The sequence below is a fragment of the Chionomys nivalis genome, chromosome 16 (assembly GCF_950005125.1).
Source record: "Chionomys nivalis chromosome 16, mChiNiv1.1, whole genome shotgun sequence".
Classification (NCBI taxonomy): Eukaryota; Metazoa; Chordata; class Mammalia; order Rodentia; family Cricetidae; genus Chionomys; species Chionomys nivalis.
Window position 1 is genome coordinate 12,647,732 of NC_080101.1, and position 144,179 is coordinate 12,791,910.

The 144,179-nt window shown below is 40.1% G+C and overlaps 3 protein-coding genes and 1 non-coding gene across 5 annotated transcripts; 2 read left to right on the plus strand and 2 right to left on the minus strand.

Annotated features, from left to right (window-relative positions):
• Window positions 1-18,493: 18,493 nt before the first annotated feature.
• Rb1cc1 (RB1 inducible coiled-coil 1) lies at window positions 18,494-74,301 on the plus strand. Of its 2 annotated transcripts, XM_057790244.1 has the most exons (25): window positions 18,494-18,822; window positions 23,479-23,704; window positions 31,462-31,569; window positions 32,355-32,475; window positions 35,112-35,238; window positions 35,341-35,511; window positions 39,677-39,879; window positions 41,661-42,087; window positions 45,986-46,156; window positions 47,728-47,912; window positions 48,129-48,315; window positions 48,395-48,476; window positions 48,567-48,628; window positions 50,693-50,796; window positions 51,035-51,161; window positions 51,243-53,131; window positions 62,572-62,737; window positions 64,933-65,041; window positions 65,131-65,371; window positions 66,811-66,859; window positions 67,821-67,868; window positions 70,165-70,223; window positions 72,207-72,343; window positions 73,179-73,249; window positions 74,038-74,301. In XM_057790244.1, the coding sequence occupies exons 4-25, from the start codon at window positions 32,405-32,407 to the stop codon at window positions 74,113-74,115; spliced, it is 4,764 nt and encodes a 1,587-aa protein (XP_057646227.1). In that variant the 5' UTR covers window positions 18,494-18,822; window positions 23,479-23,704; window positions 31,462-31,569; window positions 32,355-32,404; the 3' UTR covers window positions 74,116-74,301. The 2 variants fall into 2 exon arrangements, with proteins under 2 accessions (XP_057646227.1, XP_057646225.1); XM_057790242.1 differs by lacking the exon at window positions 23,479-23,704.
• Window positions 42,651-43,799, minus strand: LOC130887733 (heterogeneous nuclear ribonucleoprotein A3-like). The gene has a single exon (XM_057790245.1). It carries the CDS (start codon window positions 43,767-43,769, stop codon window positions 42,696-42,698), a length of 1,074 nt encoding a protein of 357 aa, XP_057646228.1. The 5' UTR covers window positions 43,770-43,799; the 3' UTR covers window positions 42,651-42,695.
• Window positions 74,302-110,544: 36,243 nt separating the features above from the next.
• Window positions 110,545-110,733, minus strand: LOC130888294 (U2 spliceosomal RNA). The gene has a single exon (XR_009058432.1). It is a non-coding gene; the product is annotated as a U2 spliceosomal RNA (small nuclear RNA).
• Window positions 110,734-119,970: 9,237 nt separating this feature from the next.
• Window positions 119,971-134,261, plus strand: Alkal1 (ALK and LTK ligand 1). The gene is made up of 4 exons (XM_057790230.1): window positions 119,971-120,154; window positions 131,113-131,166; window positions 132,653-132,733; window positions 134,197-134,261. Exons 1-4 carry the CDS (start codon window positions 119,971-119,973, stop codon window positions 134,259-134,261), a joined length of 384 nt encoding a protein of 127 aa, XP_057646213.1.
• Window positions 134,262-144,179: the final 9,918 nt, after the last annotated feature.

Here is a 144,179-nt window from a genome sequence, read left to right on the forward strand (position 1 = left end):
ATATTTAAGAAACCACTGGTAGCTTACACTGTTTGAGGCTTAGCTCTCGATATGATTATTCAAGGACAGTTCTTCCTTAAATCCGTCATAGGATGATGAGATGAAAGAGAAAGGCAAAGGAGAAAATTAGCAGAGGGGAAGAAAGAAAAAAATCATTCCGTCACAAATTGTATTATAATTCTGTAATGACAAGGGTAGAAGGATATAGGGTGTCTAATCCAGTTCTTTTCTATGTTTCTAGTGCCCAGAAACTAAATTCCATTGGTGATATTTGATCTCTACCCCACAAGACAGTTCCAAGACAGAGTCAGGTGAATGATGTTCTGGAATAGTCGGGGGCCAGCCTCAACAAGAATACCTTCCTTCCAGAGTGGAGGTGTGGGAATAGAGATATAGTGAAGAATAACGTAGAAACATATAGGATAGTATCGGGAGGGAATTTTTCAGTGAGTACTGAAAATTCACCTGTGTTTAATTTCCAACTGGTTAATATACCCCTGACCCTAAAACATAGGGGTAAAACAGAAGACTGCATTAGCATACAAATTCAAAGTCATGGGCAACTTTTATTGCTCATGTTCTAGACCAAACACACTACAGTGAACCACTCCCTGGGTGGAATCCCAAGTTACTTCCATAAAGGGAACTTAGTTGGCTCCTTAGACTTTTGTTTTAGATAGGAACCAACTACTTCCTTATATCAGGAGCTGGAGGGCGGGCAACTAGCCACACCTGTTGATGATAGTCTTCTGATTTACACATAGGTGGGACCTTTGTTTGAGTTAGAAGCACAATAGCCTTAAATAAACTAAAAACAAATCTCAAAAATCTCTGACCTTTGGTCTTCTTTCTTTCTTTCTTCCTTTCTTTCTTCCTTTCTTTCTTTCTTTCTTTCTTTCTTTCTTTCTTTCTTTCTTTCTTTCTTTCTTTCTTTCTTTCTTTCTTTCTTTCTTTTTTTGGAGACAGGGTTGCTCTTTGTTGCTTTGTTGCCTGTTGCCTGTCCTGAACTAGCTCTTGTAGACCAGGCTGGCCTCGAACTAACAGAGATCCTCCTGCCTCTGCCTCTGAAATGCTGGGATTAAAGGCGTGCGCCACCACTGCCCAGAGTGACCTTTGGACTCTTTGGCCTCTACATGGAATATATAAAAGTATTGTCTCTGCCTTTGTCTCTCAAATACTGAGTTACTGGTAATTGTTATCTACTGGGCTATCTCCCCACCCCCAAATCATTGTTTTTAGAAACTGTTTCATTTCTTTGTGCCATTAGCTGATAGAGGCATCTCTGAAAAGATGGATGCCTCAGGCACTTCTAGTTGACGGCGGAGAACAGAACAACAAATGGCGGATAAAGGCAGACCAGGAGACAGACTTATTGATTAATGCCTTAATAATCCCCTCACTCATAAGGTCGAGGCAGGGAAATCATGAATTGGCAGCCAGAGTGGAGCTATGTAGATAAATAATCAAACAAACAAAAAATTAAGCTAGAGAGATGACTCAGTTTTGTTGTTGTTGTTTATTTTTGTTTTTTTGAGACAGGTAGCTTTGGAGCCTGTCCTGGAATGTTAGCTCTTGTAGACCAGGCTGGTCTCGAACTCACAGAGATGCCTCCCGAGTGATGGAATTAAAGGCGTGTGCCACCACCGTCCAGCAGAGAGATGACTCAGTTATAACAGCACTTGTTGATTTTGCGGAAGACCCAGGTTTACTTACCAGTTCCAGAGGATCCAATGGGCACATTCTTCTGTACCATACATACATTCATACACATACAATGAAAATAAATCATTTTAAAAAGAGAAAAACACCCATAAAACAAAAATGGAAACAGAAAATGAAAACAAGTATAGGGAGAACATACAAGTGGTTTGTAATTCTGTGGAGGTCCAGACAACAAGGAAATGATATGCAGACAGTAGACTAGCCAGCCCCTCACCCCTCCACTCCCCACCAAAAGCTCCTGGAAGGCCAGTTGGGGGCAGAAGCAGCATAGGCTGACGAAAGACGTGGGCTTGGAAGAGGAAAGAGTACTTTCCTAACTAGACACAAGCCATGATAATTGACCTGCCTCTACCTGTCAGGTGCTGTGTTCAACCCTAAGTATTATTATACATAGTATTGCTACAGAAGTGGAAAAACCGAGGCATACGGAAAAGTTAGTTTCTTTCTCTCTTTCTCTCTCTTTTTTCTTTTTTTAAGAGATCATCTGCTAAGAGGCATGGGTAGGGTCCAGAGCCAGCTTCAAGTTCTCCTGCATCTCGGTTGGGACTGAAACAAGCTCAGGACTCTTCCAGAAGGCAGGAGGACTGCAGCAAGGTCCAGATGAGAAGTCTCTCATCTGCTGCTACTTATCTTGAGAATTTAGCTTTGTGGGAAGCCATGGTGCTCCATGCTCCCAACCTTGTGGCCTACCTTCTGCCTTCCCTCCAGGCAAGGGAGAACCTTTGTGATAATCACTGAAAGTTTCTAGTGGACAGAATATGCTTCAAGAATCAAACGTTTCCAGGGGAAAGCAAAGTTTCTTTTTCACAAGTGTGCCATAGGTGTCTAGTGTAACTTCCCAGAAATACCCAATATTTACAGCACTTCTGTCTTCCAGAGGTGTCTGAGAGTTAATTATATACATTATATATATTCCTTACTCTTTTATCCTGGGTGCAGAGGATTTATGCACTACAAATTAATGAATCTCTTTACTATTTTTATAAAATATTTATTTATTATGTATATAATATTCTGTCTGTGTGTTTGTCTGAAGGCCAGAAGAGGGCGCCAGACCTCTTTACAGATGATTGTGAGCCACCATGTGGTTGCTGGGAATTGAACTCAGGACCTTTGGAAGAGCAGGCAATGCTCTTAACCACTGAGCCATCTCTCCAGCCCCCAATCTCTTTACTATTAATGGACAGTCTTCTACTCCCAAATAATATTGCATTGTTATTCATGTTATTCTCTGTGCACGCTGACATTAGTGAATAAATTAATTTACTACTCATAATATTGTAATCAATTGCCTAAATCTTCTCCCTTAAGGTTGAAAAAAAATACTGCCTGGCTTTTTCATTCCAATATTTCATCTTATTAAATGCTTTAAACTTTCACTTAAATATGGTTTTTTTTTTTTTTTTTTTTTTTTTTTTTGTGGTTTTTCGAGACAGGGTTTCTCTGTAGCTTTGGAGCCTGTCTTGGAACTAGCTCTTGTAGACCAGGCTGGCTTCAAACTCACAGAGCTCTGCTTGTCTCTGCCTCCTGAGTGCTGGGATTAAAGGTGTGCACCACCACCACCCAGCTGGTCACTCTTTCAATTTATAATTGAAGAAAAAATGTCACTAGTTAGCTAAAGAAACTACATCAAGACTGGTTTTTCTACTCTAATGTAAATATGCCCTGTGAGTCATCTTTTGAATAGAAGAAATAGTCCCAGCTCCCTAATGGCCACCGCACCCAGCTATATTTACAGAGTTAATTCATAAGTTTGCTCTGTGAAAGTGACACATCAGTTCTCTAAAGTCCAAGTTCAACTCTATCCAGGCAGTGGTGGGTGGTGGCGCACGCCTTTAATCCCAGCACTTGGGAGGCAGAGGCAGGTGAATCTCTAAGTTCGAGACCAGCCTGGTCTACAGAGCTAGTTCCAAGACAGGCTCCAAAGCCACAGAGAAACCCTGTCTCAAAAAACCAAAAAAAAAAAAACACCAAAAAACAAAAAACAAAAAACCAAGTTCAACTCTGCATATCACGACAAAGAGGCAGCTTTGTCTAAGAACTTCATAACTATACGCTGGCATTCTTTAATATTTGTGTTATGATGTGTTTTGTGGGTAGGACAACAGAACATATCATGTATTAGAAATCCTGAAGGAAAGTGGTCCCTACACCCCCGCCCCCGCCATCACCACAGTCACTACATTCCAGGACGTCCCCAGCTGTATATTTAAAGAACATACGGCTTTACAAAGCAAAGATTTTGTTTATTTGTTTCTAGTTAGGCTTGCTGTATGACTCAGAATCAAGCACTATGGGTTCTTGAAGCATCAACTCATGAGGGCTGACCGTGTAGCTCAGAATACACTCCGTTTTTTGAGTGGGAAACACTAGGTTTTAGTACCTCCACCCCTTGCCATCATTAATTGGAAACTTACATTTCAAATGTATGGTTTAAAATGGATTGCTTACAAATCTCAGGCCACTGCCAGAATACACACCAAGGAAGCAAAAGCAGGTCATGACAAACACAACCCATTAATTCCATGTTTTGGAAGATAGCAGCCTTCCCTTGTGGTCTCAGCCTCTCATTTTCATCGTTCTTATCTTAAATTCACAAGTTTCTACCCACCTCTCAACTATTCTTTTTCATTTTAAAATGCTCTTTTTGTCTTCTCTTTCCCTGACCTATGGGGTGTGCCCAAAATGGACCATTATTTAGCACTTCCCTCCTCTATAGAAGAACATTATTGTTAATTGTTAATATTCATTATTATTATTAATTTTAACCGCAGGGTCTTACTGTGTAACCTAGGTTGAACTGAAACTTTTTTCTGTAATGGTAGGTAGGTGTCTTAGGGTTTCTATTGCTGCCACAAAACACTATGACCCAAACTTTAAGTTGGGGTGGAAAGGTTTTATTTGGTTTATACTTCCAGATCAAAGTTGGAGGAAGTCTGAACAAGAACTCAAACAGGGCTGGAACCTGGAGGCAGAAGCTGCTTACCACCTTGCTCCTCCTGGCTTGCTCAGCCTGCTTTCTTACAGAACCCAGGACCACCAGTCCCAAGACAGCAACACACACAATGGGATAAGCCCTACCCCACTGTCACTATGAGAAAAATTCCTTAAAGATGGATCTCATGGAGGCACTTTTTTTTTTTTTCTTTTTTTGTTTTGTTTTTCGAGACAGGGTTTCTCTGTGGTTTTGGAGCCTGTCCTGGAACTAGCTCTTGTAGACCAGGCTGGTCTCGAACTCACAGAGATCCGCCTGCCTCTGCCTCCCGAGTGCTGGGATTAAAGGCATGCGCCACCACCGCCCGGCCTACATGGAGGCACTTTTTCAACTGAAGCTCCTTCCTCTCTAATGACTCATTTTTTTGTCAAGCTGACACAAAACCAGCCAGAACACCAAACAGGTATTGCTGGTCTTTTACTGTGGGGAAACGTGAGACCTCAAGCAATGTTAGCACGCCCTCAATCATTGGGCTATATCCCTAGTCTAAGACAATTAGAAAGGGTTTTTACCCTCAACTCGTATTCAACTCCTTATGTAGATAAAGTTGACCTTGAACTTCTGAGCACCCTACTTTCACCAATGGAGTGCTAGAACACACAACAGCAAGTGTAAGACAGTTATTTTTTATATTCATGAAACAAAATGCAAAATAATGTGAATCAGTAATATTTTATTGGTTTTGACTTTTATTACTATACAATTCAAACTTTTTCCCAATAAATTTAAACACAGTGCAAATAAAAGGAAAACATAACAGGTCAGTAGGTTCCTACAATGTGAACAGACATTTTGAAGCTAGGCTGAGGTGGTCATAAGATGTATGGAAAATGCTGTAGTTCTGACCAGCATATACACACAGAATGATAGGACCGAAATTGCTTAGTTTGTGTCTTGGCCATTTTACAGTCATGGTGCTATTATTATTCTGAATATGCTGTCAAACTCTAGGATTTAAAGTACTCGGGAGTTGAAGGCATGAACTGTGCTCAACTCAATTTACAACCTTGTGAGTGTACTCTATATACCACCACACACGGAAAGCTGGGTCCTTGTGTGTGTGGAACAACTCTGCAAGACCAGATAAACTTATCAAAAGAGTGAAATGAGGAAGGGCATGGTGGCATAGGCCTTTAATGACACAGTCAGCTGGATCTCTGAATTCAAGGCAAGCCTGTTCTACAAAGTAAGTTCCAGGACAGCCAGGGCTGCACAGAAACCTTTTCTCAAAAAATAAGCAACAATAACAAAATAGTAGAAAATAAAAAAGTGAGTCAGGTAGAGGTGGAACACACCTTTAATCCCAGCACTCAGGAGGCACACACAGGCAGATCTCTGTGATTTTGAGGTCAGCCTGGTCTACAGAGTGAGTTCCAGGACAGCCAAGGCTACAGAGCAAAACTCTATCTCGAAAGAAATAAAAAAATATGTATGTGTTTGTGTGTGTAGAGAATTAATTAAAATGATTTCTAATTTTTTTAATAATGTACTCTTAGATAATTAAATCTGAAAACTACGAGACATTGCTGAAATAAGTTGAAACCAATAAAATTATCCAGGTACAAGGAATGGAAGAATTAATTTCATCAAATTAACAATCATACTACCCAACAGAATGCAATGCAGTGCCTTTAAAAAGCCCAACAACAATTTCTATAGACATGGGAAAAAATCTGAAACTTCACTAAGCTAATAGACATCATATTTTCTGATTTCAAACTGTATCATATCACAAGGCTATAACAATCAAATGTACAAGATGCTGGGCATAAAAGTAGACAATGGATCAATAAAATAGAAGACAGAGATGCACACCTTTAGTACCAGCACTTAGGAAGCGGAGGCAAGCGAACCTCTGTGAGTTCAAGGCCAGCCTGGCCTACAAACTAAGTTCCAGGAAAGTCAGGGCTACACAGAGAAACCCTGTCTCAAAAAGCCAAAAGCAAACAAACAATAATAATAACAATAAATAAATAAAAATGTGTAAAATATTTAATAGGAGATGATGAAGCAGGCAATACAGCTCACTACCAAAAACAAAGATAAGAATTGCTAGATCTATCTGTGTCTATCTAATAAACCTCTTGCAGTTTGCATTCGAAAAAAAAAAAAAAAAGAATTGCTAGATCAAAGCTTGGCCACTTACTAATATTTAATTGAAAACTAGACTATTGATTTATCAACTAGCCCAGTGGGTCTCAATCTTGCCACTTTTGAATCTGTTAAGACATCTGACTATATCTGGAGACTCTAATGGCTGTTAGCAGAAGAAAGGGTATGGTACTGAGGTTAAGGGGGCCCAAAGCACAGTTGAGAGCACTGTCCAGAAAAGGACCTACTTGGCCTATACACAGAAAAGGAATGAGATCTTGTCTTCAGCTCCCAGAGTATTTTTCAGGGATTCCTGCTTTGCTACCATGCACACACTCATCATAAAAGCAGGCAGATTCGTCTGTACAGTATTCGAGAAAAGGCCTATTCACTACCTATTTCAGTCTGGCCTGTAACTGGTTTAGCTCCTAAATGCTGGGATTTATAAGCATGGACCACTACACAAGCCTCTCCTGACAGTTCAACAACTTTAGACAATGTGTACCTTGCTGGCCACATTAGGGGTAACCATCCCCTTACAAGTTCAGAGCTCCATTCACCATTGTATTTTGTTTTCCTTAATGTAGTAGATGCGAGGAGGGTTGAATCAGTTCTGTCTTAAACACGACTCGATGGTGGTTAAATAACAGAGCTGATTTAGCAGCGTGGTAACTGAGAGCTAATAAATTTCTTGCTTCTCTTTTCTCAAAGCAATTGATCACATTTACCATCATCAGTTGATGTTTTGATTGTTTCTATTCTAAAATGCTCTCAACATTTTGTTTTGACCCATTTGTGTTGATATGTTTGGTTTTGTTATAACTATTTATTTTAGTTTGTGTTTATAATCTGATTGTGCCACACTATGTATGCAGAAATCAAAGGACAGAGTTCAGGGGTCAGTTCTCACTTTCTGCTATGTGGATTCTTTTTTTTTTTTTTTTTTTTTTTTTTTTTTTTTTTTTTTTTTTTTTTTTTTTTGGTTTTTCAAGACAGGGTTTCTCTGTGGCTTTGGAGCCTGTCCTGGAACTAGCTCTGTAGACCAGGCTGGTCTCGAACTCAGAGATTCACCTGCCTCTGCCTCCCAAGTGCTGGGATTAAAGGCGTGCGCCACCACCGCCCGGCTGCTATGTGGATTCTTGAGGTCACACTCAGGTCATCAGGCTGAGTGGCCGAATCATCCCAATAGTTCTTTATTTTTTTCTTAAAAAAATTACATGTATAGCCAGGCAGTGGTGGCACACACCTTTAACCCCAGCACTCAGGAAGCAGAGGCAGGTGGATCTCCTTGAGTTTGAGGTCAGCCTTGTTCTACAGAGTGAGTTCCAGGACAGTCATGGCTACATAGAGAAACCCTGTCTCAAAAGACAAAAGCTAACACTTATTTATTTCAGGCGCATGTGTGGAGGTCAGAGTTAGTTTTTTCCATTAAGCCTCAGGATTAAACTTGGGTTCTGCACTTCATCTGCACCACTGTTGGTGTTTTACCAAAGTAACTGCTTTGCCACAATGCAAGCAAACTCCATATGGAGATTCTTCAATGCCCATCATCCTGTTATGAAGCAGATTGGTACTGCCGGGAGCAGATGTGTCTCACTGTCATGAAAAGTCTTAGGTTATTAAAGATCTCAAAAGTCATATAATATAGGCCTCTGAAACATTTGAAGATCATCTATCAAAAATATATCTGTTTAACTTTGAAACATACTTAACGGGACTACAAGTTTGAATGTTAAAGATGACTACTAATCTGCATTTTAAAAATTATCCTAACTAGTTTTAATAATAGCTTTCAAGGACTAGTATATTACATTTTTAAATGAGCTGCACAGGTATAATACTTTCTACAGGAATACACACACACACACACACACACACACACACACAAAATACCAAAAATAACCTTAAGTTTGTGCCAATATACAAAATACATATGAATGTAAAATACTTGAGATGAATACTTGTCCTTTTATCTCATATTCTTATATTCCCATTAAACAACGACAAACATTCATAAGCCACCAAATAACCAAAAACCACCCTCCCCAAAGGCAGACATTGTGTTTTCTAGACTGCTTCCTCATGTCTGGGAGTGACTGCATCCCCAGGGGATGCTGAGAAAATTGAGATAATGATCAAGTCCTAAGAAAACTAGTTCTAAATCTTTGTGTAATGGAAAAGTGTAAGACTTATCTGAAGTCCTGGATAGAATAGTCTGTGAGGCTGGACCATCTTAGCTAGCAGCCTTGAAGTTGTTCTGAATACAGAACTCTGAGGAAACTGCAATAGAGGCACTCTAAAAGGTTGAAACACCAGGGCCACCCATTTTTATTGGTGTCTGTTCCCCTTGCTCTGAAAACACACAAACTTTCAAAGATAACATACACATCTGCATTAACATAAATATGGACTGTGCGTTCTACACAAGCCAGTCAAATATAAGTTTTTTGCTTTATATTTGAGCAGGTAAAAGACATCTGTCAACTTATAAGTTTGCTTGGATTGTATAACCAAACTTCTATCCATGCCGTATGAAATGAAGGCATGTAATAATAGTAAGTCATGAGGATTCTATAACCAACAAGAATTATCTTGTCTCACCCAGTCTCAGAGCTGTTCCCATGTCAAGGGATCAGCATGTATGTCTCCTGTTTTGCAGTTTTTCTTTATTTCTTTATGTCTGTAGTCAAGATTTTCAGATTTTGACTCTTCCCCAATCAAATCTGATTTCAAAATATTAATTTTGAAGAACCTACAACCTTCATTTTCTGTTGAAACAAAAGCATAAGCTGTCCCCCAACAGAAAAATCTCTGAATTCCATTTTAAAGTTAAGACATCCCTAAAGTATCTAGGCTAGTTTAATTCATCAACTCCTTTTACAGTTCCATGTCTCTCAGCAGCTGTCATTTGTACATCAGCTTTCAAAACAATTCAAAGTCAGTAAAGCACTATACAGAATCCAAACTCCCTGTGTATTTCCCATCTTTACGTGGCTTTTTTTTTTTTGGTTTTTCGAGACAGGGTTTCTCTGTGGCTTTGGAGCCTGTCCTGGAACTAGCTCTTGTAGACCAGGCTGGTCTCGAACTCACAGAGATCCGCCTACCTCTGCGTCCCGAGTGCTGGGATTAAAGGCGTGCGCCACCACTGCCCGGCCTTTACGTGGCTTTTAAAGAAACATTATTTTATTCTTCTTTAAAGACTTTACTTGCCGGGCAGTGGTGTTACATGCCTTTAATCACAGCATTCAGGAGGCAGGGACAGGTGGATCTCTGTGAGTTTGAGGCCAGTCTGGTCTACAAAGAGAGTTCTAAAAAAGGCTCCAAAGCTACATAGAAACCCTGTCTTGAAAAACAAAACAAATTAAGAAAAAAACTTTACTTAATTGCTTTTAAACTATTTTTTCCTATGACTGTCTAACCCATTTTCTTTTCTGTTCTTAAGCACCTACACATACTGTACCTATTTAAGTTTTTCAGACCTGTTTTATTGTGCACCTGCAGTGTTTTCTGACCATATGAGCCAAACCTTGAACTGCTAAGCCACAGTTAGGCACTCCACCATGTGGCTTTGGTGGTTGGACCTCCTCAGGTCCACGAGAGCCAAGCCTTAAGCCTGTAGACGTGGCTGAGAGCTGAATTTGACCAAGAGCTGTGTTTAACTGCATTTAAGCACCCCAGCTCTAGTAAGCCAGCTGCTGGCTGCTTCTATTTATCATGCCAGTTGCTCAAGAGCTCTGTTGCACAGCAGTATCTCGTAAAGGAGCTGGACCCATGCTTTTCTTTTTCCAGCTTTCTCAGACCCTATGTGGGATTTTGGGCCCCACGTTGGGCACCCTTTGTAGTTGGTATTGCTTTGGATGTCCAACCCGCCTCCCAAATAAAGATATAGAGATTCATTATTAATTATGAATGTTCACCATTAGCTTAGGCTTGTCCACTAGCTCTTTTAACTTAATTTAACCTGTTTTTATTCATCTACATCTTGCCTTGGGGCTTTTTACCTTTCTCTCATTCTGTATCTCCTACTTTACTGCTTCCTCCATGTCTGTCTGTCTGGCCTCTGGCACCTCCCTTTCTTTCTTCCCTGCCTGGAAGTTCCACCTACACCTCCTCCCTTGCTATTGGTCATTCAGCTTTTTATTAGGCCAATCAGGTGCCTTAGACAGGTGAGGTAAAACAGCAACACATCTTTACATAGATATTACCCAACACCTACTTCTTCAGAATTCCAGGATATACTGAAGACCAAAAGAAACAGCAAGTCTCATGGACCAAACAATTATTGGATTCCTGGACTTTTGTTAGGAGATAACCATTGTTTCACCAAAGCCTATAAACCATATGAATCACACACACACACACACACACACACAATTTCTGTCAGTTTTGTTTCTCTAGAGAATCCTAACTAATATAGTAAGTCTGTGTTGGGGTAAACAAACATGTATATAGGCACCTGAGATGTCCAGAAGAGGGCATCAGATCCCTTGAAACTAGAGTTACAGCTGCTTGTGACCAGTCTGATGTATGCGCTAGGAACTGAAAACTTGGGTCTTCTGCTTGAAGCAATGTGTTCTTAACTACTAAGTGAGTCATCTCTGCAGTCCCTTGCTTAAATTCTTCTATCACATAGTCTATTGTTTGAACATATAATTACATTTGGTCACCCATTCATTAGCTGAAGCCTACTTGGACTGTCCACCTTTTGAGCTGTGGTGAATCGTGTTTTATGAGCATTTATACACTTTATTTATTATTGTTGTTAGTTACTATTACTGGTGTTTCTGAGACAGGATTTCTCTATATAGTCCCGGAATTCATAATGTTGCAGGACAGCCTCAAACGTAGAGATCTCCCTACCCTTGCCTCCCAAGTGCTGAAATTAAAGGTACATGCTACCACACCTGGAATTTGTACACTTTTGTTGGTGACATGTTTTGTTTCTCTGGGGGTGGAACTGCAGGACCATGCAGCAACAACTATATTGAGTCTTAGGATAAATCCCTGAACCCTTTTCTCCAAGCGGTCACACCATTACAGTTCCTTAGCAATAGAAAGGTTTCAGTTTCTCTCCTTGCCAACATTTGCTTTTGTCATTTTAAATTTTGGCTAGCCTAGTACACATTATAATTTTGATTTGAATTCCTCTTGACTAGTGGAATTGAGGATGTTCTAATGTGCTTTTTAGCTACTTCCGCATACTTTTGCAGAAATGCTTTCCACATTTTTATTCCTTTGAAAATGGTGGCACAAGCCTTTAATCCCAATATTATCTGAGTTCAAGACCAGCCTAATCTATAGAGCAAGCAAGTTCTAGGACAGTCAGGGCTACAGAGAAACCGTGTCTTGGAAAAAACAAAACAAAATTTATTTATACATTCTGGACACTTTATCTTTATATGACTTACAAATACTTTCTCAAATTCTGTGTTTTCTTCTCAGTGTCTCATGAGAATAACGAAGGTTGACAGCAAGTGCTTTTACCCACTGAGTCATCTCACTAGCCTGGAATTTCTCTGAATTTTCAATAGTTCATGGATAGCAATGCAGAAATATGTTCACAGAGATCACTTGCCTCTGCATCCCAAATTAAAGGTGTTCGCCACCACACCTGGTATCTGAAAAATTTTAATAAAAGAGAACAACTAAAACAAAAAAAGGAATTTAATCACCATTCAAATGTAAATTAATTGATTTTCTTGCTCCCACATGACACCTAACCTATTAGCTATGTATGTGTAAACTACATACCTAATTTTTTTTTCAAGACAGGGTTTCTTTGTGTATCTCCAGTTGCCCTGGAACTCACTCTGTACACCAGGCTGGCCTCGAACTCAAAGATCCTCCTACCTCTGCCTCCCTAAGTGCTTGGATTAATGGTGTGTGCCATACACACCCATTTTTTAAAATGACCAAGGCAGATTTGAGAATGATAAATTCAAATTAATCTTAAATCCAATATAAAAACTCAGAAAGCTTTGCAAGTAGATTCAGGTTTACTTGAAGTATGCCTTTCCAGAGGGTGTGACCCACCCATGCCTAGAGATTGGGAGATTCCCAGAACTATTTGCATTAATACTTTCCCTGAGGGGAGCTGAGGGTGTAGCCCAGTGAACAGGTTCATTAAGCAGGTGAATGACCCTGGATTTCATTCCTAGGACTTACAAAAAGACAGGTCTCCCTAGACTTTGTGTCTGGTTAGTGGTGTAATTAGTGTATGACACTCAGAACGGATACATTTTAATACTTTTGTTCTAGTATGTTCAAACAATAACCATAGAAAAATTGAATTTTCAAAAAATTGAAACTTCGTAAGTCAATCAATATTTAAAGAGAGTTTAAAACAAATTATAAAACAAAATATTAAACTATTCAATATTTTTTGTTGTTGTTGAGATAGTTTTTCACTATAGGCTAGGGTGACCACACCCTTACTATTTATTTAGGATGTTTGATACAGGGTCGATGTAGAGCTGGCTGTCCTGGGATTCCCTGTGTACACCAGCCTGGGCTTGAATTCACAAATTCATCTGCTTCTGCCACCTAAGTGCTGGGAGTAAAGTTGTATACCAACACTGCCGGTTACAGAAGGTTATGAGCCACTATATAGGTGCTCTGAACTAAACCCACAAGTGCCTTTAACTGCTAAGTCATTTTTCCAGCCTCTATTCAAGTCTTTATGTAAGCCTAAAAGTTATAACTAATCATATCATTTGTTAGTCTTCAGCATCTACTAATTTTGTTTTATAAAACTGGAGATTGAATCCAGTGCTTTATGCTCTATTACTGAGCAACATCCTCAGCATCAACTACTAATTTTAACAAAACATCTGCAAAGGATACAATAATGTATTAATTCATACTTATAAAAACAAACAAAATTGTTGCCAGGCAGTGGTGGCGCACGTCTTTAATCCCAGCACTCAGGTGACAGAGCCTGGTTTACAGAGTGAGTTCCAGGACAGGCTCCAAAGCTACACAAAGAAACCATATAAGAGACAGGCGGATCTCTGTGAGTTCGAGACCAGCCTGGTCTACAGAGCTAGTTCCAGGACAGGCCCCAAAGCCACACAGAAACCCTGTCTCGAAAAACAAACAACAACAACAAAAAAGAAACCATATAAAAAAACAAATGAATGAAAGAAAATTGTAGGTAGTCAAATATGTACCCACTAGTCGTTCTTTTTACCCTAAGTAACATGTTCTAACACAGTTTTACAAAGCTTTTGTATTTAAGAATGTCATGAACCAGGTGTGGTAGCACACGCCTTTAATCCCAGCACTCTGTAGCTAGAGGCAGGAGGATCTTTCCATTTAAGGCCAGTCTGGTCTACTTATGAAGTCCCAGTTCAGCGGGGACTACATAGAGACACTGTCTGTACGAAAAGAAGAGCCACAAATCAAGGTATCCTTCAGATGGGTGGAAACACAGGTATTACAGCACAGGGGGAGCAGTCTCAGCTATGGGTCTGAGTTGTGTGTTATCTGATGACATTCTGTTTCTGGGTTGGAGGAAGTGAGCCATCAATACATTTCTAAACAAGTCATAGGACTGGTAAGTCATACCAAGGTAGGCAGTGAATAGCTCCTAAGGGGGCTGTTAGTCCAAGATAATTTAGCTCTGAAGCCGCACTATTCCAGCTTTCCACAATCAGTAAGTTCTAATCAATACCTCACACCTTTAACAAAGATATGGCTTTTCTCTGGTAAATTCAATGCATAGCACTTAAGTGGTTTTACAGAAAAACAGAAAGAGCTGTAAGATGAGCTACATTTAAGGCCAACAACCAGAAACACAAGGAACAGAATTATGACTGGCATGATAATTCATTCAATTAGGATTGAAGATTTCATGGCTGAGAAGTGAGGAAGTTCTCTTATGAATTAAGAGAGATTATTCACCAATGAGAGAATTGTGAAGGTATTGGGAGTAGGGATTTCAGGATAGTACAGTTTGGAGAGTAGGGAGAAAGTTGAAAGCCGGGAATCCAGATTTGCAAATATTCACTTCAATATTTCTTTTACAGTAAATTGTAATTGGACATTTCTCTCTCATCAGGACCCAAATACCCAGGGCTGCTTTCCAAATAATTGATTCAGAGGCTTAATATAAATTATAAAAGCTTGACCAAAAGCTCAGGCTCATTAACTAGCTGTTTGTTTGTTTTGAGACAGGGTTTCTCTGTGTAGCCCTGGCTGTCCTGGAACTAGCTCTTGTAGACCAGGCTGGCCTTGAACTCACGGAACTCACAGAGATCTGCCTGCCTCTGCCTCCCGAGTGCTGGGATTAAAGGCGTGCACCACCACCGCCCGGCTTAACTCTTACATTTTAAGGTAACCCATATTCCATATTTACGCTCTGCCATGTGGCAATACCTTTCCTCAGGACAGCGTGCCCATCTTGCTCTCTCCTGAGTCTGGTCAGCGTCTCCTGACTCTGCCCTTCTTCCCATCATCCTTAGTTTGGTCACTTATACTTCCTGCCTGGCTACTGACCCATCAGCATTTTATTTAACCAATCGAGGGAGAAATCTTTACAGAGTACAAAGGATTGTTCCACAGCAGTAAGTCACACTAAAAATGAATGAGAAGCTTGTGAGATGGCTCAGCCTGCTGCTGAGCTTGATGACCTGATTGCAATTTCAGGAAACCGTATGATTGAAGGAGAACTGACTCCTGCAAGGTGTCTTCTCTCTTCCACGTGTGTGCTACTGCACAAACATGTGTGTGTGCGTGCGCGCGTGTCTTAAAAATGAATGACTCCTGAAAAAGTATTTTGTATGTACAGAGAGCAAATTGATTAAAACTGAAGGATCACTGGAGGACATAAGCTTGAAAACAAATGTTAATAAAATTAATAGACTTTTGGAAACTAGAAAGAAACATTTATTTTAGGTTACAAAAGGCATGCAGTGAAAAACCAAAAAAAAAAAAAAAAAAAAAAAGCCTGGCGATGGTGGCGCACGCCTTTAATCCCAGCACTCGGGAGGCAGAGGCAGGCGGATCTCTGTGAGTTCGAGACCAGCCTGGTCTACAGAGCTAGTTCCAGGACAGGCTCCAAAGCCACAGAGAAACCCTGTCTCGAAAAACCAAAAAAAAAAAAAAAAAAAAAAAAAAAGGCATGCAGTTTACAAAATGTATAAAAGTTACAAATAAGACAAAATATCACTCTGTATTTTAAAGAGTTTTGATTGCTGGGTGGTGGTGCACACCTTTAATCCCAGCATTCAGAAGGCAGAGGCAAGCAGATACCTGAGTTTGGGGCCAGCCTGGACTACAGAACAAGTTCCAAGCCAGCCAGGGCTATATAGAGAATATAAACAAACCAATGGTATAGGGCAGCTTTATGGTCTGTAAACAGAACTGAAAACAGAAAATCCTCTTCATCATCAGTGCCCATGGCACTTTCAATAGTGACTGACAACAGCTGAGTTATAATTTTAAAAATTTAAAATTAAAAACATTGACTTTATGTTTATGAGTGTTTTGCCTACACTATATATGCCTGGTACCTAAAAATGTCAGAAGGGGGTGTCAGATACCCTAGAACTGGAGTTGTGGGTTTTTGAGAGCCACCAAGTGGGTATTGTGATCCAAATGCAAGTGCTCTTAATCATTAAGCAAGCTCTTAAAAGCAAAATTTCAATCAGTATTTTAACTTGTTCAAAACAGACATGAGTTTTAAGATGAGTGGAGGACAAGAGTAAGTGTCCTTCATCTCACACACACCTACTCCATAGTGTTTTCTAATTACCTGAAACTTGAGGAAATAATCAAGTAATGGACAGGGGTCTCGAAGCAGCAGGAAGGAGACAACACAAGCATGGCCAATGCACTAGTAAGTTCAAATAAAAAAGCTTCAGCATTGTCCGTGTAACATGATTTAAAGGTCCCTGCAAACCTGTTTGCAGTTTCATTGAGAAAAGCCCAGAAGGCAAAACTGCAACTGGATTAAGATGCTTCAAGTGGTGCTGCAGGAGGATTTCATTCTTGTTTATTGTGGAGTAGAGTGTTGAAGAGAAAGGGGGGAAATGGTTTATGAAGAGAAGACTTATAGGTACACATGATTAGCAACACGTATCTCCTAGGTACTCAAAAGTATATTTAACAGAACTCAGGTAACATGCTTTCACTTTCGTCTTAGTAAAGAATTTGAGATGCATATAAACTCTAATCATGTCCATTGCAGTATAAAGTGGCAATGAGACATTTGTAATAATAGTTCCCCAAAGAAGTCAGGGTCAAGAACATCACATTAGTTTTTAGTAGATGGCCATGAGGATATGTGGTGCTCTAACATTTGAAACTGGACTGCATCTGTATGGATGAGCGGCACTGATTAACTGTGAGAAACACTGGGTAAAAGCCCTGGTGTGCTAGTGTGTGGGAACTCCAAAGAGCTGGTTCTCTCCTCCCACAATGTCGGTCCTAGGACGGAGACCTGACTGTTGTAAATTCAGTGTGAGAGAGATCTTGGCTTACCCTCTGGTCATCTCACTATCCCTGTTTTTCAGTCAATCTCTAACTAGACTTTTCTTATATATGTAAATTTGATGTGCTAGTAAAATTTTTTTTTTCTTTAGTAGTCTTGACAATTCACTCCTTACCCTGGTTCATAATAATTTTGTGCTTATTTTCTTCACTCTTGCTTTACTTTGCTTGGGCAATATATTAAAATTCTAGGTTAAAAAACACCCAATATGTATAATAGCATGTCAAAAATCATAAAGACAAGAATCTCTGGGATATGGTGCAAAGTTCAAAACAAAGTGATATAAACAAGCTCCCCTCTAGAACAACTCTGAGACACAGCTAATGCTCACCAGTCCATGCTTTCCAGTCTTTACTACAATAAATGAAGGACTGCAGATCTGGCTCAGTTTTATACCCCTTGTGTTTCATTTGGTCGTTAACCACTCTTTTTTTTTTTTTTTTTTTAACTTTGAGACAGCAGTCCTGAACTTTTACTTCAACCAGAAATCCCTGGAGACAACCATTTAAGAAGTGTGTCACAAAATTAGTCTGCGTGTAACATTGGCTCATCAGATTTTAAATTTGTAGCTTCAAGTCCTTGCCTGAGCCCGATTACTTTTCCAAATTTAATATTCTCCCAAACGGACGTCCTCGTCCCTAGTCTTGACGTTGTTGATTCATTAGAGACCTAGTGTGCCGCTTACAGTCCAGTGCACTCGGCTTCGGTTCTCCTCTGCTGGACCTGCTCTCGGTTTACCTGGTGCGCCTGATTCTGTGCCGTCCTATCCTTACAAAGATGCCAGGCATACTTTCCGAGTTGCCTGCCGCCCAGGCGCTCAGGGTATGAGTGCCCCAGGTGACAGTCGGCTGACCCAGTCACCGACCTCAGTGCTGCCCTGGCACTCAGGGCGGCCAAGAGGGCCCCGGAGCTGGACAGCTCTCACTCTTCCGCCTCCGGTTCCTTGCCTGGAGCTGCTCCAGCTTCGCCGGGGTCGCTCCGCCGCGGCCAGAAGGTCAAGCTCACCTTGGGGGATCGCAATACCTTCCAGTGACAGGGCAGGACAGACGAGCCGCCAGTCGGGCAGCGACGCCGGCGGACCGATCCGCGCCCGTCCTGGCTGCTCGGCGACTTCCGGATCTGCGCAGACGCCCCGGCTACGCCGTCCGGAGCGCCCCTCCCCCGGCTGGCTGTTTCCCGGCGTGCTCTGCGGCGGAAGGGCCGAGTTGACAATAACAAACCCCGCGGCGGCCGCGACCCGGTGTCACCGAGCTCGGGCTGCCTTGGGTCCCAGTGCCTCGGCGGGTTGACTCCGGTCCCCGCGCGGTGCCAAGAGGTCTGAGCAGCGGCTGCGGCTGACCCCGCAACCGCCGAACCTCCGGGCCGCGCCGGGCTCTCGGCGGCCGGGCGCCGACGGTTGTGTCGGTTGGCGGCGCCGCTGGGGCGGTTGGTGGCCGCCGCCGAGGCCAGGGCGGCGGCAGAAGATGGTGCCGGGGGCCTCCGGCTGTGCTGCTGCCGCGGGCGGAGGAGCCGCTGCCGCCGGGTGAGTGCCGCCCCTGCCCCCATCTGGCGGAGGGCTCGGGGCCCCTGTCGGGATTGTGGGAGCGGCCGTCGGCACGGGTTGTCAGGGTCGCCGCGCCGGTCCTAACCGGGGACGGTGGGATCCGCCGGCCGCTGACAGCACCGAGGGAGCGGTGGGGCGCCCCGTGCCCGCCGGAAGTCTGGAGCGCGCGGCCTCTGCCACCTGGGCTCGGCGCAGCGGTGTGTCGGGCTCTGGAAACCCGAGAAGGGTTGGACCGCGGCCGAACGGGAGTGCAACTGAGGGGTGGAACCCCAGAGGTGATGCCTTTGTCCCGACCCCGGAGTGCGAGCTTCGGTGTAAAGTTACTCGTCGGAATGACTCAGCCTCCACTCGCCCCACTGATGAATTTGGGGTGAGGGTGTATGCGGGTTCCAAAACTTGGTAAAAAAAAAAATGACAGCTTCCGAACGTAGTGTCTGTAGTTTCTCTACAGGCTGGTGGATGTGCGGTGGTGACTGTTTATGGTTTCGTAATTTTGCCCTTTCCGTCATGAGTCTTAAAATGTGATCATTCTGTGAACCGATATAGGCCTGGTGCCACGACATTTATGCACTCACTTATTGATAAAGTCCCTGTAAGACATTCAGTTGGATGGGGATGTTGTCATGTCTTTTATAACCGTTAAAACATTTGCCCATTTTGGTAAGCATTTTCTGTAAAAGGACTTTAGCCTGATGAGACTTATTATTTATCTGGGGGCTTGCAAGGCTGTTTAGAGGCAGCCTAAACAGCCAAGCATTTGTGCTTAATCAAATATTGTTACTGTATTTCAATAGGTGATTTTTTTTTAAATTATTGGATCTATAAATAGGCCGCTATTATTGTGTGTGAGAATAGCTTTTATTTAGTGTTAATACAAAATATGGCATGGATTGACATTTTCTAGCTAATTTTTGTCACGTGTTTAACGTTTACAGCTGTGCTTAAAACTTTATCTACAATCTAGGGTTAGAATCTTTTTTTTTTTTTTTTTTTTCGAGACAGGGTGTCTCTGTGGTTTTGGAGCCTGTCCTGGAACTAGCTCTTGTAGACCATGCTGGTCTCGAACTCACAGAGATCCGCCTGCCTCTGCCTCCCGAGTGCTGGGTAGAGTTAGAATCTTGCCGCTAAATTTATCTCAGCGTTCCGGGAGGCTGAGACAGGAGGATGGCATTAGGCTATTTGGGTTACATAGTGAACTATAGTGCTTTTTTTTTTTTTTTTTTTTTTTTTGGTTTTTCGAGACAGGGTTTCTCTGTGGTTTTGGAGCCTGTCCTGGAACTCCCTTTGTAGACCAGGCTGGCCTCGAACTCACAGAGATCCGCCTGCCTCTGCCTCCCGAGTGCTGGGATTAAAGGCGTGCGCCACCACCACCCGGCTGAACTATAGTGCTTTTGGGAAAGGTAGTGAGACCGAGTTTTGAAAAAAGAAAAACAACAACAAAAATGGTGGTTATGTCATGAGGCACATAACGTGTTGTTTGCATTGATTAATCTATTGCTGTAACTAGTTAGTGGACTTGGGCCACATTTTAAAAATAACTTAGTTTGTTTTGAATTAAATTGTGAGGTATTTTGGATCTGATTCTCCCAGTGTTACTGGCAGGCAGGGAAAACAATAAAGCAGTCAGCCCAGAGACAGAGCTGTTTGGTTCTCTTTGACAAACATCAGGGTGTGGTGGGGGCACACCTTTAATCTTGTCATTTGGGAGGAAGAGGCTGGCAGATCTCTGAGTTCAAGGCCAGCTTGGTTTACACAGTGAATTCCAGGCTGGGCGGTGTTCCACATTTAGACCATCACTCAATTAAAAATCAAAAGCTAGCAAAAATTTTTCAGTTTATCCCTAACCCTATCTACACTTTTTTTGAGACACAAGAGTTTCACAATGTAGCCTCAGCTGGCTTACAGCTTACTCTGTAGCACACCTAGCTTTGACCTTTCAGCAGCAGTCCTGTGTCAGTCTTCTAGTCCCGGGGTGGTAGACTCAAGCCACTGCAGCCTGCTGCACTTTCAGGAGACGCAAGGGAGTACCTGACAGTATCTTTCCATATCCATCATAGTTCTTTCACTTTACTTACTTACTTACTTATTTATTTATTTTTGAGTCAGGGTTTCTCTGTGACTTTGGTTCCTGTCCTGGAACTAGCTCTTGTAGACCAGGCTGGTCTCGAACTCACAGAGATCCACTGCCTCTGCCTCCCGAGTGCTGAGATTAAAGGTGTGCGCCACCACCTCCAGGCTTCTTTCACTTTATACTTGCTACATTGAGACCATTGAACTAAGGAATAAAAGGAACGAACGTAAGGAACGTAAGAATATCTTTAGAGGCAGGTTCTCAAGTAGCCCAGGCTGGCCATGTACTCACTGTGCAACTGAGGCTGGTCTTTGAATTCTACCTTCTAAGTGCTAGAGTTACAGGTGTATGCTATCATGTCCTGCTATGAAATAGAATTGGATGTTCATATAAAATAATTGGCTCTATTAGAAATTAACTCTTAAGTTTAAGGAATGTAGAATTAGCATGGGAGGAGAGAAGTGATATTTATAAGTCCCCTTTTCTTTAAGAACACCCTAGACATCTCAGTTTTATAATGTTTTGTTTGTTTTGGTTTTTGTTTGGAGAAAGGGTCTCACTCTAATCCTTACTGGCCATGGATTAAGTGTTTAGCTCAGATTGGCCTCCAGCTCTTGTTCCCTTTGCTTAAGCTGTCATATCTGACACATCTTGGAGTTTTGATAAGTTTTCAAGAAGGAAAATAAGAACCCAGTGGAAGGTTGTGAAGTCTGTCTATGTGGGTTTGAAACTTTACATAAGCTCTCCTTATAAAGTGGAGCATATGGGCCCTGCATGTGTAAAGGTGGAGAGTTGAGTGCTAGTGGGGCCAACTTTCAGGAACACTTGGACTTGAGTCTGTCCCTTAAATTGAACCTATGCAGTACACGTGCCAGTGAAATATAGTAACGTGTTTTGTATGTGTGTGTTTGTAGGACCATTGGGCATTTTAAAGAAGGCAAAATGACAAATATCAATTGCTGGGAAAAGGTGTTTGAGAAGCAGACTATGGAGTGGTGGTTTGTAATTTTGAAAACAGTGATCTATTTTCATATTATTATTAATTTGAAACTGTCCACATCAGTTTTTCCTTCACTATCTATACACAAACATTGGTTAGTAACTTCCCAGAATATATAGCAATATAATAATTCAGTACTATACTGTTACTTCTGTGTATGGGCTTGGGTGACTTTGAGTGCAGATATCATTTGAGCAAGCTTTTTTTTTTTTTTAATTTCCTATGTTTATAGTCTTGGTTTAATAGAGTAAAGCTATTTCAGTATTATAAAGGTAATTTGGGTTTGTTTCATATTTAGTATACACTGTAAAGTAAAATATAGCAACTAGAAATTTTTCTCTAAAGTTATGGATTTCATAGAGCAATGAGTAATCTGTTAATGTCCTGCTGAATATGCAGTCCAGGCAAAGTACACACTGACGTGTATGTTTGTGGAAAGAAAGAACTGAATATCATTACTTGATCTATGATCTTCACATGCACTGTGGGACATGCAGTCACAAAATAAATGAATGTAATCTTTAAAATTTGGGGGCTGGAAATTTATCAGCAGTAAAGGAACTCCAGTTCAGTCCCAGCACTCACACTACCTGTAGGGAAGTTTCAGAGTACTATCTTTTGTTCTATTTGAGTACATGCACGCGTGTTCACATACATAATTGTGTGTGTGTGCATGCACGTATGTATGTGTGTAGAGGAAGGAGACAGTCTTAAGTATGTAGCCATGACTGGCCCAGAACTCCTCAGCTTTAGAAAACCATGTTATTTTGTATATACATATGCCTTCTGTATGCTGAAGGAACTTCCGAATTCCATTCCTGGTTTCAAAGTATTTCTTTTCTGGTTTTTGTCACGAGCTTTTCATATGTTACCTCCATTTGCTGTTTATCTGAGCATGCTTGTCTTGTGTCAGAAGGCACACATTGAGCACTATGAACCTTTACAAAAAAGGTTTTCTTTGGTAGAATGTTAGGAAGATGCCTGTTGTTTTCTTTTACTCTTGGCAGATAAGGAGTGGTATTATGGGGGGCTGGTGCATCTGATTTGTAGAGGCTGACCCCAGTTCTGGGTCTGGGTCACCTATCTGTTCTTGGTGGTGGAAGTTATGTTCATTGATGCAGGAACCAGTGAACACTCGGTGTGGTAGAATTGGTAATAACTGCAGATTGCAGAATTAGAAACGAGACAAAATGATTTCAAAATTTCTTTTCTTCATGAGGCCTTCAGTTTGCTTTCTTTGGTAACATCCAGATCTCGTGCTTTGTTAAACTTGAAAGCAACTTTATTTTTATTCCTATTAAATCATACATACCCTATACCCTAGTATTGGAATTTAATGAGTGTGTTTAGTTTTGAAGATCAAAGTTTCTTATATGGGGTTTCTCACTTTCTTTCCCCATATAAGAAAGCTAGTTCTGATGTTTTAGTATTTTAGAAAGTTAGTGAGAGAAACCCTGTCTCGAAAAACCAAAAAAAAAAAAAAAAAAAAGTTAGTGGTAAGGATAGACTGGACCTTGTCATCATAGTGATAATTTTTCTTTCTTTTTGTTTTTTGTTTTCAAAGATTTGCTTATTAATTATGTATGGAGTGTTCTGCCTGCATGTATCTCTGCAGGCCAGAAGAAGGCACCAGCTCTTATTACAATGGCTGTGAGTTGTCATGTGGTTGCTGGAAAGTGAACTCAGGACCTCTGGAAGAACAGTCGGTATTCTTAACCTCTGAGCCATCTCTCCAGCCTCAACACAGTGATAATTTTCATGAGGAAAATTAGAATTATTCCAGTTGAAAGGTAGGCTAGACATTTAATAAATTAATTTTGAGATAAGTTCACACTATGTAGCTCTGGGTTGTTATGGAGACCAGGCTGGCCTCCAACTTGGAGATTTGACTACTTGTCTGTCTTCAGTGCTGGGGTTACAACAGTAGGCCTGACAGGCAAGTCAAGATAATTTTTTTAGTTGATTTCTGATTACTTTATATAGAGACAACTCAAGCATTATCCATATATTCTGTATAAATATAATAAGCTCATTTTTATTTTTTAATTTTTATTATTTTAGATTATTTTATGTGACATTGGGTACCCTGGAACTGGAGTAGAAGAGTTAGGAGTTGCCATATAGATGCTGGGAATTGAACCTGGGCCCTCTGAAAGAACAAATGTTCTTAACTGCTAAGTCATATGTCCAGCTCTTTCTTTCATCTTGTATAGAAAAGTACAGATTCAAAGGATCTAAGGAGAAGCAAATTGTCCTTTTTTTTCTCCCACTTTAGTCCATCCATATTGCTTATGTAGCTAGAGTCTGTATCTTGAGGAGAAAATAATTCTGAGTGTCACTTGGAGCTGGGGACAGTGATGATAGGACCATGCTTAGACTTTAAAATTCAGATAAGCAGAGATTGGTGGAGGAAGGATTTTTACCTGGCCTGAAAATGTTTAAAGTGTTGGTATAGATCCTTTGATGACACTTCTGGAAAAAGGAAATAGGGTTAATTTTGAAGCTATTAATATTGAAGCTTAATATCCATCACTTAGTGATTTTTATTATACTCTTGGGTACCGTAAAGGGTTCTGATGTGCATTATTATCAACTCTCCTGTATCAATGCTCTAAAATGTATCATTTCAGTTTGTATAGATCGTAAACTCAGATGTTGACGTTATTGAGTCCAATAGAGTAGGTAAAATCTGGATGGAGATAAGTCCTTTTTCAAGCATTATCTTCCTGGGTTAATTATGTGTCAGCATTGTCAAGTTCACATTTGCAGTGGGGTTGCCAGGTAAGTAAAGGAAGTAAGTGGTATCAGGTGGGTGCTTCGCTAGATGTTATAGCATACAAAAGATAGCTTCAGATAAGATAGGAGAAGAGACTCAATCAGATTTGATGTCATCTGGTAGAAATATCGGAGGGGAATTGGAGTGAACTAGAAAGTTAAAAAAAATTGTAGACTCTAAAGGTTATGCCAGGGAAGATTAGGTGTTAGATTCTAAAAGAAAATCAGTGAAAGATTTAAAGGAAAAGCATCAAATTAAAATTTGGAGTTGTTAGACAGGTTATGCGTATGTACCTCAGCAGTTTATGTGGTTTTGGTTTGTTGTTGTCTGTTGGTTGGTTTGTTTTAGGCGGGGTCTTATGTAGCCCAGCTTTGCCTTAAATTTACTGTGTATATAAGGGTACCCGTGAGGTCATAATCACCTTGCATTTACCTTTCCAGATGTTAGGATTACTGGGGTACTCGTTACCATACCTGTGTTGGAGAGTGAGCCCTAGGCTTCCTCTGCACTCAAACAGGGCAGTCTCTTTACACCACGAACCCCCTTTTTGAGCTAAATCACTAGCCCCCTGTGAGCCCCATGCTTACTCCTGTGCCTTATCTTTTGAGTCTCAGTGCTATGATTCCTGACTTTCCCAACCATCCCTACCAGTGGTAGAGCTATCCCTTAACAGATACCGTGTTCAATCCCCACAACCAGGAAAGAAAAAAGAAAAAAGAAATTTTGACATGTTTAACAGTAGGATTTGTAGTTGGAAATATTTTGCACCAGTCACTACTCTCTCTGAGTTGAGGATAAGTCTGAATGTGTTATTAACGTTAACTGAGGTTGTTTTCATACACATGTGGAAGAGTTTGCACAATTCTGTCACATATATGAAGATCGTTCTTTAGCTCCTCAGAACCATCTTGGGAAATAGATGTTTTCTCTCTATTTTTTTTAATTAAATTAAAGAAAATTGATACATGAAGCCAGTCAAGATCACAGAGTAGGACAGGGCTTAATACAGGTTTTCTGTTGTTATTCTTCTGTCTCCCTATAGGTAATAATTAGAGGAATAAATATGAGTGGCATTTAGGGGAGCCAACGTAGACCAGGGCTGCATATGGTCTACATAGTGAGTTCTAAGACAGCTACGGCTATGTAGAGACCTTGTCGTGGCATGCACTTAATAGCAGAAGACCATTAGAAGGTGAAGTCAGGAGGATCAGAATTGATATTGAGGCTACGCCTGAGTTATGGGAGACTCTATCTAAAAAAAACTTTTGTTTTGTTTTGTTTTTGTTTTCCAAGACAGCATTTCTCCCAGTAGTCTTAGTGTCGTGGAATTTGCTCTGTGAACCTGGCTGGCCTTGAACTCCTGCCTCCCTCTCAAATACCTGGATCAGAGGTGTGGGCAGTACCACCTGGCTCAGAGAAACAATTCTTAGTTTGTATATTTTTAGCAGGAATATAAGCTGCCAGAAATGTGCCAGTAGAGCCAGGTTTGCGTGGCCCATATCAGAGACTGGTCAACGTCTGCTACCTAGGAAGTTTTAGGCTACTTGGGCTACATGTAACTCTTTTTTGTCTCAGGACAAAAAGGGAAGAGAAAGGGAGGAGAAAGAAAAAAGTAGGAAGGTAAAAGAAAGAGAAAGAGAGCCAATATGTGAACTGTTTATTACCTTTTCAACATAAAATAAGTCATTTCCATCTTTAGTAGCATTGTGAATGCTAAAAATGGTCTTGTAGCCATCTTAGTTATCATTTCTTAGTTTAGTATGTACAGTCAGAGTTTATTTAACTTACTATTTTTGTTTTGACATATGGTTTGGCTATACAGTTCAGGTTATCCCTATACTCCAGGGTATTTAGGTCATACAAGTGCTACATCGTGATGTAGATGGATTTTTCTTTGGGCCACCAGCTCAAATAATGACACAGACTTATTATGAAAATTATGAAAGCTCCGCTTTAACTTAAGCTTGTCCCACTAGTTCTTAAACTAGTAAGTTTGAGTATGACTGACATGTTTTGATATTTCTCTCCAGTGTTGTCCCAACGAAACGTACTGTTTTGTCTTATTGGACAGAAACTAATAACAATACTTAGACACGTAATCAAAAAATAGGAGCTGGGAGTCTGGGGGTGATGAAGAGATGGCTCATTAGTAAGAACACTTGGTACATATCCAGAGGACCCAGGTTTGATCCCTAATACCCACATGAGCCTCACAGTCATCTCTGATTCCAATTACAGGGGATCCAACACAGCTGCCTTCTACACGCACCAGGCTTGAGTGTGCACTCACATGCGTGCAAGCAAAACACTTATACACATACAATAAAAATAAGTCTTAAAATATTGTGAGTAGGTATGATGATACATACTTGAAATCCCAGAACTCAGGCCAAGGCAGGAGTACTGAGAGTACCAATAGTTGCGAGCCTCAGAAAGTGTAGGCATGTAATTGCAATTACTGTACATGTACAAACTTTGTTTTTAATGTATAAGGGTATTTTGCATGCTTGTATGTCTGTGCACTAGCCACTTGAGTGTTTGTCTGCTCCCCTTGGAGGCCAGAAGAGGGCATTGGGACTGGGGTTACAGATGGTTATGAGCCTCTTGGATGCTGGAAATCAAACACAGGTCTTTAACAGAAGCAGCTGGTGTTCTAACCTGCTGAGCCATCTCTCCATTGCTACTTTAAAAAAATATCTTTTTATTTTATTTTGAAATTAGTATCTGTAATTCTAACTAGCCTGGAACAAACGTTTAACTGTCTTCCTGTACCTGCTTATTGGGTACTGAGATTACAGACATATGCCACCGTGTCCACTTTAAACAGACAATTCAACTTCTGATCATCTTAATTTGACATAGTATCGTATGAATTCTCTTTGAGCCATTTGAGTTTTTTATTACATAGTTGAGATATTTAGTCCTCACATCATTTATGCCTCAAAAATCATTGACATCATGTATGTTCGGTATTACTGTAGTATTTATAGAACAGTATTTCCCAAAAATGTTGACTATGAAGCATTTATGATAATAAAAAATGATTAAGTGAAGGGAAATGATTCTGAGACCCATGGTGCACTTCTCAATTCTGTGATAGCCTACATGAAACTTTGTTCATTGTTACAGACCCAAGTATGTGACTTGCAGACAGCGATTTGCCATTCCTACTTTTTTTTAATCATTCCTCAAGACATGTTACTATAAGTACATTTTAGTCAATGTTAATGTGTTAACTTTTCTGTGCCTGTGATAAAATACTATACCTCCCAACAACTTATACATGAAAAGTGTTTATTTTGGATTAGTCTATCATGATGATGAGGCATGGAGGAACAAGAAGCTGAGATCATATTTTCAAGAGCAACCTGGAATTTGCTTTTGAGATAGATTCTCAAACTCCTCCTCCAGTGATGGACTTCCTCTAGCAAGGCTCCACTTCCTAAAAGTTCTATAACCTCCCCAAACAATACCACCAGTCAAGGACCAAATGTTCAAATATGTGAACCTGTGGGACATTTCTCATTTAGATTCCCACATTCCATTCTCTGTCCCCATATGCTCATGTCTGTGTCATAATTAAAAACGCCTTTACTCCAACTCCAAAGGTCCTCATCGTCTTTCTTAGTCTCAACAGTTTACAAGCCCAAAGTCTTTTCTCAGACTTAGGTGGCTTAGCCCTTCTAGCTTTGCTTTGTCCGTAACAGGTAAGTAGGTAGTTAAATGTTTATGTTGGGCCAGGCCAAATTCAAGTCTTGGCTTTGCAAAGCTTCCTTTCTGATAAATGTGAAGAAATATATGAAAAACATTGTAATGTATGTAGAATATACAGCATAACTAATGAAGTGATGAATATCATATGATTGTCTATCAAAATGGGTGTATGTGAAGGTATGGCAGGAGGAAAGAGTAATCAGAGTAGAATGGGTAATCACAGGGACCAGGGAAGACTACCCTCCTGAATACTCAGAGATGAGAGTTAGGAACTTTTCTGCTTTGAAGAATTTGACCAGTGTTGTATTTAGGTCTAGAAGGGTGAAGATAGGGAGTTTGCTGATTTAAATAGTACCACAATTATTGAAGGCAAAATAAAATGGAAGCCTTGGATTATGTAACTTTGAGCCAACACTCATTTACTTAATGACATCAACTCCTTAGTCTTCTTACCATAAAATAACAATGACCATCTTTATAGGATTGTTTTTCTGAAGATCAAATGAAAGTATTTATGGAAACACATAGAAAACTAGGCATAGTAAAGCCTTATAATCCCAACACTGAAAATGTGGGACAGAAGGATAAAGACTTTGAGGGAAGGCTGGGCTATCTCCTGAAAATCTATTTAAAAAAACCATGAAAGCCGGGCGTTGGTGGCGCACGCCTTTAATCCCAGCACTCGGTAGGCAGAGGCAGGCGGATCTCTGGGAGTTCGAGGCCAGCCTGGTCTACAAAGGGAGTTCCAGGACAGGCTCCAAAGCTACAGAGAAACCCTGTCTCGAAAATCAAAAAAAAAAGAAAAAAAAAAACCATGAAGGCATATACAATGATGGCTGCTGCTGTCAACTGATGTAGTAAGATTTACATAGCAGGAGAACCTGGGTTTACTTAGCATTTACAGCTAGGATCCTTCTTTTGTCTTTGACCCTGTGTGCCTGCCCAAGGAGTCCCCATAACTTGCAGTTCTGATGCTCTGCTCTGTGTCCTGAGTGTTTGTTATTGTAGTCTATAGTACTACAAACTTGCAACCAGAGTTTCTGAAGGCAGTGAAGATCAGGTGTATTAGAGATGAAGAAATAAGAGCCAGATTGAGATTGTTTTAAACAAGGAGAAACTGATTTGCCTCAGTAAATAGGAGTACATAATCTATGACTATCTAAGTTTTAGAATTAATGGATAGATGTGCTAATGTCTGCTAAAAGTGCTGGACAGCGTGCGATAGACTAGGTAAATGCAGATTCAATAAGCAGAGAGAAATTAAAAACTAAAAGCAAAGAGAATTAGGAGTTAAGTTTTACAAAGCCAGATGAAGATATGCATACTAGGAAATAAGTTGGATATGTTGAGTTTCAGAAGAGTTTTTTTTTAGAAGGATTTTATATTCAATCTTGGGTCAGGTTTGAGAGTTGGTAATCAGCAATATTAGAATCTACATACAGCCATAGGAGTAGGCCACATTCTAGTCTAGACTGGAAGGAGGCCTGATATTTCAAGTAGACATTGGTGACCCACATTATTATCTGCCTCATACTCTTCTCTTACATTGTTTTTTTTTCCTTTCCTGTAGTCATAACATCCCTCTGATGTGGTTGTGCTTACTGTATTATCTCTTGCTGAGTAAAAACTTACTATAAACCTGTTTATTTGAAGCAACATAAATATTGTATCTAGGGATTGTATCCTGTAGGTTGATCAGCTGGGAAAAGCTCTCTTCAGAGTCACGTAGTGTCAATTCAGTTCACTGAGAACTGTCAGACTGAAGTTCCTGGCTTCCTGCTGTTTGTTAGCAAGCAGTCATTTTTTTAAAAGATGTAGCTCTCTATATGGCCACTTGCTAAGCAAGGTTGATAAGGAAGTTAGCTGTAAGATGGAAGGTTTAATTTTAATAACCATAGACCTAATCCTGTCACTTTTTCTTATATCGTATTTACTAAAACCATAGGCTTTGCTTGCATCTTGAGGCAGTGGAAGGGTAGGTGTTGACTAATGAAAACCAGGACGTGGGGGTTCCAGAGATAACAGATGCTTATTTTATGGAGCTTGCCTGCTATTTTTATTCTTGTGTGCTTATGTATGGATGTGGGTATGTGCATGCCACAGTTCATGTGGTGGGAATTATAGGATAATTTGAGGGAGCTGGTTCTCTTCCGCCATCGACCAACAGGCTTGGCAGCAAGTGGTCTATGTAACTCTGGAGCCATCTAGCCCAAACTAGGTACTGAAATGGTTCAATAATATTTATAAGTGTCTTATTTAAGTAATTAGGGTACATAAAGAGATGGGTCCATCAGAAGTTTGTACTACTCCTACAGAGTTGGTTCCCAGCACCCATTTTGAGTGGCTCACTGCTGCCATACCTACAATTGCAGCTCCGTTGGAATCCCAGTGCCTTTAGCCTTAGTGGTCACTTGCCTTTACATGCATGTACACAAGTGTGTGAGCACTCATGCACAAATGCATCTTAAATAATTAAAATCTTTAAAAAGTTATGGGGTATTCCCAACCTAAAACCATCTGACTCTACAGCCTGGACTCCTCCTTGCAGTTGTTGCTCTGACTTTTTTTTAAATAATATTTTTATGGTTTATTTAACTTTATTTTATGTACATTGGTGTGAAGGTGTCAGATCCCCTGGAACTAGATCTTCAGACAATTGTGAGCTGCCATGTGGGTGCTGGGAATTGAACCCAGGTTCTCTGGAAGAGCCATCAGTGCTCTTAACCACTGAGCATCTTTCCAGCCCCTCTGACTCTGTCTTTGGTGAACCCCAACATGAATGATTCCTGATCCTCCTCCTGTCACTATGCTTGTCTGATCATTATATTTAAGGTGTGAAAGATGCTGTAGAAATAGCAGTTGTTTGTCTTTATGCCTCTGTATCCTAGTTGTGCTATGTATTCAGTGAATACGCAGGTAAGAAAATGTACTGAGGTACTGGACCAGGTAAAAAAAAGTACTGTAATTGGCAACTTTAAAGGAAGAGAACGCATAATTACATGTTGTTTTGTCATTGAATTATTTCTCTATAGTGACTCTGAAATTTGTCTTTTCCAGTTCTCTGAGGTTCACCAGTAGTGCCACTCAGTTGCCAATATCAAGCAAGCCCATATAAACCGTTCATAATCTTTTAAGAAAAGCAGTAATATTCTTCACGGAACCTGGGTAAGTCACGCACCTTCAGAACTGCAGTTTTGATCCACTCACACTTGCCCATGAACTCCACTGATATTTATTATAGGTGCTTGGGATTTGAATTCAGATCCTGTTGCTTAAGCTGAAAGTGTCTTTACCTGATGAGCCATCTTCCTAGCCTAGTAATGGCTAATTCTAGTTTTTATTTACACACTGAAATAGGAAAAAGGATGAGCAGTGCCTTTGGGAGTTAAGTGTTAATTTGTTTTGAGATCAGAATCACTGCTTCCTAGGTTGGTCTGGAACTTAATATGTATCTGAGGCTGGCTTTGAATACAAAGCCATCTTTTTTTACCTTAGCCTCCTGATTGCTGGGATTACAAGTATATAACCCCCACTCTACACACACACACACACACACACACACACACAAACAAACACAACACACACATACACATTTTATATTATTTTAATCCTCAATAATGGATTAAACCTAGACCTTTTTGCATACAAGTCAATTACTCTGTTGAACTATACCTCTAGGCACCCAAAATTTTTATTCTGAATACAGAAAGCAAGGAAAATTAATTCACATTGTTTTTCTAGTGATGAGCCTTTTCCTCATGCAAACAAGCCAACTGTGCAATGTAGAAGTGTTAGGCTTTTCACTAGTCTCATTAAAAAAATATGAGTTGACTGCATTATCCAATTCACTTCTGAAAATCAACCTACATTTTAAATTTTTGTGTGTTCTGTTGCGGTGATGAAGGTGTTTGACTTACTCTTGAATTACCCACTTTATTTTTTCCATTTAGGAAGTGCACCAGAGTGTGAGGTACGGCTCACAGATTCCAGAAAGATCATCATGAAGTTATATGTGTTTCTGGTTAACACTGGGACCACTCTGACATTTGACACTGAACTAACTGTGCAAACGTGAGTTGTATTTCACTTTTCTCTGGTTTTTCATCCCGAATTTATACCGTATTTTAAGAAAATACCCTATTGTGGTGTGACCCTATAGTCAATAAGAACGCCTACCTTGCAAGCACAACATGACTTTAATGCCCAGAGCCAGTTGTCACGGTGTGTGGTTGTTACCACAGTTTGGGAAGGCCCCTGGGACTCACTGGTTAGACAGTCTAGCCTAATGCAAGAGAGTGAGAGATGCTGTTTCCAAGGAGGTAAATCATCTTCATGTGGATAGCATGAAGTTGTAACTTCCTGTGCATGTGCATATATACCCACACACATGTGCATATACATTCAAACATTGAAAAGAAGCCTCCTTCTAAAACAGCTAGAGAGTTCGCTTAGTGACTAAGAGCATGTGTTCTTGAAGAGAACAGTTTCAGTCCTCAGCACTCATAGCAACAGATCCAGTTATGGGATTCCAGTGGTCTCTTCTGACCTCTACAGGCAACAGGCACATGTATAATGCCCAGTACATGCAAATACACACACAGAAAAGAAAAAAATTTTTTTGTAACTAATCTATACTGAAACTCACCAACTGGATGTGGTGAACACACTTTTTGCCCCAGCAGTTGACCCTGGAGATAGGCAGAAATCGGCCTTCCACATCAGCCAAAGATATACAATGAGATCTTATCTTAAAAAAACAAACAAACAAAAAACCCCAGTGGCCTTACAGCATATCTCAGGGGTTTTTCTTTATTCATCATGTATAATTGTTAGCATTCTGAAATGATAGGCTCAGTGCTTGTGTCATTTTCATGACCATATTAGTAGTTATAATGAACAAATGGCAATTCCAAACTGAAAGTTTATTAGAGCAATATGCATCATTTTGCAGTTTTCAGTAATTTGTGTGTTTTAAAAACTTTGTGTTGTGCCAGGCGGTAGTGTCACATGTCATCAATCCCAACACAATACTTGGGAGGCAATGAGACCAACCTGGTTTACAGAGAGAGAGGTCCTGGACAGGCTCCAAAGCTACACAGGGAAACCCTGTCTAAAAAAGCCCCCCCCCCCAAAAAAAAATCCCCAAAACTTTGTGTTGCATTTTATTTCTTACTTTCTTACTATATGTATTTATGTGCATACATGCATGTCAGTGAGTTTGTTCGGCTTATTAATGAGAAAATAAAACAAATGGAATTTATAAATTAATGCAGCTCATTTTTAATCATTTTCTGCTTTAAGATGTCAAAATTTAAATGTTCTCTTATGCTTATATAGAAAGGAGAAACAAGTAGTACACACCATTTTTAAGACTACTTTCTTCATAGTAATGATATGATAGCATTACAGAATAAGCTAATCTCATATTGAATTTATTGCCGGTAACTTGAATCATACTTATTTGAAAGACAGCAGTGAGATGACTTGAGAGATGGCTCAGCACTTAAGAGCACTGTTGCTCTTGCAGAGGAATTAGGATCTGATTGAACATGGTGACTCAAACCACCTGTAACTGTAGTTCCAGGGTATCTGGTGCCGTCTTCTGGCCTCTGTGAACAAGAGACACACACATGGTGCATAGCTATCTGTGGAAAAAGCACATATACACAAACTAACGAGGGTCTTTTGTTGTTTTTGTTTGTCTTAATGGTACTAAGGTTGGGGAACGGCCTCACATAGTTCTCTCCCTGAGGATCCATAGTCAGTTAGTGGGTACTGGAAGCAGAGATTTTCTTTAGTAGTGGATGCACTGGTAAGTTGCCTAAACTCCTGTACATAACCCCTCACCCATGCTCTTCTCGTAAACCTAATTAATCTTGAAATAAAAAGTGAGCATGGCAGTAGGAGAAAGATGGGAAGTGGCTGGAAAGAGGAAGGAGGAGACTAATGAGAATGGGAGAGAAAAGGAGAAAATGAATATGAGAATCTGTAAGTGTCATAATGAAACACATTATGTATAATTAAAACTCGCTAATAAAAAGCTTTTTTTAAAATGTCACTAAGGGAGCTTAGTGGGTGAAGGACGTTTCTGCTGTGTAAACAAGACGACCTGAGTTTGGATTCCCACAGAGCTATCTTCTCTGCCCTTATTTATTTTTTAAATACATACATTTTTCATCAATATAGTTTTATTTCTCTAGGGATGACTTTTCTCATTATTCAATCCCAGGCTGGTCTTGAACTTGCTCTTCCTTCTGGGATTACAGATTATACATGTGGCTATGGATTATTATGAATTTTTCTGAAAGGAAGGAGTTTTCACTTGGTTTAGACTTAATGTTTTTCTAGAGTGTATTGTGAAAAACACAAATTATGGGTTCTGAGGCGGTCGACCAAACTAGATGTCACATGTATGTCCATTTATACCTTTGACAATTATATAAAAACCCAGAAAAGTAATCATAAGTGCTGCCTGTGTTTTATGGGTTCACTTTTAGATGTGACCCAGTAGGCATTTAATTCACTGACAGCCAGTTGATTGTGGTATCTAATTAAAAAATGGGAAACTTGCTACCTTTTTTTATTTTTGAGATAAATATTAGAATGAAATTCAGTAGCATATTATGGTATGTGTAAGTGTTTTAATGAAGTGCTGCTTTTATAAAAGCACTAGGCATATGTAAATAACTGGATTTTGTTTTTCTAAGTGTGGCTGACCTTAAGCATGCCATTCAAAGCAAATACAAGATTGCTATTCAGCACCAGGTGCTAGTGGTCAATGGAGGAGAATGCATGGCTGCAGATCGAAGAGTGTGTACCTACAGTGCTGGAACGGTAGGTGTCTAGACTGCACATTCTGCCTTCTCACAAGATGGGGAGCAGTGTGCAAGATCATCATTTATAACATTCCTATCATTTCTGCATTTTTTAACACAGGACACAAATCCAATTTTTCTCTTTAATAAAGAAATGATCTTATGTGACCGTGCACCTGCTATTCCTAAAACTACCTTTTCAACAGAAAATGACATGGAAATAAAAGTTGAGGAGTCTCTTATGATGCCTGCAGTTTTTCACACTGTTGCTTCAAGGACACAACTTGCAGTGGTAAGATCTAAACACCTCTTTTTAATTAATTGCTTAGAAAAGCATTCAAGTCTAGTTAGCAGAGAAGTCAAAATTACATAGATAACATTAAAAAATACCCAACTTACATTTTTTATGTTCTGTTTTAGTGTGTGTGTATGTGTGTCTGAGTTTGTGTGCATATGCATGTGTGCATGATCAAGTGTGAAAACCACAGAGGTCAGAAAACATGTAGTGGTAGTAGGTTCTTTTTCCAATGTATTTCCCTGGGATTAACTCAACTACTTGGCAGTAAGCATCCTTCTGATAATTGTTTCACAGGCAGGCCTCTTCTTAAAGTCAGGTTCTTTCTAACTTACACAGGAACCTCCACTCGTCTGGCATGCATACATATCTATAATTCAAATTAATAAAATAAATCTGAAAATTAATCATTTATATTTTATAATTAATATACCTAGTTTTAAAATTTTAGTTCTCTACATAGTGTGAGAAGGTTGTCTTAAACATGACTTGACCGGCATCTCACCAAAATGGGGATGGTTAGATAATTACTTTAGAACATTCTTTAGTTGATTAGGTACCCATGTTAGAATAGACAAAAAGCTCAGGTAACTTTTATAAATAAACAGTTCTTTTTCCTTATAAGAAAAGGAACCACAGTCCTTTTTCATCTGTATTATTTACCAGTACTTTCAATCCCCATATATTGTTGACAGTTATTTGATTTTCCTGTTTTGTTATAGTATTTCTTTTTTCTAGATAGGGTCTATGTGTGTAACTTCTGCTAGCCTCAAACTGTCAATCCTCCTGTCTTAGCTTTCAGAGTTCTAGAATTACAACAGGCATGCCCTATGCCTTGTTTTTTCTTATAGTTTACTATTACTTAACTGTAGTGCCATTGACTCTATGCTGTCAAGAGGTTGCTATGTTTTTCTTTGAGATAAAGAATGTGTCTTAGAACATGTGAAGTAATAGTTTACATTGTAATTTTTAGAAGGTAAACATTTAGTAAAGTTTCAGTGTTGGTTAATAAAACTTAGGACTGAATGGAAGGTTCCTGTGGCAGGGAAACAGAGATGAGAATTCACACATTCCAATCAAAGTGGCAACCTGAAGCAGAAGGGAATATGAGCTGATGAAGACACTGTGTAGCCTAATAACATCAGGCTTTTATTTGCGGTTTTTTTTTTTTTTTTTTGGCGTGGGGTTAACATTTTGATATTTATCTATTCATTAGTTGATGGAGGTGGTTTTTGTATCTTATCTGTTGCTTTCATTGGTTAACTAATAAAGAAAACTGCCTTAGCCCATTTGATAGGCCAACCCTTAGGTGGGTGGAGTAAACAAAAGAGAATGCTGGGAAAAAGAAGCTGAGTCAGGAGTCGCCATGATTCTCCCATTCCAGACAGACACAGGTTAAGATCTTTCCTGGTAAGCCAGCTCATGATGCTACACAGATATTAAAAATGGGTTAAAACAATATGTAAGAGCTAGCCAGTAAGAGGCCAGAACTAATGGGCCAGACAGTGTTTAAAAGAATACAGTTTCCGTGTAATTATTTGGGGGCATAAGCTAGCAATGCGGCCGGCCGGGTGCCGGGGACTCAGCCCTGCCGCTCATATTACAACAATTAGTCATGGATTTTAAAAGATTTTTTTTTCTTGTACACAAACATTCAGATTTTGTGATTGACTGATAGCAGGAAGTGACCTTACTCAGAACTTGATAGTACTTGATTCGGGTTGAGGTCAGGCCCACTTGATGGTGGTGTCATCTTCTTGTATAAACCTTTTGGTCTCCTAAGAAAATGTAATATTGAATATTTAATATATTTTAACTGATTAAAGGGAAAGGTGATAAGATGTAAATTAACAAAAGCAAGATAAAGTTATTATACAAGGAAAACGTATGGCAGGATTATACTCGGGCATTAAGAATAATGCTGTCATGAAATTGGTCCTAATACCTTCCCCAGCTTTGCCAGAGCACCCTTGTCTACCAAGATAACCTGTGCGAAGGCAATAGCAGTGCAAGAACTCACAACTAAACTGGGTTAAATGTGCACTGCTAAGTTTTCTGCACATAAATATAATAACAAACTTTAAAAAAAAAGAATAATGTTGTATATCAGGAGAGATGATTTTTATTATAGATGAAAAAACATTAAAAATTTAATAGTTGAAATGAGTGAGAAACATTGGTATTGAGATTCAAGTGAATCAAAATGCCAGTCCTTGTATTGTTTTATAGGCAGTTTGGAAATTACCTGGTTATTTAGGGCCCGTGTACATTTAAGTAAAGGGGGAAATGTTCAGTTGCTTTTAAATCTTTCTAAAGATTTAGACATCTTAGCTGCTTAAATGACTTACCTTTGTTTAAAGGAAATTGGTCTGCTGATTTCTTTCTTATAGAACTGAGTTTTTCTATACTCCATGAATATTTATTGTGCTTTTGTATTTTCTCATTTCTCATTTTCATATATGTATGTACACACACACATACATACACACACACACACACACACAACTCAGCTAAGAGTGAATGTCATGGGTGATCCATGAGACTCCTGATTGACTGAAACATGCTTTCTGCATCTTGCATAGTAGTACTAGATTCACCTCTAGATCCTGTGAGTTTCCAACCATGGATTATTGACCAGTTTTAAGATACCAGGAATGCATGTGTTTCCTCCTGTAGAACAGACCTTAAATCAGAAAGAAGTTGATTATCCCGATAGCATTTTGCACCTATGGGCATATCTTCAACATTCTTACCCAGTCATCATTGCAGTTCAAGGAGTTTACAACTGGGTAAGAATAGTGATGACTCCCCTATCCCCCACCCCCACCACCAGTTGCTTAAATAGCAACCGCCAGTACCGTGAGAGCTAGCTGACCGGGAAGAAGGCTCCTGATCAGTACCAGCTTCTTTTATTTTCCTGTGGTGAATGTGTGTGCTGTCTTCAGCAGTGGGATCCTAGGGTCCTACCACAAATTCTGATGGAAAACAAGAACGATAGATAGCCTGTATTTTGGGGGGTGGAGTGGGGATCCTCTGGCATGCTCCTCCCCTTACATCTTAATGTTTATATTCTATATACAGTGTTGTGTTTGTTTCCTAGTATTAACTGTTTGCTTGCTTCATTTCTGTCACCTCCGCTGAATACATGCCGAGTGTCAGTCTAATTATCTATGTGTTCTTCATACTTATGCCACCTAATTTTTATATTACAGGTATGTACCACCATGCTGACCCACAGTAAAATCTGATTCCTTTTTTGTTAGCATTTTGTGAGTCTTTAGATTTGTGGCCCTCTCTTTCCTTTTTCTGTAGACTGTTTGTTGCTAACCAGTTTTATTTACATTTTCTATTCTTTTCCACGTTATTTTTTTCTAGCATTTGGAATTTTCATTCCTAATTTATGTCAGTATTTTCTTTGAACCTTCATAAAGTGACCCGAGCTTCTAAAAATCTTTACTTGTCTTCCTCCCCCCCCCTTTTTTTTCTTTTTTAAAGTGTCTAAGACAGAGTGATTTATTTTCTACAGGTCCAGATTTTTTTGTGTCAGGGAATTTCTCTAAACAAGAGAAATCTCTCACGCCGTTTTTTTTTTTTTATCAGTTTACAGTTGATATTTCATTCTTTGTAACTAACTTCCAGTCATCTGTTCTTAAAAGTCATTTGACTCTTAGGGCTGCAGAATGGTTCAGATGGTAAGAATACTTGCTGGGCTAGTATGATGACTTGAGTCCCCAACACTTATATAGAAATCTGGGAATAATTGTATGTGCTAATCCCAGTAATTGGGGGTCAGTAGATAGAGTTGTCACTAGGACTTGCTGGCTACCAGCTCAGCTCCAGGCTCAGACTTTGTATCAGAGGAATAAAATGGAAGTGATAGGACAGCTGATATTCTTTTTAGGCTTCCATGCTTTTACTATTGCACAGGTAGCACATACATATACACCACGGTGTGTGTGTGCGCGTGCACACAGACACAATTAGATTTTGAGGACACTGTGACAATTTCAACATGTGTTTGTGTTATTCTAGAATTTGATATAATGCATTTTCAATCTTTTATGTTTGGCACAAATATTTGTGAAAATATATGTGTGTATGTATGTGCAAACATGTACACACACATCATTGCTTTATTTTATTCTTTCTCATTGTAAAACAGGAAATGTATGAAGTTGCCAAGAAGCTTTGCTCTTTCTGTGAAGGTCTTGTCCATGATGAACATCTACAGCACCAAGGCTGGGCTGCAATCATGGCTAATCTGGAGGACTGTTCAAATTCATACCAAAAGCTTCTTTTCAAGTTTGAAAGTATTTATTCAGATTATCTGCAGTCCATAGAAGACATCAAGTTAAAACTTACTCAGTATGTTTATCATTAAGTGAATTTGTATAATGCCTTTGAAATTTATCAGTAATTTTCAGTCACTGGATATTTGCTCCTTAGAGGCCATATGTTTATTTAACTGATAATTTTAGAGTCTTAAAACATTTGATATTATTATAATAATTGTTCTTATGTGAAAGTACAGGCCTGTGTGTTTCATGGTGTTTATATTGAAGTCAGAGGACAAATTTTAGATGTCTGTGGGATTCAGACCTTTCCTATTACCCACTCAGCCATCTCACTGGCCCATATTAGAATCATGCTTTAGTTAAGTTGTGGGTTTTTGGTTTTGTGCTTTGTTTGTTTGTTTGTTGTTTTGGTTTTGGGCATTTATTTATTTATTTATGCTGGTATTCATCCATCCATCCAGGAGACAGAATCTCTCTGTGTAGTCCTGTCTGTTCTTGAATTCACTATGTAGACCAGACTGACTTCAAACTCACAGAGTTCTGCCTGCCTCAGTCACCCAGTGCTGGAATTAAAGGCATATGCCACCAAGCCAGCTATAAATTATGGCTGTTAATGTAATTTTTAAAAAATACATATTTTGATTCCCACAACCTTTTTTTTCTCCCTTGAGTGATTTAGTCATATGAAAAACTTAGAGTAATATGTAAAAATAAGAATCTTTCTTTATAATTTGCCCAATGGAGAAAATGTAAAATGGAGGAGAGGGAAAAAAAGGACCATACCTCACATCTCATATAAATAAAAAAGCCATTAGACATGGACAATTTTAAGTTATCTTTAAAATATTGCCCTCCTAGTATAAGTTCTTTACATATTGAAGAAACATACTACAAAACTATAATTAATATTTAAATGAGCATTAATTCAGCCTTAAAATAACTATTGTCAATTCATGCTCATATATGTACTTTCCAGATTTTGTATTCTAGTTTCTTATTTTCTTTTTCTTTGCTTTGAATTTTTATTAGAGGTGATAACATGTTCTCTTAATTTTCTACTCTTCCTTAATCTTTACATCTTTTTTAGTGATGCTGGGGACTCAATTCAACTTTTTCCCTGTATTAGACAAAGATTATTGCTCTTAAATTGCATCCTGACCACATGGCTCCTTTCCCTCAGTTTTCTCAGCATCATAGATTGACTATTTATTGAAAAGTTTTGGTCTTCATTGACACTGAAAGAAATATTGATAGGAAAGAGAATGAATAGTCAGCATTAACAGATCATTTTTAATTGTTTATTACAATAACTTTTCTAAGTACCTATTTTGGAGAGACTCCCAATAACCAGTTCAATTTACTTTAAGGACCTGAATCTTTTTATATCCAGTACAGTTTTGTGAAATCTCAGAGATTTTATATTTTCCCCATTTTCTTTTAACAGTTCATGTCTCAGTCCATTTTCCTGATGTAATGGGTATAAGAGTTATCTTGTGCTTTCAGCATATTGAATTATTTGATTGTGTTAACGGCAGTGTTATAGTCTGAGGGACTATTCTGGCCAACCTTTGTTTTATTATATTTTTTCTAATAAAAAGTTTTACTTGAAAAGAGTTTGATTAAAAGTCAACATCTACATGTTTAGTATAATCAAACTAGCTTTACTATAAATTTATATTTTGATGTTTGCTATCACCTCTCTATTAAACTATACTTTTAGCTGGCTAATGAAACAGCACATATGTGTATAGCAAATGGAATAGCGGTAAGGCTGGTGTTTTGAAGTTTTGTGATTTCGTTGCATGGTACTAGAACACACTTGCTTTACTGACTGATGTTTTGTATATTAAGTTTAGGAACCGCGGTTTCAGTAATGGCCAAGATTCCTCTCTTGGAGTGCCTAACCAGACATAGTTACAGGGAATGTTTGGGAAGACTGGATTCTTTAAATGAACATGAAGACTCAGAGAAAATTGAGATGAAAAGATCCACTGAACTGGTGCTCTCTCCTGATATGCCTAGAACAACTAACACATCCATGTTAACCTCATTTCACAAGTCAGTGGAGCATGTACCTCCAGATCCCACCGATGCTGAACGGGGCAAAGGACTTAGGGAATCTTGTCAAAGTACTGTCCAACAAGAAGAAGCTTCAGTAGATGAGAAAGACAGTGATCTTCCTTTTTTTAATGTGTCCTTGTTAGACTGGATAAATGTTCAAGATAGACCTAATGATGTGGAATCTTTGGTCAGGAAGTGCTTTGATTCTATGAGCAGGGTAAGTACTGTGTGTGTGTCAGGGGTGGGCTTTAAAGTTATAATTGAAGCAGTGTACCTTAGATTGGATTTGTAGATTGGACCAAATTACTTGTAACCATGCTTTTGATTTTATTGTAAGTGAGAAGGGTTTATGTAATTTTTGAGTAGTTGAAAGATAAATCACTACCAACTAAAAACATAGTGTTGGATATTTCTTTTTTCTTTTTCTTTTTTTTTTTGAAAAGTTAAAAATTCCTTAATTTTTTATTCCTGGTACCACTACCACAATTTACAGGGCAATATACCTGATGTGATGAAAAGAAAAAGAAAGACAAAGCTACAACAGATAAAAGACCTCAGGAATGTACGTCTAATTGACACTACACTGCACTAATCAGTAGCTGCACTTTTTGCAAACTGTGGCTCTGGCAGCAGTCCTGAACAAGAAGGGCCTCCTGTTTAAGCTGCGGTAACTTTTCTGACTATGGATCATTGCTCCTTCTGTGGCAGATTTTTACAGTTCCTCTAATGCATTTAGGACAACTGTCTCAAAGTAACCCGCAGCTTTCCTTACAACTCCTCGCTCTCTCTCCTGCTAAGAACTGTAGCCCTTTTCTGCTGTTTTTTTTAAAACCTTCTGCTACCATATCCACCACTTCCACCACCTGATCCATAGCCACCACCATAGGGACTGCCTGAGCTTCTTCCACCAAAACTGCCCCCTTTCATGGGTCCATAATTTGATTGCTGTTGTCCACCATAATTTCCAAAGTCATTATAGTTCCCACCACCATAGTTACCTCCACCAAAATTTCCTCCTTCATTGTAACTGTCATGTCCTCCTCCTGCACCACCACCACATCCACCACCTTGGTTTTCATAGCCTGGTCCACCACCACCATAGCCTCCTCTACTGCTGTAACCAGGACCACCACCATAGTTGCCACCATCACCTCCAAATCCATTATATCCACCATCACCACCTCCATAACTACCTCTGCTGCCACCACCTCCACCACCATAGCCTCCTCTTCCACCAAAGTTTCCACCACGACCAAAATTACCTCCACCACCTCCAAAGTTCCCTCCACGACCCATAAAATTGCCAGATCCACCTCCACGGCCTCTCTGTGATCCAGCAGACTGCATCTCTTGTTTAGAAAGGGCCTTTTTCACTTCACAATTATGCCCATTAGTAGTGTGGTATTTCTGAACAACAATTTTATCAACTGTGTCATGGTCATCAAAAGTCACAAAAGCAAATCCTCTCTTTTTCCCACTCTGCCTGTCTTCCATAACTTCTATGGTTTCAATCTTGCCATACTTTTCAAAGTAGTCTCTCAGGTTGTACTCTTCTGTATCCTCTTTAATACCACCAACAAAGATTTTCTTCACTGTTAAATGGCCACCAAGCTTTACAGAATCCTCTCTAGAAACGGCTCTCTTTGGTTCCACCACACGCCCATCAACTTTGTGTGGCCGAGCACACATTGCAGCATCCACCTCTTCAACACAAGAGTAGGTCACAAAACCAAAGCCCCTGGAACGTTTTGTTTGGGGATCTCTCATTACCACACAATCTGTAAGTGTGCCCCATTTCTCAAAATGTTCTCTTAAGCTATCATCTGTGGTTTCAAAGCTCAGACCACCAATAAACAGTTTCCTCAACTGTTCTGGTTCCTTTGGATCATGGCCCTCCATTTTGAGACCGGACTCGCCTCTTCCAACTCGAGTTCAGTGTTGAATATTTCTATCGTCCAGAAAGTTGTCTTTTCCTGGAGAACACCTCCTACGTGAGAAATTATAACTATTTTATCAAAATTGGTCAGTAAGGCGTTACAGTTACAGTTCTAGAAGTAAACCTGGGACAAATGTCACTTTATATCCACTCTGTGAGTTGATGCAAAACATTTGCATCACAAAGGTAATTGTTTTGTTTTATTGACACAAAATACTAAGGTTTTGAAGATTTCAGTTATTAGAATATGAAAACTGGAATAGTGAGAAAACAGATTTGGTTCTTGATTCATTAATTCTTTTTAAAAAGAAAAAAAAAACCTGGTCTAAGTGTTCTAGGATGCCTGGAACAGTACTGCCTACCTTAAGTTATAAGTCAAGTGAATGCCTCTAAGAGCTTGGTTTCCTAGTGTGTTGAGCATCTGTGTCATTGATAACATCTGATCTGATAGGTATTTCATTCAGTTAGGCATTCGCCCCAGCAAACACTATTGTCAAAATGCATGAAAGCTGCACTGATATTTCTGCTTTAATTTTATTTATTTATTTAATTTTGGTTTTTTGACACAAGGTTTCTCCGTAGCTCTTGTAGACCAGGCTGGCCTCGAACTCACAGAGATCCACTCGCTTCTGCCTCCCGAGTGCTGACATTAAAGGTGTACACCAACGCTGCCTGATAGTATTTATGTTTCATAGAAATTATGTTAAACTCAAAATCCATTATTTTCTCTTTCTGACCATTGTTAACATCACTTGAACCGTCTTCCTGTTTCACCCTCTCTCTAGCCCCACTTAAACGGCCTCATCAAATATTTCCTTTACAGATCAGAAGGACAGTCCAAAGACATTGGTCAGTGAGATGACTTAGTGGGTAAAGGATGGTGGAGGGAGGGGATTGACCTCCACATGTATGTCATGGCTTTGGAGCGCTCACATTGATGCCCACACATGTACATGTGCTTATTCATGTTGATATTAGCAGACACTTTAAGATCACATCTGAGGCTTGAAAAACTATGCCAGGTTTCTTCCATTAAAAGTTGAGCTTAGGATCTGGCAGTCATGGTGAAAGAAGAGAGCTAATTCTCAGAAATCTTCTGACCCCACGTGCAGACAATGGCGTATCTTTTGCTCAGAAGTAGAACACTTTCTACCAAGGCCGCAGGCTCAATTTCCAGTACCGCAATAACAGTAATGATGAACAATTTGCTGTTGGCAATATCTCCCACCTATAATACCAACACTGAAAATTTGATACTAACCCAGACAATGTAGTTTGAATCCCTGAGTGAGACCCTGTCTTTGGATGGATGGATGGATGGATGGATGGATGGATGGATGGATGGATGGATGGTATGAATGTTGTGCATAATATTAAAACGATAACTGTAAATGGAATAGTTAGATTCTGAGAAGAAATCTGTGAAGGAACCAGCCGGACCTAAAGAGATTGGCAAAGGTTGTCTGCCTTTAATGAACAAGGTTTCTCGATAGTTGTGACTAGATAGTTTTTATTAGAAAATAGTCACCATCATACATGTAGAATTAAAGCCAGATAACAGGTAGAATTAAAAATTAAGAAAGCATATTGATCAAGCTATTTCCTCTCAGTAAAGATTAAAATTAAGAAAGCACATTGATTAAGCTATTTCCTTGCAGTAAGTTTTCTGTATTACTGAGGAAGAAAAAATCTTGCCTTTTTAAAGATGCAGGTGAGTTGCTTGTGCGGGCCTGTCTTCTACATTGCTTCCTAATCTCTAAATTGCAAACATATGCCAAGGTGCCTGATTGTGGAGGATGCTTTGAGAGAAGTTTGAACTGATAAAAGTTACGGCCCAAGAATGAGTTTGTCACTATTGGCTCTACTTTATATGACTTTGATGACACTGAAAAATAGCCTTTTCTTAAGGATATTGAGAATTGATTAAATTATAGCATTGATTGAGATTTGTGATTACTGGATTATGCACTTGATTTTTTTATTGTATGTGCTTAGCAACAGCTGTTTAGGGTGAGACGAGTCTTAGTAGCCTTCCTTTGGGAGTGTAACTTGAATTCCTGCACATGGTTTTTCTGTGTCGTTTTCTATCGTTTGTATATCTGACCCTGTTCAGTTAGTGTGAAATACAGTTGAAACTATTTTCCAGAAGATTTAACTCCTATGTTTTTTTCTCATTTAGCTTGACCCAAAGATTATTCAACCATTTATATTAGAATGCCATCAAACTATTGCCAAACTTGATAATCAGAATATGAAAGCCATTAAAGGACTTGAAGATCGTCTGTATGCCCTGGACCAGATGATTGCTAGCTGTGGCCGACTGGTAAATGAACAGAAAGAGCTTGCTCAGGTATTATGTTTGGCTTTTTTGGTATACTTTAGGTACAATGTCTACTTAGTGTACACATTTATACATGTTTCCCCTCACTGTTGGTAATGCATTATTATTCTCGTGTATTAATTAGGTTTGCCTGTTCTATGACTATATAACTAACACTATGGTTAGTTTAAGGGAAAAGAGGTTTATTTTGTTTGGTTTCAGAAGGGTATAGTCTGAAATGATGATAAATGATGGGCACCAGGAGCAGATTCAGGAAGAGCAGCTTCGGTAGTAGCAGAGGTACAACTTATCTCTTTGCAAGACAAGAAGAAAATAGGGTACAGAAGCAAAGGATGGAGCAGGCTGGGCCCATACCACAGTGTTCCATTTTTTGCCTATGTCTTATAACCCAAAGGTTCCATATCTTAGAACAGCACCAAGGGAGGGCCATCACTCAAAAAGTGAGCTTGTGGGCACAAATCAGATTTATAACAGTATACCACAAAACAAAAGATATGTTCTGTGTTGTTATTCAGTCTGAGGTAGGATCTCACTCTGTTACCCAGCCTGAGGTGCATCTATCTGCCTCTTTTTTTGTGTTGTGAATACAGTTGACAGCCATCACACACAGCCAAGGCATGCTCCTAGTGGTTGAACTTTCTAACGTGAGGTCAGGTACTATGAATGAAAACTGAAATACAAACCAGGAAAGTACTTTCCACAGCTGGAGTGGAAAAGATTATTGTTAAGGTCTTAAAAAAAAAAAAAAAAGATAAAGAAGCTGAACTAATTAGTACCTTGTATTCTCCCTCAAAAAAAAAACAAGAAAAAGAAGAAATCTTGAAAATTGATTACTTCTTCACATTTATGACCACTTGTTTTCCAGTCCCTGAGAAGAATAGTTGAATTTCATCTCATGCTGCTCCATCTCCTTCCATCTCCCTCCTGCCCTCTGTAGTTCATGGTCTGTGTAGCCCATGTTGTTCCTTCCTGTCTCTGCTTTTAAAGTGCTGTGGCTTCTATTCATTTTTAAATTTTTATTCCTGGTGATACTGATATTTTATGTGTTTGTTTTTAATAAGGAAAAACAAAGAAATAAAAATCTAAGGTAGCTAAAATTTAATGTTTAAAAAATTAAATGTTTTGGGCCTGAGAGATGGCTCAGAGGTTAAGAGCACTGACTGCTCTTCAGGAGGTCCTGAGTTCAATTCCCAGCAACCACATGGTGGCTCACAACCATCTGTAATGAAATTTGGTGCCTCTTCTGGCCTGCAGGCATACATGCAGACAGAATACAGTATTCTCAATACTGTACACATAATAAATAAAAATAAATCTTAAAAAAAATTAAATGTTTTACTGACATTTTAAAAAGAATTTGCTTTGGGCTTATGTTGGAATAGTTATTTTAGTACAGCTTTCAAGATAGAGATTATTTTAAGTTGGTCCTTCAACTGGCCATTTATATGTATTTCCCCTTTAGCACCGGTGAGACAGATTTTAGGGGACAAAATAGAAAGTGCATCATTGTCTGTTTTTCTCTTGAGTGCTTATGTCATTTATTTAACAAAATTAAATACTTTTAAAACTTTTTCTCAAAGGGATTTTTAGCTAATCAGATGAGAGCTGAAAACTTGAAGGATGCATCTGTGTTACCTGATCTGTGCCTGAGTCATGCAAATCAGCTGATGATTATGTTGCAAAACCATAGAAAATTGTTGGATATTAAACAGAAGTGTACCACTGCCAAACAAGAGCTAGCAAACAACCTACATGTCAGACTGAAGTAAGAGATTCTGTCATATTTAATTTAGCTTCTTGAGAGTTTATGCTTTTATCTCCCAGTAATGAGTGATTTCCCCTTATGATTCCATCGTAATTGATTAACCCTGAGATTAGATGTCATAGTCTTGATCCTCACAGCTTACCTACAAGATAATTTTTAGCAAGTGTTGGGACTGTTGAAAACAGTGAATTACAGAATAACACCCGTATTCTGTAGGTGGTGTTGTTTTGTGATGCTTCATGCTGATCAAGATGGAGAAAAGCTGCAAGCACTGCTCCGCCTTGTCATAGAGCTCTTAGAGAGAGTCAGAATTGTTGAGGCTCTCAGCACAGTCCCGCAGATGTACTGCCTAGCCGTGGTCGAGGTCGTACGGAGAAAGATGTTCATTAAACACTACAGAGAGGTAAGCAGTTCTAGCTGTGTAATTATAATGAACATTAATAATTGGCATATGTCATTCACATAAACTTTTTCCTTCTCAGTGGGCCGGTGCTTTAGTCAAAGATGGGAAGCAATTGTATGAAGCTGAAAAGTCCAAAAGGGAATCCTTTGGGAAATTATTTAGTAAGCACTAATTTTTTTATCCTTCTCCTTTTTTATTTTTTACCTCTTAAATAATTTCCAGAATAACCATGTTTCTAATTCTTCACACAGGGAAATCCTTTTTAAGAAATCGTCTATTTAAGGGACTGGACTCCTGGCCCCCCTCATTTTGTGTATGTATTTTTTCACTGTGACTAAATTTGTGTATTGTAAAACTTCTTTTTTCAGGATTAGAAGCATTTATCAGAAACAGAATAGGATTAAATCAGCATATAATGGTTTTGATTTTGGGGGTTACCTGGTGTAAGCCTTGATATGTGTTAATGGTTATTTTTCATTGTTAATTTTTGAGATTCTAAGTACAGTATTTCGTCCTCTCCTCCCTCTAAAACTTCTTATAAACCCTTCCTGTTCTCTTTCAAATTCATGGCCATTTTTCATCAGTTGTTACTGTATGCATCATATATTCCTAAATATATCCTAATGAGTCCATATAATGCTACTTGTGTGTATATTTCAGAGTTGACAGTTTGGCACTGGACAATTGATTAGTGGTCTCATCCCTGGGGAAGACCACCTATCCGGTTCCCAACTTTACTCAGTTGCCTGTAGCTCTTTGTGTGGGATTCAGGCCTTTCCCCCATGTAGGTTGGGGTCCTTGTTTAGCTCACATCTATGTGTTTGGTGAAACTTTGCAGATGTAACTTCTAGTGTTACTAAAAGGCAAATTCCCCAATCCTCTCATAGTTTTTCCACCCCTCTTTACAGTTGTCCTTTGGTAATGGAGTGTGCCTTTACTACTGTCTTCCACAACTCTTCACATCGATTGCTTGTGCTTTTCTGTAGTGGTTTGTGTTGCAAAGAGAAGTTTCTTTGAAGGCAAATGATGTATATCTATCTGTGGGTATAAGAACAAATATCTATACATTGTTGGTATGGATATATGCTAGTTTAGCAAATCTCCTAGAATCAGGATTTCACTAGCACTGAGTGTTTCCAGTACCAGACATTGCCTCCTTCTTGTTGAACAGCTCTTAGTTCAATTAGAGAGCTGTTGATTGCTACAAAGTATGTGTGCCACTCCTTCATCACCCAGCAGCCCACACTGGGCTGTCAAGCAATGGGAAAGCCATTTTTAGTTGTTTTGTTTTTCCATTTATTTTTTGTATTCTCATCTGTTGTCTGTTGCCCATTCATCCTTTTGTTCCCATATCATTATTTGATAAGTCAGAGTAACTTGAGTCTTCAGTAGATGTTTGTTAAAATTAAACATGAAAATATCATTTGTTATATTTTAAGGACAGTTAGCTGGATCTATTTATTTTTCAAATGAGGTATTTTTATTTAAAAAATTGTGAAATGCTTTGTACCCCTCCCCCATATTAGGATTTCAGGGTTTTTTTTTTATGTTTTGTTTTTTTTTTGTTTGTTTGTTTTTTTGTTTTTTGAGACAGGGTTTTGGAGCCTGTCCTGGAACTAACTGTTGGCCTTGAACTAAAGATTGGCCTTAAAATCACAGAGATTCCCTGCCTCTGCCTCCTGTGAGTGCTAGGATTAAAGGCTTGCACCACCACCTCCCAGCAAGGATTTCACTTTTAAATATGTTTCTGCAAGGCGATATTTTAAGAGTGTACACAGATAACATAATTGGAATTCACGTATATACTTATTTATCTATGTTTTATATAGATTGTCCTGACATAGTTAAATCTTCTTGACCAGTAACCAAGACAATTGAAGTTATTTTTTAAAAGATACCACTCTTGCGAGTATTATAAAAAACAAAAACAAAAAAACAACTAGTAGGAGTTTATAATTAATACTTTTTGTTTAGAGTTAATAGTTGACCCATAGTAATTTTTAAAATGTGAAGAGCAAAGAAAGAAATTCCTAGGTACTATGGGGAGGCATTTTATGTTCATTCTGCGGGTCAAGGGGAAATTTGGAAATAACCTATGCACAGTCCAACACATGGCACTTTTAGTGTTGATGGGATTCTAGAATTTCTATAGAGTGGTGCAAGAACAAAAGAGAAAGAATAAGCGTATTGGTTATCACCAAACAGTTCATTGTCCGGACTATTAAGGTTCACAGAGCTAGTGTGCCCTTTAATCTTTGCATGGTTTTTGATTTTAATTCTGTTGTGATTTTGTCAGTCTCTTATGTTAGATTCAATTATAACAAGAAATATCTAAATTTATTCTTTATATTGGTAAAGTTTTTTTTTTCTTTTATAGACTCAGAAGCCTCGAAAATTTGACTGTGAACTTCCAGACATATCATTAAAAGATTTACAGTTTCTCCAATCATTTTGTCCTTCAGAAGTGCAGCCTTTCCTCAGGTAAAGGCCATAAGTATTTTTAGTTTAGTTGATCTTGAAGTGGTAAAAATTATTTGTTTTCTTTTGGCTCCCCTGACTTGGCATACATGGTTTTTTTTAGGACACAGGCTTCTTCCAGCTAGCCCATCCGTGCTTAAGTACTGGTCATGCTGTTGTATTGTTTTTGAAAGAATGAAATTGTTTATAGTTCTTCTAAGAAACTGAAAATTCAGTGTAGTTTATTTGTGTTCTTTTCCAGGGTTCCTTTACTTTGTGACTTTGAACCTCTACACCAGCATGTACTTGCCCTACATAATTTGGTAAAAGCAGCACAAAGTTTGGACGAAATGTCACAGACCATTACAGATCTGCTGAATGAACAAAAGGCAAATGAGTTTTAAATAATTTTATTAATATAAGATGTTTGCCTTGTTACAGATCTTTAGAAGTCTCATTTTGTGTTCCAGGTGTCTGCAAGTCAAGCATCCCCACCGTCAGCTGCTTCTCCAAGGATAGAAAGTACAACGACTACCTCACCAAAAACTCCTCCTCCACTAACTGTTCAGGATCCCTTATATCCAGCAGTGTGTCCCTTAGAAGAATTGTCTCCAGACAGCATTGATGCTCATACATTTGACTTTGAAACCATCTCCCATCCAAATGCAGAACAAACAATTCACCAAGCTTCGTTAGACTTGGATTCATTAGCAGAAAGTCCTGAGTCTGATTTTATGTCTGCTGTGAATGAGTTTGTGATTGAAGAAAACTTATCATCTCCAAACCCTATAAGTGATCCACAAAGTCCAGAAATGATGGTGGAGTCACTTTATTCATCAGTCATCAATGCCATAGATAGTAGGCGCTTGCAGGACACGAGTGCACATGGAAAAGAGGGATTGGGAGAGCGTGCTGCTCTGCATGTCCAGCTGGAGAAATGCAAAGTTGCTGCCCAAGACTCTCACGTCGGTATACAGACCATCAAGGAAGATCTCTGCCACCTCAGAACATTCGTACAAAAAGAACAGTGTGATTTATCAAATTCTTTAAAATGTATAGCAATAGAAATAAGAAACATTATTGAAAAGGTCAAATGCTCCCTAGAAATAACACTAAAGGAAAAACATCAGAAAGAACTCCAGTCTTTAAAAAGTGAGTATGAATGTAAACTTGATGCTCTAGTAAAAGACAGTGAAGAAAATGCAAATAAAATTAAAAAATTGAAAGGAGATTTAATATCCCTTGAGGAAGTTTTACAAAGTAAAGACAGTGAATTTGCGTTGATTAAACATGAAAAGGATGCTGTCATCTTCTTGCAGCGTGAAAAGGACCAGAAGTTGGTAGAGATGGAAAATATTGTACATACTCAAAATTGTGAAATTGAAGAATTAAAGCAGTCACGAGAGATGGCGTTAGAAGAGCTGAAGAAGCTACATGTTGAAAATGATAAGAAAGTAGAGTCACTGAGAGCTGAATTTCAGTGCTTAGAGCAAAGCCACCTAAAGGAATTAGAGGACACAATGCATATCAGACACACACATGAGTTTGAGAAAGTTATGACAGACTACAAAGTGTCGTTGGAGAGATTGAAAAAGGAAAATCAACAAAGAATTGACCAGATACTAGAATCTCATGCCTCAACTCTCCAGGAAAAAGAACAACAGTTGCAAGAATTGAAACTCAAGGTTTCTGATTTGTCAGACATGAGGTGTAAATTGGAGGTCGAACTTGCATTAAAGGAAGCAGAAACCGATGAGATAAAGATCTTGTTGGAAGAGAGCAAAACACAGCAAAAGGAAACTTTGAAGACTCTCCTTGAGCAAGAGACAGAAAACTTGCGGACAGAAATAAGTAAACTAAACCAAAAGATTCATGAAAATAATGAGAATTATCAGGTGGGCTTAGCAGAGTTAAGAGCTTTAATGACAATTGAAAAAGATCAGTGCATTTCCGAATTAATTAGTAGACACGAAGAAGAATCTAATATACTTAAGGCTGAATTAGACAGTGTAACATCATTGCATCATCAAGCATTTGAAATAGAAAAAAACTTGAAAGAACAAATAGTTGAACTGCAGAGTAAATTGAACTCAGAACTGAGTGCACTTGAAAGACAAAAAGATGAAAAACTAAGCCGACAAGAAGAGAAGTATGAGGCTCTCATCCAGAACCTAGAAAAAGACAAGGAAAAGTTGGTCACGAGCCATGAACACGACAAAGAACAGTTAATTCAGAGGCTTAATTACGAAAAAGACGAAGCTATTCAAACTGCACTAAATGAATTTAAGTTGGAGAGAGAACTTGTTGAGAAAGCATTATTAGAAAAAGTTAAACATCTTGAGAATCAAATAGCCAAAAGGTAAGTATTAAGCTTAGTACGTGATTATGCACATACATGATTACGGATGACTCAAATGTATGTTTTAATCATAGTGCATTGATGTATTCATTTGCTGTAGCTAGAGGAACTGAGATATTTTTACAAAGACTTAGAATATTGTTTATTATAACTGTGAAAATGGCATTGCATAAATTTACTATTGCTAGAGCTCGGTATGGTAGCTTGTGCCTGTAATCCACTTGGAAGACCAAGGCACGAGGATTACTATGGGCCCAATCATAGGACACAGTAAACTTGTTCTAGGCCATACCTTGTCTTGAGGAGTAAACAAGCCACAAAATAGATCAATTGTTCAAAATTTCTTTTGTTGCTTTTACTAAATTCTTCAGTTGAAATTAATTTTGTTCTCTTCCCGTGTTGGTATGAGAGTTTGTTTCCTGTGCCTGTGGTTTAGCTGAGGCTAAATCAGATGGGAATATGCACAGTGTTCCTCACTGTTTGTTTCTTGATACTACAGTTTCATTGTTTTCTCTGGTTGGAAAGATATTTTTAAATTCCAGACTTAAGGATTTTTTTCATTATATTTTATTATTGCCATCTGTTAATATTTTTTAACTACCACAGATTGATTTAGAAACATTGTAATCGAATTTTGCTCATTTTGTAGAGTACGGTTAGTGTATCATTTAGTACTGTCGTTAGTCTCAAATTGAATATTTTAAAGGGTTACATGTAATATATGTGTATGCTTGTGTGTATATGTGTTTGTTTTTAATTCCCACCTCTCGCGTCACCACTTTTAAACACTCTTAATTATCTTCCTGCAATATAATGCTAATTTTAAAATAGCTTTTTGTATTTTTAAGAGATGAGAGGGTTTAATAGAGAAATAAGCATCGTGGGGGATGGTTATAGTACTATGGGAGACAAAAGTTAAAGCAGTTTAATTACTATGGAAAAGCTCAGGACCAGAACTGATAATAACATGATAATGTTATATTAAGGAATTATTGCAGTAGGCAAAATAAATTGTCACTGTAGAACTGAGCTTAGTTCTAAGTACAGCATGGACTAGTTCAAGGTTATTCTAGGTACTAGGGTCAGGATCCGTAGATGGAGCCTTATAAAGAGAAAGCAATCAAACAAAAGGAAATTTAGCAAAACTGACCTGCCAAGATTCTGGCAAGCTAGAGTGATAAGAAACCAAGGTAGGAGATTAAGAATTTGATTCAGTATTCAGAGATATCAGATTACAGGAGTGGGGAATTCTCTCCAAACTTGTTGCCACAACTGAGCAGTGCAAGCTGGACAAGAGCAGTTGTCAAGGTTGGAGTCTAAAGGGCCTAGAAGAGACTGATTAATGTTTAGTGAGTCTGTATCAAGCAAGCTCTAAGTGAAATGTCATGAAGATATACTCTGATTCCCTCATCATACTGACAAGCTATGGCAGTACTCAGGAATCTCTTAAAGCATCAAATGTTGGCTTAATCTGCAGCATAAATTAATAGTTTTCAGTTACTTGTGAGAGAACTGGCTACAACCACTTTTGGAGAATAGGACTATGTCTTTCTCCTGTCTTCCACACCGTACGGGTGTTCTTTTATCGCTATACTTGAAGCTCTTCAAGGGATTTTGGGAAATGCACAATCTCTTTCCTGAAGTTTACATGAGATTGCAAAAGGAGTAGTAGAAGAGAGCAGTCTAACATTGTGCCTTTTTTAGACTCAATTCTCAGATGTACATATTTCTTTACCCATACTATATGTCCAAATAAAGACACTTCAATATCATATTTGTTTCACGTGATGCAACTTCTGTCCCACATATGCCTGAGATTTTTTTATCCTCTCTTTTCAAAGGTAAGACTAAAATTGATGTTGTTTTGTCTTTCCTCAGTGGAACATCTGTTCTCTTCTGTTACAATCACTGATATTCTGTAAGATAAGTTGAAAAGAATTCAGGGTAACCACCATTACCATACTTCACTTCATAAATTGGGGGAGTGAAAGTGGTTAAAAAACAAATGCCTTCATGTGGATAGACTTAATTACTAGGTAATCTCTGTAATTATCCTTGCAACTCTAAATATTTATTTGGAGCTTTCTTCTATTACCCACTCCAGTCATTACCTTATCTGATTGTAATTCTTCACCTGACAGGCATGACTCACATCTTTGTGTGTGTACACACCAGAGCTTTGAACATTGTGGGATTTCCGTCTTCAGAGATACATCCATGGTCATTTTCCATGAAGTGCCACTATTCCCACCCCCCATCCTTTCAGTACTGAGAATTGAATTAAAGCTAGAAGATATCAGGCAGCCGTTATTATACTGAACTAGCCCCAACTTTCACAAATTTCTTGTCACTAGCTTTTTTAATTGGGTGTGTAAGAGGACTATGGTTTCACTGCACAGTCCAGGTTATCCTTGAACTCAGAACCCCAGTCCTGTACCACTATAAATAGCCTTGTTACCAAATATAATCTAGATCTCTTAAGTCTACTGTCTGAAAAATTCTTTCACCCACCCTTAATGAACCATAGGCCCATACTACTTCCCTTTTTTTTTTCTTTTATGTAACTTCAAATGCTCTGCATGGTTTTACAGCCTTTCCTTGGGAAGGTCACCCTTCCCGCCTGCTCTGCTGCCCGTCAGTGTGGCTTTGATGCTTCACCTGTGCTTTTGAAGCGTGTCAGCATTTAGAAAAAACAAAATAAATGCTGCTATGTATAATCCTCTTAAATGAGTTAAGACAGCATAGTGGTTTGAATAAGGAATGATTCCCATAATCTTGGACGTTTGAACACTTGGTGCCCAGTTTGTATCGCTATTTGGGGGCCTTGCTGTAGGAAGTACATCACTGGGAGCTAGTTTTGAGATTAAAAGCCTTGTGCATTTCCAGTTAATCCCGCGTCATGCTTGTGATTGAGAATGAGCTTTCAACTTTGCCTGCTGTTTGCTGCCACAGCTTCCCTCCAATCATGAAAGACTTAGCCTCTCAAGCAAAAGGAAAATACTCCCAAACTCTAGGGTCTTAATTATGATTATCCTGTAGTATCCAGCATATTGCTATGCGTCCTTCACCACGAGTGAAGAAACAAACAGTGATTTGTATCTGCTACAAATGGTGGGGTAGCTAGCTCAGGTGGGTGACTATACTGGTCTAGAGTCTTATCAACTTTTTTTTTTTTAAACACATACTTATTTAATAATTTTGACATTCTTATTTTTATTAATAAAATTATAATACTTTCAAAGTTATTATAACGGAATGGGATAGTAAATTCATGCAAATTTAACACTATGTGGTGAAGAAAAGAAGATTAGTGTTCTAGAAAAGTACGGATATCATGGAAGTTATTATTTAAAAACAGAGAAACTCACAAAGAGGCATTTATAAATTACTAAAATAATATGTTAAACACATCCCTTAGGGTGCATGAAACAGAGAAAAGGCCATCATTTATCATACTAATTTGAGGTAGAAAACTATTTGACTTATGTCGAAGGAGTGGCAGGCTGCATTCCTGCCGCCCGGCTCCTAGTTGCCTGCCTAGCTTATGCCCTGAAATAACAACATACAAACTGTATTCATATAAACACTGCCTGGCCCATTATATCTAGCCTCTTCTTGGCTAACTCTCATATCTTGCTTAACCCATTTCTTTTTTTTTTTTCTTTAAGGACTTTATTGTTTTTCTTTTCTTTCCCGAACCTACATATATTTTTTTATTAATTTATTTAATTATTAAAGATTTCTGCCTCTTCCCCGCCACCACCTCCCATTCCCTCCCCCTCCCCCAATCAAGTCTTCCTTCCTCCTCAGCCCAAAGAGCAAGCAGGTTTCTCTGCCCTGTGGGAGGTCCAAGGACCACCCACCTCCATCCAGGTCTATTAAGGTGAGCATCCAAACTACCTGGGCTCCCACAAAGCCATTACGTGCAATAGGATCAAGAACCCATTGCCATTGTTCTTCAGTTCTCAGTAGTCCTCATTGTCCATTATGTTCAGCGAGACCGGTTTTGTCCCATGCTTTTTCAGACCCCGGCCAGCTGGCCTTGGTGAGTTCCCGATAGAACATCCCCATTGCCTCAGTGTGTGGGTGCACCCCTCGCGGTCCTGAGTTCCTTGCTCGTGCTCTTTCTCCTTCTGCTCCTCCTTTGGATCGTGAGACTTCAGTCCAGTGCTCCAATGTTGGTCTCTGTCTCTGTCTTCTTTCATCGCCTGATGAAGGTTAATATTCAGGAGGATGCTTATATGTTTTTCTTTGGGTTCACCTTCTTATTTAGCTTCTCTAGAGTCACGAATTATAGTCTCAGTGTCCTTTATTTATGGCTAGAAACCAAATATGAGTGAGTACATCCCATGTTCCTCTTTTTGGGTCTGGCTTACCTCACTCAGGATAGTGTTTTCAATTTCCGTCCATTTGTATGCAAAATTCAAGAAATCATTGTTTTTTACTGCTGAGTAGTACTCTAATATGTATATATTCCATACTTTCTTCATCCATTCTTCCATTGAAGGACATCTAGGTTGTTTCCAGGTTCTGGCTATTACAAACAATGCTGCTATGAACATAGTTGAGCATATACTTTTGTTGTATGTTTGGGCATCTTTTGGGTATATTCCCAATAGTGGTATTGCTGGGTCGAGAGGTAGGTTGAGCCCGACTTTCCTGAGAAACCGCCACACTGCTTTCCAAAGTGTCAACTTTTTTTTTGAAGATCTCTTTGTGTGTATGGGTATTGTGCCTGCATGCATGTCTGTACCACACATGTGCCTATTGAGTCTTTACATGCTAAAAGAAGCTGTTATATCCCCTGGAACTGGAATTACAGAGGGTTTCTCTGCTGCCCGGTGGGTCCTAGTAACTGAAGTAGGTTCCTCTGCAAGAGCTGCAAGTACTCCGAGCCAAAGAGCTATCATCTCTCCAGGGTTTTTTGTTGTTGCTTTTGTATGTATGAGTGTTTTGGTTGCATGCATAAATATGTACCACATGTGTGACTGATGCCTACAGAGTTCAGAAGATCCCTTGGGACTGGAGTTAAAGGTGGTTATAAACTGCCATGTGGGTGCAGGGAATCAAAGCAGAATCCTCTACAGGAGCAGAGTGGTAAGTGCTCTTACTACTAAGCCAGCTTTCCAACCCCTTAGCACATAGTCTCAATACATAATGCCTTCCTGATGAGTCACGGTAAGCTCAGGATGACGTGTGGTCCGGTATCCTCTCAGATGTCTAAGGAAGGCAGAGTAGTTGGTTGCTGGCCCAGGTCTTGTTATTCAGTGGAAAATATGATTTTCTAGAGCTAATTAGATTCCCAAATACCCAATTAAAACTTTATTGTTTTGTTTTTTTCTATTTTAGTAAGTCTTTATCCAGCCCTTTTTGTGGGCTGACACTAACTGACCACTAGGAAAGATTGTCTAGGATGTGTCTTCTGATATCTGCTTTGGATCTGCTGCCTGAAGAAGAGTCATATTTTGTCTCCATGATTTGCCTTTAGTTGTTCTCTGCCACTGCAGAATCCAGTTATTTTCATTAAATACATTTAATTTCAGCTCTTATCTAACCTCGACAGCCTGTGACCCACAGAGAGTTAGTCCTTTAGTCCTAGGGTTTTTGAATAATTGGGGAAATATTCCTTTAAACATTCTTAGGGTGTACTTAAGAAATGCTCTCTGATGCCTTCCAGTAGAGGCAGAATTTGACCCTGAACATAGGTATATACTTATACAAATGAAAAACATACTACTAATAATAGGTCAGATTTATTTTAAAACCTTTCTTGATATAAATAGGATTTTACCGTGGCTAACTTAGCAGTATATTTTGATTGAAATATATCATTATTTAATACATACTTAGTAGTCTTCCCATAATTTTGCATGTCTTTTGTTATGAAATTAAAATGCAGTACGTGTTCATTTTCATTGGTTTCATTGTGGGCATGAAACTGCCAGTGAGCCATACACACACACACACACACACACACACACTCAATGTCTTGTACATTGGAAAGAAATCCTGTGTGATTTTGCGAGCATCATGAACACTAGTTCACTAATTTATACAAATGTTGACATGTTGTAAAATGAAACTGGCAGTACATATCCAAAATATTTGTATGAGTATTTTAATGTCAGGTGCATTTGTTATTATATTTTGATTAGTTGTCAAAGAACTTTATAAATATTTTTTGTTTCATGGCACAGATTTTTTTTAATTGTATGTGCATTGGTGTTTTATCTGCTTCTTGTCTGTGTGAGGGTGTCAGATCCCCTGGAGCTGTAGTTACAGCTGTGAACTGGTGTGTGGGTGCTGGAAATTGAACCCAGATCCTCTGGAAGAGCAGTCAGTGTTCTTAACTGCTGAGCTATTTTTCCAGACCCAACATAGAATTTTGCATACTTAAGGAAGAATTAATTCTTACTGTGTTAACAAAAAAAAAAAAATACCTTCCTCTTTTCACCATTATGATGAAGGGTAAGATGTCAGACGTATAGTTCTGAAGTAGTTTTTAATTTGTTATGGTGCCTGGACTTCCATCAATACAAGTAGCAGATGAAAAAGACATGATATCATCTTTTTTTTTTTTTTTTGGTTTTTCGAGACAGGGTTTCTCTGTAGTTTTGGAGCCTGTCCTGGAACTACCTCTTGTAGACCAGGCTGGTCTTGAACTCACGGAGATCCGCCTGCCTCTGCCTCCCAAGTGCTGGGATTAAAGGCGTGCGCCACCACCGCCCGGCCACATGATATCATCTTAAGAAAACAACCTATAATTTTATGTTGAGGTCTTTGATCCATTTGGACTTGAGTTTTGTGCATGGTGATAGATAGGGGTCTATTTGCATTCTTCTACATGTTGATATCCATTTAGCCTTCTTTTTTCCATTTGATATTTTTTGCTTCTTTGTCAGAAGTCAGGTGTTCCTGGGTGTGTGGGTTAATATCCGGGTCTTCGATTCGGCTCCATTGGTCCTCCTGTCTTTTTTTGCCAATCCCAGGCTGTTGTCAGTACTTTAGCTCTGTAGTAGAGTTTGAGGTCAGGAATTGTGCTCCCTCCAGAAGTAGTTCCTTTATTGTACAGGATTGTTTTGGCTATCCTGGGTTTTTTGTTTGTTTGTTTGTTGTTGCTTTTCCATATGAAATTGAGTATGGAGTGCCTGATCTGGTGTTCCACTTTGTCATTTCAGACTCATATCTAAGCTGAGTCTGATTGAGCTTAAACAGAACCACTCAAGCTTAAGGATGGTAGCCAATTAGTGTGGGATTTTCAGTGCCTCCTTTATCACCACTACCACCCCGAAGCAAGCCAGTGGTGGTGTGGAAAAGCAAAGCAGTTACTGTTTCACTACTGTGTTAGTTAATTCATCTCAGGCCTTAGGGTAAAATAAAATAAAATTACGTACCTGATAACCATGTAAAATCATGTCCAGTAAAAACTCATTGTAGAATATCTTTTGGCACGGGATGTGCTTTTTGTTTTGAGATGGCTGGAGATGATGTCTTTTTGGTAGAATGTTTATCTAGTTGGAATAAAGCCCTGGGTTCAATTCCCACCACTCAGGAGGTGGAAGCAAAAAGAAGGCCAAGGTCACCCTCAACAGCAGACGTGAAGTAGAGGCTAGCCAGTGTAAAACATCAGTTTGCATCCCAGGATAATTATTGGCTGGTCTCTGTATCTTAGGCCTTTTTAAGTTTTCATTGTGCAGTACACCTGTGCTAATCACAGGGAGTAAATGTGGTGGCTGTATGTGTTTGCTTGACTAGAACCATCTCTTCTAGCTGTGCCCTCTCAGCCCAGCATTTATCCTGAAACAGTGCACCTGGCAATACAAAGATAAAAAACAGAATGATAAGTATTTGCCCCTGTGCATACATGTCCCCAGTGACACAGTCTGTTTTATTCTTAATAATACAAACCTCTTTTTTAGACTTATTTGCTATGTTCTGTTCTTTTATCATGGTATCATTCAGAAGGCATTTTGTTACAGTAAAATTTGAACGTATCACTCTTTCAGCTCATTCTATACAGTCTGTCTTTGATTATCAATGTGGCCAGTTCCCCTCTAGCTATAGGGATAATTCTTCAGCTACTGTATTAGCTGACTAGTGTTATCTCTCAGCTCTGCCCGTGCCTGGTTATCCATTGTCTGATATCCAGGTTATCAGTCCTGAGTCTTATATTCTGTTTTCTCATTAACACTTCCTGTGTGCAGCCCTGCTAACTGCATTCTAGCTATGCCAAAGCTTTAACTTTCACAGTTCCATTTCTTTCAACTCAAAGGAGAAATAGAAATAAATCCTTTACCTTTAATTGGTTGTGTTACATTAATTAGAAAATCCCAACCTTTCTGCACTAAGCCACAAATCAGACATCTCCAAGTATGTGTGTGGAAGATTTGCCTGAGTGTTGAGATTTAAGTAAGTTTTCTCTATAAATAAAAGATTCCCAGTGATTTTTCTACATTATTTCAGTTCTTATAATATTAGTTGTACATTGCTACCATTATTATAATAGACAACTATTTAGGAGTGAGCAAACTAAAAACTCTGGTTATAAATGCACCTCTATTCCCCCCCCCCAAAAAAAAATCCAGTGTCTTTGAAAATCAAGCAAAGACACACTGAAAATTAATTTTCTAATAATAACACAATAGCCTTTATTTTGTTGTAGCATTTTTAAAGAATTACATAGAGAGGTATTGAGAAAGTCTGGTCGTGCAGACCAGGCTAACTTGATACTGTGCGAAACCCAGGCTTGGTAAACTTTACTATAAAACTTGATTGCTGGATTATGGACATGAACTACCATGCCTGGCTTGTCTCAACAGCTTTGAAGAATTTTAGGAATCTTTTAAAGGTTGGAAGCAAATTAAGATTTAAGATTAGTAACCAAGGTGTAATCATTTACTTAGGATTGCTTTTGTTTACTTGGCCATTCTTATCTCTGCTGCCTTGTCAGCAACCCCTAAAAGATGAACAGATTTTGACTGAATGAAATAAGCCAGTTCACAATTACATACTTTTCCTTTGTCTGGAGAATTCATTTTAGCTTCACTTTTATTCATTGAATATCAAAATAAGCCAAAAATCTGTGTTATGAAAAGTAAAACTTTCCATCTAAGAAGTCAGCTGGTATGTGCTTCCTCTTCAGTTTTAGGGGTAGAAAAGCTGAATCTTAAAGTGCCTGAGAAGAACATTGGTTTCATAGATGCCTGGGAAGCCCTGATAACGCCATTGGGCCATGTTCCTTGCTGTCATCAGCCATGTTACTTAACATGCCTATACTTCATAGTTCATAGTTTACTTTTCAGTCCTAAGGATAGGATTCACATGGAAATACATTTCCCATTATCATGGGTTTCTGGGAAGTAAATAGCCTAAGTATAATATTTGATAGATTGTGATTATGTTTGTAATTATTTTTAAAAATTCTCTTTTCAATTTTTAAGTTCTGCTCTTGAATCAGCCAGAGAAGATTCTTCAAGCTTAGTTGCTGAACTTCAAGAGAAGCTTCAGGAAGAAAAAGCTAAGTTTTTAGAACAGCTTGAAGAACAAGAAAAAAGAAAGAATGAAGAAATGCAGAATGTCCGAACATCTTTGATTGCTGAACAACAGGTGTGTTTCAGAGTTGAGGAAGCAGGATAGAAGCCAGCCAAGCTAGTTCTCTGTGCAGCTGAGGAGGGTTCTTAGATGTTAATTTGTTTCCATTACTTGGTTTTCTTAATTTTTGTTTGATCTTCTTAATAATAAAAGCATTTTATTTGTTTGTTTGTTTGTTTGTTTGTTTGTTTGAGACAGGGTTTCTCTGTGGTTTTGGAACCTGTCCTGGAACTAGCTCTTGTAGACCAGGCTGGTCTCGAACTCACAGAGATCCGCCTGCCTCTGCCTCCCGAGTGCTGGGATTAAAGGCGTGCGCCATCACCGCCCGGCCAGAAGCATTTATTTAAGAGGAAAACTTAACAGTGATTTGTCACAGGACTGTAGCTAGCAGACTATGTAAGAATTTTCAACTCAGGCTGACATGGAATCTCTGCTTTTGAGCATGTGAATTTAGAGCTTCTTTGGCACAACTCATTCTACATGTAATTGACTAGACTCTTTCTCTGCAAATTCTCACTGTGTTCTTTAATAAGCACATACTCAAAAAATATAAATAGAATAAAAGGGCATACTGGATTTCAAATTCCCATAATGGATTAGGGGCTGAATTACCTGATTTAACTGAATGAGTTTAATTGATTTAACTGAAAAAATGTGAAGCTAACTACTATCTGAATTATCCTAAGTTAAAAATTGTGTTTTAGGCCAGCCTGGTCTACAAGAGCTAGTTCCGGCACGGGCACCAAAGCTACAGAGAAACCCTGTCTCGAAAAACCAAAAAAAAAAAAAAAAAAATTGTGTTTTAAAAAAATGCTAGAGATGACTTCTAAGATATCTAACAATTTCAAATAAAAGCCAATTGGTTCTTAATCTCACTACTCCTTTTTATGTAAATTTGCTTATTATAAATTTTGATTATCATCTTAATCCATTTCATATTACAGAAATAGAAAAGTTTTCAAAATGGTTAATATGCTTTTATATGTATTAATTTTCTACATATTAACAAATTTAATAGTACTAAGCTGCATTTTTTTAATTTTTATTTTTGATTTTTTCAGACAGGGTTTCTCTGTGTAACAACCCTGCTGTCCTAGAATTCACTCTGTAGCCACACTGGCCTCAAACTCACAAAGATCTGCCTGCCTCTGCCTCCCACGTTAATGCCTCCTGGGATTAGAGGTTTGTGCCACCGCCACCTGACCCCTAAACTGCATTATTAATATTTCCTTTTTAGAGGTTTTCCAGTGTGTTCCTTGCCTGAAATCATAATTTAGTTTGTTCTTTACTAATAGATATTGTCTAAAACTATCAAACAGTTAAATCTTTCTGTTGCCATTAATGGATTCCTAAAAGTGTGGGGCAAGAAGGTCTGCTAAGCTGATAAAAGAATTAGGGTAGGTCATTCTCTCATGTACCTTCTATTTTAGGAAGATTTTAATGAACTCTTATAAACAAATTTAGCCTCTTTTGTAAATGAAACTGCAATTTAAATTGCCATTTATAAGAGCCCTCTAAGCAATTGGGTATGTGAACGTCTTTGCAGTGAGAAATGTTGAAACCTTGGGATTAGTAAGTCTCGTTACTGTACGGGTCCAGAGGCCATCGCAAAAGTCCAAGTAAGGGGCTGGAGAGATGGCTCAGCGGTTAAGAGCATTGCCTGCTCTTCCAAAGGTCCTGAGTTCAATTCCCCGGCAACCACATGGTGGCTCACAACCATCTGGAATGAGGTCTGGTGCCCTCTTCTGGCCTGCAGACATACAGACAGAATATTGTATACATAATAAATAAATAAATATTTAAAAAAAAAAAAAAAAGTCCAAGTAAGACCGAGAGAAAGAGAATTGCATGCTAGTGTGGTAATCATGAGTTAGCCAAAGATCAAAGATATCAGAAAAAGGAAAATTACCCAAAGAAAAAGTCATGTATGCAACAGTACTCTTTAAATTGTGCATCATTTTACTATTTTCCCTAAAATATCAAGCATTTGCTAATACCTTTCTTCTAAATAGTACAGGCAAAATGAGAAAATAAAATTTGTTTTCAAGATACTAAGTCCGAACCAAGAAAATAGAACCTTTATTGGAATACATACCACTAGCTTCGTTGTGTGACTCCATAATATACCTCAGAAAAGAGTACCTACAACCTTATTTCATAGCATTGGCTGCTAAGTGTGTGCAGATTATTGACTCTTACTGTTGTTTCAGACCAATTTTAACACTGTTTTAACAAGAGAGAAAATGAGGAAAGAAAACATAATAAATGATCTCAGTGATAAATTAAAAAGTACAATGCAGCAACAAGAGCGTGATAAAGGTTAGTGGTGTCTTATAATATGATTTAAAAAATTTTTTGTAAAGCACTTATTTATTATTAAGTAATGCTTCTTTAACTTGGGGTCTTAGATTTGATAGAGTCCCTTTCTGAAGACCGAGCTCGTTTGCTTGAAGAGAAGAAGAAGCTTGAAGAGGAAGTGAGCAAACTGCGCACCAGCGGTTTCCTTCCCTCGGCCTCTGCGGCTGCAGCCCCAGAGCTCTACGGGGCCTGTGCACCTGAGCTGCCCGGGGAGACGGAGAGAGCAGCCATGGAGATAGCTGATGAAGGAAGGGTGGACTCAGCGATGGAGACAAGCATGATGTCTGTCCAGTAAGTAGCTCTGTCTTCCACTGTGTTCATCACGGCCACACTGGGCCTGAGCCTGCTGTCACAGGCAGCTAATCTCAGCCTTGAAGGATGCCAAGGCAGGCAAATCACAGGGGAAAGCTCTGCGTTCAAGGCCACAGTACACAGTTTAGTTGAGGCTCTGTTTTAAAATTACAGAACAAACAAAAAAGGAAATATTCTAATATTTTTTGTTTTGTGATAATGGGGTTTCTTTTTTTAAAAGCTCTGGCTGTCCTTGAACTAGCTTTGCAAACCAGGCTGGCCTCGAACTCAGAGATCCACCTGCCTCTTTACCTTACTAATTGTTCTCAGCCCATGTAAAAGTGTGATTTTAAAGGACAAAGTAAAAGACACTAAGAGAGGGGTTGGAGAGATGGCTCAGCGGTTAAGAGCATTGCCTGCTCTGCCAAAGGTCCTGAGTTCAATTCCCAGCAACCACATGGTGGCTCACAGCCATCTGTAATGAGGTCTGGTGCCCTCTTCTGGCCTTCAGGCATACACACAGACAGAATATTGTATACACAATAAATAAATATTTAAAAAAAAAAAAAAGACACTAAGAGAATGTTGAAATTAGAAGTCATAAATGATACAAATTAATCCAGATTGGAAACAACTTGCAGGGGGAAATAAACCTAACTATATTCTATGTACAGGAGAGGCAGTTAAAACAATGTAGAAAGCTCAGTGTAAGGCCAGGCACATGAGAGCATTTATCTAGTATTCCCAGTGTGATGGTGGTGGCATGGGGGACAGAGACTGGCAGATCTCGAGCTCATTGGCCAGCAGAATTATTGAGCTCCAGGGTCAATGAGAAAAGTCAAAAACATGGTAGCAAGCCCTCTCAATGAAGACTCCAATGCTGATCTGTGGTCTTCATACATATGCAACACACACACACACACACACGCATAGACCACACATACACACCCAAAATAAGGTACAGTCACCATAATATTCGCAGAGAGCTATATTGCATCATATACATTTCTTTGGAAATGAATTGAGTGAGATAGGGAAAAAGTATTTAATATCTGGGAAAGTATGGATTTTGAAGAAATTCTCTATATAAAAAGGTATGCAAAGTTTTGCTTATTATTTTAGGAAGTATCTGAGTTTACACACAGATTAATAGCTATTCTGATCTATATGGGTTACTTTTGAAAAATTTAGTACAAGTTCTTATTCTACTAAAGTTATCTGAATTGGTAGTAATATTTAAGTTTCTAAATTCTTTTGTTTTTTGAGACTGGGTTACTCCAGACTGTCCTGGCACTGTGTAAACCAGGCTGACCTTGAACTCACCTGTTTGCCTCCTGCATCACCACACCTGGCTAAACTTCCAAAATTCTGTTGATGATTGTCTAATTCAAAGTTTTAAAGTTCTTAGACTTTATTAACAAACATCCTTCCACTTTCAGAGAAAACACGCTATCCGAAGAGAAGCAGAGGATCATGCTTCTAGAGCGGGTGAGCAGACGTTCTGTGCAGTGCTTGTCTAATATGACGACAAGTACAAATAAAAACACTCAAATGCTCTTCTTTCTGAGACCAGTACATTTTGAGGTGCTGTATGAATTAAATATTTTTATTATTGTTTTTTGTCATTTGTTCTCCATTAACAGTTAGCAATTGGGTCAGTGAATGTCATCTATAGAGTCAGAAAAGAGCATACATTTTATTAATGACAGCCCAGAAATTAACAGTGATTAATTAATAGATTAAGAATTTCATTACATTTGCTTTTTAAAAAATAGATTTTCTTTTTTGAGATGAGCAAGAATATAAGAAAATTAATAAATATTCAAGTAATAAAGTTTTTGATAAATATTAATTAAAGCAAAGAAGACAAGTTGGCAGTAAGGGGATTCCAGCTGCAAACAAAATTGTATATACAAACTCACAGTAACACATAGACATGAATACCATAAATAAAAAGATAAAAAATTTGACAATTTTTATGAATCAAACGTACTTTGAAAAGAGCACGAGCTCTCCATGACTAGTCTCATTCTTTGCATCATAAGGTTTCTTACCAGTGTCTTTATTCTTTACAAGCTTAGATATGTGACAGTAACCCAAAGTCAGACTGTCTCATCTTATTCAAATGATTCAGCCATCTTTTCCTTTTTTGTTTAGCTTAGAATCACACAACATGTAGTAATACACTGTGATGCAGGCTCCACCTCTGAACTAGAGAATCTTTTCTGATAAGTGCAGATATTATTGTGTGTTTAAAATTCCACAGCTAATGACAAAATTTGAAAACTTGAGAAAGCAAGTCTTGGGACAGTGTAGCCAGTGTTGTCGTTCTCATAAGTGATTAGTGATGAGAACAGTTAAAGTCTCTGGACATGCACGCAGTGTGAAGACGAGAACCTTGCTAGGTGTTCCGGGTAAATCATGGCTCTCTCTCTCTCTCTCCCTGCAGACATTGCAGCTGAAAGAAGAAGAAAACAAGCGGTTAAATCAGAGGCTGGTAAGAGTCTCTGGTTATGTCTTTTTCAAAACTGTTCAGTTTCTATTTTTTTTAAATGTATTTATTTATTATGTATACAGTGTTCTGCCTGCATGTATGTCCACGGGTCAGAAGAGAGCACCAGATCTTATTACAGATGGTTGTGAGTCACCATGTGGTTGCTGGGAATTGAACTCAGGGCCTCTGGAAGAGCAGCCAGTGCTCTCAACCTCTGAGCCATCTCTCAGCCCCCAGTTATAGACATCTTCCACCAGTTTTTAAAAAACACTTAAACAGGAAGGAAACATATGCGCCACCATGGTTTGAGTACAGAAATCAGAGGACAACTTCACAAAATAAGTTCTGTGACCATTGGGCTTGGGGATTGAACTCAGGTCATCAGGCTTGGTGGCAAGTGCCTTCAACCTGCAATGCCATCTTGCCAGCCCAGAATGTATATGATTAACTCATACCAGTGTTTGTAAAGCCATTTGGGCATTGGCCCTCACTGGCTCTCAGTAGATGAAGTCAGGTCAGAGTTATACTTGGTTGTAGAATTACTCCATAGATGTATGTATGTTTTGCCCACATTTCTGTATGTCTACCTTGTGTGTGCCTGTGGTAGTTGTGACCCATCATGTAGATGTTGGCACTGAACCCACGTCCTTTGGAAAAGCAATCAGTGCCCTTCACCACTGAGCCACCTCTCCAGCCCCATCCTGTTTTTCTTGACTTGAAAATAATCCTTGTGGAAATTTAACCAAGTAGACCTTACTAGAATATTTAGGGGGGAAATGAAAAATAATATAGTAATTTATTTAAGAAAACTATATTTCTTGGAGTTCCTTATTTGTGTTTGTGATCTTTGTGCATATAATTGAGTGAATTAGGAGTGCTTTTTAACATTTATATTTACTGTGATGAATCTTGTATGTGAAGATAGCTGGCTATGTCCTTATGACTTTAATTCCTCTGGCAGCCCACTGTAGAGACAATCATATTTTACTTTATTTCCCCCTAAATCAGATTGTGTTCCTTGCACTTAAAACAATTTTTTTATACACATCACAATACATACATGGTTGTACAAGGTTAACTTTTAGAAGTTGGTTCTCTCCTTCCACCATGGTCCCAAGGCTTATGCGACAAGCACTTTTACCAATTAACCATTTCTACTGGCCCCTGCAATTGATTATTTTAATAGGTAACAGTGAGCCGACTGTAGTGACACACACCATTAATTCCAGCACTCAGAAGGCAGAGGGCGGCAAATCTCTGAGTCGTGGGTCAGCCTAGTTTACATAAAAAGTGTCACTTCACCGGGGCTATGTAGAAAGAAGCTGTCTCAGAAGCAGTTAGCTGTCCAAGCAATCCCTGTGCTCGGGAGGCAGAGAGGGGCGGGTGTATCTCTGAGTTCCAGGACAACCAGGGCTACACAGAGAATCTCTGTGATGTGTCAAGAAACAAAAGTAAATGTAGTAGTGAAGCACATCCTCTCTTTTCCTTTGTTTTTGAGACAGCATCTCTTTCTAGTTGCGTGCAGCGCACAGTCCTAGCTCCAGAGTTTAGTAATTCCAGCAAGGCGTTTACCACCATTGACAGCCTTTTTTTTCTTTTGCCAATATGCAAACAACAAAAATTAGATGTTCTATACCTATAGACTACAAATTAAGAGGGCTTTAAAGATGTTATCCAATACATTTTTTAATATAGTGTCCCCAAGGGAAAATAATCCCCATTTGGCCGAGATTTTTACTAATATTTTGTTTTGTTTTCATAGGGCAATAGGGTTTAAGAACCATTTTTAAGCTGCTTTGTTCTAGCACGTAGGATAGTAGTAACAAGAGAAACAGAGATACTCCCACATGACCCAGAGAGCTAGCACATGCATCCATCCATACCTGGTTTCTAGAGAAGTGTGCTTTCCCACTGTCTTCACACAGAGGTGTTTATATGTTGTTCTCCACACTTAGAGCCTTGTTTATAGAGTGAACCTGTGTAAGACTGAACTTCACTGGTAGAATATATGTCATTTTTCTGGTTAATTTTATCAAATCTCTGCAAGATGTGAGTCCTTCCTAGTCAGTAAACTCCCTCGTTCTCTAAGCTCTGCTCTGTACCAGATAGTATTTGGAAGGGAATCAATGAAGTTGGTACACCAAGTTTAGATTTCATTGTTGACTTATTCCTGAATGTAAATATTACTTAAGTGTGGTCTTTTCAGCTTGAACACAGATTGAAATGTGTCACCAGATGTTTCTGGGGAGTGTGGTATTTTAGATGTGTGGCTCATGCATGATCCCTTCTTTTGTCCCAGATGTCTCAGAGCATGTCCTCAGTGTCATCAAGGCATTCTGAAAAAATAGCCATTCGAGAGTAAGTATTTAATTTTTATTTTGTGAGTTTTGAATCAAATTATTAGTTAATGAAGACATTGTCATCACAATGATCACTTAGACCATGCTGAGTGCCTTGTGTAAAAGCTCATTGGAAAACAAGGGTTTTCACAATTATCCTGGAGCCCTGCGTACTGTGTTCTGGGTCATTAGCATTGTGTCATTGACATAAAATGCTTGCAGCATTTCTTGTACTGGCTAATACCTGAGCTGCCATCTACTCTGAAAAAAACTTCCTTAGTCCTCATTTGACATTATAGCTTATCTGCTACAAATTAACCTAACCTGTTGAAGGAGTTGTTTCTCCTGTGGGTTGTCTGGCAGGAGCTTCAGAGTAATAAAAAAAAAGCAGCACAGCTGCTCGTGAAGCCTGGCCTGTTGTTCAAGAATTACTGAACTTTTAAACATTTATTTGGTTTTTTTACAAGGTAGCCCAGGCTGGTCTGACACACACACCCATCTTCTTGAATTGTTGCCTCAAATGTTAGGATGAAAGGAGTGGATCCTAGTGCCCAGCTTCTGAATTAAATATTTGTGAAGACCTTTATTGTACTTACAATAGATTTTTGTTGTTAATTGGTTTGAGATTTTTTGTTTGTTTGTTTACTTTTTTATGGTTCTTAGATATCCGTTCTTGCCCTGACATCTCAGTTTTATCTTTTGTTAGTGATGAAATGTCATGATGGCTCTGTGCTTAACTAGCTGTGCATCAAATCATTGCTATTTGGAAGATGAGATGAACTTAATATAACTGGCTCAGAAGACCCTTTTCCTCTCTTTAATATATTAGCTTTTGCAGTTCACTCAAACAGTGCTCGCCCCATCATCGCAGCAGTATTTCAATCTCTTCTTACACCGTGCTGTGTCATCATCTGCTGCCTCAGTGCTGAGAAAGTGAAGGCCAGAGATAAGTCAAAGGCCAACCTGGATCACATAGCAAGAGCCTGTCTCAAAAATAAGGAAGAGAGGACTGGATAAATGGCTCAACCATAAAGGGCTATACTCACAACAAGAAAAGGGAAGGGAAAGAAAGCTTGATAACTGATTTGTCAGGTGGAGAACCTAACATATAAGATTACCCTGACAACTAAAATCTGAGGCTTTCTCTAGAACCCATTAATATTTTGAGCACAATTTGAAAGGTAGACACTAGTAAGTGCATGTAAGCAGTTGTAACTTCATTTTCATATGTTCTTTAAGGTTTATACTGAGGCTTTCTGAGACCTAACTGAACACATGGACTTAATTCAGTTGCTTTTTCTTTTAGAATAAAGAATGTCAGGCTGTTTTCTTCGTATAAAATGAAAGATTACGGGGTGGGGGGAGACTTATCCCGTGGCTAAATATTTCTCCTACCTGATAAAATGTGGTCTTTTTCTCTTTTCTTTTCTTTCCTTTAATTAGATAATGAATTTTATTAAGAAAATTTTTGGTTTTTAAAAGTTTCTGGCTGTTGATTTGAACATCTGTACAATTAAATGCAAAGGACTTATGGGGACCCTCAAGTTATCCCAATGGGTGTGAAGGTCAGGGAACAGTCTGCAGATTTCCCCCACCATTAGGTTCTAGAAACTGAGCTCAGGACATGAAATCTGTGAAAAGATTCCTCTGCCCATTGTGACAGCTTCCCACCCTCTCCGATCCCTTCTATTTTATTGTACAGTATTTGTGTGTGTCCTGTATGCGCATCCTATCTACTTTAAATCATCTCTAGATTGCTTGTAACACCTCATGTAAATGCAGTACAGTTTTAGCCTGTACCACACACATGGTGTACTGACAAAGGGAAGTTGTGTGGAGCATCTCCGCGGTCAGCAGACCCTGACCTCTTTCCACAGCGGTTACACCTGGACAGCTGAATTCGGTGGATATAGAACCCACAGATTCAGAGCCAGCTGGATACTATCAAGTTTGTATCACATGTGATGAACTCTCTCTAGGACAGTAACCTTCCTCTCCTTAGTTTTCAGGTGGGAGATTTGGTTCTCATCATCCTAGATGAACGGCATGACAATTATGTGTTGTTTACTGTTAGTCCTACTTTGTATTTTCTGCATTCAGAGTCTCTTCCTGCCCTGGACCTCAAACCAGGTGAGGGAGGTAAGTGTCACATACTGTTCTAACATACTAATCTTGAGTGGAGGATATATATAGTCTCATGTTGTGTATTATATACACAGAGTAAGTCATTTGGAGGAAATATTGTTCACTTTTTGTTACAAAATCTACATTAGTTACATAAGTTTTATAGACTTAATCAATCTAAAATTGATTGTAGTGCTCTATAGCGGATCAACTGATCAAATGGTATACATATTCAAACATTATATAAGAAGTCTCATGTTCATTCTGTTGACAATTAGCATATGGTTAATTTAAGTTATTTCCTATGTATATTTCTAAACATGTAAATCTGGAATTGTGCACAACTACCATAATTCTGAAAGAAAGAGCTTGCCTCCTCATTAGGTGTCCTTTGCACAGGAAGTCCACTTCAGGATTTAATTTGGTTTTTCATTATTAATTGTCTTGACATTGCTGTGCTAGGCACTGTGGTTGCAGGTTCCAATCCACACTGAAGGACAGAAATCTGTTTTCACTTGGACCCTAGAATTGTATTTTACCACTTTGAGAAGTAGAGGTCATCATAATAGTTCCTTCAGTAGGTGGCAGTGTCGAGTTAATTATTTGCTCATGATATCCACCTAGTTTGCTAGTGTTCCTTGAGGGGAGTATCACTTTTTGAGGGAGTAGCACCCATATATTTGCATGTTGGAAAGTGCAACAGATTGTTTCTTCAGTAAATAAGTTAGTTTTAGTAATTTCAATGCTTTTTAGAGTATTGAATGTTCTTGAGAACACCATTACTATTTTGATTCTGTAGTTCTTTTTTTCCCATGAACTTTGAAAAGTAAATTAACAATTTATTCACTAGCTTCAGGTGCATCTCGACGACCCTGGGTCCTTGGAAAAGTAATGGAAAAGGAATATTGTCAAGCCAAAAAGGTAAAAACTATAGCTTTTAACTATAGTTATACCCTGTCATTATACCCTGTAACCTAGGGATTTTATTGTATGGAAATAGTTATTGTATTTTGAGATTTTTTGCTAAGTTTAACTAGAGCTTGAGCTTTATTAAATTTAGTTTAAGCCAGAAATCTTGTAAGTATTGCTATTGTGTTTAGGTAGAAGAGATAGATTACAAACATTCCATTCACCTACAAAGCAGAACAGCTAGTGTAACTCATGTTGAAAGCACATTGCATAACTGCAAGCAAAAGTGAATTGTGTGTATAGAGTTAGTCTTTACTCATTGCTGTATGCTACCCCATTGGTGAAAGATGCTCTCAGGGTTGGAGGTTAAACTGAAATTAGCAAGCCAGGATTGGTAGTACACTGTAATCATATCAATTAAGAAGCCATGGCAGAGACAGAAGGATCAATAGTTTTAAGCCGTTCCGGGTTATGAATATATATGCCTGTAATCCTAATCTTTGGGAGTCCGCAAATTTGAAGCGAGTCTAATCAGCATAGTGAATGTAGGGCATCAAGGGTATATATTATAGTAAGACTGCATTAGAGAGGAGAGGAGTTATAGCACCCCCCACCCTCCATGCCAATGTTAGTTACTTGGGATATTCTCACTTGGTCAAGAGCGTATCTTTTGTAGTCTGTAGTAAAGATTCTACTTTACGCCCCTCCCCAATATTCTAGCAGTAAGCAGTGCGGTTGAAGGGGATTTATATAAGTTGATTTAGTCATTCAGTGATTTCATTTTTTTCTTTCCCTCCTAGGCACAAAACAGATTTAAAGTTCCTTTGGGGACAAAGTTTTACAGGGTGAAAGCTGTGTCATGGAATAAGAAAGTATAGCCACAGAAGAAATCTACATCTGATACCATTTTCTGATTTGTCCTCCAGTGCTAATAAATCACTCAAACAACTGGCCGTCCTTTTTTTTTTTACAAAAGTCAACACAACAGTATACTTCATTGGTGATCTGCACATTTAAGTGGATACATCTTAAGAACAATAAATTCATCAAAATTCTTGGCTGAATCGAAATGGTTTTGTTTTGTTTCCACCCAAATAACTAGAAATGCGGACCAAACTAGTTAATTTCTTCAAGGGCGGAGCCTGCATTGTGGCTTGTGACTAGCCTCGTTAATTGCCTGTTAATAAACATTAGCTGAATAGATACCAGTGTTGTCGTTACCAGCATCTCTTCTCTTGTGACTCAAGAGTCCTTTCCTCTTTAACACGTACTTTATAAAATGTATAAATCCTTCCAAACTATTTAAAGAGGAGTGTTACTGCATGCAGATAATCATAATTTTGAGTTTGCCTCAGAAGACTGCTAACAAATTCTTTAATTTTTTAAAATACCCTTTGATGTTTCAGAAAATAAATAACAGTGTAATTTGACTGACTTTAAGATCAGCCATAAAGGATGAGCAATCTTCAGAAGCACTCTCCAGACAGCCCATCGTTCTTCTGGGGAAGGAGAGTCTGCACCACTGAGATTTTCAAGTGCAGGACTCCAACGTCTCAGCATCTTAGAACTGTTTCAAATAATCATATTGATGAACTCATAAAGATATTCATTGTACATTAACATATAGAGGTCATTTAAATAACAAAATACTGTATTATAAAGGACCTGTACAATTTTAAGACAATAAAGAATTGAAAGTGTAAATGTGTGTGCCTTTTGAAGGTTACATTTCTAATCTATTTGTGTGATTGCTGGGAAGGGTAAAAAATGTTCTGTATCAAAGAGAAACGTGATAATTATAAAAATATTGTTTGTATCGTATGCAACAGTGAAGTGATGCTCTCTGGAAGGGAACCCTGTAAAGTCGGGCTTTAGAAGCTGGCACTGCGCTAATTGTGCCAAAGCAGCTGGCTGATTGGAGAGAATGTCTTCAGGGTTATTGCTAAAGAGCAGTAAGAGAATGATTCTTTTTTAGAAATATTTAATTTCTTCATAAAAATAAGTTGAATATTTTTATAAGTATGTAATCTAATAGAACAAAAATAGAATAAACATAGTGTCTAGAATACTGAATTTGACAACATTACTGAATAAATGAACAAATGATTTCATACGTTTCTATTCAATCCTTCGATGACATCTTTATGGAGTAACTACAAGTATATCAGAAATGACTATGTATTTTTTTTTAACAATTGTGTTTGTGTCTGAGTCTCAGGCCTTTTTACTTAATGCTCTTCAGATTTAATATATGATATTATGCTGTAGAATTATTGGAATTATTGCTGTAACACACTAAATTTCTCCTTAATACTGATCTTAATGTTAGTTGTGGTGGCTGATTATTTTTGTTATATGGTGCATTCACATTCATCTTTATAGGTGTGAGTCAGTCAAATATAGTCCTTTTATTATTACAAATTGCTGTCACATATAACTGTTGGGATTAAAGGTGTGTACTACCACACCTATAAATCAAGCATCTCAAACATCTGAAGAGGATCCAAAATTTAAAGCCAACCGGGGCTCTAAGACTCTGTCTCCAAGAAAAATAAATGCAGTGTATAGAACTCTTACAGTTGTACTGTTTTGAAAAAGTGAATAAGGTATCTGAGAGGCTTCATCCAGCAACTGATGAAAACATGCAAACTCATAGCCAGAAATTAGGATGAACCCAGCGAATCCTGCAGAAGGGTGGAAGGATTGTAGGAGTCAGAGGGGTCAAGGACAACACAAAACCCACAGTATCAACTAACTTTGGTTTACAGGGGATCACAGAGTGAACCAACAACCTGCAGTCTGTGGAGCCTGCAGGGGAATTGCCTAGACCCTTTGCATATATGTTAGAGTTGAGTGCTTTGGTCTTATGGGACTCCTAACAGTGGGAGCAGGGGCTGTCTCTTATGCTAAACTGGATTTAGGATCCTCTTCATCATACTGTGTTGCCTTGCCCAGCCTTCATGTAAGGGAAGGTGTTTAGTCTTATTGCATCGCGATATACCATATTATGTTATCCTTGAAAGAACTGCTCTTTCCTGAACAGAAATGGAAGAGGAGTGGATTGGGATGTGGGGAAGGGTGGAATTGAGTGGAGGGAGGGAAACTATGCCCAGGATGTAAGATAAATGACAGCAAACAAGGTATAAAAGATTTTTTTAAAGTAATCTTTAATTTTTCATAGTTTACTTTTGCTTTTGAAACAGGAACTCTATATCCCCGGCTGTCCTGTAACTCACCGTGTAAACCAGGCTGGCCTCAGACTCACAGAGGTTCACCTGCCTTCCAAGTGCTGGGCTTAAGACATGTGCCACCATGCCTGGATAATGTGAATTTCTATGTCCCCTTCATTGTTTCCTTGGTCTTTAACATATAATTTTATATTGTAAGTGTTCCTTAAGAGTCTGTTGCCACAAATTTACTTGCTCCTGAAAATTTAAGAGTAAGATATTAAGATCTGATTGTGAACTATATTTACCTATCAGCTGTGAAAAATGGACATGACCAAGGCACCTTACAGAAAAAAGGTTGGTGGTGGTTTCTGGTTTCAGAAGAACACTAGTCCATGATAACAGAGCGGAGGTGGCAAATGGCAGTTAGCTAGCCGAGCAGCTTCTGAGATTTCACATCTGAACTGTCTTTTACGTTACCAAGTTCAATTCCATGAGGATAGCATTGGACCTTCTGGATCACAGCTTCTGTCTTGATCCCGAGGAAACATTTTCTAGAAGAGTTTACTTCCATGATGCTGGCCTCTTTTTAATTGCAACTGATTCTTCTACCCCTACTGGCCAGTATCAACTTGTTGCAACAAAGCAAAGATTTCATTTTAGTGCATCTGGTCACTTGTTAGTGCCTCTGAGTCACAATCTCAGCTGACCAAACACCACAAATTCTTAAACTTCTGATACTGAACAAGCCAAGACCATGTCATCTGCCCTGCTCCCATCTTGTAAGCTCTCACAACAGCCCAGAGTCCCAAGGTCCTTCCACAATACTACCAAAACATGGGCGGCTCTGTCCCGCAATATCCCACAAACCTGCTGATAACTTCTGCCTTCATTTTCTGTTACATAGTTCTATTACTGTGTTCAAACACTATGACCAAAAGTGATGTGGGGAGCAAAGGATTTCATCTTAAATCTCACAGGTCATACTCCATAACTGAAGGAAGTCAGGGCACGAACTGAAACAGACCACAGAAGAGTGCTGCTTACCAGCTTGCTCCCCACAGCCTGTTCACCCTGTTTTCTGATAGAACTCAGGACTACCTACCCAAGGGTGGTATCCCTCCTCCTAATCTGGCCCTCCCACTTCAATCATTAATTCAGGAAAGGCCCTACATGCTTTCCCAAAGACAACCAATGGAAACTTCTCAATTGAAGTTCCTCTTCACGTACAATTCTAGCTTGCGATAAACTTAGTTAATTAACATTTTATTACATTTATTTGATGGTGGTGGGGTGACCGTTAGGATTTTGATACAGATCACATTGAGTAAGTCAATCACCAGAAGAGTATTGCCTATTCGGTAGTATTGTTTCTGTTAAACCATAAATGAGGTTCTTTTTCCATCTTGTCAGTTATCAGAATTTTACCATTTTGGTATGCAAGTCCTTCCTTAGACACTTTATTCTTAGATGTTCCCGTGTTGTCTATTGCCACTGTTTTGTCACGTTTCACTAATGTTCATTTTTTGTTCTTATATCCTGAAACTTAAGTGTTTGCTTTACTCTAAGAGAGGATGGGCTCTTAAGACTTTTGTGGAGAGAAGGGGAGATGTTAAGGCTTTTGTGTCTTCTGTCAGTATAGCTCCACTTCCTTAGTTGCCTTTCTAGAACGTCCATACTTTGTCATGTAGATTTGAAAATGGGCACCCGTGACTTGTTTCTGGCGAAAAAGCATTGCCCATCACCATTATCATGTTAGGTAAGTCAACAATTGTAGGCGTCACTTTCTCTAGCTCAGCAAACTGACTTAACAGAGTCTCACAGAGACTTCTATGTTGATCACTACCACACAACATCCATACTCAAGATCTTCAGCTTGTTGAGCACAGTTATGAGTAGTACAATAACTCCTTTATTTTAGCTAAGTTACTCTCAAAGACTAAACATTTTAGGATTTGTTTCCTCTGTCTTACCTTGCATCACCAAAACAGCTAAAAATACGCCAACTGACATGCTTCAAGCACGTCCTGACAACCTTGGCAAGCATGGCAGGCAGCTTTGCTAGTGTGGCCAATGGTTTTTGCTGTTTTTAGACGTAAGTTTCCACATTTGTAGCCTCCAACAGCATTTTCTCTACCATTTTCTCTATTACAGCAGTATGTTCTGGATTTTTATTTCATCCGCATCTTTCTGTTGTGTGACTGATCATTTTAAGACTTTGTTGCCTAAGATAACAAAATTTATTTGCACATTTGGCTCTAGAAGTGTTTTGGTGACTGGGGCTGAGTAGTCTATATGGTGATGTCCTCGCAGATTAGATTTAGGAATGCCTTGTGTAGCCCCTTTGAAAACTGATGCTTCCAAAAAGGCATTCTAGTAAGGATGTCAACACAAATCAGAGCATTGGTCACATTCTTGGTCAAAGTCAGACTCAACACAGAGGTAACATGTAGGGATAGCTTAGGGGGTCTAAAATTACATTCTTTTTTTAAAAAATAGGTAGGCTTGAAATAGCTGTTGTCCTTTAATATTTAGACAGATTTACATATACCATTGGGCTTTTAAAAATACGCAGGTTGGGAATACATCTTAGTTGGACTGCTTGCTCATCTTAAGGTCTTGGGTTTGGTCTTCAGCACCACGAGAGCAAAAATCATGTGGGTGAATGTGGACTAAAATCAAGCGATGTTGGTAAAGCTTAATCGTTATAAATTTACCTATCTTAATTATTCAAAATTAGGAAGCATGACTTATTAATGCCTACTTATCGGTAGCTCTTATGTTCATCATACTCTCACTAAGTTGTCTTTAGCCAAAATTTTTAAGTAGTTTAGTTTATAATCTTTATGGATGAGATGGAAATTCTTGCAAGCAGTTCTTAACATAGTGGTCAAGAGATGAAGCAGTCAGCTCTAAACTATGTGGTTTACATACTTGTTGGGTGTCTCAGACTTGGCAGTCACTTAGAGTAAGCAATGCCCCGTTCTCTCATTCCTACCTTAAAGTTACTAGCAATGTTGTTTCCAATGTTAAGAAAAGGTGGCACCCCTCAAGGTAAATGCAGGTTCCAGCCTTCATTTAATCTCAGATCCAAGCAGTAAAACACGTGTCCTGTTAGAGTGCAGCCCGGGGCTGTGTTGCTATAGAGAGGTTGCACCCCATGGAAACACTGCTGATTTTCTTTCCCGTGTCCATCACCACTTATGTCTGTACTGTTATTCCTTGAAGTTGCACTGAACTTTTCATTTTGACCATTTTAGGGGATTCCAGTGCTTTTCATGGCTCTTAACAGCTTTTTGTTTTGTTTTGTTTTTTGCTTCACAAATGTTAGGGTATATTTCAGAACTCTGGTTTTGTGGTACCTAAAAAAGTAGCTTCTGACAATCTGATCTCAAAATGATGTTGTAATCCTTCTTCTTAACTGCTTTAGAAATGTCATCATCCGATTCCAGTAGAGCTGGAGAGCTTGTGTTGTTGGTCTTACTCGTAATCTCTCTGGAATTCTGCTTTGCCAGTGAATGTGACCTTAACTAGCCCAGGAGATGAACGTGAGTGCTTAGGTTTTAAGTTCTCTGAAAATGTATAGCCTGTCTCACAAGCATAAACTGTCTACATTCTCATCATACTCTGCCATCCTGGATTGTATGTTTGTTTCCATATGCAACATCTTTCAGTATAGCCCTGGAGACCTATTACTGCCTTTAAAGCAGGCTTGAGTTTCCTAATAGAAATTTATATTTTTCCCTTCTGCCATCATCCACTTAATAGCTGTTTCACAGAAGTACCGCATTCTCGTGACTGTTCCCATTTAGCCTCAGTCAAGGGGGTGGAGGTGAGAGCAGCGTCATGTGGATCTTGACAGGGTTATTTCCTCTGAAAACTTCCAGCAGAGGGCTTGCCTTACAGTCATGAAAGCAATGCACATATTTGCAAATACAGTGAGATCTGCAACTTGATATGGCACGACTGGCCAGTACCCATGAGGCCTGCCTGTATCTGAAGAGAAATGATGGAAGAGGAGGGGGTGGGGTGAGGTTGGGGTGGGGGACTGAGGAGAGGAGGGTGGGGGTGGTGGTAGTGCACTCCTATAATCCCAGCACTAGAGGCAGAGGCAGGTAGATCTCTATGAGTTCAAGGCCAGTCTGGTCTACAAAATGAGTTCAAGGACAGCCAGGGGTGCTACACAGAGAAAGAGAAACCCTGTCTCAAAACAAACCAATAAATAAATAAATAGAAAACACAGTGAGATGTCCTAGAAGTAACAGTGTCCTACTAAATAAGAATGTGCAGAAATGCAGTGTGGGTTTGAGCATCAGTCCAGTCCTGTTAAGGCCATGTGGCTGGGAGCAGCAGGTCGTCCTCCAGTTCTAGATCCTGGTTTGCAAACAGATCTTCACACTAACCCGTGCTGCCTAGAAACACACATACCCTTCACAGCCACAAAAGTCAGTCTAGCCATTGTCTGCTGAGACAGTTAAAATCTCACATCATAAACTAGCAATAGTTCTTACGCCAGAATATCCAAAGCCAGGCAAGGTTTATTAACCTTTGCCCTGCTGCAACAGAATGCCTGACCATAATGGCTTAAGAAAACACTCGACTCCTTTCTTCGTGGCAGCAGAAAGTCAGATCCTGAAGGCAAGGGTGTGTGGTGGAGGTTGCTCCCATTAGGCTGATCAGGAAGCAGTGAGACATGAAACAGGAATATCCATATCTCTGAGAACTTCCCTCCAGGGACCCTACTGCTTTCAGATGGTTGCCACCTCCCGAAGTCCCCAGAACCTCCCCCAAACAGCTGGGTCCAAGGGTTCAAAACATGATCCTACAGAGGACAATTCAGGTTCAACATGTAATGAGACTGTGTATCTAACAAGTTCAAAGGAAATGGCTCTAAGAAAATATGAGAAGCCATCTCAACATGAAACAGTCGTCACTTAATGAAAAGTGCTATTGTAACCTACAAATATATCCAGTTTCCTAAACACTTTCATGAATCAATATTGCTCTCATCGTGTTTTTTTCATGAATACACACCAAACCAAAAAGATATTCACTTGTTGTAAGTAATAAGGTTATCAAGGGAAAGGTATTAATAAATTCTTAGAATTATGAAAAAGTTCTCAAATTGCTCCTGGTTACTCTCCAACTCTTCTGTTGCTGAAGACACCACATGTTTGAGTCATATAGTGTACAGAAATCAGGCCGGAACTGACCTGGAACTTCCTTGCTGGCTAGCTTTCATGGTGCTGCAAGGGGTAATGTACTTATTAATCCTCCCCTGTGCTTAACTGAGCTACAAAAACGGGTGTCTTTCCAGATATACCCACTGATGACATGGAGGATTTAAGAGTAGTCAAATATTTTTTTAGTGGATTTAAAGCCCACTCTATCAGATGGAGCCAACACCTGTTGGTTATGATGTGAAGAACCTGTGGCTAGATAGGTCTAGGCTAGGGAGAACCCACTACTATTATTCGCTAAATGAAGATAGGATTATAACTAATTCCAATGGCATTACTATGCCCCTAAATTAATGCATTCCTCGGCCTTCCTCAGAGAAGCTTCATCTTATAGTAAATGGCAATTAACTCAGAAACAACTGCTTAGTTTGCAAAGAATAGGAGGCTTCAGAATGCTCAGCCCAGAATGAAACATCCATAACTTTTTTTTCTCCTTTTTTTTTAGAGTTATTTATTTATTATGTATACAACATTCCTTCCATGTATGCTTGCATGCCAGAAGGGGGCACCAGATCTCATTATAGATGGCTGTGAGCCACCATGTGATTGCTGGGAATTGAACTCAGGACCTCTGGAAGAGCAGTCAGTGCTCTTAACCTCTGAGCCATTTCTCCAGCCCCTGAAACATCTATATCACACTTCTCCCCCACAAGGCCAAGGGATCATTGGAAAAGAGAGGGCAGAAAGATTGTAGGAGTCAGGGGTGATAGATGACTACGTGCAAATAGTGTTTCATGGACACATGGCCATTGGCACGTGTGAATTCACAGCTACTGTGACAGCATGCACAAGACTTGCGCAAGATCCAGCCAGACAAAATTCCAGGATGGATGAAGAAGCTGGGCATGAAATTCCCCCCAGCTGAATAGCTATTTGCAACTGGTAGCTGCTTAAAGAAGAAGTCAGTTTTCTCTAAGGGTGTGTGTGACCACTGGGAATCTGAATACCTTCCAGGAAAAGCCCCACACTCAGGAGTACTTGAGCAGCACTAACTGGATTCCACAAGGTTTTATTTGCTTGTTTTTTGTTGTTTGTGTGAGACTGGGGCTCTTTACATAGCCTAGCTGCCCCAGAACTTACTATGTAGATCTGCCTGCCTCTGCCTCCCGATGCTGGAGACAAAGATGTGCACTACCATGGCCAGATGACTACATAATGTTTTTTAAAAATGAAAATGACAGGAAGTTGAGTTGGTAGGGAAGTGGGAGTAGATCTTGGTGGATAAGGGAGTATGATCAAGCTGCATTTTATGTAATTCTCAAAGAATTAATAAAGTGTTATTTTAAAAGAGACTGGGTTGCCTGGAAATTAAGAAATAAAAATGAAAGATAGATGATTGTGACAGCCAGATGGAAGAGACATCTGACCTGGGGCACGCTTTCCTGGGACTGCTCAGCAGGCACATCCTAGCTCTGCCTCGCATCTCTTTTCTAGGGCTCTTCTTTACCCCATTCTTGCTTGCTGCCCATCTCAATTGTTCAGGCCTTAGCTGATGGTCTGCGTAATGTGTTCCTGACAGACCTTGTTCAGGTCTGAGCTGATGGTCTGAGTGCTGTGTCCCTGACAGCCTTGGCCAGGCTGCTCATCCATTTAGAAGCCACAGCCCCTGGGACTGTTTCTCCAGTTTACGTGTTATTTTCCCATAGACTTTCTTTTCTCATTTTTTTTTTTCAAGCCGGAGGGAGTATCTGACTCCCTGTATATGTTCTTCATAGTTTTTTTAAATATAATAAACCCACCAGAAATTGGGAATAACCCATTATTTACACATATTTTGACAATTTGAGCACTTTTACATGCCTACTCAAGAGCTCATGCTGTTTCTATTTTATGTGTATAGATGCTGAGTGTAAAAATATATTAGGATGATGTTCAGAAAGCCCATTAAATAAGGCCTGACATTAAAGTAACTTCAAGGTGTTCATGTCATGTGAGAAAATGTAAAAATATTTATTTGACTAGGAGGACTGAACTCCGTATACTAACAACTACAAGACGGAAGATCACATATTCAAGATTCCTGTAAACCTGGCACGGTAGTGTCTGCCTGTGACCCTGACTCTCTGAAGGCTGAAGCAGGTAGAGGACCACATTTTAAAACTAGCAAACAGATAAAAACACAAAGAAAGGGTCTGGGGAGATGGTTCATTTGGCACACCATTTGCAACATATGAGACCTAAGTTCCAATTCCCAAACTCCAATGTAAGAAAGCACAAAAAAAAAAAAAAAAAAAAAAGGCTTCTAGACCCACAAAAATGGAAGTCAATTGGAATTTCTTGATAGCCACATATTTTCAAATAGGCTCTGCTTGCTGGTCATAAGAAGAGGTGTGGCTCCTTTAATTCCAGCAGTTTCATAAGTCGTTGTGGTGGTCTATGCCTGTAATCCACACACTCAGCTAGTTCAAGGTCAACCTCGGCAGTTTGAGACCCTATTTCAAAAGAATCTATTGATTGATCTACCTAATATTTTTCTAACTATCTGCACATGCAGATATGTATCTATGTATGTATATATATATATATATATTTATTTATTTTATATTTAAATCCTACTCTTGTTTTCTTACCATTCATTAGCATCTGACATACTTTTTTATCACAACATAGTTTTTTTTGTTTTTATCTATTTTGCTTTTAATTATCTCTTGTAGAAAATACACCAAATTTATTTTAAGCATGTATTTTTTTTTTACTTTATTTTCCCATGAGAACATCAGTTTTCAGGATTAGTATTCTTTCCTTTCGTTCTCCATGTAAAACCTACATACTTTGAATGTTTTCCTGGTGGCCATTTCCATTTTGTTGAGACCAGTTTATACGGTTTATTTTCTCTTAAGTTTCTATGACTTTGTTTCTAGTCCTGACCCCTCTCTAAAAAAAAAAAAAAAAAAAAAATCCAGTCTTAACAAGATTACAAACCCCTGGGTTTCTCTTGATATTGTTCCTATTAGTGTTTTAAGAATTTTGATTCCAAATTATTTTGACTATCCATCTCTCTCTCTTTTTTTGGGGAGGGGGGTTCAAGACAGGGTTTCTCCGTAGCTTTTGGTTCCTGTCCTGGAACTAGCTCTTGTAGACCAGTCTGGCCTCGAACTCACAGAGATCCGCCTGCCTCTGCCTCCCGAGTGCTGGGATTAAAGGCGTGCGCCACCACCGCCCGGCAGCCCTTCTCATTTTTATTGCTTAAAAAAAACCAGAACATGAGGTGATGTTTACAGTTAGCTTAAGCAAGTACAGGTACAGCAAAAGAATACACCTGGTGCTATGTCTTATCATCTTGGGCCACATGAAAAGAACCAGGAATATCCTTTGCCTTTTTCTTTCCCTAAGAGATAACATAGACAGGCAGGGTATTTTCTTCATGTCCTTGATTTGAAGGGCATTTGCTTACCATAGTTTACGCAATGCTTTCAAAAGGCCACCTTGTGTAGAAGGCCACATTCTGCACTTTGTTCCATCCATAGTTCATAGTAGGTCTACAGTTTTCTTACACAGGCTCTCACAATGAAGCAACTAAGTTTTCTTTTAATCAATGGTTTAAGACATAGATTTTACCAACAATTTAGTCCACCAGCCTCTTTAAGGATTTTAAATGCTCTTCTGGGGGTGAACTTCAGCTTCCAGTAATGTGGAGGCTGTTATATCCAAATGTTTGCTCTACATTCTATTTGTGGTTTCGGAACCTTTGGTAACTGGTCAGCCTGTGGCCAACCCCTCAGCTGTCTTTACTTTATAATTTCTCCTACCTCTTCTCATCTGTGAGTCGCTCCCATGCACTCACAGTAGCTTTGAGCTACCTGGTAAACAGACACTCCGTTATGTCCTGACCTATGTTTGGAGAGCAAAGTAACAGGCAGTGTGATAAATTTAATGGCATTTGCCATTTCATCCACCTCGAGTCAGTCTGTGTTGTACACACTGTTGTACACACGGTCGTTGAAGAGGTTTGGGAACTGTCTCTTCAAAGCATCCAAGTGCTTGCACTTACAGGCTTTAGAGCAGCTCAAAGGCTTTGCATTCCTGCATCAGGCAGGGCTGTGTGAGACTCCCCAGGCTGCCTTTTCTGTTTGCTATCTTTGGAAATTTTGAACCTGCACTCCTCCTTTCAGCTTGTCTTGTTGAATTCACATTCAGAACTCATTGCCACCATCAAGAAGGAAAAATCTGGAAAACAAAGCTGGTCTGCTATCCATCACTGCTGAGACTAGTTCGCAGGGGCCAGGAAACACCCGGAAAGGCATCTCAGGAAGCAGAAGTCAGTCCTCGGAATCAATGCCAGGAAAGGGCTCCATGCAAAACTGCCAGTAATAAAAACACCAAAGGAATGCATGTCTTACACCTGTCCTATATAATTTATGAACAGTTCTAAAACAGACATATTAAGATTTTAAAATATTTAACCGTCTTAAGCTAACTAATCATTCCATAAAGAAAAATACTAACCTTATGAGCATCTCCAGGCAGGAAACACAAACAACCAAGTGAGCTCCAGTTTAGTTGTATCATAATAGCCAACTAGATACTACCTACTATGTGGCTTTTAGTAAAGGGCACTCCTGTCCACTGGAGGCACAGGGGACCCAGCGCCATGACAACAGAGTGCAGGAATGCTATAGGAGCGGGTCCCTAGTACTGTGCCTCAGATAACCACTGGCCAGTACAACGGTGGCACTTCTACCACCTAGAAGTGACTAGAAGTCACCTGGGTGACTGTTGCTGCCTAGTAGCTCACTCTACTTCCTGGGCAGTGGGAGTACGTTCTTATCTTAGGTTCTGCGTGGGAATAAGTGCAGCCACACCAGAGAAATGTATGCTCAGTGTGTGGTGACGGGAATTAGCATCTGTAGACAAGGATAGCCAAATGAGTTCTCTTTCAAGCACCCCCCCAACACACAGCAGGGATGAGGGCACCTAACATACAAAACTGCTGAAACTAGCTTTGGTGGCATGAAGACGCTCAGTAAACAAATGAATGCTGAGCGAGGAAACTGACAGGCTATAAGCAGAGAGTCCAGAGCGTGCAATCCAGAGAAGCCTGCCAGGGGTCAAATCTGCCTCTGCTGTTCACCAGTTCTGACCTAAGACAGCGACTTGCTCCATGACTCAGCTTCTTTACCTAGTCAATGGAAATGGGAACGTTCTGCTAGGAGCTTGAAGGGTAGCTTTGAGGGTGAGTGCTTACCATATGTGATACTCACCGTGTCTCTGTCATAGCGGAACCCTTCATGGTCCTCCATGCAGGCACAGGGCACATATCTCAGCATGTTTTTTATCTAACTAATAATTCACATGTTACCCTCAAATTCATAAATACCAATAACTAAGGGAGTACAATGCATTTCAGTACACACTGCATGCTCATATTGAAGACTATTATTTTGAAAACACGATTATTTGAAAAATGCCTGAAAGCAAGTAAAAACTACTCTCAGTTTTCACTCATTACACTTAACAGCTACAAAAATTTGCACTTTAAATTATCTAATCCATAGCCCTCAACTCCCTGAAATTATATACCTGATGATTCTAAGATACTTGAGAACATAAATTGTAGGCTGCTAGCTTTCAGTTATGCTTGTATTCATAGGCGTAATCTTACAGATTTATTCTACTTTTCTTTTCATTTAAAATTGGCTTATCACTAACACAATTACATCAATTATTTTTGAGTTGCTTTGACCAAAATTCTTAGCAGAGCTTCCAGAAGGAATTATTTGTTTTGATAACAGGCTCAGGGTCATAAGCACCATGCGTTTGGAGGAATAGCATATCACTCTAACCATGTGGCAGAGGGCATTCTCTCTCTTACTGTAGACAGGAAGGTGCCAGGAAAAGACACCCCCCAAGGACTTCCCACAATGACTTGCTTTCTTCAAGAGAACCCCGGCTACTACACTTTCCAAATTAGCACTGCTACAAGCTAAGAACCAAGGACTCCTTTATTGGGAACAGTCATGGTCAAAAACAAAACAAAACAAAAAAAAATTTCTTGTTTACAGAAATAAATCACAATTAAAAGATATTTCCACACAAAGGGGCAAATTTAGTCCTACGAAATTATTTTCACTGTAATTTCTTCCACAAGACTCGAGGAGCACTTTACAAAGAGTCCTGAAGCATGCATTTCAAAGATAAGTTTAAAAAGTCATCAATATCAATTCTTGACTATCAGGAAACAGCAAATATTAACATCTGCAACAATGCCTTGTGAATAAATACGTGTTTCAAATGTTTGAAGATATATGTTTGAGGAGGTACCGATGTCTCCTTCATGTGAGCTCCTCCGAAAGGATGACGAGGAAGTACATAAGTGAAAGAGAATTTAAATTCCGGGCGACACGTTTAGAAAACATGCATTATTACTGTCCATCTGCTACTCTCAAATATGCCTGGACCTGTTTCCTAGTGGCAGAAGGTGAATCTAGGCAAAGATCTCACAATCGTCAGTGTATGGTCCCATTGAAAACAGTAATTCTCTTTCTAAAGTAAGTGTGATATGTTTCAGTGATTGGTAATTAAGTTTATGATACTCGATTTTCTCTCTTCAGTCGGATCCCTGTGAGCACTGGCTATAAAAGTGACCATTGCTTTAATGACTAGGCTACCACAAGAGCATATGAAGTCAAACTTGTCTCCTTGAATTTGGCTACTCTCTAAATGCAGCTTCTTCATCACACGCATACTCCCAATCTCATTTTCAGCTTAAGAATAATGGGGAAAAAATTAAAGAGAGTTGAAACACATCTTAGCTGTCGAGAGCTGCCTAACATGTACAAGGTCCTGAGTTCAATACCCAGCCTCACCACACACACAATTTGACATGATCATGTAGCCTTTTCTATTTATCTAATATTACTCATACAATAAATATTTGATGGTACCTACTTATAATTAATAATTTAAAATTTATTTTCTTGACCTAGTAGATGAATTATCAGGAAATTTTTAATAAATTATTTAACTGAGATGTATGGAAAGATTAAGAGACTAAAATAGCAATTAATAAATTCTGGGGTCAGCCTACCAGTATTAAGACTTCTGGGAGCCGGGCTCTAAAGCCCGAGGAGTGTTCCTCCCCTCATTTAGGGTTGGTCAACTTGAAGAAAGCTAGAAGGATTGATTGGTCCAGAAGTGTTATGTGACTTGCCCTGAGCAGGCCTTTAACTTGCTGAGCAAGTCCATTAGTAGGGGGCCTTTTTCTGGTTAGAGGCAAAAGCCCACAAGGCCTTTGTTTTAAACTGTGATATTTTCGTCCCAAGTCAGGAGGGCGCAGCAGAAGCTGGCCATCTTGAAAATTAGCCCCTTTATTACCTAGCCATGGGCTCCCCCTCTCTCTCTCTGTCTACCAGAGAGACTGCCTAACACCTCCTCTCCCAGCACGAACACCTTCCTTCTTGTTACAATAGTTTTGCATCTGGGCTCAGTGCCACCCACAGGTACGTACACCACTGGGAGGAGAATCTATAACCGCAGACACGCAGCTGCACCTCTGTTAGTTTTCTGGTTGACGGTAGGACGTACTGATGTCAAGTCACAGCTCTGCGTGTGTGTAAAGTCCAGCTAGACAGCACCTGGGTAAGTGGGGCAAAGTGCATGCAGCTCCTCTCTGCACTGCCGTCTTTCTTACCACATGGCCAGGGAGACCCGAGGACAGGCTTTGGGAAACACTGCTCTGGCCTGTGTCTCCTCTAGGAAATGATCTCCCTTTAACTTCCTAAATTAAGTCTAAGCTAGACTGACTGAAGGATAAAAATGAGTAAAACTGGAGAAATGGACTCAGAAAAGTAGAGATCTTGATGGTAAAAATAATGTGTAAGCAGATGGGAGCAAAGGGGATCTCAGACTACCTCCAAGTCCTCATGGGGAGACCTTCGGTAGAAACAGGCAGCGGAGAAACCCCATAGAAGGTGCAAGTTTATTCAGTGATATTTTACCTTTAGAGAGACAGAAAATGAGCTCGAAACTGCTGTATGTTTTGTACAGACGCTGCAGTTGAGAGAGCGGGACCGTCAGTCTCCTCTGGGCACTTTTCCTGACATGACTTTGGGACTGCACTGTCCAGCAGCAAGTCTGAAGGAAAGGCTGCTGGCACTGGTCTGGACTAGGTCTGCAGGGGACAACTCAGAGAAGCCCCAGATTAGCGCTCTGCAGTGGGAAGAGAAAGACCAGCCCTAAAACAGGAAAGAGCTAATCCCTCATAGCTGCCAGAAATCACAGGAATCACTCTCGGGGATTTACAGCGATTAGCAGATACAGCAGACAACTTTTTTTTCCTTAAAGGGTGTGAATTTGTTTTATATTTAGACTGTTTAAGAAGACAGAAGAGAGAAATGTAAACAAACTTTATGGTAGGCTTACCATACCCTGCACTACAGGAGGGCTAGAGACTGTCCTGGACTCATTTTCTCAGCCGTACTGCTGATCTCACTCAGGAAAAGTCCATTATTTAATGTGGGGCAGAGTTCATTCATGAGAAATAATCATAATATGAATGGTTTACTTAAAGCAATCAATAATTATTTCCATCTATAATATGTACCTCAAACTGCATTTCTCAAAGTTTATTATAAATTGGTACTCTGTATTTCTGAATAAATATAAACAATAAAAGCAAGAAATAGCAAGTAAATCAATCGACTTGGAGTAAGTTGTTTTTATTATTATTCAAATTGTATTTAATATTTTTACAATCACAGTAAAACATGGCACTTTCTTCAGAGCCCCAGTAATGATTTTAATGTTCTTTATTTCTAAGAATGACAATTCGTTAAATTCATTCATAATTTACATAACTGACAATGTTTGTTATTGTAGTGCAAACAAAAGATGCTTTCCTGAATTCTGATCTCACTGGAACATCCCTAATAAAATAAAATCTAAAAGAGAAAAGAAAGAAGTGGGATCTACAGTGCACTACTGTTGTAATAAGAGCGGCGGGGCTGCGTCCCCGGCACCCAGCCGCCCGAATGGCTACCTTATGCCCCGAAATAATTACACGGAAACTGTATTCTTTTAATCACTGCCTGGCCCATTAGTTCCAACCTCTTATTGGCTAGCTCTTACATATTGATCTAACCCATTTCTAATATTCTGTGTAGCCCATGAGCTGGCTTACCAGGGAAGATCTTAACCTGCGTCTGTCTGGAGAGGGAGAATCATGGCGACTCACTGACTCAGCTTCTTTCTCCCAGCATTCTGTCTGTTTACTCCACCCACCTAAGGGCTGGCCTATAAATGGGCCAAGGCAGTTTCTTTATTAAATGAAAGTAACTCCTCCATCATTTCCCCTTTTTTGTTTAAACAAAAAAGAAAGGCTTTCACTTTAACATAGTAAGATTACATATAGCAAAACAGTTATCAAGCAAGAATTACAGTTACAATATTTATATCTATTTTATCTTTTATCATAACTAAGGAAAACTATAACTATCTATTTATTCTTCAACTCCATCAAAGACTCCAGAAGGATATAATATTACCTAAGCAAACAAGAGATCCAAAACTCTAGAAATGACAGAGACATCTCACTGCCTGGACAGTCACCCAAAGTTCTTTTGTACTGTTGGGGCATCCATCTTCAGCCTACAGGCCCATAGTATCCAGCAGACATTTTCATGAAGCAGGAAATTTCAAGGACAGTTCAGTCATTTACTGCTGTGTCCTGTAGAGTGTCTCGCAGACTCTTTCATGAATCAGAAACCCCGAAAGATCATCTCACCTTTAGGCAAGTTCAGCAGTCCTTTTTCTGTGGGTTCTCTGTGTCTAGTTTATGCAACAGTCCAGGCAAGAGCAGTTTCTTGCCCAAATGGCTATCATACTCCATAAGGAGCCTCTTCAATGCCCATCTTCCTCTTGAAGTAGATTGGTACTGCCAGGAGCAGACGTGTCTCATTGTCATGAAAAGCCCTAAGTTATTAAAATATTTTAAATGCCATGTTCTGTAGTCTTTGAAAGATATGAAGAATGCCTATCTAATTGAAATATATCTCTATATATCTAGAAAATCTAACTAACATGACTACAAGCTTGACTATTGATGATTATCCATTAATCTATATTTCTTAATTATGCATTACATTTTTAAATGAACTACACAATCACAATACCTTAATCAAGATCAGAAATACATATACACATAACAAAATTGACCTTATAATCCATACCAATGCAAATTATTTATATCTATATCACACTACTCAGTCCTCACCATTTGCTTTTATTGTTATGTGTCTTTTGCCTGCATGAACATTATGTATAGCATTTGTGGACAATCCCCTCAGAGGACAGAAGAGGGTGCTGTCCCTTGAAACTGGAATTAGACAACTGTGAGAAAGTATGTGTGTGCTAGGAATCAAATCTGGGTCCTCAGCAAGAGCAACAAGTGCCCTTTAATGCTGAGGCATCTCCCCAGCCCCAGAATTTTCTTGCATAAAGATGGCAATTAGTACAGAGAACCATGACTGGTCAGTGAGCAGAAAATAAGAGATGCTTGCGCATTCGGCCCTAAACAGGAAATTGATATTATACCCTTTCCTCAAGCCTTAGAGATCTACATGGAAGGGGGCCAGAAAGAGCAAAGAACCAGAGCTGGTGGATGACTTCAAAGTATCTTTGTTTTCCAGACACAACAGGCATGCATATATAGGTCACAGATTGTAGTAGCATGCGCATGAGCTTCACTAACTCAAGCCAGACAAAGTCCCAGCATGGAAGAGAGGAGCTAGGCATGAAGACCCATCCCTAGCTGAGGAGCTCTTTGTATTTGATTGCTGCTGGGAACAGGAGAGTCTGTTTTTGTTAATGGTGTGACCCCCGGTATATTGACAACATTCCAGTGCCAGGTCCTATTGTGGGGTATCCACCAGAGAAGACTCCTCAGCCATGAGTTTAAGCCAATAGAAAGTGTCTATTAGCCAGCTGGCATCTACAATGGTTGTTCAAGTTCCCAGTGCAGCCCTGAGTCTTTCTCAGCCTTTCTTGAAGCATAAAACCATGTCCTGGGTTGACATACTCCAGTTAACAAGAACAGTTTACCAACAGTGAAACTACAGGAGCCAAAAAGCAAGGTTAGTACATTTAGAGACTTTACTAGAACTATTTACTTTGATGGATTATGTCTTTGTTTTTGTTTTGGCAGGTGGTACTGTCTATGTGTGAGTTTTATGGTTTAAATGGTATAGTTCCATCATGTAGTCAGTTATACTAAGGTTTGGGGGTCTGCTAACATCTGGAGCTCTAGCACAGCCCCAGACGCAGGCAGCCAATAAATTAGACTCAATGGGAGAGAGAAAGAGAGAGACAAACAAAGACAGAGAAAACATAAAGTGAGGTATAATCAGACATTTTTTTTTCCAGCTCACCAGTTCCTGAATAACCACTCAGAGGCTTAATATTAATTACAAACTGTTTAAACTATTAGCTTAGGCTTATTATTAAATTAACTAGCTCTCACAGTAAATCAACCCATTTCTTTTTTATTAGAAAAATTTACTTTTCATTTTACATGCCAACTTCTGTTCCCCTTTCCTTCCATATTCCCATCCCCCACCTCTTCCCTTCCCACATCCCATTCACTCCTCATGTGGGGGAGTAAGGCCTTCCTTGGGGAGTTAACAAAGTCTGGTAATACCAACTTGAAGCAGGACCAAGCCCCTCACCCTATATCAAAGCAGAGCAAGCTATTTCACCATAGGAAGTAAGCTCCAAAAAGCCAGTTGATGCACCTGGGATAGGTCCTGCTGCCACTGTCAGCCACCCCCCAACAGATCAAGACACATAACTGTCACCCACATTCAGAGGGCCTAGTTCAGACCCATTCTGGTTCCCTGGAAGTCAGTCCGTAGTCTGTGAGATCCCACTAGCTTGGGCTAGCTGTCCCTGTGATTTTCCCCATCATGCTCTTGACTCCCACCCTTGTTCATATGATTCCACCAAATTAACCCATTTCTATTAGTTTATATTTTACAGTGAGGCTTGTAGCTTACGGCTTGTTACCTCACATCTTACTTCTCCGACAGCTGCTGGCGTCTCCCTTACTCCACCTTTATTCTCCTTGTATCTCTGCTTGGATTTTCTACCTGGCTCTATTCTGCCTGCCTATTGGTCAAATCAGCTTCTTTTTAAGCCAATGGTAATAAAACATATTCACAGAATACAGAGGGGTTATCCCATCTCAGTTTGGTGAGTAAGAAGGTGGAGGAGGATCTGGACAGAGTTGGGGGAGACGATAAATTTCTTACAGAACTAATCAGAACATTATAGAAAGAGAATAGGATCTGTCTCAGTCGGTGTTCTACTACTGTGAAGACTATGACATTCTCTAAAACAAAACAAGCATATTTGATGCAAAGTTTCAAAAGAGAAATCATTGAAACACCTTTTTTTTTCTATCTGACCACAATTGAATACAATTATAATTCAACAACAAGAATAACTAAAAAACATGGACAAATTCATTGAGATTAAATAAGACACTATCAAATGATTAATAGATCACTGAGAAATTCAAGAAGGAAACCTAAACATTGCTAGAACTGGATGATAACAAAAACACAGCATATCAAAATCTGTGGGACACAAAGTACTCTGATTTCATTTCTGCTTCTGTGATAAAAATAACCAAGACCAGGTATGATGGTAAATGTCTTTAATTCCAGTACTCAGGAGGCAGAAGAAGCAAGCAGATTGCTGTGAGTTTGAGGTCAGTAACAAACATAATGAGGAAGAAATCAAAGAAACAATACCATTCATAATTGAAAATAAACACACAAATTAAACCTAAATAGGAAAGTGAAAAACCTTAAAACATTTAAGAAATAAACTGAAGGAGACATGAGAAGATGGAAAGGCATTCCATGTTCATGGACTAGAAGAATTAACACTGTGAAAATGCCTATATTGGAGTCATTGCACTTTTTAATCAAATTTCAATAAAATTCTTCACAGAAATAGAAAAAACAAAACAAACAACTTTAAGCATGAAAGTACTAAATTTAGAGATAAGTTCACCAAGAGGATATTATTATTCTAAACATATATGCCCCGAACACAGATTCAGATAATTTCATTAAAACAGCTACATATTAACCTCAGCATAATAGCAGTGGACAACTACTTCAATACCCCACTAGCATCAACTCATATGTCTTCCTACACAAGACTGGGTCCACAGACATTCCATCATGATTGGAGGAGAGGCTGATGGGGCCCCGTTCTTCCACTAGCAATGACAGGCAGTTAATAGTATCTGAGTCACCATGATTCTCCCACTCCAGACAGACGCAGGTTAAGATCTTTTCTGGTAAGCCAGCTCATGGTGCTACACAGAATATTAGAAATGGGTTAGATCAATATGTAAGAGCTAGTCAATAAGAGGCTGGAACTAATGGACCAGTCAGTGTTTAAAAGAATACAGTTTCTGTGTAATTATTTCGTATAAAGCTAGCCGTGCGGGCAGCCAGGTGCCAGGAACGTAGCCCGCCGCTCCTAATACTACAAGTATTCAATGTTTTTTTCATGTTGCTGTGATAAAATACCTTAACAACAACAACTTAAAAGAGAGTTTATTTAGTTCAAAGTTCCATGTTAAGGTTTATGATGGTTAGTTTTACATGCCAACTTGCTACAACTTAGAGTCACTTGAGAATGCAGGCCCAATTGAGTAATTGTCTTTATTATGTGGATCTGTGGTCATGATTCTGGAGGATTGTCTTGGTCAATAAGTGATGTAAGGAGATCAAGTCCGTTATGGACACCCCTTTCTGTAGGCAATGCACCCTGTACTATATAGGGCAAGAGAAAGCACAGACAGTCAGTATGAATGAATGATTTATTGTTTTCATTGTTCTTGACTATTATCTTGGTTAGGGCTTCTATTGGTGTGAGAAGACACCATGACCTGGTAACTCTTGTAAAGAAAACATTTAATTGGTGCTGATGTACAGGTTTAATTAATTATATTCATGGTGGAAAGTATGGTGGCATGCAGACACACATGGTGCTAAGGAAAGAGCAGAAAGTTCTATATCTGAATCAGCAGGCAGTAGGAAGAGAGGGTGATTCACCGGGCCTGGCTGAGCTTCTGAAACCTCAAAGTTAATGGCAGGAACACACTTCCTCCGAGAAGGCCATTCATATTTTAACAAGGTCACAGGTTTTAATCTTCTCAAATAATGCTACTCTCTACGAGCCTATGGATGCCATTTTCATTCAAACTACCATAACTATGAACATTATACGACTACGTGCTGTGCGTTCCTGCCTTGGCTTCCCCTCAGTGATGAAATGAAACCTGGTAGTGTAGGTCAAATAAACCCTGATACTCTATCTTTTAGTCAGAATATTTTATCGCAACAAGAGGCATGAAACTAGAATACAGTTCATTCTTAAAGAGGAGTCACAGTATCAGGATATTAAAGGAGCTGGCCACATCACATCTTTAATCAGGAATCAATGAATATATCGATCCTGGTGCTCAGTTCACTTTCTCTATTCTTGTGTAATCCCAGATCCCTTACCAAGGGAGTTAAAAGACTGGTAAGTCTTCAGTGGTCAAGACGATGTACCGTAGTCACAGCACGGTCACAGGTCTTGTTGGGTTAGACAGTTAGAAGCCTTAGCAATAGACTGAGCCTCTGAAAAGCCTGAGGCCATTGACCCAGTAGAAAATTCAAACCATTTTAGAATCACAGCTGAAACTATCCAAGGCTCATGATTACAGGGGGATTCTGGGTAAACCACTGCAGTAGCAATGGAACCCCAGGTGGCTGAAAGGAGGAGGTTCAGAGGCTGATTAGAGAAGTAGGGGACCAGTCGAGAATAGCCATACAAAGGTAGAGTCATACAAGTGGAGAGTTCACTTGAAAAGGGCAGGGAAAAGTCAGATACCCCAGATCCTCCTGGATGCCAAGTAATATAGAGACTAACTGCTGATTTCCCAGACTGAGTGGGGGTTAGACTGGTTCCCAGGTCAGTAGGGGTGTGTACTCCCAGATGAAGTTGTCAGAGGTCAAACCTGTGGGTGGTTTTAATCATGACATTTTTCTTCTAAATTTCATTTTCATTTTATGTATTTAATTTTTCAGGTATTTGTTATATGTTGAATATGTTTCTGCCTTCTTTCTTCCTTCTCCCCATCTTAGTCCCCATGATCTAAGAGACAATTTTATTCCTATTTTCATGTCTTATATACATACATGATTTTATGAATATATTTATATTTAGTATCATCAGTGAGAGAACACATGGTATCTGTCTTTCTGTGACTTGGCTTAATTAGTCAATACAATTATCCCCAGCTGTATCCATTTCCCCGTAAACAATGCAATTTTATCTTTATACCTGAAAAAAATTGCTGTGCACCTATACCCTATGATGGTTATCTGTTCACAGTTGGAATGTCATTTTCACTTCCTGGCCATCCTTTGAAAGACCGTTTCAGGTGCTGGTTCATCAGTGTGTAGTATTTTATAGATGGAAGCTCAGCTGTTGATCATACCTCTGGGCAGTCTTTCAGAACCCAGTTATGGGCGTTGGCCTAAGCGAGGTGGTACTTGTGTGCCTTTGGATCTGTGTCTGTTTCTCTTGACTCTCTGGCATGGTTTTGTTTTCAGGTTTCTTCCTGATGGCTGGCTGAACAGTATTCTGTTGGCCAGGTTTCAGTGTACAGTCATGTGATATTTGCTCCACATATCCTCACAATAAAGTTCACAGTGGGTCCCAGGCTGCTAAACTGCAGTCATAGCAAGGGTCATTTTGAAATGGCTATGGTTGCTATGGTCTTGAAGAGTCCCAAGCAGAAAGTTTTCCCAGCGTTCTGTTCTGCTCACACTTCTGTTACAAACACATCTTACGCTTGGTTCTTCTGTCTTTTTCTGCTCCTTTAAATGCCCATTAGTGGAAGTATAATGCAGATTTTGTGAGCCTGTGCGGTTTATGCAGTGGTTCCTGCTAGATGCTGTTGATGCTGCCTCTCCTTGGGAGTGGAAAGCAACTTAAACTCAGCCAGGCCCTCTGGAATGGAAAGTGAGACTTTCTTGCTTTGTATCATTCCCTATTTTATTTTTTAAGCTAAAGTTGTTTGGATGTTATCTACTTCTGATAGCTTTTATCCAAATTTCTCCATGTGTTCCCTGGACACTGAGGTAGACAATAGCTGGTTGTTATTTGCCATCTTCCAGTATTACCTTTTTAAATTTTAAAAACTATTAATACATATGCATATATGTATAAACTTACATTTGTTCACAACAACAGCACATCTATTTCTCATCATAAAGATAGCCTATTCTTTAAGTTCAACACACACATATATGTGTATGGAACTACCTTTCTTGTTTATGCAATAATGCTTTAGATAATCAGATAAATATGGTTATGCCATCTAGAATAAACTACCTATAAGATTTACATTTAATTATCTTTATTTATAAATCACCATCCTAATAATTGTAATTCCATTACCATGGCCATGGCCAAGAGTATAACCACTCACAACTGAAGCTGTTCACTGAAAATGAGAGAGGAGGAAAGGTCAAATGCTGTCAGACTTCTGGCTGTGATTGCGAAGGTTCCAATTCCAATTTTTGGGAGGTAGAATCCACCCTGAATGGAATTCAAATTAGAAGGAAAAGGTCCACTGAAGAAAAGGCAGGAGGAAATCTCACAGTGAGCAGATTCTTTTGCACACCAAGGTGGTTCAAGGAAATCCCTTGGTGGGAAGCCATCTCTTGAAGCTTCGTAGATGTTTCCTAGGGGAGGGGAAGGGAAAGGAGGACCCCATCTCATCCAAAGGATCCTTGGATCTAGTGGAAGTCATGGACCAGAGATGGGGTGAAGAGCTAAGTTGGAGGAACAAGGCCAGGACCAGATGCTTTAACTTAGCAGGGGTCTGGCAGTCAGGCAAATGTGACAACCTACTTCACCCTAGTTATCACTGCTGCTGGATTCCTCTTCTGAAGACACTGGCTCATGACTTTATCCAGAGGAGGCCTAGGAAAGCTGCCAGAATTAAAATACAGCATGCTGTGTTTTTTCCCCTAGAGTAGATTTGGAAGGGGATGCGATTGGTGTGGAGGAAGGCTCATCATCTGACTTTGTTCCTGTTGAGGTAATTGTCAGTAGGCACTGTTTGAGGATGAGGATGAGACTGAGCCTTGCGACAGTCCACCATCAACAGATGGACTCTCCTTCCTTGTTAATCTGATGACGCAGAGCATCCTCTAGTATGCTCTCTCCTCTCTTCCTTTTCCCTCCTTTATTGCCCTTCACTCTTCTTCCCCTTGGCTTCTTCCCCTTCTCTCCTTCACTTCTCTTTTCCCTTGTCTTCCTCCTTCTCTGAATTCTCTTTCCTCTCATTCTTATTTTTATTTATTGTTGACTTCTATTTTTCTGGTTCAGACGGATTTCACCCTGTAGTCTAGACTGGCCTAGAACTCTTAAGTGACCACCCTGGGGTAGCAGGCCCTCGGTCTTGAGATAAAAGAGTGAGTTAACATGACTAGCTTACTGCATCTTCTTGTAGAAGTTTCCCCTGGCTCTCTTAACGATGGTGACTGCTGTTCACATTATTGTGCATTAATTCTGCAGGTCATTCTTCACTGATCTGAAATATCCTGGGGATCATTGTGGCTTAAGCTGCTGCCAATCTAGGTGCTTTGTTTGGGAAATCTGCTATAAACAGAGTCTTTTTAAAGACCAGCCATTCATTCTGTATGGAATGTTCAGACATCTTGTAGTCCTTTCTCTGGAAAAAGTAGTTCATCACCTTTCAATGTGGACCTCCCAGCTTCTTTTAGCTTGTCTCCAAATGCTTTGCTTCTGTCGACTCCTTTCCAAGATGATATAGGTGTGTGTTTTTTTCCAGTGTCCAGAAAACTGCAGAGCAAAACAGGCTTCTAATTGAAACTCTCCATAGCATCAAAAGAACATGTAGTCTAATCTTCACACAGCAGTGCCATAACCTGCACGTTCTCTCAGGACCAGCACCAGTAGAGTTCTCAGGGAAGCCCTGAGTTCTTTGCTGTGCAGTGGCAGGCTACTGAATAGGTTGCCTGAGCATCCAGTACCAGGCAGGACACAACACAGAGCACAGAACACATAGCATCACCTTCAGAAACTGAACACACTGGATGATGGTGATTGGGAGAACTAGTAAGGAGTATATGCTGGAGGGTCTCTGGGACCTGTGTGACTTTGTGACCTGGGGACTTGTGTGACCTGTAGGATCTGAGAGACCTGTGGGACCTGTGAGACCCGTGGGACCTCTGGGACCTCTGGGACCTTTGGGACCTGTGGGACCTGTAAACCCGTGGGACTTGTGAGACCTGTAGGACCTGGGAGCTGTGGAATCTCTGAGATTGTGGCATCTGTGAGACCTGTGGAGTCTCTGGGACTTGTGAGACCTGTAGACTCACCGGCCTGAGATTGGGGCTGCCTGGGGAATTCCACTCTTTTGAAAATACTTCTCTGTCAGACTTTTCATCTTGAGATGGCACAGGTCTGAATTTTCCACAAAGACTCCTGAGCTTCAACCTTCTCATACCACCCTTTCTTTGTATTTGGGTCTTTGGGGGGAGCAAAATTCCTTGCACCCGTGTCAGGCAGTTCACACCCTCTGATGCCCTCTTCTGGTTTCCATGTGCACCAGGCATTCATATGATCAACAGACATCCATGCAGATAAAATACCCATGCAAAGAAAATAATAAATTGGAAAAAGAAAGAGAGGAAGAAAGAAAGAAAGAAAGGAAGAAAGAAAGAAAGAAAGAAAGAGAAGAAGGAGAAGGAGGAGGAGAAGAAAGAGGAGGAATTGACTATCATCTTATCTTTTCAAGAGTGAAATACAGAGACAGAATAAAGCCTGGATTTAAGAATTAGCTGTAAATGAAGATGAACAGCATACTTAGATTTCCCCACTGTTTTGCTTACTGTTCTATTGCTGCAAAGAGACACCATGACCATGGCAACTCATTAAAGAAAGCATTTAACTGGGGCTTGCTTTATGTTTCAGATGCTTAGTCCATTTTCATCATGATGGGGAGCCTGGTGGCTGGAGAAGAAGCCAAGAATTCTATATCTGGATTCAGATGTAGAAGTGTGACACACTTCCTCCAACAAGATCTCATACCTCCAACAAGGTCATTGCCCCTAATAATCCTTTTCAAGGAGTGCAACCCCCTGATGACCAAACATTCAAATATATGAGCCTATGGGGTGTTGTAATAGGAGCGGCCGGGCTGTGTCCCTGGCACCCGGCCGCCCGCATGGCTTTACCCAAAATAATTACACAGAAACTGTATTCTTTTAATCTCTGCCTGGCCCATTAGTTCCAGCCTCTTATTGGCTATCTCTTACATATTGATCTAACCCATTTCTAATATTCTGTGTAGTACCATGAGCTGGCTTACCAGGAAAGATCTTAACCTGCGTCTGTCTGGAGTGGGAGAATCATGGCGACTCCTGACTCGGCTTCTTTCTCCCAGCATTCTGTTCTGTTTACTCCACCCACCTAAGGGCTGGCCTATAAATGGGCCAAGGCAGTTTCTTTATTAAATGAAAGTAACTCTCCATCATTTTCTTTGCGGCATGCAACCCACAAACAGCAAAAAGCTGTCTTAAATTTTCTTTCTGTCCTTTTTAAGCCCTCTCAGGTTTTACGTGGAGTTCATTAGCACATTGGGTGCCACTCTGTTGTAATAGGAGCGGCGGGGCTGCGTCCCCGGCACCCAGCCGCCCACATGGCTATCTTATGCCCCAAAATAATTACATGGAATCTGTATTCTTTTAATCACTGCCTGGCCCATTAGCTCCAGCCTCTTATTGACTAGCTCTTACATATTGATCTAACCCATTTCTAATATTCTGTGTAGCCCCACAAGGTGGCTTACCAGGAAAGATCTTAACCTGCGTCTGTCTGGAGTGAGACAATCATGGTGACTCCTGACTCGGCTTCTTTCTCCCAGCATCCTGTTCTGTCTACTCTGCCTACCTAATTTTCTGTCCTATTAAAGGGGCCAAGGCAGTTTCTTTATTACATAACCAATGAAACAACAGATAGAAAGATGACCCACCTCCATCAATGGGGGTCATTCTTATTCAAATCACCACATATAAAATTCAAATAACTTTGTTATTCCTCATCAAGTACAAGTATGTCAAATAAAAATAATCAATGCAAACCTGTTTTACCATAATTAAAGCGCATGCTTTAATTTAAAGGAAGAAAAAGATAACCTGCCTCCAATTAGCACCAGAGTCTTCCTCTTCCTGAACAGAAGGAGGTTAGTGAAGCTCAGATTCATAGGGAAGGGATTTCTTCAAACAGAATTTCATTTGCTCTCTTTCAGGAAAAAGATAAAAAAATGAAATTAGGATAGGGTTGGATTCTGGCCACGAACTTGGAAACAGACACAAACATCTGCTATTCTTACATTACTGACTTGTAATAGTGAGGTTCCTGTTCTCACTGCTTCACAGGGTTTAAGAAAATGACAATAATGTTAGAGCAAATTCAACATGTAAAAACAGTATAAAGCCAAAACACGTGAGTAAAAATTAGATCCTTGGTAGGACTGTCTTTCTTCCTTCACTCCTCTCCTGTTTTGAGACATAGTCCCATGTAGCCCAGGATGGTCTTGAATTTGCAAAATTTGGGTTAATTGTTGAGTCCCGGGAGAGGTAGCTGCATCATTTGTTGTTCATTTTTTACATAACGAGAAAGGCCAGGGCTTGTCTCAAGTCCTGGCTAGAGAAGTCTGTAAGGCTGGATCATCTCAGCTAGCCACCTCGAAATTGTCCTGAGCAGTTTGTAGTCCAAAACTGATTTGTAGGTGGTTCGTTTCAGCTTAGTGGTGTTATCATAGTCCTGGTGGAATCATCATTGTGGGGTTCCATCCTCCTTTTGGAGACTTCAAATATCACTGTTAGGCATGGTCTTGGTTCATTGCAGAAACTTTAAACATTTTAAATGTCATGTGCAGCAGAACTAAAAGAGATTAAAGGATCAATATTTGTTATGTACATCCAGAGTGCAAAAACTTAATTTCTAATCACCAGGTAGAGAGACTCAAACCTAAAATCATGTACACGAAGCAAGATGAAGCCTTTTTCTAGAATTAGTTAGTACATTATATGACCGTTAAATAGAATAAAAACTATAAATATACATTTTTCAGTCTGACAAATTTTTAGATAATATTTATACCTTAAGAAAAGCTTCAAAGACTCAAAATAGAACCAAAGGATTATGAGATTAGTGGCAATATAATAGTCCTTTAATTTTGTTTTTCTTCTGTCCCATATCAGAAGGTTCTTTGTAATTGGAGACTACACTTTTGTTTTCTGGCTGCTCAGACCCGAATAATCACAAATAAACTATGTTAATTATGACTCTGTTTGACCAATGCCTCAGGGATATTCCTAGTTAGGTCTTACATCTTAAATTAACACATATCTATTAATCTATATATTGCCATGAGACTGGTTTACTGGTAATGTTGTGGCATATTTCTCCTTCAGTGGGTACATGGCATCTTCTTGGTTCTGCCTACTCTCTTTCTATATCTCTGTTCGGATTTCATACCTGGCTCTACTCTGCTAAACCACTGGCTGAAACAGCTTTATTTATCAACGAATAAAAGCAAGGACTTCTCATATCACCTCCCCTTTTCTGTCTAATTAAAAAGGAAGGTTTTAACCTTAACATAGTAAAATTATATATAACAAAACAGTTATCAAGCAAGAGTTATAATTACAATATTTAGTCTATTTATATTAGGCAAAATTAAAGAAAATACTTTATCATCTATCTTTGTGAGTCTAAAGTTTTATTTCTAATTTATCTTTTACTATAACTAAGGAAACCTACAACTATCTGTCTTCAACTCCATAAAAGACTCCAGAAGAATATAATATAACCTAGTGAAAAAAGGGAGGAGCATTGTAAGCAATTTTCAAAGATCTAGAAGTGACAGAAACAACTCGTTGCCTGAACAGTCACCAAAATTCTTTTGTAATGTTGGGGCATCCATCTTCAGTCTCTAGGCCCAGAATACCTGGCAGACTTTTCAGTGAAGCAGGAAATATAAAAATCTGTTCTGCTTTGCACTGGCAAAGTTCATCAGTTTCTTCTGTGTCCTGCAGAATGTCTGACAGACTCTTTCATGAAGCAGGAACTCTGAAGGACAGTCTCATCTTCTTTTGGCAATTTCAGCATCATTTTTCTGTGGGTCCTGCATGTTCAGTTTATACAGCATAGCATCTAGCAGTCCAGGCAAGAGCAGTTTCTTGCCCAAATGACTAGCCTTGTCACATAGAAGGCAAATTCCATAACAAGCTTCTTCAATTCCCACCAAACTCTCTGAAGTAGTTAGTACTGCCAGAAGCAGACAAGTCTGACTGTTGGGAAAAGTCTAAGTTTTTGAAACCTGTAAAATACCGTATTCAGTAGGTATTTGAAATGTTGAAGATTATCTATCTAACTGAAATACATCTTTGTATATCTAGAAAACCTAACCAACATGACTACAAGTTTGACTATTATAAATGACTGTCTATTAATCTGTACTTTGTAATTATACATTACATTTTTCAATGAGCTGTATAAACATAATACCTTAAAGAAGAATAGAACTATACATATAACAAAACTGACCTTAAATTTGTATCAATAAACTAAATTCATTTATCATTTGTATATAGGAGGGCTACTGATTTTTTTTTTTTTGAGTTAATCTTGTATCCAGCCACATTACAGAAGGTATCTATCAGCTGTAGGAGTTCCTAGGTAAAGATTTGGGGGTCACTTATTTATACTATCATATCATCTGCAAATAACAAAAGTTTTATTCTTCCTTTCCAGGTTGTATCCCCTTTATCTCCTTTTGTTGTCTTATTGCTCTCGCTATAACTCAAGTACTATATTAATAGATACGGACTATACAGCCTTGTTTTGTTCTTGATTTTAGTAGAATTGCTTTAAGTTTCTCTCTGTTTAATTTTATATTGGCTGTCAATTTGCTGTAAATTGCTTTTATTATGTTTAGATATGTTCCTTGTATCCCTAATCGCTCCAATACCTTTATCATGAAGGGGTGATGGATTTGGTTGAATGCTTTTTTGGCATTTAATGAGATGATCATGTGGTTTTTTTTCTTTCAGTTTGTTTATATGGTAGATTAAATTCACACATTTTCATATGTTGAACTGTCCCTGCATCTCTGGTCTGAAGCCTGCTTTATCATGGTGAATGATTTTTGTTGTGTTTTTGGATTTGGTTTCCCATTAATAAATTGAGTGTTTTTGCATCAATGTTCAGGAGGGAGATTGGTCCATAGTTCTCTTTCTTTATTGCATCGTTGTGTGGTTTGGTTATCAGGGAAACTATAGCCTCATAAAAAGAGTTTGGCAGAATAGAATTCTCTTTCTATTGTGTGGAACAATTTGAAGGGTATTGGTATTAGCTCTTCTTTGAAATTCTAGTAAAACTCTACACAGAAACCACCTGGTGCTGTCCTTTTTTTGGTTGGTAGAGTTTTAATGGCTGCTTCTATTTTCTTTGGGGTTATAGGCCTATTTAAATTGTTGATCTGGTCGTGATTTAATTTTGGTTTGTGGTATCTATCCAGAAAATTGTTCATTTCTTTAAAATTTTCCAATTTTGTAGAGTAAAGGTTTCTGAAGTATGGCCTGATGATTCTCTGGATTTTCTCAGTGTCTGTTGTTATGTTCTCCTTTCATTTCTGAATTTGTTAGTTTGAATATTCTTTCTCTGCCTTTTGATTAGTTTGGTTAAGGGTTTGTCTATCTTGTTGATTTTCTCAAAGAACAAAGTTTTTGCTTCATTGTATTAGTCTCTTTGTTTTATGTCATCATTTAAAACTTCTTTTGGTGGTTGGGGATTTAGCTCAGTTGTAGAGCGTTTGCCTAGCAAGCACAAGGCCCTAGGTTCGGTCCTCAGTATCAAAACAAAACAAAACAGCAAACAAAGAAACAATAACAAACCAACCAACCAAGAAACAAAAAACCTAAGAAAACAAAAAACTGCTTTGGGTAATTGTTATCAGCACTGTAAGCCATGATATAACCTTCCATATAAATACAGGACCGACAAAGATGTCACCAGCTTGTGTGAATGTGGTTTGGAAGAGGGCAGAAAATAGCATCTAGTTAAAGGATTTGCTACAGCTGCTCAGGTCAGACTTCAGAGGGATAATGAGGACTGTGGCAGGGGAAGGAAGATGCAGTGCAGAAACATAAAATGAAATAGCCAATTTTTAACAGTATACTGCTTTTCTGTTCTGGTAATCTATCCAGAAATTAAATCAGCACTGCCATCTATTGGTGGATTTCTTTCCCAATATAGAACTTCCCTGCATTCTCCAAGACAGGAGCAGCCCCCAATCTGTGGGGAATGAAGTCCAAGACACCTAAAAGAGATCTGAAACCACAAACAGTGCAGAATCACACACACACACACACACACACACACACACACACACACACATCTTATACATACATAGCTATTGTAAAGTATAATCTACGTATTAGGCACAAAAAGAGACCGTAACTAATAGGACAACAGAACAATCATAAGCACACACTGTAGGACAAGCTGAGCAGATGTGCTTTCTGTCGCCTGGTGTCTTCCTACACCGGGTCTGTCCTTCTAGTGACAGTGAGATGACAGATGCCTATGAGATGGGGTGTGGTAGGAACAAAGTTCTCTGGAACATCCTATTCTCTTCAAGTAGAGCACATTTTCCATAAACAAACAATAATTTCCTAACTTTTCTCAGAGACAGCCTTGATTAACTCAAACTCATAAATCCTCTGTCTGAGCCCCATGGTTATGAGGCCATGAGTACTTCACAAACCCGGTTCTTAATTTTTAATATAATCAAGCACTTAGCACACGTCAAGGCTGTAACATATGTTATCTGAAATAGTAGCAAGTAGTGCAAGAAACATCAGTCTTTTGTCTTTATCTTTCTCCTCCCCTGGCTGTTAAACATCAGCATATCATTTTTTCCCTTATTACATTAAGACTTCTTTTTACAACCAAGAAACAGATATGGTTTCCCTCTGACAAATCTGAATAGCCTCTCCTGTTGTATTTGGAGGCATTGCTAAGATATACGGGTGTTACTGGGCACTACAATAATTAAGTGGCTAACAGATCATCAGCATATGACTCAAATCCTAGGCAGCATGGAGCAAGGTGTCTTGAGATTTCTCCACACTGCTAGGATGGCACTTAATTTAAAATGTGTTTGTTTACTGCTGTCATTTAACATTTTCAGTCTGTGACTGACCATGAGTAAGTAAACAAAGGACAGAAAACAGTGGAAGAGGACACCACTCTATATTGACAAGATGGCTGCTTATGTCTCTTCCCCTGCCTGGTCCTCAGTGTTTGAGACCCTTCCGATATTCTGAGAGAAATGAGAAATACCCATTCTTCAGGCTAGAATAGTTGGGTAGTAACACTTGCAAAACATCCATCTGCTAAATATTAAGTGCGATGTGATATCCCAGACAGGAATTTAATGGGGTGAGTCCTCCTTGCACAGACTGAAGTGTCTACCCAGAAGGAACATTTACAGAAGGCAAGATTTAAAATTATCCAAATGAACCCACATGTCATGTAGTTAAGACAACATTCAGTCTTAGAGACTTCTATGTCTAACAAGTGCTTTAAGAGTTAATTGTACATGCTTTAAGCAGGGACACTTTTCTGAGAAATATGAGCAAGGAAAAAAACTCACTTGCAAATAAAAGCCCTCCTTGGACACCTCTGTATTTATTAAAGAATCAGGGAGAAGCAGAAGCAGCAGTTTTCCCAGCCCCAGCAGAGGACAGCCAGCTCTGAATGATTATCTAGACGTACTGGAGACTCAAAGGCAGTGGGCTTCAGGGATTTCTGCCTTGGCACTCACTGTAAAGTAGACTATATTAGTCTAACCTAGACCAGCAGGCATCTGAAATGAGTGGCTTATCACTCTTGTTTATGGGAGGAGACTGGGTCTTGGAGGTCACATCACCACTGAGTGACAGCTGAGATATGAAGACCCATTTGTGGGCGAGTGCTCTGAGATACCATGTTTGTCTGCTCCTTATATTCTCCAATAATGTGGCTAAGCACCAGCTAAATGACATGAATCACTGTTCCGTCTACTATGACTTTTTTCTAATATTTCAAGTATGTATCGACAATATTTACAATATTCAAGAGAAGTGTTTAGATTGATTTTAAGACAATCACACACAGGAAAATAAAAATTAAAAATGTTCACTATAGTTATTTCTTATATGTCTATTTGCATGGGCACATGCATGCAGAGAACAGCTGATAGATACCTTCTGTAATGTGGCTGGATACAAGATTAACTCAAAAAAATCAGTAGCCCTCCTATACACAAATGCTAAATAACTGTGGTTTATTCATACAAATTTAAGGTCAGTTTTGTTATATGTACAGTTCTATTCTTCTTTAATGTATTATGTTTATACAGCTTATTGAAAAATGTAATGTATAATTACAAAGTACAGATTAATAGATAGTCATTTATAATAGTCAAACTTGTAGTCATGTTGGTTAGGCTTTCTAGATATACAAAGATGTATTTCAGTTAGATAGATAATCTTCAACATTTCAAATACCTACTGAATATGACATTTTACAGGTTTTAAAAACTTAGACTTTATCATGTGCCACCACTGCCTGGCCTCTACAGCTAGCTAGTGTGGCTAGCTCTGCACTCTGATCTTCAGGTAAGATTTATTTATTAAAGCACAAACAAAATATCACTGCAGAATGCTGAACTGGAAGACGGTAATTTAGTATCTTTGCCCCCAAATGCATTGCATTCAGATCTTATAAGCAGGATATCTTCTTTATCTGAAATCAATTAGGAGGGAGATAGGGGCAGAGGGAAAGAGTGTATTACCAGGAAGCATGTCTGAAGGCATCGTGCAGGCATGGTTGGACTGTTTGAATGGGGTGAAGATAATCTGGAGTCCAGTGGGAAGACAGAGGGGAGAGGACAGCAAAAGCAGCTCCTAGGAGAAAGGAGTTCTAGAGCCTAAGTCTCACTTCCTGTTTGTGCGGCCAGGAAAGTCATTTGAAGACCCTGGTCAGCTGTCAGGATAAAGTCTCAGTTGTCTTAACTCACATGACTTAGCAGTCATGAGGTTGATGAAGAAATTTTCACTTATAATTTGGCAGCAATCTTTTCTGATGGTTAGAATGCTCCATTGTGGTTAAAGGTTAAAGGTGGAACCAGGCATGGTGATGTGTGCCTTTGATCCTAGCTTGCCAGAGGCAGATGGAGGCAGATCTCTGAGCATTTGAGGGCAGTCTTTAAGTTCCAGGCAAGCCAGGGTCTCAAATAACCTACGGCACCAGGGCATTTTCTCACACTTGTGCAGAAATATGAATCTACATCCTGAGAAGAGCTCAGCTTCATTATAATATTAGTATTGGGATTTTGTTGTCCCCTGCCCCTTGTGGGTTCATTAGAGAATGATTGAAAGAAATTCTCCGAAAGGGTCTGTTTCATCATGGTTTGTGAGGGGAAAACAGTTACCTTACCTTCATAAATATGCCACCTACCTCCTGAATATTCATGAATAAACTTTAAACAGTATAGTGCAGTGTAATGTGCCCCCTCCCACATACACATCATCCCATCTAGTCTCTCACTGTAGTGCTTTCTTTGCTTGGAAGCACTTTGTTAAATAAGTTCCCACTTAACCTGTTATAACTTGATTGTTTTCTTTAAGACAAGAACAGAGAGCCTGCTGTACCGCTTGTGTGTTCAGCATCAGTGACAACTTGAGCTTCCCCGCTGTGCTGGCCTGGATCAGTGACCTCTGCAGCTGCATCTCCAGAGAAGGAGCAGCTGTGCTCAGCGCTACCTCCTGTCAGTTTGTGGACAGATGATGTGCAACTTATTTCTACTGCCTCAGAGAAAGTGAAATCCATGCTAAGGTAGAACATGACTATATCCAAAAGGACCAAATACAAAGGCAAAATACAAGCAGGTCTAAGAGGATGGGCGCTAGCAAAGTAATTCCTGTGGATAAACCGGCATAAGAAGCATTTCAGGACAAACTATGATGGAAAAGTTGGCCACTTTTTAACAGGCAGACAAGGTCCAATATGGTTTGAATGAGAATAAAGGTTTTCTATACAATAGTTTTCGGTCATCATGGTGTCTCTTCACAGCACTACAACAGTGGCTGAGACAGAAGCGGGCACCAGGAACTGGGTCCTGCTGTGCCATCCCAGACCAGACTGTTTGGTGGAGTAATATGGAAGACTTTGTCACTTTGAGCTAGAAAATCAGCTGGACACCATAAAAGGGTGCTTAATGGGCCATGCTAGAAGGAGCATTGAAGACCGTCTGAGGGAGATTTGAACTTGGGGACTCAGTTCAGGAAGTCTCAGAGGCAAAGAAAATTAGTAACGGACCTAATAAGTAAGAGGCCATTCCTGTTATTGAAAGGCACAAGTGAGAAGGAAACACGGAACACCCAACAAACCCGCTTAGGAGTTTATTAGAGGAGGCATGCACAGTCCTGGGGAATCGGTGTGCAGAGAGAGAGAGAGAGAGAGAGAGAGAGGGCATGTCTAGCTTTTGAAAGGCTGCCTAGGGCATGTGCACAGGGGGTTGGCGTGACTATGTCATACGCAGAGCAGATAACGGGCTCACTCATGCATGCAAGAGCTTAGCAGAGTCATAGTGGATGCAACCATGCATGCACGGACATGGGTCTCGTGGGGCTCTTTAACATTCAGGCACTTTTGCCTGAGGGCTTTGTCTGCACGTGCATGGCTCTATAACCCAGAAGTGTAGCCTTATTTGTGGCTGAATAATTACAGTTATGTTTGGAAAGAGTGTGGTTGCTTTCTGCCCTTGTCCTGCAATACCAGGTCGATGTGTGGAGTGGACGGAGCAAGCTCCTATTCCAACTCCTAATTCCAAAAATCCATTTAATATATTGTCCTCGGATAGAGGACGTATCAGATATTAAACTGATAAGAACAAATACTACACTTGATCCTAGCCAAAAGGCCGAGAAGCGATCTGCCCTTGTCCTAAAAATCTAACTGAGGCTAAATTGACGAGCTTTGGATCCATGGCTTTGGTAGAGGAGATTTCAAGAGAGCCCAGTATCACCTGTGTTGGGTGGTTATTAGTCACTCTTAGACAGATCTCCAGTGAAAAGGAGCAAGTGGGTCAAGGAGAAATACACAAGGTACAGTGTGAGGAGAAAAAGAGGGAGACAGAAAGTTTAAAGAAAAGCCTGATGCTAAGTAGATGTAGGGAGTGGTGACCTCAGGGCAAGACCTTACCCAGCTCAATTTTTCTCAACTGAGAAAAATTAAAGGAAAACTCAAGCAGGGAGGGTAACCATTAACAACAGAAAGCTGATGCAAATATAATCGAAAGCAGCAGCCAAGTTCCAGTCCCAGCAAACAGCAGAACTTGGCGGCTCTGGCCACTGGGCACATGGTTCTGGATGGAGTCATGGAAAAAGAAAAGGGGGAGGCATATGCTAATTATACATGAAAATGTGCGGCATTATAACATTTTCATATGTATCATATTTACCTCCAATTCCTCTCTCTCATCCTCTTCTCATTCCCGCTGAGCCTATTCCTCTTCCCAACTAATATTCCTTTTATCTTCATATGGTTTGTTTTGTTTTGGTAAATCAACAAGTTTAATTAGGGCTACTTATGTGAGTGTGGATGAGGGGTATTTACAGGAACATGCTGAAGAACTGTCTCCCTCTGCACCAACAACCATCCACTTGGGGGAACAGAAGGCTTCCTAAACCCCTCTCTCATTCCTGACAAAATGTTGATGGGTCCAAGCTTGTGCAGTTCTTACACGGTAATCAAAGATGCTGTGCCATGGCCTGGGCTTAGATCCTAGACTCTGAAAGTGAGAAAGAACTCGCTGAGCACAGACGTCCAGCTCTCTGTTCTTCCTGGTTGTAGATGTGATTTGAGCACCTGCCGCAGGCTCCTGCCTTGACTTCCCTGCCATGATGGATTGAACCCATGAACTCAACAAATTCTTTCTCTCATTTCATCACAGCAACAGGAAAAGGGTCTAAGAGAGGGGGGTTCCGGCAAAGGAAGTAGCCTGTGAAAGCCATTGTCACTGTGTGATCTACTAAGCGGAGATGCTTTGGCGTCTGCTCTTCCCAGCTCTCAGCTGTTATCTGAATACTTTTCTTTTTTTAAAAAAATATTTATTTATTTATTTATTATGTATGCAATATTCTGTCTGTGTGTATGCCTGAAGGCCAGAAGAGGGCACCAGACCCCGTTACAGATGGTTGTGAGCCACCATGTGGTTGCTGGGAATTGAACTCAGGACCTTTGGAAGAGCAGGCAATGCTCTTAATCTCTGAGCCATCTCTCCAGCCCCTGAATACTTTTCTAATGCACTAACCTTGAATAGACAAAATTCACTCGTGTGTTACTATGCCACAAAATGATAGTTTTTTTTCCTAGAAAATAAAATAGCATTTCTGGATCAATAATATTTAAAATATATCATTTGTTGTTTGTCTTTCATTTGTTTTGTCCATGTATTCAGTTCCTTTGTTTGGCAGAGTTCTGCCAAGTGCACTTTACCTACCTACTACAGATTACAAAGTCCCTGCTGGGTATGTACTGAATCGTCTTTGGTGTAGTTTGTCCTAATTTGTGTGTAGAACACAGTTACTTCATGACAACATTGTGCATGCTCTTTGTGAAATTCAGAGGGAAAGCCAGATTCAGTAAACTATAGTTTGAAAAATATTAAAATAAGTAGCTACTGTTGAAGTGGTAGTGGGGCTTGGGTCCCTTTATAGCCAATTCTAGTTTACTGTGTGTCAGAACACGCTCCAAGAATGGAGTCATGTCAGGAGATTTCGGAGTGTTTGTGAGAAATTTTCAAGTAACCAAGAGTCATGAAATCAGTTTTTTCAAAAACACAAATTGTTTTTAGATTATGGTTTTGTGCCCCTCCCAGGTGTGGCAGATGGGGTGAGTTCTCTTTGGATTACTCATCACTACTGTCTCTTTTAACCCTGTTTATATGCCTTTGTGGAAAAACATATTTTTGCTGTGTTGGTCTCAGCTGCCACCTGCGGTTAGACAGCTTATTCACACAACTCTTCTTGGCCTCGGAGTAAAAGCCACCTGGTGCTCTGAACGCTGTTGATTATTTTAAGAGACTTTAGTCCACTTCGTTTTCGGGCTTCTCTTTCCCAGGTCCTATGGCTCTAAGAGTAGAGAACAATTGGGAACCCATATTCTACTTGGTTTTTAATGATAGGATTCCCCCTGACTTTAAATAGTTTTTAAAGAAAATGCTTTATTTAAAAAAGATAGAGATCTCATTGGTGGCACACACATTTAGTTCCAGCACTCATTAGGCAGAATTAGCAGGTGCATCTCTGAGTTCAAGGACACCCAGGTCTACAGAGTGAGTTGCAGGACAGCCAGAGTTATATAGAGAAACTCTGTCTCAAAAAAAAAAACCCAAATAAATAAACAAATAAATTGAAATAGAATTAAACCTAAAAGTAGAAATTATTTACCACTCAGTCCACCACGAAAAAGACCCATATTATCTATGAAACTGTATGCAGCATTAATACTAGTTTGCTAAAGGAAATATGACAATTTATAAGTATGTCTATAATTTAAGTTATAAATGACCTCTCCTTTCACCTTACTTTTCTCTATTATATAAATATTTAAATCACATCTACACCTTATGTTGAAAACTCTGAGGAGCCAATAGATGAAAAAGATAAGAAAATTAAACACATTTTTAAAAACTTTAAAACCTATAAAATTTAAAGTCAAACTGGAAAAATAATACAAAGTACATGTTGATGCCCTATTTTATGGGGAATTGTCTGACACTGATCTTTCCTGCTGATATCTCCCGGAGAAGAGCCAGGTCAGGCAAGAACTACCTAGGCACCTTCCCTGCTAGGAGGTGAAGGCTCTTTGCATCGATGATGCAGTCTGTTGGAGAGCAGGGATGTAGAATAGGGCTTTCCATCTGACCACTGCACTTGAACATCCTATTTCCTATTCCTGTGCCCACATACATGAGGGAATCCATCTGAAAAGAAGACAGGTCTGTTTACCTAGGTTGTGGAAGTTTCTTGCCTGTTGCTGTCAGCCTTGCAGTGGGGCAGTGTATTACAGGAGAAGCATGCGGCCAGGGAAGCTGCTCATTTCCTGCTCATGGAGGCCTGAGAGAGAGGAAAAGGAGCCAGAGTGTCCATATTCCACTCTTGAACGAGCCTCTAGCGACCTGCTGCTTTCTACCGGGACCCACCTCTTAGTGGTTTACCACGTCCTGATATCATACAGGGCAGATTTAAGTCTTCAACACATGGGCTTTGTGGGATGCTCAAGGTAAAACTATAGGAAGCATATACAAATGCATAAAAATTCCATGAAGACAAAAAAAATTCCATGAAGATTACTATGAATTTTATTATATTTAAAATAGGGAAGTAGGACTATGGATGTAGCCCAATGATGAGACTTTGTCTGGCATGAGACAGGCTTTGCGTTCAAAGCCCAGAACAGCAAAAAGAGAAGGGAAATTTATGATATAGTAAAGAAAAGAGAAGATATTTTAAAATTCTATTTGTAGGAAAATGTTCTATGACATGACCTGCATGACTCTGGGATTCACCCGACAGAGGAAACAAAGAAAGGACAGAGACAGACACATGCATAGAAAAGCTGGAATTACATGTGCTGTGTTCTCTGATAGAGACACACTAGCACTGCTGATCGAGGTGGCAAGTTATCGTAGACAGCTAAAGAAAGAGGTGGTTTATTATATACAAATGAAAGAGGAGGAGGTGGCTGTGGCTGTTTCTGCACACACTGGTTCTAGCTAAAGGTCAATTGTTCAGAATGTACTCCTAGGTGAAGCCCTTGATACTGCCTCAAACCCGACTTCAGGAAGGTTTTACAATTCATACAGATCAGAGGCATTGGGGTTGCACAAGTCAACAATGTGCATTCACACAGGACTTCATCTGCTCCCCACAGTCATACGATTCTGTTTACACGTTTATATTATGCGGCGTTCTGGTTAGTAAACAATCTTGCAACTTAGTGTGTGTGCATGTGTACATGCAGTATTCCATAAACAAAGACCCGAGACAAATTGTGAAAGACACTACCATAAAGCATATGCAAGGGAATTCAACTCATTAAAGGAGGGCAGAGTGTAATGGGTCGTGCCACTAGAGCCGAGTGGTATGTACAACTTCACTGCTGTTTAGAGAGACTGCTTCTTCACAGTATGACTTTATCTTCTTGGAAGTTCTCCTAACTTTTTTTTTTCTAAACTGGCCTGTTCCACAGACTTTAAATGAAATCAAGGAGGTCTGAAATACTAACAGATAAGTTCAGATCCATAATGCTAGCTGGCCTGAAACAGGACCCTCATTTATCTTGCTCAGGAGACTGACCTTGGAAGATACACAAAGATGATCACATTTTTTAAAAATAGTAATTAGACAAAGAAACTGTTTTCCTAGTTTGCTTTCTTCTGCTGTGATAAAGATTATAGCAAAAGCAACTTGGGGAAAGAACAGGTTTATTTGGCTCACGCCTCTTGAGTCAGGTACTATTGAGGAAAGCCAACACAGGAACCTTGAGGCAGAAGCCATGGAGGAACACAACTCATAGGCATGTTCAGCTATCTTCCTTTTTCAACCCATGATCATTTGCCCAGGGGTGGAACTACCCACAATGGACTGGGCCCTCCCACATTCATCATGAATCAGGAAAATAACTTGCCTACATGTCAATCTGATGGAGGTGATTCCTCAGTTGACTTGCATCTTCTCTAATGACTCTAGCTTGTGTCCTGTTGACAAACCAAGCAGCACAACTGGTTTTCTTTCATAGTGCCAGAAGATGCTCTACAGGCTGCTGGGGAGAGGAGATATCAATGGTCTTAACTGTTACCTGCCCCTGGAGGCTTCAAACCAACCTATCAGGGAAGAAGTGCCCAGAGGTGCAATAGTGATACAGCAATTATGGAGCAATTAGCCATACACTGATTGGGTCTGAGCCCTTCTCCACAGGAGGTCATTTTATGTCTAGTACTATGATCCTAATCAAAATTCCATGGCTATCCCAGGATGTCATAGGTCATAATGTAGAAACTCCTATTGCTATTTTGCTAAATGGTCTAGTTGCCAAATTGCTTTTTAATAACCACGTTCATATCCATAGACCTAGGCTGTTCTCAACCTTAGTCCGAGAAACTTCTGCAGCTGTAGGAGTCAATGCTGAGAGGCATACTGCTGCATTCACTGAGAAAAGAGAGGCTGAGTGCTTGGTTCTAAATAAGATGTCATTCTCAAGGAAGCCACTCTCCATTGTCACCACAACTCAGGGCACATCTTAGAAGAGGAGTAAGACCCAGGTGAAGGAGCGGAGTTCTGTGAAATGTACACTTTTGGACCTCACGTGATTAACACAATCATGAACTCACAGCAGTCTGCACATGATGTGCACAAGATCAATCTAACCCAAATCCCTGGAAGTGCTATCGGCAGTGGATAGCTACCAGGGAAGGAAAGACCCCCAGCTCTTGATAGATTTCTCATAGTCCAGTGGATGGTCACACAGCCATCACTACTTGGATTTGGTGTGTTCCTGGGCTTTGGGGGATTTCAGGGAAATAGGAGAAGGGAGATGGGGAGTGGGTCTGACTATCTTGCATTGGATACATGTGTGAAATTTTCAATAAGAAACTATAATATTAAGAATATTAATGTTAATATCCACCATTACCTTTGATTGGGGCTATATATGTAGTTTATAGATAAAGCATTTGTCTAACATATAGAAGGCCCTAGGTTTAATCTTCAGCACAGGAGAGAAAAATGGAAAATACCTAGGAATGGATTTTTCCCTCTATTTTTTCTTTTAAATTTTTGGTTTTGGCCTGTCAAATTTAGTGTATTAAATTTGTGACCATAATTTGCCATGGTGAGTAAGGTGTGTGCAGTGCTTTATTGGGTGTGTTTTAGTTGTTACACAGGATTCTGCTTGTCTTCCATATCAATCTTCTGATGAACCCTTGACCATAATAACGAAGTGGTTCAGGCACCACTGAGTTCTGTTTCTCTGAAGGAGTCACAGCCTGTCTTTGTCATCTTGATTTTACCACACAGAGAACAAATGCATTTACTATGTTGACTGAATTCACAGATTTCTTTCTGCATTTTCCAAGGGAGGCACCATAGCTGGCCTGGCATTTATCAATGATTTGGCCGTTTGTTGTGTCTTGTCATGTTGTTCCAACCAGGTCCCAGCCCAGAGACCACTGGTGCTAAGAATGTCGAGGAATGCAACTTGTTTTATTTAGTAGATAATTTAAAAGAAAAAAATGGCTTGATTTTGAGGTATCCACTAGTAATCTTTATCACTGAGGATTTGAGGCAGGAGAATTACAAATTCAAAGCTGACTCTGATTGCTTAGTGTGAGTCTGTTGTACAACAAAAGAAACCTTGAGCATTGGGACTTTAAAACATATTTTGAAATGTACACTTCAAAGTTTGAATTATTTCCTGCATGCATTATTTCTATAGTTCTAAAGCTCAGGAGGCTGACGTGGGAGTACTTCCATGACTTCAAGGCTACCCAAGGCTACCCATTGAGCTGCAGTCTATCCTGAAGTACAGAGAGAGACCCTGCCTACCAAACATGCAGACAGAATTACTAAAACATGAGTTATTGTCTTGGTTACTGTTCTGTTACTGTGAGGATTTGCCACGACCGAGGCAACTTTTAAAGGGAAGCGTTTAATTGGAGCTGCCTGACAGTTTTAAACGGTTAGTCCATGAGCACAGCAGAAGCAGGCAGGCACAGTGCTGGAGCAGTAGCCGAGAGCTCACATGATCCACAAGTTGCAGGCAGAGAGGCAGAGAGAGAGAGAGAGAGAGAGAGAGAGAGAGAGAGAGAGAGAGGACCTACTCAGTCTCCAGTGACACACGTCCTCCAACAAGGCCACATCTCCTAATCTTCACCAAAGAGTCCACTACCTGGGGAACAAACAGTCAATCATATGAGCCTATTGGGGCCATTCTGGTTCAAACCACCACAGTTGCTAAGTGTCTGTTCCTAAACAGACATCACAGTCTTTATATGAGAAATACCACACATGGGAAAGCTAGCAACTGTTGTGAGATTGTATCTACAGCAAAACTTCAAGCAGCAATTGAACAAACAGGCGTTGGTAGCAAGTAGTACCCACTGGAATAAAGCAGAGAGCTACTTCAGTAAGGGCAATCTGCTTAGTCATGACAAAAACCATTATTCTGGGCAGCTAAATCCATGAAGCTAGTGCTACACAGAGACAAGGATTTTCATCTAATTTACTCAAACGGTTCCTTCTGTGCCTGGCCTACGGCTTACCTGTAAGTAATTTCTGTCAAACTGAAAGCCTGTTTGCTTTAAGACTACCCTGCCTACCCTGAAATACAGATCCACGGGTCCCTCCAGAACAGAATGCTAAGAAGAATGGAGTCTGTATTTTAAAATAGCTTTAAATGTCCTAATGGGTTTTGACTGTGTTGCCCAGGCTGGTCCAAATCCCCAAGATCAAGGACTCCTCCTGCCTTCTCAGCCTCCAGCCAGATACCATAGACCTGCCCCACCTTGTGGAGCTTTGAACTCTGCCCTCTTTCACTTGTCATATAGAAGGCCTCAAAGTTCAGTCTGAGAGAAACTGTGGGGCTTGTTCTGCCTCACACTGCCCATACCCGAGGAACAAGCCCTACCAACAGTCATGATCTGTGAGGTCCCTTGGTTTGCTGCCTTCCCTTGCATTTGTCACGGAGAAGAGAAAAAAAAGCCATCAGCTTTCTTCACTTGCAGCGCCTTGAGGAGCACGTCTGTCACTTCTCTATTTTCTCTAGCGTTATATCACACTCTGACGTTCCACCCCTGCTCGCTCTCTCCCTGCCTTATTTTCCAGAGTAATACCTAACTTCTGATATTTCTAATTAAATTTAAAACTGAAATTCTTTTTCAAGTCTGCGAACTTGTAATGTTGCATTATTTCACTTGAGTTGAGATGTGAGAAAGTTTGTTTCTTCTACCACGGTCTCTTTAGGCTGCCTGGGCAATAGAAGCCATTCTCACGCTTTGTGGTGTCTGCTTAGGAAACATGGGTCTTGTGCTTCCTCAGGCATCTGAGTCTTCGTGCAACAGCTTTCTTGAAAGATTTCTCGTCAAAGGCGCGACTTTCTAAAGTTCTTAGAAAAGTGCTTTGTGCTTTGACCCCCATTTCCTCCTAATGTTTGACAATAAAACGCTTAGGTCAACTGTATGAGTAAATCGAGAGTATCTTTTCAGTTTGAGACAGACAAGCTGTCTTTGAAGAGAAATTTTGAGTCAGTCAATGACTAAAGAACCACAAAGCCTTCTACTGGCCTTAGTTATTATCAGCAATCAAGCCGTGGGCACGTCGACATGTATACTTAATACCATAAGACAGGCAGACGAAATGGCTCAAACCGTAACTGACATAGTACTGACCCATCAGAAATGCTACCATTTTAAACGAATGGACTCCTCCCATTATTGATGCTAACACTGGCAGATCTTTATGGTAAATGCTCCATAACTTAAACCCAGCCATTTCGGGCTCCGGTTGCCTGGCCAGAGGGGCCCAGGTGTGTCCTGGTCTGGGACTCCTGGCTTATGTTGCCCGGAGCGCCAACCCTTAGACCTCCTGGGGGCACCCCGGCTCTGGCTCCTCAGGACCTCTGGACAGATGGATTCTCTAGCACCTGAGCGGGGACAGCGCCTGTGCCCACCTGGTCAGCCCTGGGGCGGAGCAAGGCTCCTGGTCAAAGAGCTCCTCCTCACCTTGCCTCTGCCAGCAGAAATCCCACCCCGCTTTCCATGTCCAGTACTAGAAGTTGTGGGTTCTTTCGAACCTGCGGTCAGCGGAGGCGGTGACCCAGACACTCACAATGTAGGGCGTGAGGAACCCGGGAGAACCTGGAACTAGCTATGCTCCTTGGCTCTATCTCTGCCCCAAACCCTGGAGACAAAGAAAGGATCGCCAGGAAGGTGCCTTGTGCTTCCGAGGGACCTGTCCCCTGATCCGCCCTCGTCCCGGGTTCTCCTGGTCCCCAGCGCCGCCCCACCTCTGGTCCCCGCCCCGCGCCCGGGAGCGCATAGACCTCGCCACGCGCCTCCAAGTCCCAGTGCTGCGCTCGCCTGTCTCTCCTCGCTCCGGATGCCAAAGCCATGTGGCCCTCTAAGCCCAGCGCCCGGCTGCCCGCATTGCTGCTGCTGGCGCTGGCTTTGTCCCCGCCCGGGACCCAGGGGCGGCCCCGGGGACGCAGGGCGGTGCGTCTCGCTGAGTTCAAGCCACAGCCTTTCCTGCCGGTAACAGGGACTCGCCAGGCTCCCAGAGCCTCCCGAAGCGCAGGTAAGCCATGCCCGCCCTCGCCTCCCTGCCCGCCCTCCCGCCCTGCCCTTTCCTGCTCTTCACCACTCTTGCTGCTGGGTAAGCGCCTGTTGGGAAGGCTGAATTAAGCACAGCAGAGGGTGGACACCTGTAGATTCCTGGGAATCTTCCCTGGGAAGGAAGTAGCCGGCTAACTCTATTTGCCTTGGTTGAGACTTCAATAACAAAACCAGGCCGGCAAAAAAATCAGCCTATGTTCTCTTTGCTAATTGTGTGATGTGTTTTGGAAATAAACTGACCCAACTGTCCAAAGACTTGGATTGTAGCCTCACCTGCCAGGATCAGGGACGACCTATGCGTCTGTCAACAGCTCTGGGTCTTCCGGAGTTTAACTAACATGGCTGTCCTTAGTCAACTGAATATTCTGGAATGCCCCTTTCTTCCCACTTTTAAGCTAACCCCAGAGATTGGCATGTGAATTTCAGTAAGCTGCCATGGCTGGTACTGGCTTGCATTCTTCCTGGGTCATCTAGAAGGGCGCCGACTCTGGTAGTTCCTGCTGCTAAGATGCCTAGGAAGAAGGTAGAAAAAGTCAGGACCGGGGACCACCAGACACCTACACAGGAGACACATGTATGAATGAGAAGGAAAGGGAGAAAGCCTGGGGGACAGGAGGTGTAGGAGGCTCTTGGGGAGCGTGTGCAAGGTGCTAGCAGGAAACATGGTGTGAGGAAGAGCGAAGCCACTTGGTGTCTCTGCTGAAGCCTGTAGACAGGGAGCAGGGCAGAGGCTGGAGCAAAGGGCCTGTCTCCCTGGCCTGCACTGAACTTGCTGAGAGGAAAAAGCATGGGAATGGCTTGGAAGGCTTTCAAGGCCTCTTCTTCACACTTCCTTTCCTCCCTCTTTCCTTCTCTTCGTCTCCCCTTCCTCCTTCCCTTCCTCCTCCCCTTCCTTGACTCTCTCCCTCCTGTCCACCTTCTTTCCTTGCTTCTCCCCTCCCTCCATTTTGTTTTTTCCCCTTTTGTCTGAAGCAAGGTGTCTCTTTGTAGCCTTGAACTCCTCCTCATCCTCAGCCCTAGAGTCATAGGCACATAGCACCATAAGTAGTGTAGAGTTGAATTTTAAGAAAACATAGGGGGATTTCTTAGTTTCTTTCTTTGCTGCTTCTCTCTTTCTCTCTCTCAATAGCCTCACTGTATAGCTTAGGCTACTTGGATCTCACTCTATAGTTCAGGCAGAGACCTAGACTTTGCAGAAATCTTCCTTCCTCAGCCTCCCAAGTGCTAAGGTCACAGATGAACCATATTGGTCTTTACAGTTAGGGCATAAATGTATATTTAGTCAGTCCATAGCTTCCACTAAGAACATCTTCCCACACTACCCATCAGGGAGCTGAGGCTGTGCAGATGGGCAGGAAGCTGGGTGTGCCTGCCCTTCCCTGCATCTTTCGGGCAGATGAGGGAGAATGGTGCTCGTGGACAAACCGAGAGAAGCAGGTGGGGAACGCAGCAGAGGGAAGGGACGGGAAGGCACAGGAGGCTAAAGTGTGTGTCTAGCCCATGCCTACTTATCTGAGAACCCTCCAGAAGAGTGTGTGTGTGGGGGGGGCTCACGACAGGACGGAGGGTGCCATGATGTGACAGCTTCCGTTATGCACTTTGACTTAAAAATTATTGCCAACAAAAATATTTACCTCAGAATTCAGTGTTACTTCAGAATACAAAAAGAATGTGAGAAAATCTCAAACTGCAAAATTATTTATGGTAACACACAACTTCACCTGTTTTATTTTAGTGTAGCAAGTTAAACTTCTCTGGTTAAATTAAGACAGTGACGGGAATCGGGGATGCAGCTCAGTGGAAGAACATTTTCCTAGCATATGTGAGGCCCTATGCTTAACCCAGAGTACCTCCCTCTCCCAAATGGCAGAGAAGACTTAAAACAATGTAGCTGGGGGAAAAAAGAAGAAGTATGGCTCACCCTCCAAAGCCATTGCTTTCCACGGCTGTTTTAAGTGGCCTAATATTTTGATCACTGTATTTTGTTTACACGGGGAGAGAAAGAGTGGCTGGCTGCACTTGAGGCTGGCTGTGAATGGAACTCTTGACATGGATCAGGGAAAAATAAGGACATGAGTACAGACAAGACAAGTTCCCATCTGGATGTTCTCACAGGAGCGGCAGGGCTCATAACTCGTCCCAGAGGAAGCATCTCCCAGGTCCTAGAGGCCAAGGACTGTCATCCCTGTGGACAAGCCTGGAATTCCCCACTGGGATTCTCAAGTGTGAACCTGCAACAGAGAGGACCAATCCCAGGGGGTGATTTAGAATGCCTTAGAACTCCCACTGGGCTGTCATGGGAGGGCTGCAGAAGTCTCTTGTGTTCCACATTTCACTTTTCCTTTTTCCTTTTCTTCCCCTCAAACCCTGTGTTTTCAGGTTTAAGTTCTGAAATCTTTGCTATACATGAAAATAGCAAAAACTAACTCAGACCCAGTTTCTCCTCCTGTACCATGGCCACATAGCTCATCCCTAGCACTGCGCTGTGGGGTTGTACATCCCTGCACACCTCAGAAGCAGCAGCAGCAGCAGCAGCAGCAGCAGCAGCAGCAGCAGCAACAGCAGCAGCAGCTCTGCAGTGAATGCCAGCTGGGGTTCTAATCTACCTTAGTTCTGGCCCTTGCTATCCCCTGAAGATGGGCCTCAGAACCGACAAGCTGAGGACTGCCTCTGGTGCCAAATGCAGACCAATACAGTCCCCATGTGCTTGTCCCTGTAATTCTGAGTCTCCAGCTAAGAATCAGCTTTCCCATACTCTCCTCAGATTCAAACTAATTTGCTGGAGTGGTTCATAAATGGTTATATATGAAGAGATGCATAGGATGAGATATAGAGGAAGGGGCATGTGTGAGGAAGCACCCCACTCCACCTCACCCCCAGCTTCTTGAATATGTATGTTCAGCTATCCAGAAACTCTGAACTCAGTGCTTTTGAGTTTCTATGGAGGCTTCGTTATATAGATAAGATTAATCAACTAACCCATCAGACCCATCCTGAAGCTATTCAGAAACTGCCAGACCTCAGTCAACTTCTTAACACACTATCATTTCTGAGATTCCAAGGGGTTTATGATTTTGGCCAGGAAGGCCAACTCTGTATTTCACAGTATCATGACATGGAGTTGTATATCTCTCCTTATTAGTAAGCTGGCAAGCTTTCCTAAGTCACAGGAGAGGCTGGAGGTGGGAGGGCCATTCCCAGGCAGAAGGGACAAGAAATCCAAAGCCTGGGACAAGAGTTGACAGGCAGAATTCCCTCCCTAGAATTGTTGTTTGAGCAAGGGTTAGGAGGTATTGGGCTCCCTGGAACAGTGATAATTAGCCACCTGTGGTATTCTCTTCCCTATAGTGTGTCTGCCATTCATAATGCATTGGTCAATTGAATTAGCCATTCAACAATGATTGAGTTCACTTTGATAGACTTTTGATTGTGAGTGGTTTTGATTGCCATTTTCAACTCGGTTCTGCTACTAATTGGTGCCGCAAATGCCTAGACTCTGTTGTTTTATTTTATTGTCTATCCAAGCTGTTGTATTTCAGTGATCTTCCAGATTGTCTCTCAACTCTTTCAGTGTCCTTACGTCTGTCTGACTTGGGTAAGAATTACATGTGTGTGTTTCCATAGCCTTTCTTCCTGCCGTCTGAAACCAGCTCTTTTGTCCATTATCACAGTAGCAGAAAAGAACAAGGTGGAACTCTACCACAGACTTCGTGGGTTCTAGGCACTCATGCATGCACATGTAGACAAGTTCAGAAAGCTGAAAATGGGCTGTGATGGAATAGAAAAGCAATTTAGAAGATTTTGAGATCGAAGGAAATTGGCATGAAATATGGGAGACAGCACAAAAGGGAGTTTTGACTTTATTATACCTCCTTTTGTGACTTACACACTTCCATTATTTCTACAGAATTTCTAAAGCTGAAGACTCGGGGGTTGTTTAAGTAAATGTAATGCCATGCTGATTAATGGTGGAACCTCCAAACAAGCTTAAGATCCCATTAGGAAGGTTACTCTAAACAATTGCAAATGACATTCTTTATTAAATAGTGTGGGATATGTCCCCTCTCCAGTCATGAGTCAGTATTGGCTTCTCTTGAGTTTTCCAAGAAGTCCTAGTCCTCTCAAAGGCAATGAGGGACCAGGAACTAAACAGATCCCTTGCATATAGACAGAAAAATTTTACACATTTTTGATTCGGTGGTTAAAAACAATGAGCTTTTCATACTCTTTTGCCCTAGAAACCAAAATGAGAGACTTCTGTCGTATTAAAAGTATAGGATGTTCTCCCCACAAGTAGCACAGTCCACCATCTAGAGCCCTTGAATCCGGCTCAATCCTGATGCTCTCCACGTGGAGACAGGGTCCGGGTCCAGGAGTGATCCCACTTCACACCTAGTCTCAAGTCTAAGAACTTGACATTCTGATTGTTGACTACAAGCAAAATCAACCTACTTACAAACAGAGAAAATTAAATTCATTTGGAGCTAATTAGGATGGCAGTATGAGAAAACACAAAATCAAGATGTGTTCCAATATCTACAAAATATTATAGTTATTTAACTTCAAATGGGTGACTTACTAAGCATTATGGCCTGAACTTGCAGAAGAAAACAACTAGTCTAGGAGAAAGGAGCGTTAGTACAAAGGCAGGGATGAACTGTTTCGAGAAACTGGTATGGCCAGTGTGTGTGTGTGTGTGTGTGTGTGTGTGCGCGCGCACGTGTGCGTGTGCATGACATTCTGTGTGGGCGAGTGGAAGGTAGGAAGGCAAGATGTCTGCAGCCTAGTTCTAAGGTTCAAGCATGCAGCTTCGTGAGGTACAATTAACCATGACCTCCCAGCTCCACTTCAAGTGCCCTGCACAAGCGCTAACTCCAGTCTGATTTTCCTGATACCCATCTACAAACTGGGCTCTACATGGTTTGATTTGCTAGAGCAGTGAACAGAACTAGGGGAAACACTACACCCATTTTTGTTTATCATAAAAGGGTTAAAGAGATGAAGGCTGGGGAAAGCCACTAACCTCCATGCCCTCTGCGTGGAAGTTCCCTTTCTCTGGTCTCCATGTGCCCAGCTATCTGGAAGCTCTGAAATCCCACCGTCTTTCGGGTTTGGTGGCAGTTTCATAACAGAGGCAGGATTGATTGAATCGTTGGTCGTAGGTGTTTACTGAACTTTCAGCTCTTCTCCTTTCCCTGAGGCCGGACCTCTGTGTTGCCTTCTTGTTTCCAGTGAGGTCTCCAATCCTGAAGCACTCTAAAGGCTTCTGGTCCTCACTCAAATCACTAGCATGCAGAAGAGAGGAATGGGCATCAGCAAGCAGGTCTGAAAGCCAGGACAGTTTTCCTAGTATCACATCTCTCTTTCTTCATGATATCTCTTTGTGTTCAAAAATAGCTAAACATGCCCCAGAGTTATGTTTATTAAAAAATGTCAAAAAACCTTAGATATGTTTGGATACTGATGACACTTTCATTATAATGGAATTCTATTAGTAAAATTCAGATTTCCTTTATTGTAAATCTGAAAGGTTTCCCTCTTTCCAACTAGACAGTCATACTTTAATACCTGGTGACTAACAATGAAAATAATTTTTGTTACTTTGCATAGTATCAAGGTAGAGTGTATAGTTTGTTTTTCAGACTGAGTCTCACTATATAGTCCAGGATGACCTTAAGCTGAATCCTGGACATGCCACCATGCCTGGTTATGTCAATTCTTTCTTAAAACATTTCTAGTAAACATAATTAACATTCATAGCCTGATATTTCCTATACATCCACAGAGGAAAATGATTATTATAGTCAAACAACCATGTCCCTCCCCTTTGGTTTTAATGTGCGTTAATATTTTATTGGTAGATTTGCTGAGAGTTATTTGTTTCACTGAAAGCTGTTAGGGTGGGATGAGGTCAAGGTGGAAAGGATACATATGATTTTACTCCACGTTTGTATTTGGCAGGTGCTGTAAGCAGATGTCTTCTGTCTGCTGGGCGCCGTAGGCAGATGCTCCAATCATAAACAGTCATTGTGAGCATCCACAGCTCACTTACATGAACGGATCTCTCCCTATTCACTGCGCTTCTGGCAGCAACAGTTATCTGCTTGAAGGATCCATTTGTCTCAGCCGAAAGTAAAGAAAGTCCATGTAGGAAGCCGATAGAGTCGCCCAGTGTTGCTTTCTTCCTCCAGAACGTTGCTTTTTAATCAGAGATTGACTGGGGAAGTTACAAATTTTCAAATTTCTTTAAAATTCGTATTACATTTATTTATATGTGCACGTATGTGTATTGCGTGCATTTGCTGGGGTACATTTGTGGAGGTCAGAAAACAACCTGTGGGAGTCAGTTCTACCATGTGGCCCCCAGGGGTTGAACTTGGTCATCAGGCTCAGCAGCAAGCACCTTTACCTACTAAGCCATCCTACTTGCCCTAAAATTACATTTTAATCATGCTTTTTCCTCTTTGGTTTTTATTTTTATGGTTGTAAGTAAACTCACAAATATTAGGAGCAGATTTCCAAGATTGCTGTCAGGAGACAGAGAGGCAGGTGATGTTTCCCTCCTGTCTCTGTGGCAACAGGAAGCACTGTGGGTGTGAAGTACAGTAGACCTGGCCTTGTGCTTAGTGACATTTTTAGAGTGTTCAGATACCTACAGCCAACCAAGGCTTGAAAGTGTTACATGGGGACTGGAGAGGTAGCTCAACGGTTAGAAACATGGTCTGATCTTAGGACGCAAGATTGATTTCCAGCCTTCACATGGTAATTCACAATTATCTACAATTCTAGTACCAGATGATCCAATGCCCTCTTCTGGTACCTGAGGGCATTGTATGTGCACGGTATACAGATATACATGCAGGGAAAATACCTTACACACACAATAAATAAAAAAGAAAGTGTTAGGTGGAAAATTACAGCAGTAGGTTCCTGGTGAGATGGTTCAGTGGGTGCGAGCATGAAGAAGCACACCGTTCAAATCTCGAGAACCCATGTCCGGCCAGGTGCAATAATGGGTACCCCTAATCCTAGTTCTCACAGACAGAGAGAGCCTGCCCCGCCATCACCCAGTGTTCAGTTCCGAAGGTGATGCTGGGTGTTCTGTGCTCTTTGCTCTGTGCTTCCTGGCACTGGCAGCTCAGGCACCTATGCAGCTCCCTGGCACTACACAGGAGCCCAGGGCTGCTCTAGGGCCCTGCTGGTGCCCGTCCTAGAAGAACTGTGCAGGGTATGGCACTGCCGGGTGAAGACCAGACCTCAGTCCCTACCATTTCTCATGGGAATTGATCTTGTGTCTCGCTATTTGTTACTGCTCTCTTGGTTTTATGGAGAAGCTTTCCTCCATTTAGTAGGCTGCTTCGTGTAGAAGGAGAAGAACACTTTTAGAGTTTTTTAGGACTCAGTGAAGAAAATGTGAAGAAAATATGCACTACTTGAGAAAGGTAGGGGTTACTCGAAAAGGACAATAAAGCCTAGAGGTTTCTAGGAAGGAGCCAACAGAAGCAAGAAGTTGGAGGTGAATGGAAAGAAGCTGGAGAGAGGAGTTCATGCTGGAAGGTGATGAAATACAGTTTCTAGAGAAAGAACTAAGAGATGTCTGAACATTCTGCACAGAATGGATTGATGGCCTGTACTTTAAAAAGAATAAATCACTAGCAAACAGTCTGAAGCTTTCAGATCATGAGTAGCCGAAGCCAAAACGATGCTCAGGGTAGTTTAAAGCTGAAATATGGGAAGAACAGGTGTTCTGAATAGAGAGAAAACACACTGAGAGTCCCAACAAAGAACAGAAAAGCTGTCACAATAAAGAAAGCAGCCTCCAGCCTTTCTGTGTTGGCTGGCCAATGATGAAGGTTGGGTCTCCATGTTTGAAGACGATGTGGCTGATGATGGAAAACTGGAATTGGATGTATAGTGAATCACATAATTGTGTTGAGTTCAATGCCAAAAGGAACTCAGAAGGAACAGAGTCACGCAACTGAGTTAGAAGCTTCTTTTAAAACCACAGGAGTTCGATTGGTAGTGGGAGCAGAGAATGGACCCCAGAGAGCCCTGAGAGCCCTACCACCACTGCTTCATGCCTAGTCAACATCACATCCCGAGAGGAGCTGCAGCCGTCACTGCAGGCCTCAGTCACTACCACTGCAACCATGAGCAGCAATGCGGAGACGCAGCAGCCGCCCACCGCCCCCACTGCTGCCCTCAGCACCGCCGACACCAAGCCAGTCTCCAAAACAAAATCTAAACAAAACATCAACAAAAAGGCGCAGAAGGAGGAAGAAAGTTTCATGCAGGTATCTGAAGACACTAGAGTGAAGTGGTACCTTACGGAGAACAGTCCAACCTTTCCGACTAAAGAGGCGTCTTTGCAGCAGAAATGCACAGACAGATGGAAAGGCCGAAGTGTTTCCAGACACAAAGCAAAATCCCACATCAAATTAAGAGAGGAAATTGCCAGCTAAGAAGAGAAACTTTACAATGCAGAACAGAGCACCAAGCAGCTGAGGAGCTGGAGAGCCAACGGAGAAGCCATGTTCTTGAGGAACTGGAGAGAACCATTTCTTCCTTTCATGGGCAGATGACATCAAGAATGGAAAAAGACCCATCGCCATTAGCACTTTGGGGGCTGAAAACCTCATTGTTCTAAGGAGAGAAAATTCCTACAACAGACAATTGACTGAAATGGTCTTTAAATCTGAATTTCTAGTGAGTTTTGTGGACTTAATATTCTAAATACAGCGTATGTCAGAGTGACCTCTTCATGTGGCCACTCACCCTGCATGCAGTCCTATCCTCTCCAGCTTTGCTGCAGGAAGGAGGAAGAGGTTGAGGAACAGCAAATTGCACCACCTGATTGGCAGCCAAGGGGATCCCACCTGTGATAGACTCACTAATCCTCGGCACTGCTGATTCTGCACCTTTGTTACCTCCTCAGGAACAAAGCCCTCCTCCACACCAATCACATCCCATTCCAACTCTACTTTAGCAAAAACACAGCATGTTATATTTTAATTCTGGCAGCTTTCCTAGGCCTCCTCTGGATAAAGTCATGAGCCAGTGTCTTCAGAAGAGGAATCCAGCAGCAGTGATAACTAGGGTGAAGTAGGTTGTCACATGTGCCTGACTGCCAGACCCCTGCTGAGTTAAAGCATCTGGTCCTGGTCTTGTTCCTCTAACTCAGCTTTCCACCCCATCTCTGGTCCATGACTTCCATTAGATCCAAGGATCCTTTGGATGAGATGGGGTCCTCCTTTCCCTTCCCCTCCCCTAGGAAACATCTATGAAGCTTCTAGAGATGGCTTCCTCACCTTCTGGGATATAAAGGGCTGTTATAGTTCCCCCGAGATTCCACCAGCATTGCTCAGTCTCCACAAACTCTGTCCATCTCCAGGTGACAAACACGCATTCCATGAAGCGCTCATATTATGTGTGGTTTATAAAGAAGTCAATATGTAAGGAAAATGCTGTAAGGCTAAATGCACAATTGGCGGAGAGTGAGATGGCTCAGTGAGTAAGGGTGCTTGCTGTTAAGCTGGATCTCTATTAATATCTGGAACCCACATGCTGGAAGGAGAGGATCAAACCCCCGAAAGTTCCCATTTGATTTCCATATGTATGCTATATCTCACATACCAGCCTACATAAAATAAAAAAGTGTGGTAATTTGAATGTAAATGGCCTCCATAAGCTCATAGAGAGTAGCACTATTAAGTGGAAGTGTGGCTTTGTTGGAGTAGATAAGGCAATGTTGGAGGAAGTGTGTCACTGCTGGGGTAGGGTCAGAGGTCTCATATATGCTCAAGCTACACCCAGTGTTTCAGTTCACTTCCTGTTGCCTGTGGATCAAAGGTGTAGAATTTTCAACTTCTTTCCCAGCACCATGTTTGCCTGTATGCTGCCATGTCTCACCACAATGTTAATGGACTGAGCCCCTGTCCTGTAAACCACCCCAATTAAATGTTTTCCTTTGTAAGTGTTGCTGTGGTCATAGTGTCTCTTCACAGCAATAGAAACCCTAAGGCAGTCAAGCAAAACATGTTGAGGTGGACTATTGTCTTAGTTTGGGTTTTTTTTTTTTTTTTTTTGGTTTTTCGAGACAGGGTTTCTCTGTAGTTTTTGGAGCCTGTCCTGGAACTAGCTCTGTAGACCAGGCTGGTCTCGAACTCACAGAGATCCGCCTGCCTCTGCCTCCCGAGTGCTGGGATTAAAGGCGTGCGCCACCACCGCCCGGCTTTTAGTTTGGGTTTTATTGCTATGATGAGACACCATGACCACGACAACTCTTATGAGGAAAATCATTTAATTGGAGGGGACTTACAGCACAGAGGTTTAACCCATTATTTTCTTCGCGGGAAACATGGTAGAATTCAGGCAAATGTAATTATAGAGAGGTAGCTGAGAGTGTATGCTGGGATTGGCGGGCAGCAGGAAGAACAAGTGAGCCACTGGGCCTGACTTGAGTTTCTGAGAACTCAAAGCCCACCTGCTAGTGATGCAGTTCCTCCAACAACACCACACTTACTCCAGTTAAGCCACACTTCCTAATAATACCACTCCCTATGGAACTATAGGGAACATTATCGTTTAAATCACTACAGCAATGCAAACATTAAAGAATGATGATATTCACTGAGGTTGGGGAACACAGGATTGGGGAAGCTCTGGGAAGTCAGAAAATGAGACATTCAGCAGTAGATATTGGTGAGGGCTCTGAATGGTTCCCTGGGGGAGGTGTAGAACAAACACCTAACAAACAAGCTAAGCCAGAGTTCCAGAGCCCTGGAGAATGGATTGGGCCAGAGCCCAGTGATCTGAGACCTGCTATGCCTACTGCAAAGATCCATGTGTATAGTGTTGTACCTATGTTTTAATAGTGGAAATCCATTCTAGAAATTATAAACTCTTTTTTTTTCTTTTCAGAAATATTCCCAAGAGACATGACCTTGAAAGACAAATTCATAAAGCATTTCACAGGTAAGTTTACACTATTTCAGTGACTCAGTTATAAAAGAAAGATTTTAATATAGAATGCATTCAAAGACAGTGGAGCTATTGAGATTAATGTCTAGAAGGGCCTTGAGTTCAGCTGGGTTTTCAGTCAACTGCTACCAACTTGTGTGATCTATAAAGTGCACAAGAATTTGATAAGCAGTAGAATGTAAAGGATCTTTTAAAGAGCAATGAAAAGGATGATTTACTGAGAGCCAACCGTGAAAGCTTGCAGTGGGACAGGCTTTCTAAGTTGGGCTTTAAAGTACGAGAGAGTGTGGTCTTGAGCCACCCACGGGGCCAGGCTTGAGGGCTATAGTGGAAGAAGACAGGCAGATAATAGGCATGGATTGGGGATGAAGGGTGAACTTAGGAAGGAGATGCATTTGGCTAGTGGGGGGCGATGTAGTGTGAACAAACCAGATGGCAAACAACCTTCAGGGGCATGCTGAAGCATTTAGACTGTGCTTCGGCCAGCACAGCATTGAGGTTTAATAGACAGGAGACAGATGAGCATATGTTACACACACACCCCTCTTGGATGCTTTCTTGTTTGTTTTTAAAACTGCAATTTAATTATGACATTTCTCCCTTTCCTATCCTCCCTCTCAGCCCTCTTATGTACCCCCCACCCACTCTCCTGCAAATCAATTGCCTGCTTTTTCATCAATTGCTATTGCATGCATATATGAATATACATACATTCTTAAATATAACCTATTGAATCCATATAATGTTATTTGTGTACGTGTTATTTTGGGCTAATCATGTGTCATTGTTCTTCCCTGGGAAGGGAGGGCCACATTGCCTTCTCCCAACCTTCCTCAGTTGCTTGCAGTTCTTTGTGCAGGCCCAAAACCTCATTGCCTGCCTTCCCATCTCAAGTATTAGAATTATAGTCCAACACAACTACACCCAGCTGTTAACTCTCAAATGGCGTTTCTGAGTGTCGTACAGAGACACCTGTAGATGAGGAAGGCAGCCCTGAGTGTTGGGGAGATGCCTGTGGACCGGGGGAAGGAGGAAGGTTTTGCTGCAGTTTCAAGGCTCTTCCCCCTTTGCAGTAATTCCTTACACTAATGAGCATACATTGCTTCAATTCGAAACAAATGTCATCACTAGAAACATGACTTCCCATTAAGTAGAAAAAAAAATCAAGGGGCCAGAAAGCCACTCCCTCCTGATTCACTCTCTGCATTTCCCTTCTGTCTGGAGTGTCCCCTTCTAGTTCCTCAGGAGCTCTTCTAGCCAGAAGGTTCCATGATGTGAGATACTGAGAATGTGGTGCAAACTTAGATCAAAGTTTAGCACCTCCCACAGTGTCTGGGTAAAGGAAGGAATTCTCAGGCCAGTTCTTTAAAGGGTAGGACGGATGGAATCTACAGTTGCACTGTCTCCAGCCATCTAGTGCTAGAAACTTGTTTGGGAAACACGCCCATGTTTATAATAAGCATTCTTTCCCTTTCTCTAGGGCCTGTCACGTTTTCAGCTGAATGCAGCAAACACTTCCATCGACTTTATCACAACACCAGGGATTGCTCCATGCCAGCTTGTAAGTGGCCTGGGCAGATCTTAGAAAAACAACAACAACAACAACAACAAAAACCCAATCCAACAATGAATGCATAAATTTTCAAGCTTCAACTCTCTTTGGGTGGGACTCAGTAGACTAAACATTGCATGGGATGCTATTTATAATCTTTCAGTACTCAAGCTCAAGGTTGTGTGTACTGTTGAAGTATAAGGAACTAGAGATCACATTTGGGTTGGGGATATTTCCAAATCTGAAAATAGTCAGGTTTTCTTAAAGACTAGAATGTTTGTCAGGACAGAAACCTTTTATCATTATTCAAATTCCTTGGTATAAATAAAGTGATTTCTCGTATAAATGAAAAAAAAAACCCACTGAGCTGACTATGAAGAAGTCAACATCTCTCCCTGAGTTATTTTGAAGTAAATGTTTTTATATCGTGTCATTTGTACGGTGTGTGCTGGGTTTCCCTGAATGATAACAGCCCTTTGTACAATGAGTTCTTTTGAACACTTAAGTTAATGGAGTTAACAATAATTCCAAACATAGCACTAAATAACCATCATTCAAAATGCCCAGTTATGATAATATATGGTAGCTGAATTGCCTGTTTCAAATTCCTTTCTAAATCTAAAATTTCCTTTTACAGTGAATGGCTTCTGAGCATTTTATTTCTTGTAATCTAGATGACCCTGAGGAGTATTTAACTTTACTTAGGATTGAATATTGAGTCAGATTTTTGTATTTATTTTTTCAAAAACAAAACCTTCCATTTAATGAGTAGGGGAAATTAAGCCCAATGGATTTATTCTAGTCTGCTTCTCTGTCGCTGTGGTAGAATGCAGACCAAGAGTGTTGGGAGAAAGATTTATTTCAGCTTACTCTTCCACCAATGATGGAGACCGAAAGAAACTCAAGGCAGGGACCTCAAGGCCAGAACTGAAGCAAAGGCAGTGGAGGAATGCCGCTTACTGGTTTACTCCCGTGCCTTCCTGCTGTCTTAGCCCACAAACACCTTTGGAGGGTGGACGCCACCCGCTGTAGTCTGGTCCTCCCACATAACCATTAATCAAGAAAATGCCCACAGATTTACTTATAGGACAACCTAATGGAGGCAATCCCTCAGCTAAGGGTTCCTCTTCCTGCTCGACTCTAGTCTTGTGTCACATTGACAAAAACAGAAACAAAATAATAACTCAACTCAAAGATAATGGATGACGGCATAGTTCGGTGGAGAGAAAGCAGTTTTGGGAACTAAAACACTTAGCTGTTGTGAGATAAGATAACCTTTGAAGCTGTTTTCTCCTCTCTAAAGTGAAGGCATCAAATTTTGGTATCTTTTCAGAGGAAGAAAAGAACACATGCGTGTTAAGTTAGGAACTTTTAAAATTATGGTGGTTACATGCATCATTGACAATAACATTACTCTTTTCTCATTCATAACACTGAACTCTATGTGTTATTATTTTTAAATTGTTTTCTAGATTATAAAAGGTGTGCTAGATTGCTGACGAGATTAGCCGTGAGCCCGCTGTGCTCCCAGACCTAGGAAATTTACCCTGTGAGTATCTATCTATTTATTATTTATTTACTCATCCTAAGGGTATTTCTCTTCCTCATTTCCTTTCTGTCCTCTCACCCCGACCCCACATAGTGTTGGGGATCAAACACAGGGTGTGCACAAAACAAGGTAAATGCTTTATCACTGAGTAGATCCATCAGCCTTAATACTATGATTTAAGAAAATGTTGCCTGTAATCCCAAATTTCAGATTCTGGTACTCAAGAGACTAAGTGCTATCGTGCAAAATAATCAGATTGTGTCTGGTGACTCAGTTGGAACAGTTTTTTTCCCACTGTTGCTGTTATTATTATTTCTAAGCAGCCGGTACAAATTAGAAGCAATAGACACTGTGAATTCTGAATATTCATAGCCACCACATTTAAATTTTTCCTTTGCCTTAGAGGAAGAAAATATGTTAACTCACTTGAATTAGCTAATTCCAAACTGTTCCAACCCTTTTGAATTTTCAAAACATAATGTATAAGTAAATCTATCTGGCTATTGAAAGTACCTACATGAATTCACACCCATCCATATATGTATGTATATATATATACATATATATATGTATGTATGTATGTATGTATATGTATGTATATATCCCTTTCTTGGGTCTTAATTTATTTTTTGTACATAAAAATTTATACGAATCTCTTATATTAATAAAGTAATTGGATTTGTTTCTCCCCCAATATTGCATGGTCATTTAAAACATGGGACTTGGGATGTAGTTTAATGTTAGAGCCTGTGTTTGTGTATGTGTCAGGTCTTGAATCCAATACTAAACACCACCCAAATATAGGTAAAGGTAATAAAATATTGTCCACAAACTACATTTGCCTGGAACTTTCTTAAATTGAAGAGTTTAAATCATGAATAAACAGTTTTGAGTTTCAGTGATTTCTTGCATAATATTCCATGTAAATGTCTGCTTTAGATCGTTATGTATTTGAGATTTTATTTACTTTTATTTTATTTGTATGGGTTTTTTGCACTTGCTTATGCCTGGCACTGGAACTTTGAGCTGCCATGTGGGTGCTGGAAATAGAGCAGGATTTTCTGGAAAAGCGGGCAGTACTTTCAACTGATGAACCATCCCTTCAGACCTGCTTCAGATTATTTAATCAAGAGATTATAATCACAATAATCCAGTTTAATATGTTCTAAGCACATTTTCTGAGTTACTTGTCAAAAGGAAGACCAATATCTTCCTTCTATATAAAATTCCCTCCTTGAGTGGAGAAAAATGTATAGTGCAATAAAAACAATAAAAATAAAATAAAATCCCCTCCTTTCTGTCAGCACACTAGCCTGCTTTCTCAGGGTTATATTTAAAAAAAAAGATAATATAGAATGCAAATATTAAAAGTATCGAAATATTTTATGGGTGTTAAAAACCATGTTGCTACTATTTTTATTCTCTTTTTCCTTTCAGACATTTCATAAGATGCAAATCTAATTTGAAGAAAAAGTATTTGGAATCATGTTTAATGTTTAGTTTCACATGAATCTGCATAAAGTAACTTCCCAGGAGTAACTGATGAGTGGTGTCCCGCAGGAGGATGAAGGCTTTCTTGGCTTGCCTTTGTGTAAACAAAAATTCATAGTATTTTTTAAAACAAACTTTAAATTATATATTGTAAATAGAATATTTAAAACTGTGTCATATTTTTGTTAGAAATCTTATTTTTATATGGTTAACATTCATAGGAAACATTTAATTATGCAAATTATGTCTCAGTACCAGTGAAAAAACATGTATAAAATTATGTCATTATACATGATTTTAGTGATATGTTTTACAGATATTTGTGTACTGTGCTCAGTTTTGTAATTATTATTTAATATTTAAAAAGCCTTTATAAATAATTTGATGCATTTATTATTTATTAATAATTATTTTCATTAATTTTAACTGTGAATTTTATTAAAACAGAAATATGAAAAAATTGTCATTTCTTTTAATAAAAGATATTTGAGTAAAGCAATATTATTGAAACCTCATACACACATACACACATTTATTAGTAACAAGTATACTTAGGTAATTTTGTTTTTAGAGATTAAATCTCATGGTTTTGACATCTTAGGTAGAATAAAATCCAGGTGTTCTTGCACAGTGGACATCTGTATCTGGCACAGAGATGAGTATGTGCTTTCTGGATGCATTCTTTAAATAGGAAGAAGTTATATTCAGATATGTTCAGTTACCTTCCCTTAACTACAACAAGAAAAATCCACAACAAAACATTTGAAAATCTGTATCCTTTCAGATAACAGACAAAATCCAAGTTTCTCAGTGGTGCACCAACAGTAAAAATGCTGGCATTTTTATTTTGAGAAAGGTCTCAGGCAGCCCAGCCTTGAACTTACTTTGTATCCAGAGATGGATGACCTCTGACTCCGGAGTCTCCTACCTCTTCCTCCTGAGAGCTGGTATTGTAAGTGTGAACCACCATGCCATACTCACCACAAATATTGAAGTTGTTTTCATCACCTTTCAAATGTTTGCACTGTGTCGCGAAGACCTGTATCTTCTTTCCGTTTCTACTTTCCAGCACCTTTGATTTTGTCCATCTCTGACACAAACGAAATGCATTTGTGTGTTTATGTGCACACTCCTCTGTCCATCAGAGGAAGAAAGACACAATCACAAGTGTCTTTGGCTTCAAAAATATTAAAGAAATACATTATAAATTTTAACCACTATTTTCTTTGACCTATAGGCAAATATTTACAAATAATCACACTCAAGAAATCAGGCATGGAGCTCATACATGAAATGCTATCCCTTGGAAGCTTAGTCAAGAGGGTCATAAGTTCAAGATCACAGTAGACTATATAGTGAGACCCATTGTCCAAGTTTATTTCTCTTTTGATGTAATAAAACTCTGATCTAAAACAACCTGGGGAGGAAAGGGATTATTTCTTCTTACATGTGCTCCTTGAGGGAAGCCAAGACAGGAACTCAAGGCTGGAACTTGAAGCAGCAACGCAGAGACCATGAAGGAACACAGACTGTTTTGCTCCTAGACACACATTCAGCTAACTTATTTTCCCTCTCCTTCACCTTTCTCTTTCTTTCTTAAAGATTTTTTTGTTTATTTTATGGATATGTGGTGATTTGAAAGGAAATGGCCCCCAAAGGGAGTGGTACTATTCGGTTGTATGGCCTTGATGGAGTAGGTGAGGTCTTGTTGGAGGAAGTGTGTCACCACAGAGGTGGGCTTTGAGGTCTCGCATATGCTCAAAACATCACCCAGTGTCTCAGACTACTTTCTGTTGTCTGCAAGATGTATGACTCTCAGCTACTTCTTCAGCACCATGTCTGCCTGGATGCCATCATAGCCCACCATGATGATAATGGACTAAATTTCTGGACTGTAAGCGAGTCACCACAATTAAATGTCTTCCTTTATAAGAGTTGCCATGGTCATGGTGTCTCTTCAGAAAATAGAAACCCTAACTAGGACAACATGAATATTTTGCCTGCATGTATTTAAGAGCACTGCAGGTATGCCTGGTGACTTCTGAGACTAGAAGAATGTGCAGGATCCCCTGTAACTGGAGTTGTGGATGGTTGTGAGCTGCCACTTAGGGGCTGGGAACCAAACCTGGTCCTCTGCAAGAGTAACAAGTGCTCTTCTTGATACTGAGCTATCTCTGCAGACCGTCATCTATCTTTCTCATACAGCACAGGCCCCCTTGTCTAGGAATGACACTGTGTGTAGTGGGCTGGGTCTTAGCAATCAAGAAAATGCCCACACGTCAATCTGATGGAAGCACTTATTCAACTGTGGGTCCCTCTTAGGCATCTCAGGTTGAACATCAAGGTTTAGTCATCACACACAGTCTCAAATGTAAGGGATGAGAGTGGACATTATAACCACAATAATGCCATGTAACATGGATGGGAAAGAAAATTATGCTTTCCATTTAATTGCTATTATATTTGCTACTTTTGGAAAATGAAGTAGTTTTGCATGTAACTATCTAGAATAATGAAGAGGCTATTGGATAATGGAGAATAGGAGCTTATTTGTGGGATGTATCTGACAGAGATAGAAAGTAGCCTAAAGGGCTTTGTGATTATTATAGTTTCAAGTGATAAGTTACTTAAGAAATAAGTCTATGCAACTGGATTTTAAATATCTCATAGATGATTAGTATACTTCAAAATTTTATTCTATGCTATATACTTAAAAATCCTTTCAGGTTAATTAAAAATACCTGTTAAGGTGCTGTTCGTTTTACTTTGTGATACACAGCTTGTCGTTGTACAGATTTCACCATAGACAGGTTAGAAACTAGCAATGGCCATGAGTTCTAGCAAGGTTTCCAGGATAGGTGAACTAAGGAATGAAGAGAGATAAGCAGTGGGTCATGAGCATGGGTTGTTGGTTAGGAAATAGGAACTAAGGGAGTGAGCCTCCACCTCAGCCCCAGACTAACATGTCACACTTTGTAACATTGATTTGGGTCTGCCTTCCTTGCCTCTTCTTCATGTTTATCCTCTGGATAGAGGGGAGACAGACATACATCGGCCAAAGGAAATGGCAGTTTATAATAGTAAAATGGGAAGCCCCTGTTTTTGGATGAGGTGTTTAATTTTAATTGGGCAATGTTAATTTAGGCAAGCCAAAGAGGGCATTTGATTGCTGTACTTTGGTCGTCAGTCTCAGGAGGAGGAAGAGGTCAAATAAGGAAAGGGACCTTGGTGGCTAGCTTTAGGAACGTAGTCCAATAGCTTTCAGAAAGGCAGAGGGAATAAGGAAGAAGGGCAAGGTCTGTCAGAACCACATGCTTGAGTTTGCTCACGGACTCACTCAACATTTTATAAAAAAGACTTGAAAATATGTTTGAATCAAAGAATCAGATGCAAATTCTTTTCAACAAGCAGGGTACACTTCTTTCTCCCAGAACTACATCAGTGAAAATTCTGTTTGATTGAAATAGAACCAGCTAATCATCTAAAATGAAGCGTAATGGACTGGGGAGATGACTCAGTCATTAGAATTATTTGCTACTCTTCAAGACAACTGGAGTTCAGTTCCCAGAACCTATGTCAGGTAGCTCAAAAGAGCCTGTAACTTCAGCCCCAGGGGATCCTCCAGCCTCTGCAGGCACTAGCACATAAACCCACACAGATACATACACTTAAATAAAACATTTAAAAAACTTAAAAAGAAAAAAAAATCATCTGTCCTCTAGTGGACTCTTACATCCTAACAAACAGTCCCGATACTGCAGCAAAGTCTCTTATATTTAGAACTGTTTTTGAATTTCATCAAATATATTTGTGTACATGCTCAAATAATAAAAATGATCCACTTTAGACTAGGGGGAGAGAGAGAGAGAGAGAGACAGAGAGACAGAGAGACAGAGAGACAGAGAGAGAGGAGAGAGAAAGACACACAGAGAGAGACAGAGAGACAGAGAGACAGAGAGAGAGATTGAGATCTAACTGGTTTAACTTCCAGTTCATATCCTGGCCTGGGAAACTTCTGGATCATGCTAGCCAAATCCCAGATTGATTCATGAGCCTACCTCTGACTTCAAAGAATGGAATTTTCACTGCTGTCCACTGGGGACTTTGTTGCTGTGGGGATACAGTATTCCAGCAATCCTTTGAAGTTTGTTTATGAGGGAAAAAACACATTTTGAAACGGAGATATATCTTGCTATATTGTCGTCAAACTCCTAGGCTCAGATGACCCTCCTACTTTTCACTACTCATTACACAGAATTAAAGAATGCTACCACAATGCCTCTTTGCTTTTTCTCAGAAATACTAAATGACTATTTTATCCATTTGATTGAGTTATATGCCAGGAGAAGTGTAGTAGAAGGTTTTCATTGGGACTGCCAGCCCACAGATAATGATGCGAAGGCTTCTTATTAATCATGAAATTTTGACCTTAGCTTTGGCTTGTTTTAACTTGCTCTTATAACTTAATTATCTTATTTCTGTTAATCTTCATCCTGCTACATACACCCATCTTGCTTCTTCCATGTCTCCTGTCCCCCGCCATCCCCTCCCCGCTTTCACTTAGCTTCTTCTTCCTTTTTCTCCCAGGAAATCCTTCCTGCCTAGTTATTGGCTGTCCATCTTTCTGTCACAATACATTTTCACACATTTTACAAATATCCACAACACAGGAGAAGTACACTAGAGGCAGGAAGCATTGGCTTCTGTGTATTTTTCTGATTTTCTGCACGGTCAATTCATCACTATGATTAAAAGGAGCCATCGGGGAATCTCAAAGCAGACTTGATTTGTATCTTTCTCTATCAACACTTAGAATTATGTTATTGCTACTAAAATGGCAGCTTCCAAAATTAGAGCGTCTGCTCAGTAGCTCTAAAACATTTGTTGAATGCCTTAACATATGAAAATATTGGTAAATAAATACATTTCTGACCTACATTCTCATGGAAAATCTTTATGGTATTTATTGGAGTAAAATACAGACACCCACCGCATTATTTCTGAATGTGCTTCATGTGCCAAGTTAAGCAGTTTCTTGTCTTATTTAATTTTTGCTTTAATTTTTTTCACACAAAGGTCTCACTATATATCCACTTGCTTCAAACATGCATTCCTCTTGCCTCAGCATCCAGTGTTCTGGGATTACAGGTGCATGTCACTACACATAACACATGTTCCCTGGTTTTGTACAAATTTGGTAAGTGATGTTAGTGTTTAGTCTTATCTTAAGCAAAAAGGGACTGGGGCAGTGAGGTGACCCCGGGTAAAGGTGCTGGCTGCCACTCCCGATGACCTGAGCTGGTTCTCAGGACTTTCATGGTAAATGGAGAGAACTGAGTTCCATAAGCTGTCTTCTACCCTACACATGCCCACTAAAGCACAGGCCCTGCCCCTACAGATAAATGTAACAGAAAACAGAGAGACCAAATCAAGAGATTTCCCATAACTTCCTTGAGTTTATGTAGATAACATGCACCAGATTTGAGATTTGATCCTATGGTTTCACCTAACCCTGACTAGCAATATTTAGACTTTACCATATTGTCTCAAATATGATGAATCCTAATAGCAACCTTTGGTAGAAATAGGAATGGCTGTAGAGGGAAAAAAGGGTTTCCAGGAAAAACTGTAGAACATTCTGTGAGTTTTTAGATTCTATGTCTGTTTATTGTTGGAGGTTTTATTGTCTACTGTGAATGGTAGATAACATCTGGTTCTCGAAATTAATGCTTCCCACTGTTTCCCACATCCCTGAGCTGCCACTACTAAAACCAGAACCCACGCTTTCCCCAAATTTCTGCCAACTCGGGGCAGAAGACTCTTTTCTTGATTTGTCTCACTTTGGATTTTTACTTTTTATCATTGTATAGTAGGTTTTGCTATGTAAGCTTGGCTGGCCTTAAACACACGGCAATCCTCCTGCCTTTGCATCCATCATGCTTTGACTAACAGGTAGACTGGTGTGAATTTGATGGAAACCATCATATCAGATCAAGTATATATGTCAATTGTGCTGCTGGTGTGTGGGTCACTCATAAAGTGCGGACACCTAACACTTCCACAGATACCACCTCACAATTCAGGAAGTGCATCAGAAGTCACATCACCCACCAGCCAGCTACAGGTGCTTCAAGTCTCCCTGACTACCTGGGCTCAGGCTCAGGGCTTGCAAGGTTCGGCTTTTGTTTTCTTTTGTTTTCATAGAGCCTTGACTCATTTCTGGCCTGGCTGCTGTAACCACACAACAGTGTTGCTCTGCTAACCTATTAGGCAGATGGACAAACTGGTCCCAATGGCCCGACAAGTAAACAAGACAGCAGGTGCACACTCATATCCTCCTCTTCTTACCCCTCCCTTCTTCACCCTTTCTGAAACAAGAGAAGACACAAGCCTTGATCTCGGGTCCATTTCTGACCCCCACCCTAGGTTTTCCTGTGTACTTCTTTCTAAAATCTACTTCTAAAAGGGAATCCTGCCAAGTAAGTTTATCCAGGAACACTCTCCTTGCAACTTCATCAAATTCTATGACTATCAGGCCGCTCATCCCCATCAATCACATAGGGGATGTCTGGCCTATGGCTTAGCAGAGTAAAGCCAGGAAGGAAATCCTAATAGAGAGAGATAGAGCGAGTAGGAGTCAGGCAGATGCCATGTAGCCACCCAAGAAGCAAACTGTGACATAACAAACCACGAGCCTTGTGATAAGATATAACATAATAGAAACGGATTAATTTAAGATATAAGAGCTAGCCAAGAATACACCTGAGCTGTTGGCCAAACAGTGTTGCAATTAATACAGCTTTTGTGTGATCATCTGGGTCTGGGTGGCCTGGAAATGAAAGCTCAGTCTCCTTTGACCTTTTGCTTTCTCGGCCATTCAAGCCCAAATAACCACACAGAAACTATATTAATTTCAATGCTCTTTGGCCAATGGCTCAGACATATATCTAGCTAAGTCTTACGTCTTAGGTGACCCTTATTTCAAATTTCAGCTTCTCATTCTTCTGGATAGCATTTCAACATTTAGTAATAATATTTCTGCTTTTGGAATGTTGATTGGAAAGGATGACCAGATAGTACCTTTTGGTTGATTTGTCTTAATAGACTAAAAAACAACAACTGGCAACCACAAAAACAAACAAACAGCAACAGCAAAAAGACCTTCCAGGGCTGTTTGCTTTAGTCGTTGTTTTGAGGTTTTGACTTTTCAACACTTAATCATGGTAAGTGGCACCAAAATGCCAAATATCAATAAAGAACAAAGGACAAAACCAGGTATACAGAGTGTCTTACCTAGGGCTTTCATTGCCGTGAAAAGACACCATGACCATGGCAGTTCTTATAAAGAGAACATTTATTCAGGTGGCTCGCTTACAGTCTCAGCTGTTCAGTCCATTATCACCATGATGGGGAGCATGGTGGTGTGCAGGCAGTTGTGGTGCTGAGAGTCCTACATCTGTCAGGCCGGAGAAAGTCGCCTGATCGTGACACTGAGGGAACCCTAAGCAAAAGACCTCAAAACACACTCCCACAGGGACACACTTCCTCCAACAAGATTACACCTCTTAATCGTGCCACGCCCTTTGGGAGTCATTCTTTTTCAAACCACTGATTTTTAAATCTTCACATAGTTAATTCCTAGGTCACAGATTGCTTTATTAATTTGCGTCTTTTATATAAGAACAAAACGAAATAAAAAGAAAGCAATGCAGCAAATGGGAGTTTGAATAAACACCAGATACCTTAAGGTGCAAGATGTTGGGTCAGATTCGTTCTGTTTGCACAGAATGATTGTTCTCTTTGCACGTGGACATGCACACCTGTTTTCCAGCACTGCAACCTTTGTTGAAGCCATTTGCAGAGAAAGCCTCTTTGTAGAGACGGTGGATTCTGGAAGCGCAGACTTCACTTCTGCTCAATTGTACAACGCCTTGCCGCTCCAGCTCCACAAGTTAGTCCACGGGTTGTGGCTGCCACCGGAGTGAAGACAGATGTGAGGACACATAAGAATGGCGATGAGACAAAAAGTACATGGTCTTTTTTGTCTATGTTTTTTTGATGTCTTCTTCGTTTTATTTTATTTTGTTTTTGTTTCTACAAAACCACCTACACTTGAGTATAATCTATTGTGGTAAATAAAGACCAAACAACAAAGCAAAGCTCTAGGTCAGCCTCTCACCGTGTGGCGATTATCTTTATGCACAGCCGGCTTTCTCCCACACGGTGGCGCCTGTCTGTCAGACTTTCAGTGAAAAACAGGAGAAATTTCAGACGCCAAGGGCTCCAGATGGGCTCGCTACTGCTAGTTATAGTTTGAAACAGAATGCCAGTACTTAACACTTTGAGTACCTCTTTCCCTCCAGAAAACTATGTATATATATATATATATATTGTGACAGGGCTTAGGGAAGTCGG

Coding starts and splice junctions, on each gene's coding strand:
- Rb1cc1 (XM_057790244.1), top strand. CDS start 32,405: ATGAAGTTATATGTGTTTCTGGTTAACACTGGGACCACTCTGACATTT. Junction 47,913..48,128: donor AACCTACATGTCAGACTGAA/GTAAGAGATTCT, acceptor CGTATTCTGTAG/GTGGTGTTGTTTTGTGATGC. Junction 67,869..70,164: donor AGCGGTTAAATCAGAGGCTG/GTAAGAGTCTCT, acceptor CTTTTGTCCCAG/ATGTCTCAGAGCATGTCCTC.
- LOC130887733 (XM_057790245.1), bottom strand. CDS start 43,769: ATGGAGGGCCATGATCCAAAGGAACCAGAACAGTTGAGGAAACTGTTT.
- Alkal1 (XM_057790230.1), top strand. CDS start 119,971: ATGTGGCCCTCTAAGCCCAGCGCCCGGCTGCCCGCATTGCTGCTGCTG. Junction 131,167..132,652: donor ATTCATAAAGCATTTCACAG/GTAAGTTTACAC, acceptor CCCTTTCTCTAG/GGCCTGTCACGTTTTCAGCT. Junction 132,734..134,196: donor GGATTGCTCCATGCCAGCTT/GTAAGTGGCCTG, acceptor ATTGTTTTCTAG/ATTATAAAAGGTGTGCTAGA.